This window comes from Heteronotia binoei, chromosome 9 (assembly GCF_032191835.1).
Source record: "Heteronotia binoei isolate CCM8104 ecotype False Entrance Well chromosome 9, APGP_CSIRO_Hbin_v1, whole genome shotgun sequence".
Lineage (NCBI taxonomy): Eukaryota > Metazoa > Chordata > Lepidosauria > Squamata > Gekkonidae > Heteronotia > Heteronotia binoei.
The window spans coordinates 64,943,816-65,059,531 of record NC_083231.1 but is presented as its reverse complement, the minus strand read 5'-3'; the positions used below and the strand labels follow the sequence as shown (position 1 = coordinate 65,059,531).

The window sequence follows — 115,716 nt, the reverse complement described above, 5'->3', positions numbered from 1 at the left end:
GTGATCACTTGTTTGAAATAGTCAGGAAATAAAGCCTATTTTTTTGCTTTCCAAAATATGGCCCACAGCACAGGTACTCAGAACTGATTATTCTCTGGATTGATCTTGTTTTAAAGAAGCTTCACTTTGCAATGCCCACCCTGGGGTGAATATAAATGTATCTGTCCAATGTGTGTAGGTGTACTCCATGCATTGGATGAAGTGAGTTTATACTGGAATAAGTTTTGTTAAAGTACCATTGCTGTTTTATTTTTCATAAATGTAAGTTGCTGACTCTTCATTACTGCAACTATAACTGTATTAATGAAGCCCAAACTTAATGGGAATTTGCTACTATTAAAAGCATTGTAAAGATCTGTACAGCACATTTATTCCAGTTTATGTAAATGACTGTTTTGCAAGTAATTGTGCAAAATAAAATAAAAAAGGTGCAACAGAAAAAACAGTTGCTTTATTCAGATATACTTTCCCCACACATTTCACTCATGCTTCTTCAGAGATGGTGATGGGGGGTATACTTCTCTCAAGCAGTTCTCGCAGCAAATTCTGTTGCAGTGGGAACTGCTCCCCCCCGTTCTTGTTTTTCTTTTCTTTCGCCCCGTTCTTTTTTTTGGCTCCATCTTTGTTGCTGCTGCCTTCTCCTGCATTCAAAGTAACTACAAATAAGTAAAATCAAAGAAAGTACAGCAGAGGACTCTTTGCAAAACTAGAGTGTCAAAATGTGATGTCAAAAATAGATCCCCTTAGTTTAGGAGTCATGACAACAAAGGTATACATATGCACCAAACATTTCAGTCTTTCTCACGTTTGATTTCTTAACTAATTTTCAATTAAAGACCAAGGACATACACTTGGCATAGCAGGGCTTTTTGAGCAGGAACGCAGTTCCAGCTGGCTTGGCATCAGAGGGTGTGGCCTAATATGCAAATGAGTTCCTGCTGGGCCTTTTCTTCCAAAAACGCCCTATTAGTTTGATCAGGATTATATACTGCATTCTTTGAAAGCCACCTTCTGTCTTCAAACCAATTAACTATTGCATCATAATGATAGCACACTAGACCATGGGCTGGAGCTGAATAAAGTACCTCCACCTTGCAGGAATGTGACCTAAAACCTGGTTCTCTCAGCAAGCTGTGGCAAATTGTGAAAGTGGAGCAAGCACAAGGAACAAATTGGAGGTGTGAAATCCCAATATGACACTGTATTTTTCACTAAGGGTGGAAGAAAAAAGAAAAATCAGTGGAAATACATCCTAATAGGGTCATATGCTTGGGGATGTACAAAAAGGAATGATAGGATTGCTCATTGGAAACAATGGGAGACTTGAAGGCCCACTGGAAATAATGGGAGCCAGGAATGCTAATTGACTTGCACGGGCTCTATTTAAATATATTACAGCACAAGACGAGTGAAGAAAATGCAAAACAGATTTTCCATTAAGGTCTCTGGACCCAGACAGACTACTCTGGGCCTGGGATGATGGCCTCCAGAGAGAAATGACAATTCCTGGAGTTAGGAGATGTGTTCTGGGACTGGAATGATAGCCCCTGGAGTAGCAGAAGTATTTTGGAACTGGAATAACAGTCCTGGGGGGGGTGGGTTACAGAAGTGCCCTGGGACTGGAATGATAGGCCCCAGAGTAGAATGACAGTTCCGGGGGATAGCAGGAGTGTTCTATGACTGGAATGACAGCCCTCAGATTGGAATATCATCAGTCCCTGAGGATAGAAGTGTTCTGGGACTAGAATGGCAACCCTCAGATTGGAATGTCAGTCCCTGGGGGTAGCAGAAGTGTTCTGGGACTGGAATGACAGGCCCCAGAGTGGAATGAGAGTTCCTGGGGGTAGTAGAAAAGTTCTGGGACTGGAATGACAGACTTTGTAGACTGCTGACTGACCTCTGCCTTCTCTCTTTCCACACACATATACTTGTTAGCTCCATCCATACACTCTCAGTCACCAAGCAATCATCTCACTCACCCCACCCCTTGTTCTTCTGCAATTTACCAAAGATTTAAAGAGCTGCACTCTTAAAGTTTTATATCTTTACACCAATGGACCTTCAAGCCTCTCCTATTGTTTCTAATAGGAAATCTTGTCATTCCTTTTAGTACATCCTGTGAGTCTGCCTTGGGAAATAAAAAAAAAACAGTAGTCCCCTGTGCAAGCCCCAGTCATTTCCAACTCTGAGGTGATGTAGCATCACGACATTTTCATGGCAGACTTTTTACGGGGTGGACCCCCCCCCCCCCGCAACATTGCCTCCTGTGATGTATTTAAAAATATTTATAAACCTGCCTTTCTCCCAATAAGTATACTGTATTTGGCTATTTAAAATTTATCAAAGTTTTATTGAGCTATGATTCACTCCAGAGAGACAGTCATTTGCAGCAAGAACAAGCAGGAGTCTTGTGGCACCTTGACTAGGCTTTTGCTCTGTCATATGCTTTATGGACTTTCTGAGCCCATTTCTCGCATCTGCTGAAGTGGATTCTGAAAGTTTAGAATAAAAATGCATTATCTCTAATCCTATTGTATTGTTTTCAAACATGCTATCCCATCGATTACATTTACTGTACTCACTCTGTGTAAATTCGCCTCCAGCCCAAGTGAGAAAGGCGGAATATAAATAATGTAAATTAAAGGCAACTAATTATCCTGTAATAGCCAAGTTGCACCTTTAAAACCAACTAAGTTTTACTCAGAATGTAAGCTTCGGTATGCTCTAAACAGGCTTCATCAGACAAAATTGGAATGGCAAGCAGCAGTTCTTAATATAAATGAACAGTGAGTTGGTATGTAGAATCATGGGAATGTTTTTGTTGTTGTTGTCGCACAGTCGAGTCCGACTCTTTGCGAATATTTTTAGGGCTCTTTGGGAATGTTTTTAGCAGATTAAAATATTTTAGCAGATTTTAATCTGCTAAAAACATTCCCATGATTCTACATACCAACTCACTGCCCACTTATATTAAGAACTGCTGCCTGCCATTCCAATTTTGTCTGATGAAGTCTGCTTACAGCATACGAAAACTTTACATTCGGAATAAAACTTAGTTGGTCTTAAAGGTGCACTTGTCTACTGTTTTGCTCTGTTGCTTCAGACCAACACGGCTGCCCACTTGGATCTAATTATCCTGTAAGTTTGCGCAAGATGACGAGGATGCCCTTCCCCGGTCTTGTGGGCCAGACAGCGGGCGAGACCATTCTCCGTTTTAGGCGCAGAACAAACCCCAGCAGGGAGCTCCGCAGGTCCCCCTCCCCGAACGCAGGCGCACCGCCTCCACAGCAGCTGAGAGGAGGAGGGAAGAGTGAATGTGCTCCAATTTCCCGACTTACCTCCAGGTCCTGAGGAAGGGAAGTGATGGGGTCGTGGCGCATGCGCTCGCGGTAGGGTGACCCGGCTGGGGAAGCCCTCAGTGGCAGCCATTTTGGCGGCGCCTCCTCTCTCCGGCCTGCTCAGTTACCACGTGAACCGCCCGCCGCCTGGGGCTCGTTGCGGGGTAGGGGTAAGCGGGCGCAGGCAAGGGCGGCTGGGAGACGCCGCATAAAGCGGAAGGGTGAGGAGCAGCCACAGCTACAAACCTCGGCGGTGCTGGTGGCGGCAGTGGCTGCCTGGCGGAGAGTCCCTCCTGGGAGTTGGCGACAGCGGCAGTGAGAAGGAACCCGACTGACCAGTCCGGAGTTCGCATTGGTGGCAAGTAGAGGCGGTGCGGCGGCGGGAAAGGCATCAATAGCGGAGACGATGCCGTCGGTGAGCCTCCCGCCCAAGGAAAACGCGCTCTTCAAGCGCATCCTGGTGAGTGAGGGATGGAGGCCGACCCGTCATAGGGGAGGGGGGTGTTTCTGTGAAACGGCCTCGCTCGGACTTGGCTTGCTTCTCCTGCTTCCCTTCGGCGCAGCCTCTTTAAGGAGGTCTGGGTCGCTATGCGCCCCACATGGGGTTGTGTTCTTCGACCTGACAAACATCCCGTGCGCCTCGGGAGTTCATGGGCAAACTCTGCGTTCCTTGCTCTAGAACCTCCCGCTTTCTTAGAACGCGGCAAGGATTTCTCACTTCAGAATGGGGAGGTTGCTTTGCTTTTTAAAAGTGAAGTCATGGAGGAAGGGAAGAAAACTATATGGCGAGAAAGGGGCGCGAGAACTTGTAACTTTCAGGCCCCAAGCGCCTCGTGTCCCCTCCGGCTTCTGATCTCTTTATTCATTGCAGGTGTTTCTGCCCAGACATTTAATTAAGGGAAGAGATAAACATTCAGTTACTGTCCTATTAGTTCGTCTTTAGTATGAACTAATTATTTTTAAAAGTGTCTTGGCAGGCACTTCCTTTTCATCTGTACGGTCTGTCACTTATTATCCCAGCCTACTGTAAGCTCCTGGAGAATTGGCTACTCTTATGAAGACTGAAAATGAATGCAAAAGTTTTGCTAGTTCTACATGCTTTGTTGTTAATTACTGTAAAATAGGCCTGATGACCCAGACAAGTACAGAGTCTTTTGGGTTTAGTACAATAAAATAATATCGTGGTTAAGTTGACAAGAAAGTTGATCAGCTCGGGTTTGTTTGTTTTTTAAAGGTTAGTTTAGAAATCATTTAGAGTTAGGTAATCTAAATCTCCAATATTTCTTCAACAAGATTTTTAAGTTTTACTTGGAAAGTAGTGGCAAATTATAAAAATACTAAGCTGTTTAAAATGTTGAACATTCATTGTATTATCTATTTAGACTTAAAAGCAAAGTAGATTTAATGACATATTTCGAACCCCATATTATGTTAATTATCCAGCATTGCAGTTGATTTGTTATTCTATTTCTTTTGATGCATGTGAAGCCAAAAATACTGCAGATGTTTAGGTTAATAGCACTGCTATAGGTTACAGATATAATCACTAGAGTCACATAGGGATGTTGGCCTTTTTGCTACTAGCTTCCCTTTATAAACATCTGTTAATATTTGGAACAAGTCTGTGTGTGTTTTTTTAAACTGAGGAAAACGCTTGAACTGTTCCTGAGTTATTAAAGTATTTGATATTAAAATGTTATGTTGTAATGAACAGTAAATCATATAGGTCGTAGATAAGTGCCGCTCACCTCTGAGAGAGTTATACATGCACTAAATTGTTGCCAGATTTTGTACTTAATGAGATTTGCATGAACACACAACAGTCCCATGAAGATAATTATGGCATAAATGTGTTATAAACAGTATGAAAGTGATAACAAAATGTTTCTTCTAGCTTTTAAAATGTCCTCCTACCTGTGTAATTTATGTGAATGCCTGTAGAATAATGTACAGATGTATATATGAACTAATAGGTTTACATGGCTTTTTAATCTTTTTCTTTTCTTAAAACTCTGTCACCTTACATCTGGTGTTCCCAAAAGCTTTCCATTCATGAACTTGAAGACTCTACATTTTTAGTTTCAGTAATGCTGCTGGGTACTCCTAGCCATTTGTCCATGACTAAAATGGGATTTAGGCCCAGGTCAATCCTGAATCTTACCCATAGGATGACACAATCTTATTGTAAAACTAGAGAGTGATTATTACTCCATTTTGGTCACATTGCAGTTGGGAGTAGGCTTTTGGAACAACCAGTTAGACATAGGGTGAGGAAGTTAATGTTCCCTGCTTGTTTCAGCCTGCACACATTTCATTACTATTATGCAAATAAGCAGGCCTGTAAAATTTGTTTATTGGGCATATTTAAGAGACTCTCCTGGATAAGGTGTTTTTAGGTTTCTAAAACCTTTTCAGGTACAAGTTTGAATTAGACAAATTTTAAGAATTCTGTTCACATGCAATTAATGTCAGTGACTTGGATTTAGACCTATCACAGCTAATCAGATTTGTAGTCTAGTTTACTGCCTAATTCTAGAAATCTTGTTGGTTAAACAAGCAGTAATAAATTAGAACAAAAATGCAAATATTGTTTGTGCTTTGAGGAATTCACAACAGAATAAGTGAATATGGGACATGTGACACAGTATAGCAACCCTGCCTTCAGATACTTTGGCATAATATCTAAATGTGACCAGCATACTTACCTAGGTATGAATGTCTTGAAATGTGCAGTCATTTCATCCCAGCTCCCATTTTCATAATAAAAACAATGTGCATATTGGGGGGGCAGGGTGAACATTTGGTATATAGATGGTTTTCTAATTGTAGGCATAATGCTGAACTTGAAGAGGTAAGGGACACTGTATATTCAAATGCTGCATTTTTATTTATTTTATTTAAAACAGTCACTTTTTTGTCTTGTAGAAATTAAGGTGGCTTGCAATATATTAGCCTCTTAAATACAAAAATAATACAATTTTATCTATTTACTTTTATAATCTTCTTTCTCATAGGGACAAGATGGATTGTGCATAGTTAGTAAATACAGTCAACAAAATGGGACATTCAATAAACAATGCATTAGAGTTGCAGAAGTCTGAAATCAACCAGAAAGAACTTAAGCATGACATGTATTAATATGATGCATTAAGCGATTCAAAAATTACATAGTAGGATCCTACTTATAGTAAGCTATGCACAGCTGTATAGACCACAGTAGGGATAGGCACGAACCAATTTGATCATTTTGAATTGGTTTGGTCCTTGGTGTTTTGTTTGTTTTGTTTTTACAGACAGCTTGGAGCTGATTCAGTCACTTCCTAGGCAGTGCTGGGGGTGGACTTCTGAGAGCCATAGAAACGCTCATAGTAGTTGTCCATAGCTTGATTTGCAGCTCTGGGAGCCCAATCATGGTGCTCCCATTCTGCTCTATGGGAGCAGACACCTTGAGCACAAAGAGAAAAGTTAGTTGTCATGAGAGCTGAAGCTGAACTTTCCTGGGGGCACCTGTTTTGGAGGGCTGTAACTTGGATATTCCCAATAAATCTAATCTTCACCAAACTTGAGGGGTGGGTGAAGGGGAATCTGCTGAATACTCCTGGTGAGTTCAGCGTCCCTAACTCACAACGGGACTGTTTTACAGATCCTGAACCATGAACTAGTTCAGGCAATCAAATGAACCAGTGTGAACCATTTTCCTGGTTCATGCCCATCTCTAGACCACAGTCCCTTATGTATTCAAGTGAGTTTGTAAATTATTTTGTACAGTACAGCCCTACTGTCTGTGCAGAAATGCCCTTTTGAATAATTCAATTTTGCATAGTTCCCGGAAAGTTAGAAGAGTGGGAGCCTTCCTGACCTTTTTGGTGGGAACCACAACAGAGAAAATATGTGTATGGGCAATTGTTGATTTTGTACATTTGCAGGTTGGCACCTGCAAAATGCCCTGCTCAGATGAACAAAGCTGTCATGGCAGAGCATGGGTTGTGCAGATCAGGGAGACCAAAGCCATGAAGGGCTTTGTATATGATAGACAGTATTTTAAATTGAACTCAGTGACAAATGGGCAGCCTGTGGAGTGATATTAGGAGTATTATGCATGTTCTGTTTAGTACTTAACAGGGCTTTTTTGTGGCAGGAACTCCTTTGCATATTAGACCACACCCCCTGATGTAACCAGACCTCCAAGAGCTTACAGGTCTCTTCTTACAGGACCTACTGTAAATTCCAGGGGGATTGGCTACATTAGGGGTATGTGGCCTAATATGCAAAGGAGTTCCTGCTCCAAAAAAAAAGCCCTGGTGCCTGATAATAGCCACGCTGTGGCTTTCTGGACCAGTTGGAGTTTCTGAGTTGATTTTGAGGTTTACCAGTGTACACTGCATTACAGTAGTTTAGTCTTGATGTTACTGTGGTGTGGATCTAGGTGGCTAGTTCAGCTGTGGAAAGGTAGGGGGCCATTTTATGAGCTGGGCCGAGTTGGAGGAAAGCCTTGGGTTTTTTGCAACTGTGTTAACTTGCTTCTCCAGTAGTAAAGTTGGATCCAGTGTGACCTCAAAGCTTTAAGTTGGATCTAGTGAGACCGCCAACCAGCATTACCTCTGTTCAGGAGAGTTTTCAGGGTTTAGTTTCAATTTGTTCATTTTTAGCCAGTTAACCACAGCAGCCATTAGGACCTCTACAGCATCACCTACCCCCAAACTGCAAATGGTTTGACCTAAGGCAGGGGTGGGGAACAGTGGCTCTCCAGATGTTTTTCGCCTACAACTCCCATCAGCTCCAGCCAGCATGGCCAATGGCTGGGGCTGATGGGAGTTGTAGGCAAAAAACATCTGGAGAGCCACTGTTCCCCACCCCTGAGTCCTAAGGGCTTTATGTAGAAATTGAAAGGCATGAGGAATAGAATTGTGCCCTGTGGAACCCCACAGGACAGTTCCCATACTGATGACCGCTGGTTTCCAATAGCAACCCTTTGAGTCTGATATGTGAGGAACGATTTGAATCAGTTCAAGACACAGCTTTTGATACCTGCTTCTTTGTCCAAGCTTGTCAACAAGATGGTATGATTTCCTGTCTCAAAGGCTGCAGATAAATCAAATAAGAACATCAGAGATGCATGACTTTTGTCTACACTCAGATAGAGGCAATCAGTTAAAGCTAGAAGTGCCATCTCTGTCCATAGCCTGGCCTGAAAAGGGTCTAGAGTAGATGAGTTATCTGGGAAGACTTGGAGTTTGTTTGCTACGTTTTCACTACTGCTACTGCTCACTTTTTGAAGAAAAGGGTAGATTAGAGACCTGGCAATAATTAGCCACATTGTTTTTTCTTTAGGGGTGGTTTTTAAAGTAATGGCTGGATAACAGCCTCTTTGAGTTAGTGACTGGTTTGTAATAGATGCTAAAGGTTTGTTGATGTGGCCTTTACATGATTTTAGCAGCCAGGATGGGCAAGGGTCCTGGGTACAAGTAGTGGCCATCACAGGAGGATCTTGCCAACATCCATCACAGAAACTTGGCAGGCGGTGTATTGAGCTTTTCTTTTAATGTAACAGTTTTACAGCTGACATCCAGATAAGCATGAATTCTCAATATTTTATCAGCAAAATACTTGACAAAAATATAGCTATTTGCGCTTGGGATAGTAAAGGCTGAGATTTGGGTATTGGCAGATGCCGAGTGATCTTGAACAATTGAGATGGACATGAACTAGCAATCAAAACAGAATCACAATAGACCATCAGTTTGGTGGCGTCCATATTTAGTCATGAAATGTTTTACTTAATGGTGAAGGCAAAGGCTGGTAGGATAATCCTTAATAATGGAAGAATTTTCAAGAATAACTCGTGTTTTATCTCTTAGCTAGGGTGGCCAGACCGTCCCGGTCTCCCGGGACATTCCCGGTTCTGGCCACCCAATCCCGGCTCCCGGGCTGCCTATACCGGGACCATTAAAGGTCCCGGTTTAGGCAGCCCCGGAGCCGGTGGGCCGTGGGCGCCGGCGGGGAAGGCGGCGAGTGAGGGAGGGCCCAGGGGACCGATGCCACAGGGACGGGCTCGAAACACTCTATAACCCCTCAAAAGAACAGCAGTCTAGCTCGCTTCCCCCGAGCCCTGCCGCCATAAGCCTCAAGGGGGCTCATTTTGCGGCATCTCCCGGCGGGAGGGTGGCACCCGCACGGGACACATATCAAATGAAAGAGGGGGCGCAGGGCTATCAGAAACAGCCGGCGGAGGGAGTCACGAGACCACCCCACTGGGGGATCCACACCCCGAAAGTGATGAAGGTGGCGCAGATAGAGCCAACAGAGCAAACAGGACAAAATAAATAGGCTGCATTATGCAGCACAGTTGAGAAAGTGCCTTATCCCATATACTGATGAAGTATATACAGGATTTCAGAACAAAATTGTTTCCGGCGGTGATATTTGGGGGATTTTTGGGGATGTCACAGGAAGTGCTGTGAAGTCACTTCCTGTTTCCGGCCGTGGCATTTGGGGGAAATGATGTCATTTGGGGAAAATGATGTCACAGGAAGTGATGTCACTTCCTGTTTCCTGTGGTGGCATGCCGTCACCGGAAGTGCCGTCACTTCCTGTTTCCGGCGGCGCGCGCGCACCCCTACCTTCCCCCCCCCCCCCACGTGTCCCTGGCTGGCCTTCAGACATTATGGTCACCCTACTCTTAGCGCTTCCCTACTTGAATGATAATAAGTTGACTGAGTCAAGTTCTTTGGGTACATGTTAATTTACTGTATATGCACAAACTAAAGGTAATGTTATGTGCATATTTATGTTAGGAAGCCATGATGCTTCATTTGATGAGCTGTTGCTCATACTATAAACTGGTATAACAATAGAAATGGGTGTATTTCTAAACAAAAGATTAGCAAATCTTGGTTATGGTTTCTTTGCATCAGATTTCCCTTCTTAAAATCCATTAAAACTAGCTAGTAATAAGTGAATGTTGGCCATTTTAAGGTGAAATGTCAAATCTCTCTTTGAAGATGTGTTAGCATATCAGAGTAATGATTATCTTTCATGTTCAGAAAGTTACATAACCTAATTCTCTGTGCTGAATTGATAATCTTTTGAATAATTTGTATTAATCCAGATATAGGAGTTAGAAATAGTACAAACTTCCTTAATATTCTTATCTAGAGAAGCATTATAGTATTGTGTAGCAGTATAAGCTTACTTGGCCTGCCAAATGGTTCACTATAAAATTTGTATTGTTTGATTAGCAACATCACTACTACATTAGTATGTGTCAAATCAATATTATCTGCAAGACAGACCAAAGAAGCAAGGACAAAAATAATGAACTCTCAGTATTAGAAAACTTTGAAATTAATGATAGTGGGATTGTCTTCAGTAATGATTGTGGGATTGTCTGCAGTACTTACTGCAAACTATCTTACAATCTTTATGTTGACAAGGTATTTAACTGTGGCTTCCTCCCAAAAGTATTGTGAGATAATATAGAAAAGTACACATTGGCGATCAGGTCATCTGCTGTTAAAATAGCTGTTGGGAAGAAGGGATCACTGTTGATAAAACATTGCTTTCCCATGTGGTCCTTAGGATGCACACCTGTATGTGTGTTAGCGTGGGAGTGGGGACAGAGAAATTATCCGTTTCTCAGAAGTGATTGCATGAACAGATTTCATTGAATGATTAGGGTTGGAATGAAAGATTTGCTGGTGTGATAGGTACATAGAGGAAAGAGAAGAATAATTCTAGGATACTTAACTCATTGATGATTTTGTACATAATGCAGAAAATACTTAAGGGTGATAAGAAGTTAAAACCTAGGAATGTGATGACTTCATTTTATGAAATCCACTGTTTTTGTTGCCCAGAAAGATATTTTCTTAATACTGTGTGAAATGCTGATTGAATCTTTGATTATAGCAGCTGATTTCAGTAAATCCTGCTAGCTAACTGCATTTTCTTTCAAAGGGATAACTTGTCACTGGCAAATTAATCTGGTGGGTGGATTGAAAGGCAGAATGTCCACTTCAATTAGAATTGCTACATCAGAGGAAATGATGGTCGTCTGATGATGATGAGAAAGGCTAAACAGTATATACGAATGGGGATGGGCATGAACTGTATTTTTATAGTTCAGTTTGTGGCTGAACCACAAACTGAACCAGTTTCTATAATTTTGTGAGCCATTTAAATTTTAACCCCCTACTTTCTGCTCCCTGTAAAAGTGGCAGGATACAAAAGGCAGGGGTTTAAATGGCTCTGAGCCATTTAATCCTCTGGTTCTGCTCTCCCCCAAAGTGACAGGGAGCAGGGTTTAAATCACTGGGAGCTATTTAACCTTCTGGTTTTGCTCCCCATCACTTTGAATCCGGGGGGAGGGACAATCTGTTTAATTCTCTGGACGTCCGGAAACAGCCAGCACATCTTGACTCATCACATTTATGTTTTGAATATATATGAAATACAGCCTTTATACCCCAATTGGAATATCCGACAAAGCTCACTTTTGTGAAATGGCCGGTTCCAGCCTGCAGCCCTGTTATTGGAATTGGTGGGGTGCTTGTGCATAATTATTTCCACTTGCTTACTAAGAAGAGGGCTACACCCCCAATATGAATGTATGAACATGTAGTGGACTTTGATGCAATGTAGACGTTCTTTGCAGCTCAGTGCAGATTTTTGACAAGTCTTGGTTAAAAATGAACTGTGATTGACTAACGCGTGTGCTAATATTTCTGTACTTTGTCAAGTTTATACAATTTCACTGTTTAATATAATTAATTCATCAGTAATGACAGCCATGAGTTTTCCTATTTTTCTAGCATTTAAACCTAACAGCTGAACTCCTGCTCATTCAGCTGTTCTTTGTGAGGGATAGAAAGCAGGGGGTTAAATGGCTCTTGGAGCCATTTAAGAAGAAGAGGAGATTGGATTTATACCCCACCCTTCACTTCAAGTCTCAGAGCAGCTTACAATCTCCTTTCCCTTCCTCTCCCCACAACAGACACACTGTGAGGTAGATGGGGCTGAGAGAGCTCTTTCAAGAGAACAGCTCTCAGAAAACTGTGAGTGACTCAAGGTCTCCCAGCAGCTGCATGTGCAGGAATGGGGAATCAAACTCGGTTCTGTTTGATAGACCCCTTCCACTCCTTTCCTTCGGAGGCAAGATTTCCCCTCCAATTTCTATTTGTCCTTCACTGATTGAGCAGTCCTGATAACACGTTTATTCTTCCCTTGAAGAAACCGTTTGTCCCACCCTTGTTTAAGTTATATTTTGGCTATTTGCTCATCCCAGGAGCTTGAAGGAAGAGATATGTGCACTCTTTTACTTAAACCCTTGAAAATGGCACTTAAGACACTTTTGAAATTCAAAAACAAGTTTTATTTAACGTCAAAGAGAAGTACAGGTGAAACTGGGGATTGAAATTACTGAGGTAAAAGTTTCACAAACACGAACTTTTGTTCTTGTATATCAGGCTAATGAGAGTGTCTTAATTCATTCACAAGAACCTAGATCTTTATAACGAGAGCCTTTTGATCCAGTGTTTTCTGAAACATTGTGATCTCTTTATTTGTAGAATTGCTGACTCTTTTTTGTGCCCAGAAGGCTGGTACCCTCTTTCCAGTACTGAAGCCCCTTCTTTTTGGAACACCTGTTGTTGTGTTTCTGACTGACATTCAAGGTCTCTACTAGCAGTTCTTAATCATACCAAACCAGGGATCTCTTCATTCCTTGGAGATAACAATCCCTGTTTGACTGGATATGGACTCTTCTCTCTCTGGAAAATATATCCCCTTTCCTTTTGGCCTGAATGGGAGTCTTCTCTACTACCCACTTCCTTGCCAGGTTATCCCCAGTTCTCTTGTTTCTGTTCAAACTGTTTGCAGCTACTGCTGAATTCCAGCTGGGTTCAGTCAAGGTTGAAAACTGACTCTGTCAGGACTAAACCCTTTTTCTGACAGGGCTATTCGTAGATGGTCAGTACATGTATCTTCACAGTTAAGGCAGGAATCTGACTTCTCTTCTGCATCCAGCTCTCACAAGCTGTTTTGGGCTCAGCTGGTGCCAATCAACCTGTTACTCAAAGGTCTCTGGCTCTGTGAAGAATTAACCCTTCACAGTCTGTTAGTTGTTGGTATAACACTTCTACGCCTCTTACAAAGGGCAGTCCATCACATCCTGCAAATCAAGCTGAGGTCACCTTACAAAGTTTAAAATGCTGAGAATTGTTGGCCCCAGTTGATTTATATTGGAGTTTTTATTTCTGTACTGGTAATTACAACATAACTTTTTAAATCTGGAGCCATTTTCAGTTCAGTCAAAGTAATTTTTCAACTGTGATGTGATTGGGCTGTATCATACCTAAAGTGGATCATGAATTCACTATGCTTTAAAAGTACAAGATTACATAAGATCTTATTTTCTCAAATCAAGCAGCTTGGCAGCATTTTGTTTTAGAGATTACATCCAACACTTACCACATATTCCCCACCTGCTTCCTACAATGACATTCCTGTACGTTCTCTTCATCTTGTTCCTACATTAATGCTAATTAAGTCATGTAAACCATTGCAAACAGTAATTTTGTTTAGCTGTCTTGCCTTAAAAATGAATTGGGGTCCATTCCCTTTTTTACCGTTGCATGTTTCTCATCCCCCTACTGTTGTAATCATTATGTATCATTATGACTGGCAATGGAACCATCTGTATGACTTTAATGAAGCCATTTATGGGTATTGTCATGTAGGGCAAAAATAAATTAGTCCTTAGTTTGAGAATTCTGTTTAGAATTGCCTATTCCTGTCATTTCAAAGATGAATAGGAGTCCAACCATCTCCAGTTTTCAGCATAGCGACTTGAATCTCAATTCAATGTAATTGAGAAGGAACAGCAAATTAAAAAATTGCATGTCTTTAATCTTCTCAGAAAGGGTTGCAGAAAACTGTACAAGGTTAAAAACTATTTTGGCTTTTTGCCAAAGTTTGTTAAGGTTAGTGGTAGAGTTGCATCCTGCTGGTTGTTCAAAACATGTTCTTCAGCTATATTTGATGAGAAGCCTGCCAAGCATCTGGGTTATTTAGCTAGTGTCTGTAGGAATATAGATGTTGGTGCTGTATTTTTGCTGGTACAATGTGATTGTGAACCATGAAGTCTACGGCTCAATTTCACCTCAGCCACAAACTTGGTAGGGGGCTTTGAACTCGTCACAGTTCTGTGCATCTGCAATTATTTATTTGATTTTTACCTTTCTCCTTTCCCTACCAAGCAGGGCTTAGGGCGACTTCCAACAATTAAACAAACAATAAAAACAATATCACTATTTAAAATCAACCTTACAGTTAAAACTTTTAGTAAGGATCAAGGAGATACCGTAATGTGTATGAAGTGCTTTGAATATTTAAAATGTGCACTTACTAAATGGCAGTCAGTTACTTCTGAAAACCCAACCGCCAGATCCGTTTCATGTGGGCATAGATTTCTTTTCCATTGAAAAAATTAACTTGTGTTTTTTTTCCCCTTCTCAAATTAGTTTTTTTAAAACTTCTTGGGAGTTAATGTATCTAGTTGCCAATAAAGATTTATGTGTGAACCAGTTGTAATAATTTGGAGAGAGCTGTTTGACATAATCTGGAGTTTGGTACAGCATGTTCTTAAATGTTGCTGCACCATAAATCCATGATTGGCTATTTACCCACTCATCCCAAAATGTAACAAGTGTGTCTCAGATTGCAGCTTCATAAGTAAATTCTGCTTCCTTTACAATGCAGTCTTGTGCTTGTTTTGTTCACTGTGTTGCTTTGTTCAGTGGAGTTTACTCACAGGTAAGAAAATGACCAGTACTTAAGGTTCCCCATTTTTAAAAAAGCTGGCTTTGATCATTTTGGCTTTCATTTTGTAACAATAAATTGCACTTGTAGTCTTACTAGCCATTCCACCTCTATGGTATGTTTCTGAAATATTTCAAGAAATATTTGTTTTGTTAACTTGAAATTGTATACCAGTTTTATTTGTAGCCAATCAGTACAGTAAGCAATATGCTTTCATTTTGTGCTTTGTACAAATTCCTATTATTTGCAATGCTGTCCCTTTCAAATCTTCTGTATTGATTGTTCTTTTAAACATACAGCTGCTTAAGTTATGGTGACATGTAACTGGTAACATAGGAGTGAGTAATGTGGATTTTTAAAAAGACTCTCAGTCCATTTATTTACAAATACTAGTTTACACTGTGAAATTTAAATCTTATTGGGAACTAATTTACTTTACTTGTTTCATATTTATTCTAACTGGCTATTAACACTAAAAAGTAGAGGTGTTGGAGTGTGTTATATTGCAGCTAGCCACACATGGCACTGCATAACATTTGCCATTTAAATAACTAGGCAGTTTTCAGATTGGCTTATTTCCATAGGTACATAAAATACATGACATTTCACATACTATCTTGGTGTTCCTGAATGTTTTTTTGTTTTTCTTTAAAATCTATAATGTTGCAACTGCATGTGTAGAGCACATTTTCAGTTACACACTGTGTGGGTAAGTTGGAAGATACAATTACACTTAGCAACTATATATGGGTTTATGAAGGTGATTTGGTCTTAGTTGATTTGTTCTAGAGTGCCTAAAAAGACAATTATTCCAATATATTTGCCTTGATCAGTGACTTGGAAACATGCTGCTGTTTTTCCAGCTGAGCACAACACTTCAGGGCACACCCTAAAGAGACACTGATAAAATCTTTGGAAGGCTGCCCCGCTCAACAGAATCATGCTGCTCCCACTGAAACATCTTAATCTCATTCAGGTTTATGCTGTTGTGGCAAGGCAAGATCAGTCCGACTAAATCAACTGTAAACAAAACTGGATGTTACTGTATAGGGTAAACTCCAGTGAGAATGCATGGGTTTCAGCCACAGTGGTTTAACATGTAGCTTCAGCTGCAAAATTGATTTGAGTTGCATCATCGCAGGAATTGTGTGTATCAGTCATCACAAGACTAAATGTCTTATGGTATTGTGGTGTGTGTACTGGTGATGATAGTTGTTGAGGAGGTGTTATCCTAGGAAAACAATTTTTGAATCCTTATTGTGCAAGCAACTTTTAGTTAAGTCATAGAGAAACTAAATTTAGCACTGAGAAGACTAAATGATTTCCTTGTAATAAAACTTATTAATGGGAGTTGAATTAAAAAAACAAAGTTTCATAAGAAGTGACTTTTCTTGTTTTTCCCTCTCTTCTAATATTTAAGAGATAAGAGTGGGTAAATTTGGAAAAATTGTTTGAACAGTGAACAAATACATCCTGGAATGGGCTGCTATTTCCATCCATTTCCTCAAAAAAAGGACCAAAAACACTATCTTCTTTAGCCCCTAAATGGGAAACAACTCCAGTTTCCAGCTTCTCTCGATAGAGAGAACGAGTCTGCCAACAGTTCTTTGAAAGTCTCTGGACTGAAACTATCTTCCATTTTATTTTTAGTACTTTCTCCACTGCTGACTGACTAAAACTAGGAAGCAGCAGCAATGATTTTTTTTTCTGCTCATGGTCCCTACCCAAAGCCATCAGATGATGAGAACTGGTGCTCAGAGGTCCATAGCCCGCACTGCTCCTCTCTCTACAAACTCTTCACTCATAGGGAAAGTCCACACGACCCACCAAGCCTACAGCCCTGCCAAACTGTCTTTCATCTGTGGAACCAGGACAGCATAACAAGTGAGGAGCCAATGCAGTAAAACTCCATGTTTCAAAGACAGCATATGGTGATAGAGGCTACTGTGCCCACCCAAAAATAACACCTCAAAATTTGAGAACTGCAAGCTATGGTTCTTTTTATACATACATTTTAATTAAGACATAATATGTGGGCAGTCATGCTTTCCCAGGCAAACAGTTGGTAATGCCAGTTTGACTTAAATCAGGAAACTTGATGCTTTAGAATGAACTTGGATTAGCTGTGGGTCTGCTTTTGTGTTGGAGTAATATAAATTGTCCCTCTAGTTTTTTCCAAGGGTTAAGTCAAGTCAGTGTTTGAGTATTCTGGTTCTTTTGTATATTTGCCATTCTTACATGGGTGTTAAATTTTATTTTAATAATGAAATCTATACTGTTAGGGGAGGTGCCATAGTTCAGTAGATGAACACATGCTTTGCATGTAGAAAAGACTGGGTTCAATCAATTTAAATTTTGATATCAAATAGTCACAAAGGAAATGACTTACCTATATCCAACACTCTGGAAAACCTCTTCCTTGTCCAATCCACCTCAATCCACAGTCAGCAGTACTGAATTTAATTAGTGATAATCTTTTCATCTTTAAACCACCAGCCAAAAAAGGAAGTTATAAGTGCCTACTTTCTTTGTAATTTATGATGACTATTGCAAAGCCTTTCTCTTTATTCCCATGTGTTTTGATATGTCTACATGAAAGCTGAGCATAATTATATTCTCCACATTATTCCAATCAGATTGTTGACTATATGGGGAGTATGGGTGTTTACTGTTGAATGTCTCAAGAAACACAATATTTTGTCCTTTAAGAAATACATGACCTATTGCATTAGTAATCTGCCTTGATAATGTAGCTGCCCAATACAAAGACTGTCTCCCATTATTTTAGTAATACCTATGGTAAAAGTCATTCAAGAATATTTGAAATGCTCATATTCATAATATACTAATGTCGGGTCTTCGGTACCCCTCCCGGTCTCCCAGCGTCGCCGTTGCCCCTCCCGGGCACTCTGGGGCGTTCCCCGGAGGTCTCAGAAACGGGGGGGTGGACGCTGGGTTACTTCACCACAGGCCCCCGTTCCCCTCTTGGCTGTGCCGTGGCTCCTGTCCCTCTCTCTCACGAGGCAGCCTCTTTGCGCATCAGCCAGCTTCCTCAGCGACCTCCTCCCTCCCTCCTTTTATGCTTCTCGACCCATCCTTCCCTCTTCCCGGGTCCTGCCCCTCTCTGGCTCCTCCCCCCTTCAAAGCCCCAGACGCCCGGGAGAGGCGCGCCGGGGCTGGGCTGACTGGGCGTGCCTCGGGCGTCCTAGCCCTCGGCTGCGTGCTGCGATGGAGCGTCTCGCGCTGCAACGAGGTGAACGGCTCTCCCCCTCCTGGCCCGGTGCTAGGCTCAGCTTCTCCCTCTTGCTCCCCGGCGTCTTGCCCTGGCCAGACTTCGCGGACTCGAAGCCGGGCTCGCCGTCTGGGAGGCGCCGCTCGGGTGGCTGCTGTCGCCCCGTCAGTCGAGGTGAGGGGTGGGGCCGCCACGGGGGCTTGGAGAGGTGGGGAAGGCTCTTGGGGCGACGACGAGGGCTTGGAACGGCTGGCAGGCGCCGGGGGGTCTCCTCCGCGCAGTCCCCGCCCGAGCTGGGCGGGACAACTAATTTTCTGTTAATTCTTATATTAGGATAGATTACCATAATTTTTAGCTGATGGACATATATTTATGCAGAAGAATTAAATCTTGTTTATGTGGACGTGCGGGAGGGATACCTTAATTTGGGGCTTTGGCAGTAATGAATTTCTGACAGTAACATTTCTGGCAGTAACAAATCACAGTGTTCTTGTATAATCTTGAGTAGTCATCATCAATATTACCAGGTTGTTAGTTATGTTACATATTTAAATTTTGGAACAGATACTATACTGTATCAGCCACCTATTTAATACATTTTTTAATTCAGGAAAGAACCCTAATTGCTCTGAAACAAGCAGGCTTCAGATTGTCAGTCTGGATAACAAATAGCTGCTTGTCTTTCCTTTTGTTGAAGAATGTGGAAGAAGATGATGATATTGAATTTATATCCCACCCTATACCCTGAATCTCAGAGTCTCAGAGCAGTCACAATCTCCTTTACCTTCCCCCACTCCCCACAACAGACACCTTGTGAGGTGGGTGGGGCTGAGAGAGCTCTTACAGCAGCTTCCCTTTCAAGGACAACTCCTATGCAAGCTATGGCTGACCCAAGGCCATTCCAGCAGCTGCAAGTGGAGGAGTAGGGAATCAAACTCGGTTCTTCCAGATAAGAATCCGTGCACTTAACCACTACACCAAACTGACTCTCAGATTATTAGGTTGGATCTTGCAGTCTTTAAGTGTAAGAATCAGGGGTTTCTATTCCTGTTTTTTCTTTCCTCCAGCTTTTCCATTTGACCCTTGGAAAGTTGATATCTAAGGTTGACTGGCATCTTGCAGTTGAGAAGTTATGTATATTGTTGTGTATATTGTTGCATTTATGAGATGCTAATAGTTTCAATTGTTTTTCTTACAGAGGTGTTATGAACATAAACAGTACAGGAATGGTCTGAAATTTTGCAAACAAATTCTTTCCAATCCAAAGTTTGCAGAGCATGGAGGTAAGTCTGTCAGTGCACAGATTTAGAATGAATAGTAGATATTTCTAAAATGGATGTTTGTTACCTGCCCCAAGTTTGAATATTTAGAATAGATAGTAGTATGTAGATACATTACCTAACTATAAAAGTCAGCTGAAAATGAGTAAATACACTGAAATCTTAAAACTTCATCTCAAGATGAAGTGCACACTGAGTTAAAAGCCTCTCTTATTTCTGATTTTTGAAATCCAATCAGGACAAAGACAATTTGTAGAAAGGGTTGATATATAAAAGAAGCTTTCCCTCCCAGTGTGTCAGTGCTTGAAACAACCTCATGCTAAAGTTGTTCAGCAGCAACTTTAATAGGTCTCACATTGACTTTTGCCCTACATATGTGACTTAAGTTACAGTGTTTTCTTGCTGTATTTAGGTTTCAATCTGCTGTCTTGTCAGCTTTCTGCAGAAAAATGACTCTGAGGAATTCGTTCAAAACATAATGTTATGGAGAAATAATCTTTCTCTTTAAGTAGTCCATTATAAATAATATTACATAAGGAACATACTTCATTTAGCAGTCCTTCTCTGAATCTAGTCCTAGCAAATAAGAAATTATTTGTTTCAATGAAAGGAATGTGATATTGCTTAAGACCAACCAAATTAACTGTGTAAACTTTTGAGCTGTCTAGAGCTCTTTAACAGGCTAGATCAGTGTGCAGTTCGTTGAGGTGGGCCATAAGGAACCTTGACAGGAGCTTAAGTAGTTCACATGATAGCAGCACCTGGTTTCATTATGATCCATGTAATTGTTGGGGGGGATATACATACAGCTGCTATCTGGGCTGAGAGGGGCATTCTGAGCTGCCCCTGGGACATTTTTTTTTCATGGCATTTTGGGGGCTTGTGTTTGCAAATCCCTGGGATCCATATAGAACTTTTTTGTATTTGCAAATACCTTGAGATCACTGTTGGATCCCAGGTGTTTACATTTTCAAGCGTTTGAGCAACAATGGAGACATTTCTCATATGTACACATTTTAATTTTCTCCCTAAGTACTTGTAAACACAAGAAACTTTCTGTGTAGGGGGAGCTGGAATATTTTCTGAGGGGTGACATTCTGGTTCCCCCTGCCCCCTCCAGTTCTTGCCACATCCTAGGAACACAGCAAGAAGTCAGAACTGCCACTTGACATTCTGATCCTCCTCACAGAGTGTGTGTGTGTGTGTGTGTGTGAGAGAGAGAGAGAGAAAGAAATTCCTTCCTTTCAAATTCATCATACCCCTGGCTGGAACCCAGTGAGGAGTTTCCAGGGGAGGGTGGAGAAAATGAGATAGCCAACTTGCAGCATTCTGACCCCTTTCCCACTGTCTCCCTGCTGGACCTGGCAAGGAATTTCCATGGAGGCAGGGGTTATAATATTGATTTCTGTCTGAGAGTTGGCATTCTGATTCCCCACCCACCCACCCCCAAAATGTTGGTGGAGTTTCACCTGAAGGGATTGTCCAACCTCAGGGTGCATATATCTCACAGGCTAAATGCTGTGCTCCTCAGGACTAGTTGCTTTAGAAGTGGGGAAGAGAAAAAGTATATTTTAGGATATGATCTTAAGGATCACTTCTTGAGCATTCTCATACCTTAAGATCATGGCCAAGGAGATCCCACCACCGCATTTTTTTAAAAAAAATCCTTCCTAGTAAAGATTTTTGTAGAAGTTGAAATCTTGGTATGTTGTGTTTTAATAACTGGTATTGCATGGCATAGCATTTGGATTTTTCTGTGGACCTATGTGGCTATCTTTGGTCAAATAGAAAGCAACATTTTCCAATAAAATAGGAGTTGGCTGTGTTGACAGAAACAATTTGCACTTCTATAAAGCATAGCCAGCTTTCATATTTAATAGAAATGTGGTTTAAAAGTTTGAGACAAATCTTTATTTTGTAACCCAAATGTGCACTGCTGGTTTCTCTGTTTTAAGTGTGTTTGTGTTCTCTGCTGCTGTGATTGTGGCTTGACAAAGTATCATGTTTTTGTTTATAGAAACCCTGGCTATGAAAGGATTAACATTAAACTGTCTAGGTAAAAAAGAGGAGGCGTATGAATTGGTGCGAAGGGGCCTACGAAATGATTTGAAGAGTCATGTCTGTATCCTTTGTTACACTTTTTATTTTCAATGGAAAAATTGTTAATAATTATCTTTTAAGCATGGAAGTGATTCATTTGTGGTTATTAAGTAAAGATTATATTTTATATATACTTCTAAAAGGCATTTTACTAAATAGTCAAATTGAATACCTTTAAACAGTCTATGTTACAAATGAAATTTATTTTTAAATCAGTTGTGTATCCTCTTTTTTCTATTTGAAAGTGTCATCTTTATGGATTTGGGTGCGTGCCTAATCATGTGCCAGTGTTCAGACAGAAGCAGTCTTAGAAATACTTGGGCTGCACACTTAACTTTGCTCATCTGCTGTCTTGAATTTCCATGTTTTGAAAGTGATGTATGCTAATAACAGTCAACTGCTATAATAGTTCATATGTGTAAGAAGTCTGGGCTCTCTTGTACTTCTGGAAAATGTTTTTTTTTTTAAATAGAATACTTACATGGAGTATTTTTCTTATTTTCAATTGCTTCAAAAATGTGATACCCTTAATTAAAGTTTCCAGGTTGGCATGTCTATGGCCTACTCCAGAGATCAGACAAGAAATATGATGAAGCCATCAAATGTTATCGAAATGCACTGAAATGGGATAAGGACAATCTCCAAATCTTGAGAGACCTCTCTTTACTACAAATTCAAATGAGGGATCTAGAAGGCTACAGGGTGAGCTGAGAAATTTGTTCATAAAAATTCTTAAAAGTACTATATCAGTTCTCTGAGAGTAGATACAGGTGGGGTGCTGTGTTTGTCTGAAGCAGCAGAACAAATTTTCAGGGGCACCTTTTAAGACCAACAAAAGTTTATTCACGATATGAGCAACTATATCTGAGGAAGCGTGCCTGCACATGAAAGCTCATACCTTGAATAAACTTTTGTTGATCTTAAAGGTGCCACTGAACTCAAAATTAGTTCTCTGAAAGTTGATGGAACTAAAGAAAATGTATAGAGGAGTTGGATGGCCTTGAATAAGAAATAGGGATGTCTCATTTCAGCTGTTAACAGCAATGATGATAAGGCCTTCTGGTCCATTGTTAACACTACTATAAAAATTAAAATTCCCTGCTGTATTGCCCCCTCGATGTGGGAAAACCATTTCAAGAGAATATTTTTCCGATGTTAATTCGCCTAGTTCATCTTTGGCTATTATTTCTCTTGATTTAATAGCTCCTTGGTCTGTGGTATCAATCAAGGAAGTGATATGCCTTATTAAGGTATCAACATTAGGGAAAGTGTCCTGACCAGGATAGCTCAGGCAAGCCCAATCTTGTCAGATCTTGGAAGCCAAGAAGGGTCAACTCTGGCAAGTACTTTGATGGGAGACCTCCTTGGAATACCAGGAGGCAGGGGCAAGCTTTATTCAGCCACCTCCCTGAATATCCTCCAGGCCTCCAGTAGGGGTCAGTCACCAGAGGTCACCATGACTTCCAGGTGTACATGCATGTACATAGAAATAAAAAAATAATTAGGAAAAGCCCCTAGTTCTGATCTAATTTCCAATGAGTTATTCAAGGATGATGCACAGTGGGCCACAGTGTTGGCCCCAGTTTTTACTCGTATCAATTCCAGTGTGCAAAGGCCTGATTCATGGAGACATTTGATTATTGTCCCAATATGTAAAAGGGAATCTAGACTGGACCCATCCTGCTATCGACCAATTAGCCTCTTTTCTTCTTTGAGAAAGGTATATTCTGTTTATCTGCTTAGGAAACTTTTGGAGCATGAACACATAGGCTTTAGAGTAGGCTTCATTGACATATGAACATTGTCTGGTTTTCTACCATTTGGCTGAGAAATATTCATCTTTTAAGAAGGGCTGATTATATACAGACTTTATTGATCTTAAGGGGGCCTTTGATTCTATAAATCATCCTAGACTGTGGAATAAACTAAATCAAATTACTATAGAAAAAAGGCTCCTAGGACTTACCCAGCAACTATGTTTGAACTATATTTCAGCAACTAGGGCTTTTTTTTCTGTTTCTGGCTGGCTTGGCATCAGGGGTATGACCTAATATGCAAATGAGTTCCTGCTGGGCTTTTTCTACAAAAAAAGCCCTGTGTGGAACGATTATGATGTCATGGGGTGTGGCCTAATATGCAAATGAGTTCCTGCTGGGCTTTTTCTGCAACCCCCCCCTGCCAGCAACTGTATTCTAGCAAATCAGCTGTTCAAATATGCCTTGGATATGAAGGGTACTTAACAAATTTATTTAACTTGGAAAAGGGGGTACAACAGGGATGTTTTCTGACTCTTCCTTTATTCAGTTATATCTAAACAATTTAGCATCCATCATTGATAACTGCTAGCACTCACCAAAATTGGCTGAGAGTTGTGTCTGTCCTGTGTCGAACCAGGACTGGTATGTAAAGGCCTTCCAGCCTTCCTCCAGTTACTGTTCTCAAAAAAGCTTGGTGATTAATGATCTGAAATATGAGATCTTAAGTTTTTACCAAAACTAGGAAACGGAACTCTCTTAATGGTCAATCAGTGGGTCCAATATTGAGCAAGTTAACACCTTTTGCTATTTGGGAATTCTATTCTCAGCAGATTTAACTTGGGACACCTCCCTCCCCGAAACCTAGGATATCCAACAAAACAAAACCATGTGCAAATGCTATAAATAGGATTTTCTATAGTAGCCGGGGGGGGGGGAGTATATTTCCAGAGCTGCACAAACCTTCAACTTGCAAGTGGTCCCCCTTTTTCTTTATGGCTCAGCTATCTGGACCAAAGCCATCTCTGATAATATTGATCAACCTCTGGCCCAGTTTTTAAGAAAAATACTAAATGTCCCTCATTGTGTATCAAATGTAGTCATGCGGGCAGAATCTGAACAAATATCTCTATGTTGTTCCACCTCCTGCAGGGACAACTGTGTTCTGTATATATGAAGTATAGAGACCATTTACATTGTCTGATTCTGCTTATATCTCTGCTTCTGATTGTCTTATTCTGCTTATATCTCTAGTAGTTCAGTTCTGCTTATGCCTCTTGCATCCTAATACAGGTCAAGTGAGTTGTTACCAAGTCCTGTAGGTGGAGCAAATTACTTATAACATTCCATTGTTTTCAATGTGGCTTAGCTAGATTGAGTTTATGACTAATTATATATGGAATTTACTTCTGGAAACATGCTAGCTCTAGTAAGGCATTCAGCTTTGTTTAAAGACAGATAATCTTTATAAAGGACAGTGTGATTGACCAAGGTATTATACAAAAAGTTTTGTATAAGTTGCGTGTTTTAATGAAACTTTTTTGAAAATAACATCTTCCATAATACATCTCAAAGTTAATTACTTAGAATTTCAGTAATGAACAAATACTGTAAAAACTGCTGGTTTATTACTACTCTGCAGGAAACTAGGTATCAGTTGCTTCAACTCCGACCTGCACAACGGGCGTCGTGGATTGGCTATGCTATAGCTTATCATCTGTTGGAAGATTATGAAATGGCAGCAAAGATTTTGGAAGAGTTTAGGAAGACTCAACAGGTATTATGCGTCATTGGTGAGAACAGCAAATGGGGAATTAATATATCCTTATGTAGAGACAGTAAATGTATACAGCTACATATAAAAACCTTCCTGAAGAACCAGTAGTTTATTCTGATTCTGCCAGTTTCCTGTTTAGGGGAGGACAGAGTAGTGCATGGATTAGTTGCCCCTTTCCAAACGCATACAAGAAACAGTAGCTGCTGTTTTTTTGTTGGCAAATGCATCTTAATTGCACAATCAAGACGTCTAATTCCAGGAACTAGATACAGGTGGTCTTTCCATACTAACACCTTTTTAGACACTGGATCACATCTGGAAATTAATGTATTAATGCCTGTTTCGAATGTGCAGATAACCTTTGCTCCATTGGGATGAAACTTTTTTTTAAAAATATTGCTGAACTTAAAATTATGACTATTTCACTGTTTTCTTATGTATGCAGACATCTCCTGATAAAGTAGACTATGAATATAGTGAGCTGCTCTTGTACCAGAATCAGGTCCTCCGAGAAGCAGGACTTTATAAAGAAGCTTTGGATCATCTTAGCACCTATGAAAAGCAAATCTGTGACAAATTAGCTGTTGAAGAAACAAAAGGTAACATATTATTGCAGGTAGTTGTTGTGTCCAAATGGTTGTGTCCCAAGATGTGTGGATCGTACTGATTTAAATGCCTTATGCATATATATTCATACCTATGAACATTATGTAGGTATATGTTCAATTGTGTTGTTCATAATAGAGATGGTTCTTTTAGGAGGCTTCTGACTTAAGTATTTATTTATTTATTTCTGTTTTTCTAACATCAAGCCCGGGCAGACAGAGCTCGTTAATGTAACATCTACCACCCGGAGGACTCGCTGCCGGCGTCCCGGCTTACTGGGCCATGGCAGATGACCCCATGGTGAAAGGGTGGAGCCAGTACTGCGCACACTGCGCTTCACCTAAAAATTCCTCTGCGCAGGCCTGATTGGTATCCACATCCACAACCCACAACATACCAAGTCCTACAGCGATGGGCAAGGGGCGAAACGGCAGGTGGAGGATGCCACTGGAAGCCGCAGTCCCGATCCTGCATGTAGGCCGTTCAGGGTATTGGTCGCCTGATGCTGACCCGGAGACGAAAGCATTTTTCGGCAGCACCCTGAACAACCAAGCAGCCTTATTTAGGGACAGCACTGCTTGCTCCGTATGGAGAGGGGCCTAGAAAAGGTGGCCTAAACAAAGCTCGTCTCCTCCCCCCCTCAGTTGGCTAGCCGCGGTCAACGGGCATCCTTACTTGCGGTCGAAAAATAACAACAAAGAAAAGGCATGCACCTGCCTCACAAAGTGTGCAAAGACTAAAGCTTGCGTGTTGGAACATTAGAACCATGCTTTTTTTGTATAAACAATTTTATTAGTAACATATGGTAGCAGAACTATATCTACAACTTATAAAAAGCTTAAGATAAAAGAAAGATCTTTCTACCCCATATCTTACTTTCCCCCCACCCCTCCCTCCGTTACTTGACCCCCGCCAGTGTTATTTTCTTTTAAAAAAACAAGTATTAAAGGTACCCTTAACTATTAAGAAAAAACAACCCCCCCCCCAAAAGTTATATTCTTATTTTAAAAATCTTAATCCTCATCAAAGATTGTCCAATGCCCTTTTATTTTCCACTCTTTTTCTACGTATCTTCTGAATTTCTTCCACTCCAACTTAAAAAGTTCCAAATCATAGTCTCTTAGTTTTCTTGTTAATTTGTCCATTTCACTCCATGACATAACTTTTGTAATCCAATCCCATTTCTCTGGTATTTTTTCTTGCTTCCACAGCTGCGCATACAATGTCCTAGCAGCTGAGAGCAAGTACCATATTAAAGTTCTATCTTCTTTTGGAAATTTTTCCATTTGTAATCCCAGCAGAAAAGTCTTTGCCACTTTGTTGAATTCATATCCCAAAATCTTAGAAATCTCTTGCTGAATCATCTGCCAAAACATTTTAGCCCTTTCGCAAGTCCACCACATATAGTAGAAAGAGCCTTCATGCTTTTTGCATTTCCAACACCTATCTGGCATCTTGTTGTTCATCTTTGCTAATTTTTTTGGAGTCATATACCATCTATACATCATCTTAAAACAGTTTTCTTTAATACTATGACATGTTGCAAGTTTCATAGAATTTTTCCACAAATATTCCCAAGATTCCATCTTTATTTCTTTATTTACATTAATTGCCCATTTTATCATCTGAGATTTCACTACTTCATCTTCTGTAGACCATTGTAAAAGTAATTTGTATACTTTTGAAATTAATGTCTCATTATCTCCAAGCAGAACTCTTTCCATTTCTGTTTGCTCCTTCCTTATTCCTTCAGTTTTGATATCATTCTCCACCAAACTTTTTATTTGTTGCATTTGAAACCAATCATATTTGTAACTCAGTTCTTCTGCAGTTTTCAGTTCTATTTTCCCACTTTGTATTTTTAGTAGCTGATTGTATGATAGCCGTTTTTCTTTGGCTGTTTTAGCCGTTATCTTTATCACTTCAGCTGGCACTATCCACAAAGGTCTCCTCTCATCACCATATTTCTTATACTTTATCCATACATTTAGTAGATTACTTCTTATATAATGGTGAGAGAAAAGGCCATCCATCTTCTTTTTTCCGTAATACAAGTATGCATGCCAGCCGAATTTTTTCCATGGCCTTCCAGCACTAAAAGTTTTTTATTTAACAACATTAGAACCATGCTTGACACAGTAGACAGTGGTCGCCCTGAACGACGCTCTGCTCTAGTTGCCCACGAACTTCTCAGGTTGAATATCGACATAGCAGCTCTTAGTGAGGTCCGTTTCCCTGAGGAAGGTAGTCTTCAAGAACACGGTGCTGGCTATACCCTCTACTGGTCGGGTAAGTCAAAGGCTGAGAGCCGCCTTTCTGGCGTTGGCTTCATGGTCAGGAACTCCATTGCCTCTAAACTCGAAAACCTGCCAACAGGTCACTCAGTTCGCATCATGTATCCTGCCTTCCCCACAAGTGGGCTCAGGGCGACTAACAAGCCAAAGGTGGCATCATAAAAGTGCAACAATGTATCATAAAACAACATCAATATAAAACCCGTTAAACAATATTAAAATCATAGTACATAAAATTAACAACTTTGGTAGCCTTCCAAATATTTTTGCAAACAAACTTTGCACACCCCTCCATTGCAATCATAAAACACTAACTGTTTAGAGGCCCATTGTCTTCCTCCCAAATTTCATTTAGTGTGCACTAAACTTGAAGAATTCTAGCTGAATAATTTTGAGAGGCTTTACTTCTTGTTGCACATAACTGGAAAACTGAAAAGTGGGATGCTTACTCGTCCTCCAGTTTGAGTTTGTATTTACTCTTCTGTCCTCCTGTCACTAATATTTGTTCTTTATTGGCACATTTTGAGAGAAGTAAGAATTCCTCTGTTAGCACCCAAGCAGGCCATTCCTTCAGTGGCCCACTTTGTTTCTGTTCATGGAAAATGGAATCGGGAAGCAGAAGATAACACACAAACAAAAATGAATGCATACATTAATGCATTACAAATACAAAATTTAGTTGAATAGAAGCCCTGATTTCTTGTGGTATGTTCTTAATAGTCTGTGATAGTGCCCATGCATTACATTTGACAATCCAGAGTCTTAAATTTGTATATGTTTGCTTGTTTACAATGTTTATTCTCTGCTTTTCTTGGCATTTAACTGGTAATGTGAACCAGATAGTTAGGTTACAGGAGGGGAGTCTAGATACTTTTGTGTGTGTCTCCATTCTGATCATTTTCCCATTCAAAGGAGCTCTGGATATCATATGAGTGAATCACTGAGTCTTAAAGTCCTGTATATAAATAGAAACTCTGAACCAGGATAGGATCCTAGATTAATGGGGCTATCTTGGCCCATTTTACCAAGACATGGCTTGATGAGGAAGGTGAGATTGGGGTGTCATAGCTGTGGAAATACTACTGTAATTATATGGAAATAGGCATACCACCAGTTCTTAATAGAACATTTCCTCAGAAAAATCAGGTATGCAGTTGTCTGGACATAGGCTGTCTTTAGGTAAATGAGTGGTTTCAGTGTTATAAAACTTGACATCTAGATATTCTGGTAGTCCTGCTTATTACTGTATGACTGTTTCTGCCCAAATAATACATTTTATTTGTTTACTATAAAATTTGTTTTCTATCTTCAACTTTTTTACTACTACCAGGTGGCATGTGCTAAGTAAGGTAGCAAGGAGTTCAGAAGTTTGAAGCTCTCAAATATTGGGTATATTTGCAATTTTTCTTGTAGAAAACTAAGAAATTGATGCATCTGAACGCCATAAATATACAGATATTCCAATTGTATATTCTAAGTTATAAATTATGCATTTTAAGTGGTTAAATCAGTAAAATATGTTTGGTAACACATTTCAATATTTCATGAAATTTCTATCCCCCCCCCCCCCAAAAAAAAAAATCTCCTGGGGAAAATAACTTTCTGTGGCTTCAAAATTTCTAGATGTATTTCTATCTAAATCTAAATTTCTAGATCTTCCTCTCAGGAAGATGTTAATGGACAGACATGCATATAGGAGAGGGTGGTATTTCACATTCTCAGCTTACAGAGAGTTTTAAAGGTCAAAAACAGCACTTTGAATTGTATCTAGAAACAAAATTGGTAACTGGTGTAACATTTTAACATGTGGAATGCTCCAGTGTGTTTCTTTCTAACACCTTGTTGCATCATCTTGTCCCAGCTGAAGTTCTTGTCAGGTCTTCTAAGGAAGCCCCACTGAGGGTTGGTTCCAGACAGCTTTTCACTCAGTTCCCTTACCTGCTTCCCCATCCCACATTACTTCTATTTATGCAGGTCCACTGATCCCTAGCATAGCCTCTAATGATAAAAAGTGTCCATTCCATGCTTTTTCACCAGTGGAAAAACTGGTTAAAAACAACTCATAGAGAGCATGGAGAATTGTAGCTGGTTCCTATAAAAACAAAACAAAAAACCCAGCCAGCTAGCAATACCAACCATAATTTGTGAAGGTGCCTCAAGAAATAGATAGCACTTCTACATCCAAAGGGGAAAGCCTTGTCTAAAAGCATCCCCAACCTTTGAACTTGTTTCCTTAGAGGGAACAGTATGCCATCCAGAATAGCTGATACTTTATTATCCTGTATAAAAAAAACTGTAATTAACAGCATCTTCATTGACAATGCAGTGCAACTGAATGACATCTACTACATATCAGTTGATAACTCTGTAGAATCTTCAATAGCGAACATGCCTGAAGTGTAGCATAAATGATAAGACATATTTCTGTCTAGTACTTTAGTATTATATTTGTTGTACTTAGTATTTTGCAAGATAAATGCTTAACTGATGACCAAATAAAGCTAAATATGTAGTTTGTATTTAATTTTCAAGTCTGTTTAAAGAGATGTAATAGCGCTGAGACCTAGACATGAAAGGAGTAGATCAAAAGCTAATAAAGATAACGGCTGGATGGACATAATTACAGAATTCTAGTTTTTAGATGAATAGTTTTAAAAGTATTAGTGTCTTTTGAACCCTCCATAAATAAGTTGAGGGGGATAAGTACAGTTATTTTAAAAAATATTTCAAGTCATGTTTATGGAAGAAAGTTTGGATTTAGAAACTTAAGGAATCTCAATGTTTCCTTTCTAAAAAGTAGATTAGGTTATATTCATGTAAAATATGGTGTGATTTTTTGTTTTTTAAAAAACTCAGTACATTAGATAATCTGCATTAATCTAGAAATTATTAGATGACTACAGCTGTCTCTATTCAACTGTGTTAGTGGATGCTAATTCAGTTGATCCAGATATAACATTTAATTGCTATGTTGCAAGATACTGTAATTTTAAATTATTAACAGCTATGGTCTTGGTAGCATCAAGGTTTTAATAAGTTAATAGCCAGTCATTAAGGTTACCAATGTATTAGGCATGCCTATTGTCCAAAACTTGGGTCCTATTTAGATTTCTTTCTTGTTAAGTTAGGTCAAGTATTTGTATCTTATAGAGCCTGAAAGTTGTAGTCTTCTTTAATACACAATATTATTATGAAAGAGCAGTATGCCTCTTAGCAACCAATATGAGATGTGTTCATAGCAGACTTCCAGAAAGCATATAGGAGTAAATAGGACAAGTCACTGTATTCAATCTCAAAGAACATTTTTCTGAACCAAGTACATGAGGTGATATACAATGGTAAACTGTAAGGTATATATGAAAGAGTATGTTGATTTGTATCAGTTGTGCTCTGTACTGCACATCAGACATTTTTAGTTACTATAGACACAGTTTAATAAGAACATAAGAAGAGCCCTGATGGATCAGACCAGTGATCCATCTAGTCCAGCATCCTGTCTCACACAGCGGACAACCAGTTCCTTTGGAGGGCCAAAAAGACTGTACCCCCGTTCCCTTTTTTAATAGATGACTTTGGTATCTCTAGATTTTGGCTGTGGTAAAACTTTTTATTTGGTTTCCTTGTACAGTTTGAGATAAGTAATTCCTTTAAATCAGGCAAAATGATTAGGTGGCTTGGGGGAATTACAAACAAAAGAGCATTTTGTCTAAAACAGTTTCATGCAATAGATATTACGCCTCTTCTCACAATGGATTTATAATTCTGCATTTTTAACAGGAGAACTTCTATTACAACTCTGCAGGCTGGAAGAAGCAACTGAGATTTATAGAGGATTGCAAGAAAGAAATCCTGAAAACTGGGCTTATTACAAAGGCTTAGAAAAGGCACTTAAACCAGGTAACAAGCTTAGCAAAGATACATGTGAACATATGAAATAGTTAAAATTTTCGGGGAGGGTTTGGAGCTGAGTGGTAGAACATCTGCTTGGCAGGCAGAAGGTTCCAGGTGGTTTAGTCTCCCCAGAATTTTCAACTAAAAAGAATCAGATGGTAGGTGATGTGAAAGTCCTCTGCCTGAGATGCTGGGCAGTTGCTATTAGTCTGTTAGTCTGAACAGACAATACTGACCTTGTTGGACCAAGGCATCTGATTCAGTATGAGCTTCATGTGATTCATTGGTGTTTATTAACATTTATGTAGAATGAGTGCATTCATTAATTATCTTGGGTTAGTTTTATTGCATATGGAATTGCAGTAGTTTACTTTTGCTTTTTTGCAGGAAAATGAAATATGGTAGATAAATACATTTTGTATGTGTATGTGTCCACGTTATCCTAATGATGGAAACTGAATTTGTTTTCTGTTGTCTATTCAAGAATTTCAGTATATTATAATGTTCAATAAAGTAACTTAATGAAAATTCTTTTTTATGGACCTCTTGGGAAACTGTAACGTACAATTCAGTATTGATAACAGAAGCAGGGGTGGAAAAATGGTCAGTAAAATTAGTAAAAGTCAGTTTTTCCATCTTGGTCATTAACTTGTCAAGGTTTTTAAAAAATGGTCAGTAAAGTCAGTAATTATTTGTTTTCATGAATGCAATTTGTGCTTTTTTTGTTTTTGTTACTGCATTTTGGGGGAAATATGACTTCCCAGTGAGAAGACAGATTTTTTTCAGCTCAACTCAGGAACACATTTTAACTGATGAAAGGGCCAGCATGTCAGAGAATTTTGAATGCCCACCTGATAGTCAAAGAAACTTTATATCATATGTATGAAAACAAGGTATACCATGTTAATATCACACCGAAGCTTTTACAGATGGCAAGAGCAGCTCATGTTCATAACAAGCAACATTGTGATGAACAGCATGCCATTAAAGAGAAGGAGCAAAGAAAGAAAGAGAGAAGGCTGAGGAGTTAAAAAGGTTTAAGATTGTAAATTTTGTTGTCTTCCTGACTCTCATATGGCTCTTTACACATTGTTTCTTCTTTCATTTAAAAAACTTATTTACATAGAAGAAGAAATCATTTCACAAGTGTTTGCAAGCATTCTTTTGTTTGTTTTTTTATAAGGTAACATGTTAGAGCGATTCAAAATTTATGAAGAAGCCTGGACTAAGTACCCAAGAGGATTGGTTCCGAGAAGGTTGCCATTAAACTTCTTATCTGGTAAGATATATTTTTGGTAACTTAATAGAATAGTTTTAACCTTAGAGAATATCACATTTCCTGTTTTATCATCCCTTCATCAATAACTTGGAAGTGACATCAGAATTTTTCTTTCTGGGCATCTGCTGTAGACATAAGAGAATACTAAATTAACTGTTCTTTATATACAGACTGGCATTGCTGATTGCTTCTGATGCTCTGGCTACCTTTTGTTAGAGTGGTTAAAGTGGCAGCTCTTCAGAGAAGTCCGTGTGGAAATCCAGAGCATTAGTGTTACAGAGAGTTAGCATCACTGTTGTCCTGCACACCCACCCCTTCAAAAAAGTGAAATGTGTGCTGTTTCCAAGTTGAACCATCTTGTACTGGGGGCAAGGGACTGAATTCGTTTTTAAGTTCTACAAATATTTTCTGTTCTAGGATAGAAAAACACTGTGTCCAATAATATCCATCCTGTATTGCAATTAAGCAATAGTGAGTTTCTCCATATACACACAAGCAATTTTGCTGGAAAGCTGTTTTTGTTGAAAAAGATTGCTGATGAGGGAAGCATTCCTGGTTTGGAGGGCAGAGAAATCAAAGATTTAAAGTAGACTTATCTCCCATTTTGAAGTTTGATGAAAAATCTGCTGATGAATGTTCCAAAAAGGGGGTTGCAGGGTGGGGAGGAATGCATTCTTTTCCCAGCATTTCAGGTAGACCTGCTGTGTGAATGTTCTGCCTGTTACCTGCTTCACATATTTCAGTTAGAAATGCAAACAGATTTTCCCAGGTTCTGTTTTTAGAACGGTCTGTGGGGTGTGCATCTGCCAGTGTCATAAAGTGAGAGGTAATCAACAGGCAGTGATTACTGTAGCTGCTTCTTTTAAATTTAAGTTTGATCAAGTGGAAGAATTCACAGAAGGAGTTAATGGAATGTGCCTCTCTATCTTTGTCAAGCAATCTGCCATATGCCCTGAAACACCTCTTTGAAGTTTAGGAGAGTCTCAGTGAAAATGCAGGAGAGGACAGGATCCTGCAGCATCAAGGGAGAATTGAGTAATCATCTCATTCTCCTTCCTGTGATGCAAGTTGAGGGTGGCAGGAAGGAGAAAGAGATTATTTCCTGTGGCTGATCTTGCTAGCAGTGCTCTTCTGAACTTCAGAGAATTTTGGGACAAACAGCAGGCTGCTTGAAAAAGGGAAAACTGGGGAAAATCCACTCCATCTCCCTCAGGATCCAACTCAAAATTCTGAAGTAATGCAAGAGAATGAACAGATATTTTTCTTCCCAAGGTGAGAAATTTAAGGAATGTTTGGACAAATTTCTAAGGATGAATTTCAGCAAAGGCTGTCCACCTGTCTTCAATACTTTGAGATCATTATACAAAGATAAAGAAAAGGTAATCATAGTATACATTGTGTGATGTTTTCCTTAGACACACACTCACAAGCACATATTTAGCATGCATAATCCAGCTGGTGTAATAGACATAGAGAAATTCTCATTAATCCCCCTTGTAAACATTAATTTTCATGGGCTCATGCTGACTTTACATCAGGGATGGGGAAGAGTCAAAGCATCTTTGTAACACATTTTCTGGGCTGAAGTACCTTTTGGGGCTTCCAGCATAAAGTTTTCTCACAGGATTCTGGATCCATGAACATTATTCCTTATACTCAAGGAATAATATTTGCATATCTGGATTGTAAGAACTGTAATAAACTCCCTCTGGAATTACAGAAGGCATCTGTTCTGACATTTTAGTGCTCAGACACAGACTTTCCATCTACTTGATTTGCTTTACAGTCTTGTATCCTGATAGCAAAAATCACAAAATAGCAGGTGTAATAAGGAATTGGCTCCTGGAAACTAATGATGTCTTCCTGCAGATCCAAAGCTCATCCTCCAGTTGTCAATCCAATAATAATAATAATATTTTATTTTTATATCCCGCCCTCCCCGCCAGGCGGGCTCAGGGCGGCTAACAGACATGGGAGTCCCATGATTCACATAAAACAACATAACAGACATGGGAGTCCCATGATTCGCATAAAACAACATAACAATTTAGATCAATTACAAATAAGTTATTTAAAATAGATAAAACATATAAAATAGGTGCTAAAGTGCTGTAAACATGATGTACACAAGATGGCTGGGTATCTGCTCGTTCGTTAATCAGGTTCTATCGCGAAAGCCAACTGAAAAAGAAATGTTTTGCAAGCCCTGCGGAATTGGTTCAGGTCCCGCAGGGCTCGCACCATTTCTGGAAGGTCGTTCCACCAACGAGGGGCTATCACCGAGAAGGCCTGCTCCCTAGTAGCCTTCAACCTAACTTCTCTTGGCCCAGGGATTGTTAGTAAGTTCTGAGAACTAGACCTCAGTGCTCTCTGGGGCACATATGGGGAGAGGCGGTCCTTTAGGTAGGCAGGTCCTCGGCCATATAGGGCTTTAAAGGTGATAACCAGCACCTTATAGCGAACACGGTACACAACCGGCAGCCAATGCAGATTCCGCAGCCCAGGCCGCGCAGGCTCCCACCGTGGTAGTCCCTCCAGCAGCCTGGCCACCGCGTTCTGGACTACCTGGAGTCTCCGTGTTCGGTACAAGGGCAGCCCCATGTAGAGGGCATTGCAGTAGTCTAACCTCGAAGTGACTGTTGCGTGGATCACAGTTGCTAGGTCGGTGCGCTCCAAGAAGGGAGCCAACTGCCTCGCCCTCTTGAGATGGAAGAAGGCGGATCTAGCAGTGGCAGCTACCTGGGCCTCCATTGATAAGGAGGACTCCAGTAGCACTCCCAGGCTCTTGACTTTGCGCACCGGTACCAGTGGCGCACCGTCAAAGGCCGGTAAAGTAATCTCCCCTCCTGGTCCGCCACGGCCCACGCAAAGGACCTCAGTCTTCGCCGGATTCAACTTCAGCCCGCTCAGCCTGAGCCAGTCAGCCACGGCTTGTAGTGCCCGGTCCAAATTTGTAGGGACATCACCAGCCCGGTCGCCCATCAGTAGATAGAGCTGGGTGTCATCTGCATATTGATGGCAACCCAGCCCATACCTCCGTGCAATCTGGGCAAGGGGGCGCATAAAGATGTTAAACAGCATCGGGGAGAGAACTGCTCCCTGAGGCACTCCACAATGAAGTGGGTACCTCTGAGACAGTTCTCCCCCAATTGCCGCCCTTTGTCCCCGACCCTCAAGAAAGGAGGAGAGCCACTGTAAGGCTAGCCCCCGAATTCCTGCGTCGGCGAGGCGGCGGGTCAGCAGCCGGTGGTCGACCATATCGAACGCAGCCGATAGGTCTAGCAACAGCAATACCGCCGAGCCGCCTCGATCCAGTTGTCGTCGGAGGTCATCCATGAGGGCGACCAGGACTGTTTCTGTCCCATGGCCCGGGCGGAAGCCGGACTGGCATGGGTCTAGGACGGAAGCGTCCTCCAGAAATTCCTGTAACTGCACCGCTACGGCCCTCTCGATAATTTTGCCTAAAAAGGGCAAATTTGAGACCGGCCGGTAATGTGCCAATTCAGCCGGATCTGATGACGGTTTTTTCAAGAGAGGGCGGACCAATGCCTCTTTCAGGGGTGTTGGAAAAACACCTTCTGAAAGGGATCGATTTATAATATCCCGTATAGGATATCTTAATTCCTCCTGGCAGGCCTTAATTAGCCAGGAGGGGCATGGGTCCAGGTCACAAGTCGTGGAACGTGCAGTGCCAAGAATTCTGTCGACTTCCTCCAAGCTGAGCGGGTCGAAGCAATCCAGAGTTAAATCAGAAGACACGCATTGGGCTTCGAGTCCACTTACTGCCTCCAAATTGGCGGGGCAGTCCTGGCGGAGCGATTGGACCTTGTCCGCAAAAAAATTCGCAAAAGCCTCACAGCCAATTTCCAATTCCTTAGCTTTTGAATTGCCTTGAGGCAATGTAGTCACATTCCGAATTATTCTAAATAATTGGGCTGGGCGCGAATTTGCAGATGCAATCCTGGCCGCAAAGTATGTTTTCTTTGCGGCCTTGATTGCCATCTCATAGGACTGCATAAACTTCCTGTAAGATGTTCTAATCGCCTCGTCACGAGTACGTCGCCATTGCCTCTCTAGCCGTCTAAGGCCCTGTTTCAGCTGGCGTAATTCCGGGGTATACCACGGAGCCAGCTTAGTCCGAGGTCGCAGAGGGCGCCGAGGTGCGATCTCCTCGATGGCCCTAGAGAGCCGGCTATTCCAGGTCTCAATCAGGCCATCGAGGGAGTCGCCAGAGGGCCAGGGTTCCCGCAGAGCCATCTGGAACCGTTCCGGGTCCATTTGGCTCCGCGGGCGAGCCATAATCGGCTCCTCGCCTAAACAGGCTTGGGGGGGCATATTTACACGGGCCTTGAGGGCGAAGTGATCCGACCATGGCACTACCTCCGCGGTTATATCGCTCACGACAATCCCGGCCGCGAAGATCAGGTCTAACATGTGTCCAGCCTGGTGGGTGGGGGTTACAACAAATTGAGAGAGTCCCAGTGTCGCCATGGAAGACACTAGGTCCGTCGCCTGACTAGAGGACGGGTCATCAGCATGGACGTTGAAGTCACCCAGGATTATCAGCCTTGGGTGCTCCAGCGCCCAGCCTGTCGCCGCCTCGAGCAGGGACGGTAAGGCGTTGGCCGGTGCGTTAGGCGTACGGTACACCAGCCAAATCGCCAACCCCTCTTCATCCCCCCACGCCAGACCGGCACATTCAATGCCCTCAATCTTTGGGGCCGGGAGCGCCCTGAAGGAGTAAGCCTCCCGTGCAAATAATGCCACTCCTCCCCCCCAATCCAAAAGCAAGATGAACATGTGGAGGGACTGGTGACTATATGGCCTGTGAGGCTTGGGTGCAGCCTGGCCCATCACTTTATGAGGATGAAATAAAATGGCCTCCTGTAAATTAAACTATTACCAGGAGAGTAAAGGATAGTGTAGAGATGTGTGCAGACAAGTTTACAGTCATATCAGCTCTGGTTTCTATTATTGCTGTGTGTGTGTGTATGCATGTGTGTTAATGATTTGGAATTTTGTAGAGATTATGTTGTCCATGTTAAACTAAAATATTTGTCATAAACATGTCTTGCAAATATAGGTGTCGATCATAGAAGAACTGGTAGTAAGTTATGAAACTTCCCTTAAAAGCTGCAGATTATTTAATCCAAATGGTAAGTATAATGCTGTAGAACATACTGTCTGGCTTCCCTCTTACATCTTGTCTCCTGAATCCTTACCCATTTCTGGATAGTGCCAGTAATCCCCTTGGCATGCAGTTCTGGCACAACCTGTACTTACTCTCTCTCTGCTTTTTGAAGACATTTTCAGTTTGTGAACACCACTCTTAGTGCTGACAGGCTGGTCAACACCAGTCTTCACACACTGCAGTGCAATTCAAAAGCTGAATCTGGGGACCCAAATTTAGCTTGCCCTGGGTTGCATTATTTGTGCACATCATGTGTATAGCACTCCCCTGGGCTGGGCCCAGCTTGCTACTGTAATGCAACTGAATGTTGATGGGAACATGGACCTATCCCTAGTTCCTGAATCTTGCAGTAGTAATTGTGGTCTGGAGTAGGCTCACCAAATACTAACCTTAAGATGTGCTTCAAAGGTTGAAGTGTTCTGTACTATTGTAATTCATATATCTTGAATGTCTTTAAGTCTTTAAAGGAATGAGAGCATATTCATGAAACAAATAAGCTGAACCATCAGCTCTGAACCTCCTGTATCTATCTTTGTCAGCCAGCCTTTTCTCTCTTCTTCCCCCTTCTCCCCCCCCCCCAAAAAAGAAATATGCTACTGTGATGACTCCTGAGACTTAAAACTTGCCTGCCTTTTAGAGAGATTCAGATATAGCTAGTTGGTGAGAAGTAGCAAATATTTTCTTTTCCTTGGTTTTTCTTCTTGTTATCTAACTTAAAATGGTATTTTCTTTCAACTAGATGATGGTAAAGAAGAACCTCCAACTACATTGCTCTGGGTCCAGTACTACTTGGCACAACACTATGACAAAATAGGCCAACCATCTATAGCTCTGGAATACATTAATGCTGCAATAGAAAGCACACCAACCTTGATAGAACTGTTCCTTGTGAAGGCTAAAATCTACAAGGTAATTTATTTCTAGAATCATACAATCACAGAGTTGGAAAGGGGCCTACGGGCCATCTAGTCCAATCCCCTGCTCAATGCAGGATCAGCCTAAAGCATCCCTAAACAAGTGTTTGTCCAACCACTGCTTAAAGACTGCCAGTTGAGAGGGAGCTCACCACCTTCCTAGGTAGCTGATTTCACTATTGAACATCTCTTACTGTAAAAAGGTTTTGCCTGTTCTTCAGCTAATATCTTCCTGCCCTAATTTAAACCCATTATTGCATGTCCTCTCCTCTGCTGCAACAAGAACAGCTCCCTGCCCTCCTTTTAAGTGACAGCCCTTCAAATACTTAAGGAGAGCAATCATATCTCCCTTCAACCTCCTCTTCTTCACATTGAACATTCCCAAGTCCCTCAGCCTTTCCTCATTGGGCTTGGTCTCCAGACCCGTAATCATACTTGTTGCTCTCCACTGGACCTGCTCCATTCTGTCCACATCCTTTTAAAGTGAGGCCTCCAGAACTGTATGCTCCAGGTGCAGCCTGACCAATGCAGTGTATAGCAGGACTGTGACATCTTGTGATTTGGATGTTATGCCTCTGTTGATACATGCCAAGATCATTAGCCGTTTTGTTGCTGCATCACACTAAAAAGGTAAAGGTAGTCCCTGTGCAAGCAGCAGTTGTTTCCAACTCTACTTACAGCCCACCCATACCCCAAGATCTTGTTCACACACACTTTTTTAAATTGCATCTTGTTCACACCCATCCACTTTTCCAGCATGTTCAGATATCATTGAATTCCATCTTTATCTTCTGGTGTGTTCGCTGCTCCTCCCAATTTGGTGTCATCTGCAAATTTAATGAGTTACCCCTTTACACCCTCATCCAGATCATTTATAGGAATATTGAAAAGTACTGGGCCCAAAACCAAGCCCTGTGGCACCCAACTGGACACCCCAGATGAAATGCCATTGACAACTTTAGTGTGGTTTTCTAACAAGTTCCCTGTCCACTTAGCTAGGCCTAATTTGTCCACCCCACAGTCCTCTAGTTTACCCATCAGAATATCATGGAGAACCCTTTTACTGGACATTGGATAGTCCATTCAGATGAAATGCCATTGACAACTACTCTTTGAGTGTGGTTCTCACATGGGGAACCCTGTCAAAAGCATTACTGAAATCCAAGTAAATAACATCAACAGCATTCCCTCAATCCAGTAAGCTTGTCACTAGATCAAAGAAGGAAATGAGGTTGGTCTAGCAGGACCTGTTGGAGACAAATCCATGCTGACTTCCCTGGATCACCAAGTTGTTTAGATACTTGCAGATTGTTCCCTTTAAAATCTGCTCCAGTATCTTCCTTGAGACAGCGGTCGGTCTGACTGACCTGTAGTTTCCTGAGTTATCCCTCCTCCCTTTTTTTGAAAATTGGGATAACATCTGCCCTCCTCCAGTCCTGTGGCCTGGAAGATGATGTACAAAGGCTCTGCAAGCTCTGTAGAAAGTTCTTTGAGCACCATCTGGTCTGGGGGATTTGTATTCATTCATTGCAGCCAGGTGCTTCTCAACTACCTCTCTGTCTATGACAACCAGCAGCCCAGATACCATGCCTTGCCTACTGACATCTCTAGATGAGCCTGTTCTCTTATTCAGGGGAAAAACTGAGGTAAATACGTAGTATTTTCTGCTTTCTCTCTGTCCTCTGTCAGAGTTTCTCCATTTTCACCCAACAATGGGTTCAACACCTCTTTTATTTTATGTTTGCGCCTTACATATCTAAAGAAGATTTTCTTGTTGTTGATCTTTGGCCTCTCTCATGGCTGACCTACAGTGCCTAGCACCTCACAGATACTCTTCTTTAGAGGTATGTCCTCGCCTCCATTTCTTGAACATTTCTTTTTTCTCCATTAGCACATCACAAAGTTTTCTGTTCATCCACGGTGGCTTCTTGGATTTCCTACTATGTTTCCTTCTTGTTGGAATAGTGATGGCTTGAGCTTGCAAGAGCTCTTGTTTTAGGAGAGCCCACTTGCTCCTTTCCCTTCCAGCAGTCTTGCCTATGGAATGATTCTCATCATGGCTCTGAGTTTATTAAAATCTAACATACACACTTGGCTACTAACTTTCCTCACACCGCACAGCAAAAGGAATTCTAGCAGGACATGGTCAGTTCCCCAAAAAGTCCCCACCACCTTTACCCCATCTACCATCTCTTGCCTGTTGGTCAATATTAAGTTGAGTTGGCTGAGCCCCTCGTAGCTTCCCCTACCTTTTATTGAAGGAAGCTGTTGACCAGACAGGTCAGGAATGTGTATGACTGTGGACACTTTGCAGGGTTTGTCTCCCAGCATGCATTAGGGAAGTTAAAGTCACACATAACTACAATGTCATGTCGTTTGGATACCTGTCAAGCTGTTCAAGGAGGACAGCACCCACCTCATCCTAGTCAGGAGGTCTATAGAGGACTCCAACCACAATACTGTTGGTCCTTCCTTCCCTTATCCTTACCCAGTTACTTTCCACTGGGCTATAGCCCTCCTCCTCTGGCATTTCATGACAAACAAAACCCTCTCTTTACATAAGGCACCACTCTGCCTTCTCTTTGACCCTTTCATTTTTTTATGAACAACTCATATCCATCCACTACTACATTCCAGTCATGGAAATCATCCCACCAAGTCTGTGTAATGCCTACTAAATCATACCCATCTGTCTGCATTAGAAGCTATAGCTCTTTCTTCTTATTGCTCAATCTTTGGGCATTGGCACATAGACACCAGAAGCCTCACATGTTTGGCTCCATCAGACCCAGCCCTCCCAGGTGGGCTTCTGTTGTTTGCTCTCCTTCATTTAAATCCCTGTGTTGGTCACCACCTTCTCTTTATGGCAGAGGTGGCCAACGGTAGCTCTCCAGATGTTTTTTGCTTACAACTCCCATCAGCCCCAGCCATTGGCCATGCTGGCTGGGGCTGATGGGCGTTGTAGGCAGAAAACATCTGGAGAGCTACTGTTGGCCACCCTGCTTTATGGTATCTGTTTAAAGCCTTCCTGATGATTTTCCCCAGGTTTCTGCCAAACACATTCTTTCCTGACCTTGCCAGGTGAAGTCCATCACATGCTAGTAGGCTGTTGTCATGAAAACCTACCTCATGGTCCAAGAATCCAAATTGCTTTTGCCAGCACCACCTATGCAGCCAATGGTTCACCTTCATTATTGTCTGCTCCTGTTGAATTCCCCTTTCTATGACTTTGCATCCCCATTCCCTACAGCTTTCTCCCAAGAGCGTCATAGTCGACCTCAGTGCTTTGTATGATGTTCATGGCTGTGTCATTAGTTCCCACATGGACCATCACAAATGGCTAACTGAAAGTTTGGTGAATTTTGGTGTCTATATTATCTTTAATTTTCATCCCAGGCAAACAACACATCTCTTGGGTCAGGGGGTCAAGCCTGGGCACATGATATTTCATATCCCTCAGCAAGGAGTCATCTATGACCAACACTTCCCTTTTCCTTCCTGTGCCATTTCTTCATATCTCCTTGTCCACCTCCCTCTGTTTTCCTTGTGTTTGTGATACTTGCACTTGATAGTGTTTCCATCTCTGCTTCTACCCCAACAGCCTGGAATCCATTCCTTAATTCTAATGGTACTGAGTGCTGTCTCGCTTAATGCCTTTGGGGCCGGGCTATAGTGCTTTGAGGAGTCTCTTTAAGGCAGTCAACCACACTGTTGTCCATTTGACTGGTCTCTCCTTCCCTATGCAGGACATTAACGTTTCTGTTTATGAACTCCTTCCCTTTCTTGATTTCATGGAGAGTAGTAGTTCTTTACTCCAGGCTCCAAACATTCTCGTCTAAGAATCCTGTTTTCTTAACTACTTATGGGATCTCCAGTGCAAGAGCCCTTTAGCTCTTGCCCTTTGGCTTGAGCCTCTGGTGAGGAGACTTGCAATTCAAAGGCTTACATCCCCCACCTCTCAGCAGCCGGAGCAGCAGCAGAGGTCTGGGCCAGCAACCAACACCAGGGAAGTAGGCTGTCCTCTTTCAGCTACAATCAAGACAAAAAACACACAGAAGCAATCAGAAACCTCTCTCCAGCAGGCTTCAGGCACTCACTCCCCCTCACACACTGTTCTTTCACACAGCAACTTCAGTTAATGCTCCCCAGCAATTCTTATTGCAACTGACTTGTATGTACCACACAACACCTCTTTTTCTTGTCTTGGAAGAATTAGCAGATTCTTTGGCTAACAATCAGGGCTCTGGATGCATGTTGCATCAACTTACAAGTCTGTTGCACCATCAAGATACCTGGGTCGTTATTTTTTAAACAGGCAAACAAACTTAACTTCCAGTCTCTATCCCTACACTAGTATGGATACCACTGGTATTGGAAATGGTTTTATTGTCGGAAATGTCAGCAGTGCATGGCAGATGCAAAGATATGTGATTACAGGGTGATCAGAGTGGGACTTCACTGCTTGTACATTGCTGCCTGGCTTCTCTGTTCTTCTGGCAACTATTCCTAATCTCCTTGTTCTGTATCCATTTCCTGAGAAATCTGTTGATGGGGATTTGGATAAAATTACTAAACAATAACTAATAAGAAAATACAACTTGCATGATTGGAGTTTGTTGGCCTAGTAGTTTAGTTTGGGGATCACTACTGAACACGCTGATTTGACCCTTTGTAAACACTGATTATAATTTCCAGAATATATATGACACAGGTCAATTGTTGAATTTATCTAGTTCAGGGGTGGCAAAACTTACTTAATGTAAGAGCCACATATAATAAACGTCAGATGTTTGAGAGTTGCAAGACAGGATCGTCCGATGTTTGAGAGCTGCAACGCATGGGAGAGGAGGATGAAGAGGTAGAAAGAAAGCAACTTTAACATTAAATGCATTCTTCAAACCGCTGGCCAGCTTGGCTTGGAAAATTGATTTAAAGAGACAGATGCCTTTTTCAAGCTAGCCAATGGGGCAGTGGGGGCTTCCAGAGACACATAATATGTGTGAAAGAGCCACATGTGGCTTCTAAGCCTCAGTTTGGACACCCTGATCTAGTTTGTTTTTGTTTTCTTTTTAAGCATGCTGGAAACATAAAAGAAGCAGCAAGATGGATGGATGAGGCTCAAGCGCTGGACACAGCAGACAGATTTATCAATTCAAAATGTGCAAAATACATGTTGAAAGCCAATTTGATAAAAGAGGCAGAAGAGATGTGTTCAAAGTTTACAAGGGTTTGTACTGCTTACTTTGGTGTTTTAGTTTAAAAATGTAATCAGAATGTTAGCTATTGTTTTGTAAAGAAATACAGTTTATGCTGCTCTATTTAATTCAATTTATGCGGCTTTACTTGCCTGTCAAGTGTTAGCAAAAATAAGCCCTAGGACTTTCTGATATGTGCTGCTGATGTCTGTCCTACTGTGACCATAAATGTTTCAGTAAAATTTTTTGTATGTGTTACACACACATATGCCACTGTTACAGAATTAATGCACACCTAGAGCATCTCTAAGTTTAAACTTTTTAATGTGTAGCATTCAGATTCCATTTTTTATGTCTATGGTTGAAGCCTGCTTTTCTGACAAGTGCCCTCAGCTGACTTTGTATTCTCCACATTTTTTTCAGTGGAGAATGTTTTCTAGAACATTTCAGTGGAAAATGTTTTCTAGAACATTTCAGACCCAAAATATCATTTATCTAGAATTGTTTTTTAAAATAAACTGAACTTATGTGATGACTTTGCTTTGAAACATTTCTAAAATTTGCTTTTCAGGAAGGAACATCAGCAGTAGAAAACTTGAATGAAATGCAGTGTATGTGGTTCCAGACAGAATGTGCCCAAGCTTATAAAACAATGAATAAATTTGGTGAAGCACTTAAAAAATGCCACGAAATTGAGAGAGTATGTACCTAATGAATTTAAATGTAATATTTCCTGATTTCCCATTTTCAGATTAGAGTTTCACAAATCTAGGTTTTCTGATTTGAATCTTTGAAAGTTTGTATGCACTCCTTTTATGTTTTTTACATCCTCTTTTTCAAAGTACATTGCAGTTTTCCAAATAATAACCTCATGACTATTCAGTATAATCATTTTACATCACAATAAAATAGCAACCTGAAAAACCACTTCCAAACAGTATAGTCAAATTCACCTCTGAATCAGTCTGGTAATCACACTCATAGGCCCAATCTTGCTCCCACAGAGAGACTTTAGAAACCAGCTGCCCCAGCTGTAGAGCAATCAGTGTGTTGCTTCCTAAATCTTGCCAGAGAAGGCATCCTGTCCACCTCTTCTGATAGACTGTTCCAAAGAACAAGAGCTCCTATAGAAAGTTGTAACTGACAATGATCAGATAAGTCTCTTGCTAGGAAGGGACTGCTAACAAAAGTTGCTGAACCAACCTCACCTGGCAAGTAAGCATGAATTGGGAGAGAGGCAGTCCTTCAGAAAAAAGTTGGTCATAGTGAGCTTGAAGTCAGCGCCTTGTTTTGTGCCAGAAAGAAACAAAGCCATTGCAGCTGTTCTAAAATAGGTATTATGTGCACAAAGCACCCTAAGAAGTGAGCTGCTGCATCTTTTACCTGCTGAATGTTTTCACTTTCCTTCAGTGGCTGTCCTCAGTAGAGCTCATTGCAGTATTTTGCAGGTTACAGAAGCACGGATCAGTGTGACTTGGTCAGGAAGGGCAGAGAGCTTTTCAGATGAGATGTAGTTGGAAGGAAGTACTCCTGGTGCCAATACCAAGCTACCTCTCAAAAAGCAAGGTTGTGTCCTGAACCAGTTGTCAGGCTATTCACATGACTGGATAGACAGCACAATATCATATAGCCTAGACAAATCAAATCCTTCAAGAATACCGGCCTAAGAATTGCAGGTTTTGACATTGGTTTATAGTTCTATCTTGTTGACATCTGAACTGTCAAACTATAGTTAGCACCTTGCACAGTTTGTAAGATCACCTGAAACTAGTTTTGAATGGTGATTTTATTTAAGTATTCATAGGAGTTTAGTAACCATACTAACTATAATTTGATATTTCAATGTCAAGGGGAATAGTGGCTAATAAAAGCTGGAAAGAGGAAGAGGAAACACATGTACAGTTCATCATTTCAAAGCTATGACTTAACATTATGTCTAGATTAAACCATTTATGAACAGATTCCTGTGTAAGGCTGTTGTATCCACAGTATGCAGCATTCTTCTACTTAAAAACTATATTTTACAACACATTCTGAATACTGTATTGAACATGCATTAAAGATTGAGCTTGTATTTTTGATGCTGTGTGCCACCCGCACAAATGAAGTCTGAAACTTCTGTTTCTTATAACTTTTTTTTAGTAGCATGCAGTTTTACATAAGCTACCTCCAGAGAACTTGTATGGCTGAGGAACACCAAATGTTTTAAAAAGCCAGACTTTTGGCATGATACACGTCTTTAAACTTTATCACAGAGAATATGCTTAAAGCTTCTTGCCTTGAAAAAGAGATCCATGAAAATATTTGCCAGTATAAGTTTTTTTTAAGTGTGATGGACCTCTTTATTACCCTTCCGGAATTAAATTACTGAGTTATGCTGGCTTGCTAGTTAGCGGTGTGCATTGGGATCTACCTGAGCCAAAAGTATACCCAGAAAATATCACATTGTTTTTTGGTTGTATTTTGGCTTCCCAAACGTATTTGAGTTTTCTCAGGAAAGGGGAGGAAAATTTCAAGAAAATCCTGGATATATTTGGTGTAGATCTCAAAACAGTGGAGAAAACAGCAGTCTGCTCCCACCTTTTAGCTATTTGTTGGGCAGGCTTATGCAATTTAAAGTCAGCCTGAGGATCAGCTGGAGTGGTTGTTTTTTCTTGCAGCCTGGTTTAAACAAGGCTGCAAGAGAAGCCAGCCCAAGATTGCTGGGTTGGTTAGGAGTTGAGAGCTCCCTGCTGGTGCAGTTCTGTATTGCCTTCTCCTGCCACATGCTTTAAACTGGGCAGGTGTAAGGAGGGCAGTCCTACTGGGATTGGCTGTACCCACGGGGAACCAATCACTCCCTGCAAACACACCTCTGTGCTGCCTTCTCCTGCAGCTCAGTTTAAACTGGAATGCTGGAGAAGTCAAGCCAGCCCCATGATTGAGCTGGCATTCTTTTACCAGCATTTTTTGGTCCTGTTCTGTTGGACCCGCAACATTTTGAGATTTCAAAAAAATCTCAGATTCAAATACCGTACTGGGTATTTGAACCTGATTTTGGGGAGTAGAATCATAATTTTTTTTTTGGTCCAATAGACACAACCTCCTGCCAAAAAAAACCCCCACAGTAAAAAATGCACACTCCATTGCTAGTCATTCCCTGTACCCAGAAAGTACTCATGAAATATCCAAGTTACTTTTGATAGCTTATTCTTGTCTTAATGAACTGTTTTAATGTGATTGTTAAGCATAATAATCTGCCCGATGGAATCTTGTTCCTCTGTACTGCTTATCCAGATTTGGAAGTGGTTATTTAGGATTTTGGGCAGAAATCTTTCTGAGCTCTGCCACCTGAGAACTGAGAATTAAAATGCTATGTTCTATCCACATAGCATTTACTGTGCCACCTAACTATGGACCCCCTTCAGTGCTAAAGTTTACTGCTTATTGATGTATATTGACTGTAACCAGCCTTTAACTTCATACTACAGAACCCTTTAGCTTTATAACTTCTGTAATCATATTTAAGATCTTTGTGATTGCTGAGATTTGCTAAACAGCTTGGTGTTGTGTTAGCATTTTGTAGAAATCACAGATGATCAATTTGACTTCCATACATACTGCATGAGGAAAATCACACTTCGATCTTACGTGGACTTGTTGAAATTAGAAGATGTACTTCGGCAGCATCCATTTTATTTCAAGGCAGCAAGAATTGCCATAGAAATATATTTGAAACTTCATGATAATCCCCTGACAGATGAGAATAAAGAGCATGAGGCTGATACAGGTATAAGATGCTTCTACTACTTGCTGTATACAGTATAGTTGGGTTTAGCTTTGTGTTTATGCTGGGTAAGAATGTCTTTACTATGTCATTTTAAAATTAGGCATGGCTGTTATGAAATGCAAAATTGGTAGTATTGTATTTCAATTAAAAGTGCATTGTATGTTTTTCTTAAAAGAAAATTGTGGAACTTAATATTCAGCTAAGACACTACCGTTACAGTAAAATACACTCACCATTCTGCATTTCCTTTAAAATATTCAAGACAAAAATTAACAGGGATCTGTTGTCATACAAGTTGGTGTAAACATGTAGGTTCCTTTGATCTTTATGAATGTAGGAGAATGTGTCGTTGAGGGAAACTTGAGTGGCTTTCTGTTACTTTTCTAGCATTCCAGCTTTGGATCATAATTCAGAGCCTGATAATAGAATTACCAGAAATAAAGAACTTGAGCTGCCAAAAGTTAGGTTTAGTATATTGATATATTATATATTGATTATATATTATATATTGATAAGAACTGCATATTCTCTGCATAATCTTTTTCAAATGTGGTTTCTGTGAAGCAAATATGTCTGATAAAGAACTAAAAAAGCTACGCAATAAGCAACGGAGAGCGCAGAAAAAAGCTCAGCTAGAGGAAGAAAAAAAGAATGCAGAAAAAGAAAAGCAGCAAAGAAACCAGAAAAAGAAAAAAGACGATGATGATGAAGAAATTGGAGGACCGAAGGAAGAGCTTATTCCTGAGAAACTAGCAAAGGTATTCAAACTGGACTGTAATTTGTTTTTGTAGAATATTAGTTTGAACATGCAATTCTAGAGAATTAATTGAACAGAATTTCACTTCATAGAGTAAAATTTTGACCATCCTTTCGGGTATCCTCATCAGTCCTTATTGCATCATTTCTCATATGTTAGCTCACAAAGTAATTGCTAGTGACTGAAATGAGTACATGTTTACTGCAAAGACTCTTGCATAAAGAAACTTGGAATACCTGGCTGTTACCTGGCAGGGATGAAGGGTAGGCTTTGTCACCACCATCTCCAAAGACAGCCTTTTACTATTTCCCAGAGGAAGGGATAGTAGCCATTGATGCAAAGAAAAGAAAATTGAAATATCACACTTGGATATACTGTTGGTGTCAGGGATTAATCTGTTTGCCTCCCTTGGGAACCCCAGACATGGAGAAATAAGGAGTTCTGGTTCTTTTTATACATATTTGTCAGCTTAAACACAACAGTTCTCAAAGATTTCAGGTTTTCACGGCTGGTAACATCATTAGGGTTTGTAGAATCTTTCAGGCTCAAGTGCCGTGTTCTACTGGAGAAAGTTTTCCTTCCAGACGTTTCGTTCTCAGCTGCGGAGAACATCTTCAGTGGCGTTGCAGCTGGAGCAGGCGCTCTGACCTTCTTGGCTGCTGTGCATTGAGTGGGGCCAGGGCTCAATGCACAGCAGCCAAGAAGGTCAGAGCGCCTGCTCCAGCTGCAACGCCACTGAGGATGTTCTCCGCAGCTGAGAACGTGACGTCTGGAAGGAAAACTTTCTCCAGTAGAACACAGCACTTGAGCCCGAAAGATTCTACAAACCCTAACAACAGTTCTGTCTCACTCTTTTGGCAAATATTTTTGCATTTTCAGGTTGAAGCACCTTTAGAAGAAGCCATTAAGTTTTTAACTCCATTGAAGAATTTGGTGAAGAACAAGATAGAAACTCATCTTTTTGCCTTTGAAATTTACTTCAGGAAAGGTAGGTGGAAGAAGCCACGAAGTGGAACAGCATCAGTTGTCTAGAAAATGTATACGAAATGTAAGTTGCAAGCTTTTTTTGTATGCTCTGAGTGGTCGGGGAAACTCAGTGCTCACATATACCTTCCTCATGTATGACAATGAGGAATTCTTGCTATGTCATAATAGTACCCATCAAAAGTGGTCTTACTGTTGTAATAAAATTAAAGTGTGCTTTGCATAATGGAAACAACTTTAGAAAACAAATTCTTTATGTTATCAGCTGTACTTATTTTGTGCATGCCTCAATAATTTGAGATTATGTTTGACCTTAAAAGTAGTCTACCCAAATCAAACAGCAGTGCCAACATGCTTAGGAAAATGGTGGTACCACTTTGAATTCTATTATTTAAAACCCATATGAAAGTAGAGGTCAAAATATTCTCTCATGTACTGATGTAAAATTTCTGGAAACTTTGAAGCCATGGGGAAAAAAATATCTTTTTTCAGGGGGAAATTGAAATTTGGGGGGGGGAAGTTTAAATATATGCAATACTTACTGCCCTATCAAACATAAACTAATTTACCGTTTAATTATATAATTTATAATTTACTTAGCATATGAAATTGCAGTATTTGACATATTTAAGGAATTTAAAAGTTATAAATGTCTTAGTTTTAGCAGAATTGCAAATATGTCCAGTGTTTGATAGAAAATTGCATGCAGTGCACCCTGTGCTTTCTTAGCACATATCCCTTCATTTTTCTGTCAGGTTAGAGAGACATGAGTTCTCAGTGAAACTTCAGTTTTCCTCTGGGTTTCTGCCTCACCTCCTTCTGCTCTTTTTTTTTCTTCATCCTGCAAATTTAGAGCAATAAGCTACTTAGGTAAATATGTCATAATGATTTGAAAGAGAGGTGAAAAGAACAAGAGAAGGCACAGAACTATTGGGAAGTAGTGAAAGCCCTGATTGCTTCTGCTTCCCTCATGAAGATCTTGTATCCTTCTAAGTGTAGAAATGCATCTTGGATTTAAGAGCCGTCTACATCTCCCCCCCCCCCCCCCCGGCCTCAAAATAATTTCACTCATTTTAAATAAGAAAATATTTCATATGAGTTTTTTTCCAGTGCTCTTCAAAATTTCCAATTTGGGGGGGGGGGGCTTCCCCTTCCCCCTGGACTTTCACATCTCTGCTTTCACATCCGTGGTGGAGCTCCTTTGATTTCTCATGAGTCTCACTCTCCTGTTCATTCTACTCATTCTTTCAAACTTTATTTTCGTTGTGATATTAAAGCATAGTTGGGTTTTCTGTTAAATGTAGGTACTCAAGAGAGTAAGAATACTTGTAATTTGGTGCCAAATTATTTTGTTTCCAACAGAAAAATTTCTTCTTATGCTGCAGTCTGTGAAGAGAGCATATGCTATTGACCCCAGTCACCCATGGCTTCATGAGTGTATGATTCACCTCTTCAGCAGTGGTATGAATCCAACCTGTGACCAGGCCAAGATACTTCCAGAAGCTCTTATATGTAGTAATCTGTTGTAATTGATAATTCTGAACATTTTATTCAATATGTAACACATTTTTTTCTTTTAAAAAGTCATAAGATTTACCTAAGCCAGGCTTGGATCAAGCCTAAAACATATCCGCAAGCACCAGGACTTTTGCCCGCAGTCATCTCTCTTGCAAGAAAAGAAGTGGGGGGTGAGGTTCAGGATGCTATGGTAATGGGGAGGTGGAAAATCATGCTCCGAGGGTGGAAATCAGCACCACCAGCAGAAACATTAGTCCAGATGCAACCAGTGGGATGCAGCCTGCAAGCAAACTTCTTAATCCCAGGCTTCTCCACTTAAAAGAATCAGATGGGTGAGAAAGGCCTCTGTCAGGGACCCCAGAGAGCCGCTGCAAGTCTAAATAGACAGTACTGACCTTGAAAGGACCGGTGGTCTGATTCACTATAAAGCTTCATATCTTTGTGTAACCAAAACTTCTTGCTTTATCCTTTTTTCTTTCTTGCACACTTCAGATTTAATACACTTTCTGAAAGTTTGAAATAGTTTGTCAGGATATTAGGATATAAAGCAGTGCAATATATGCCATGGTCAGGATATCAGGATACAAAGCAATGCAGTATATGCCATGCTATCTGACTTTTGTATAAATGTGACAGTGGGTGTTATGCCTTTTCTTAATTATATAGTACTTAAGATTTTGCAGAACTGGATTTTCTGGACCAGAACTATCAAGTTAGGAAAAGATGTTTGGGCTGGAACTGGAATCAAGGTGGTACCCTTAGAATCATTCAGATAGTTGGAAAGCTATGGCTACCAGTGTGTCTTAATTCTTAATATTAAGCAGAGGTTGTATACTACTTTGGTAACCTAATTTTGTAACAGTTTCCATGGTAAGTCATGTACACATATGCACAGTCCTAACTAGTGATGGGCATGAATTGGAAAAATGTGGTTTGTATTGGATTGTGGCCAAACCATAAACTGAACCCTGAACAGGGACATTTGTTTGCAAACTGAACCGGTTCGTGGCCTCACAAGTCCCATTGAAAGGGACCACAATCCGCAAAATGGCTGAGCAGCAGAGAGCGGCCTGTTTCCCACCACTCAGCTGTTTTAGGCTCCCCATCATTCAGTTGTTTTTGCAGGAAACAGAAAGCAGAGGATTAAAGGAACTTTGAGTCCCTAATTTAAACCCCTGATTTCTGCTCTATCCATGACCGGCTTTAAAAGTTCGTGGAAAAAATTTCAGTTTGCAAACCACAAACAGGGCAACATTTTTGATGAATTTTGCTTTGCAGTTCAGTTTGTGCCCATCACTAATCTTAATTATATCAAGTTCTCCCCAGCTCCTACCTTCTCTAAAGGCTGTCCTCTGTAAAGACTCAAAAAGTACCTTTAACTAAAATTGCATGGGTAAATTGGTATATGTTGCTTTTATATGGAAAAATAATATTGATTTTTAGGGAAATGAAACTGGAACATAACCATAGAAAATACATCAGTATCTGTAATGATTTGCCATAAATGTACAAAACAAATTTTAAACAATGTACATTAAAGACAAGGTAGTGGCTTTGATTAATAGAAGTAATTGTAAATTGGCCACTGTATTAAACCAAGAACAACCTGAGTTAGTTAACTGTTTTTAATACTATAGTTTCTGAAAGCAAAGATCTACCAGAAACAGTCAGAACAGTGTTGAATCAAGAAATGAATCGGCTTTTTGGAGCAACTAATCCAAAGAACTTCAATGAAACTTTCCTTAAACAGAACTATGATTCACTACCACACAGGTTATCTGGTATGTAATTTTCTCTTTATTGCTTCAAGAAATTTTAATAGAATTTCTTCTCACCAGAGAGCTGTGGGTTTGGGCCCTCATAGAACCGAGTGGCATGGGGGAGGGGCCTTAGCGAGAAAAGACAACTGGCAGACCCCCTCCACCTATTTCAAGAGTAGGGATGGGGTAGCTGATTTCCTCTGTGCTATGTGGCACATTGTTTTGGAAGATTCCCTGATCTTTGGCACTAGATTTCAAGGTAGTAAAAATCCTAATCCTTTTTCCAGATGAGCACAATTCATAGAAGCACTGGCTTTACCTAACTTAACGTAAGTAATCTAAAGACAATGAGGTAGATAAAGCTATTGGAGTACCTTAACAGCTGTGTAAACACACTGATTAGTATCTGTAGCAAGTGTCTACCAAACTTATGTCTGAAACAGTGTGAAATTTCAGCCTTAGAATTGCACTTATTCCTTTAGTTATATTGGATCATGCCCACCCAGCCTCCAGTGCAATACATACAGATGTTCTCTGTATTCCCCTTTCCCTATGTAGTCTCTTTTAATGAGCAGAAAGATAATACCCACAATAGAGAGACTTTGGACAAAAGGCCACATGGGTCATGGGGCCAAAGTAAAGAAAGGAATCATGCAGAATTGCCCCATCTTCCATTCATTGACCTTTGCTTGCAGAAGAGGGAGCATTAAAGGGGTTTTTTCCCTCTTTGCTGCAGCCACCATGGCTTCTGTGACTTTTTTCACATAGGTCCTGCAACTCCAAAGATTTAAGAGGGAGATATGGAGTGGTATCCAAGACTGTCAGGACTTTGTCATTGGCTTAGTTGAAAGCTTACTACTCATGAGGTTGTAAGTTAAGAAAGTTTCTGAAAAAGTCATATTGAGGTGAAATTTGCCTTATCCGTTTTTGGTTCCATTGTGTTGAAAATGTTAGCAGTCATATTGGACTTAATTTCATAGAGTGAAATAACAAACTGCACTGATCCCAGTGAATTAGAATTTATTATATTCTAAATAAGTAAATTATTTTAGACTCCTGTCTAAAGCTGCAACTCCATAAGATTTTCATATGTTACATTAAAAGTCTGGTAATACTGCAAATGAAATGTGAATTGGGAGGGGGTAAAAAAGTGAGTCCTTATTCTTGTGCCAGACCCCTGTTGTATGACTTCAATCCTCGGTCCTTGTTCAGTGTCCTACATGATGAGGTATTGCTTGCTGTATGAAAGCTTTCTTTTCAGTGAAAGGGAAGGAACAGTGGAACCACATGTTTTTGTAGAACAGTAATCTTGAATGTTTTATGCAGAAAAGCAGTCAAAATTGCTAAAAAAAAATGCAGAAATAAATTCAAGAGATTGGTATTGTTCCAGTAATACAATAAACTAAATGGAGCTGTTCCCCTCCCCTTTTTTTGTAGCTGCCAAAATGGTTTACTATTTGGATCCTGCTAGCCAGAAAAGAGCTGTGGAGTTGGCAACTTGCCTTGATGAATCTCTTATGAACAGAAATCTTCAGGTAAATGTTATTGATATGCAAAATTATCCATTCTCTTTACTACAAGAATGACTTTTCCAAGTAAGATAGTAGTCTCTCGTCTATTTTTTAAAAAATTGCTCTTCAGTTAACATTGTAGGAATATTCCATTTTCTGTAGAGCCCATATTACAAATGTGTATGCACATTCCAGTTAATAATGTTACCCAAATCATAACATTATAACAGATGTTTACAGTAATGAAACTTTAAAAAATCATGCCTACTTATAAGATTTTCCATCAGTGTTAATGTGCATTATTGATATAGACAAGCCCCTAAAAGGTTTAACACGCTTTTCTTTGCTTTCTAGACTTGTATGGAGGTATTGGAAGCATTGAATGATGGTAGCCTTGGAGACTGTAAAGAAGCAGCTGAAACATACAGAGCAAATTGTCATAAGCTTTTCCCTTACGCATTGGCTTTTATGCCCCCTGGATATGAAGAGGATATGAAGATCACAGTTAATGGAGATATATCTGCAGAGAACGAAGAACTGGCCAATGAAATATGAAATTTTAAAAGAGTGGAATAATTTTTGGACCGCATCTGGTATATAATATTTTTGTCACGCACCTGCTGAATTGCTCTACCGTACACAGAGAATGGAGAAGTAAAAATGGTTGCCTTCAAAGTTTTACTTTTTTATCCTGCTGATGAAGTATATAATATAAAGTAACGTATTACTGGATATAGGTGGATCAGTTAAAGAAAAACTAAGCACTGCTAAAATTGAAAAGTATCGCTTATCTACATGCCCCGTTTTTAAACTAATTTATATGGAATCTGAAGGCTTAACACCCATGGGAGCAGGTGTGTGGCAGAAATATTACTTTAAATTTGTCTTGTTGAGATGACTATCTCGGACAGCAGAACTGCTGTTTTAGCACTGGATCCTTTCACTGAGCACAAAGTTGTTGGGGCTTTAGCATCTGACTGATTTTGATACCAAGATGATTCTACCTTTGGAAGTATGCGATGTGAATCACTATTTGCAGACAAACTTGCAACACGCATACAATATTGTTGTAGAGACTGGGACATAAAATATGAAGCAAAATAACGAAACATAAGGTGTTCAATAAGCTTGTTGTGTCTCCGAAATTCACTGCACGTGATCAGTTTGGTGTTCTTGCACCACAGTTTTTAAATGAAGGAACTGGTTAGAACATTCTTTGTTTTAATTAACAATTTGAAAAGAAATCAACCGCTTACTTTGGAGACCGGTATTGACAGCACTGGTTGGCTAAACTTGTTAAAACTGTCATGCAAGAACCAAATGAAATTATGCACTGTGATGTGGCACCAACTCATTAGAAAGACAGCATGTATATTTCACATACAGTGGAAATATAAATGAACATAACTATGGCTTGAAATTTCAAAGAGCAGAACTCCTGACTACCAATTTCTGACTGATCGAGAGACTAATTGTTTAAAACCTCAGCAGGCCTTGTTCACGTTATGCAGAAAAAAAGTGCTGCAGTTTAGATACCTCTGGAACTTTTCCACAGTGTCACAGGTTTGTAATACTTGAAGCCCTACATTTCTAAGAATATATTTCTTGCTCAGTTGTTTCAGGCAAGCCCATGACTTTGTAACTTTTAACGGGCCCAAGATTTTTTTTCAATAACAGACCAGCTTCTTATTCCTGCAGTTACAGATGTAATTTCCTTTGTCAAACATAAGGTACCAAATATAATGCAATAAAATGTTTTGAAAGAGAGTTGTGTGACTGGAGAATTTGAAAGCTGCTGTTAGGTAAATAGAAGTAGGGCAAGACCAATGTAATGTGCAGGATTATATTAGTGTTGGTGAAATCCCACAATGCATAATGCAACAGTGCTTGGAGACACTACTCCCTTCCACCCTTCTTCCTCAGTAAATCTTAACCAGTGGCTGCTGCTGTGAATAGTAACTTACAAGTTGGCAAAGGGTGTGGTTTGGAAAAATACAACATCATTTTGGAGGAAAGTGAATTAAATGAGAACTTGCATAGACTAGAAAACTTCAGACTAGAAGCCTAATATTTAGCAGGGGAAATGTCTAAATTGTTGCCAGTTGGCAAAATTTGACCGTTGACATTTTGGTGGTTTTCATTGTTGTGCATCCCTTTAAGGGAGATCATTGCTCTTTCTGTGATAAGAAAAGTATGGATTCCTCATTCATCATTTATAAATATACTGTTTGTGCAAATGTATACTAATGAACAAGATTAGTTTTGTCATAATCTTATGTTAATCACTCTGTTCATGAGCCAGTCTTTGAGCAAGTTCTTTCTCAGTTAAAAATACTGCGTAAACCACTAAAAGGGAGATTATGCCTAGTCTGCAAGAATCTTAGGCTGTCCATCTGCAAAACTTGGAGCTGGTTATTATACCAATCATCCATACTCATATACATGTGCAGATAATAAGATGTATATAGAAACCATTCTACTACAGCTTGTCACTGTAGAGAAAAACTATATTCTTTGTGAGCTCTGATGAAGTGTAGGTTTGGGTGGCTAATATAGGTCTCTTATATTCCTCTTCCTCCTGTTCAGTGATAGTTGGTAGCTTGAGAGCGCTGCTCTGTATGACTTTTCAATTTTGGCTATATGTGTTTTTGTAACTGCACAGATAGGAAATTTGAAGACGTTCAGAATTACACATCTCAACTTTGCCCTGTTTTTAAAAGCATTTGCATGGATGAAAGGAAGTATGTCTGGAATAGATAAAAGGAAATACTTCTAGAACGGATAAAAGGAAGTACTTCTTCACCCAAAAGGTGATTAATACATGGAATTTACTGCCACAGGAGGTGGTAGTGGTCACAAGCATAGACAGCTTCAAGAGGGGATTGGATAAATATATGGAGCAAGGGTCCATCAGTGGCTATTAGCCATAGCTGGAACTCTCTGGGGCAGTGATGCTCTGTCTTCTTGGTGCAGGGGGGGGGGCAACAGAGGGAGGACTTCCAGTGTTCTGGCCCCACTGATGGACCTCCTGATGGCATCTGGTATTTTTGGCCACTGTGTGACACAGTGTGTTGGACTGGATGGGCCATTGGTCTGATCCAACATGGCTTATCTTATGTTCTTGTGGTAGTATTTGAGTACAATTGTAAAAGGCAGGGGAAACTGAGCAAGGAACTAGTGCTCCCATAACCATCATAGCACTGTTCTTGCTGTAAGTAGGCATACACAAAGTAATTATAGCTTTTTCCAAGCTCAGTTTCAGTACGGTTAACCCCTTTATGCTTAATCTGACATCTTACAAACTTTTGATGCCTGCAGGAATGGGGTGATATTACTGGGCTATAAAAGCTCTAAGCATCTGTAAGTGAATGAGCTTGGGAGGGGACTTGTTTTTATGTGTAAGCACGCATTTAGACCAGGTATGTTCAATTTACAGTGAGACGGAATAGCTTAAATAGGACTGGCTTGCACTTCTGGCTTTGCCACTAGCCTTGCATCAGGGAAGAACTTATTGTCCCTTAGTTTTTCTGGTATTTGAAAGTCCCAATACCAGGAAAATAATCAATTGACAAGGGGAGGGGGAACTTCTTAGCCCAGAATGGTTGCTGGTCTAGAGGGGATTGTTATGTTTTATGTTTAGTATATCTTCCATGCATAGTCTTCCAGAAAGCTTTCCTAGATTACTAGTCTTTAAGATGCCACTGGACTTTAATTTTGCTACAGCAGTCTAACAAGGATACCAGTTAGAATGCTCAGACAGATGTTTGGCTTTTGCCTACCCAGGTCCCAAATGGGGCAAGCAAAAAACATGGGAGGTCACTGAAGTAAAGAAAAGTGAGAAGATGTATTAAGAGGAAATGACAGGATTGCCCATTGGAAATAACGGGAGAGTCTGGAAGGCCCATTGGAAATAATGGGAGCCAGGAATGTCAGTTGACTTGCATGGGCTACATTGAAATACATTACAGCACAAGATGAGTTGCAAAGAAAATGGCAGACCCTATGGTTACTAGAAGTGTTCTGGGACTAGAATGACAGACCCCAGAATGGAATGATAGTCCTTAGGGATAGCAGGTGTATTCTGGGACTGGAATTACAGTTCCTGGAGGTACTAGAAGTGTTTTGGGACTTGAATGACAAACCTCCAGAGTGGAATGGCAGCCCCTAGGAGTTGCAAGTGTTCAGGACTGGAATGTTAGGCCACAGAGCAGAATGACAGCCGCTGGAGGGAGCGGTTGTGTTCTGGGACTGGAATGACAGGCCCCAGAGTGGAACCACACTGTGGTCATTGTTTCCTGGTTGTCTCCGACTCCTGCAACTGTCATTTTGTGTCTGCACCCACTATGCTGTGTCAATTACAAAGGTGGCATAGGCTCAGAAAGGTTGGGGACCCCCAAGCTAGAGTATGGGATGGGATTTTTCACAGAGAGTCTATGGAGGGAGTGCTCTGGGTTAGTAGTCACTAGAGTGGGCAAAAGTGTGCCAGGAACTCAGGCAAGCTGTGACACATAAGAAGAACATGTGGATCAGAAGGCATCAGAAGCGAACATTTGAACTCGAAGGAAAAGGGCAAGATTTATAATTCAAGGAAGTCGGCACAGACTTGTCCCCAACAGGTGCTGTTAAATTAACCTCATTTCCTCCTTTGATCGAGTGACAAGCTTACTGGAGCGTGGGAATGCTGCCAATATTGTTTTCTTGGGTTTCAGTAAAGCCTTATACAGAGTTCCCCCTGATGTTCTGATGGGAAAACTAGATGACACTGGACTTTAGGATAGATAGGTGGCTAGGAAAGTGGTTGGAGAACTGCAAACAAGGAGTTGTCGGTGGCATTTCATCTGAATGGAGGGAGGTGTCCAGTGGGGTGCTACAGGTTTTGGTACTGGGTCTAGTACTTTTCAGTATTTTTAATATACAACCGATGAGGGTGTGGAAAGGGCTACACATTAAATTTGCAGAAGACCCCAAACTGAGAAGAGCAGTGAACACACTGAAGATAAAATTCAGCAAGATCGGAACACACTGGTAAGATAAAATTCAGCAAGATCTGAACATCACGGGGGGGATGTGAACAAGATGCAGTTTAACAAGGATAAGTGCCCCGTTCTACATTTGGGTGACAAATTAGGAACACGCATACTGGATAGGGGGCATACTTCTGGGTAGCAGTGAGTGTGAACACAAGATCTTGGGTATGGGTGGACCATAAAATAAATCTGTGCAGCCATAGGGGTGGTCATTCCACTCTTGAGGTCAGTCCCAGAAAATATGAGCTATCCCAAGGAGCTGTCATTCCACTCTGGGATAGGTCATTCCAATCCCAGAATGTGTCTGCTACTCCTAGGGGCTGGCATTATGGTTCCAGAACACCTGCTACCCCAGAGGCTGTCATTCCACTGTGTAAATGTCTGCAGGGACTATCATTTCAGTCCCAGAACACTTTTGCTACCCTTAGGGCTTGTTACTCCAGTCCCCAAAAACTCTTCCAGGGACTGTCATTCCAGTCCCAGAATACTCTGGCTATTTCCAGAGGCTGTCATTTCACTCGGGGCTGCCATTCCAGTCGCAGCATATAATGTCTGGGCCCAGAGAATCCATTTCACATTTTCTTTACAACTCATCTTGTGCTGTAATGTATTTCAATGTAGCCCATGCAAGTCAACTGGCATTCCTGGTTCCCATTATTTCCAGTGGGCCTTCCAGAATCTCCCATTTTTTCCAATGGGCAGGCCTCAGATTCAGTGGGAGCTTGCAGGAGCACAGCTCCTGCACCTTTCTGAGAGTTCCTCCTCCTCCTGAGAGCTCCACCTCCTTGTTCATCGAATAGTATGTGCAGCTGCATAACAATCCCTAGATGAGTTCCACCACCTATTTTTCTACAAAACAATCCCTGCCAATGGGCAATCCTGTCATTCATTTTAGTACATCCCAAAAGTGAATGCTGGCCTTTTAGAACCCTGCCCTCACTAGCCGTAGTCAACGAACTGCTGATTTGTGCTCAGAGGCCTCCCCCTTATCTCACCCCAAGGGAGGTAACATTATAGCTGCAGAAGCACTCATCACCCGAGCCTCGCCCCACTTCCTGCAGGCAGGCACGCAGGCAGGCCTCTATTCTGAATTCCCTCTCTACTTATCAGCTTGGCCGTGACCAAAAAAGGGGAGGAGCAACCTCTTGTGTGGTTGTCTGAGTCCCGCCTGCCACAGCTTCAAGCTGCAAGGGAAACGGTTCAAGAGCAGCTACCGCCTATGGCAGTCTAGCGCTCATATGACCGCTGAGGCGGCGAGTGTGCATGCGTACAACCTGCTAGGGGGGCTGGGAATTGGACGGGGGAGGGGTAGCGCTGCCGTCACTGCCAGAGCTCTAGGCCTGGCGATGGCGACCGACGTGGAGTCGTCACTGGAGCTGAGCTTGTCGAGCAGCGGTGCAGAGCCCAGGACGCTGCCCCCCGTGCGCTCCCGCATTTTCAAAATCATCGTCATCGGGGACTCCAACGTGGGGAAAACGTGCCTCACTTTCCGCTTCTGCGCTGGCCACTTTCCAAAGCGCACCGAGGCCACCATCGGAGTGGATTTCCGTGAGCGCGCCGTCGCCATCGACGGGGAGCGAATTAAGGTACGGGTAGGCTTAACTTAAAAGCACTCGGTAGAAGCCTCGTCATCTCGCATAGGCGGCTGCCAGTGGCTGAAACGAGCTCTTCCCTCGACTGGTGAGGGCAGCTTGTCACGATTGTGTCCCATGAGGCGTCTCATTTTCACAACAACCCTGTAGGGCTGGTTAAGGCTGAAAGAAGACGAGCATGGGGTTTAGACCTGGATTTCCTTTCCCGACTCTGGCCTTTACTGGACAGATGTCACTGACGACCTCAAGTACATTTAAGGCCGCTCTGAGTCAGTGCTATACCTTTTCTTTTAAAATCGGGAGTTGAACCGTATCTCTTGAGTTGCAGGAGTAAAACTTAGGCTTGGAAGCGGTTCTTAAAACTCCAGTGACCAAGCCAGGAATGTATCAACGTGTAAAATCGTTGAGAAATTGTTCTTATATGCAAGCTTTGCGAGCTATAGACTTAGGTATCAGTGTTCGGTTATAGCTATGTTCAGAGACCCTGTTTAGAGGAAGCATGCAGTGTGGTTGGATTGCTGGACTTGGGGGAAGCCATGTTCAAATCCCAGCTGAGCTCAGCCATGAAATGACTTTGGGAGTTTTCACTCCTTACATTCTAAGATAAAATTGGGAGTGGGGGGGGGACATGAATACCTCCTGAAGTTCCTTAAAGACAGGCTGAGGTAATAGTATGATGACTTAACAGCGATACAGGTTCATTACAGGAGCAACCTTCAGGCCCGTAGCTACGAGGGGGCCGGTAGGGGCACAGCCCCTCGACTTCTGGAAGAGGCCCCGTGACTCTGGGGCCCCAACCAGTCCCTGGGGCCTCTGCCATGACTCCAGGGCAGTGGAGAGGTTGCTTCTGGGGCCGGGGGCATAAGCATTCCCAGCCTCTGGCCTGAGTTAAACAGCCCACCGATCAGCTGTTTCACGGGCCCTATAACTTGAGGGGGCTGGGGGCCCCTTCTGCTGCCAGCCCCGCATGCTGTTTTAGTGGCAGAGAATGGAGGACTGTGGCAATCTCACCGCCACCCTCTCTTCCCCACCAGTAAAATAATGTGCAGGCCAGCAACAGAAGCAGCCCCAAGTTCTGAGCAAGTTAAAGGCCTGCGAAACAGGCCCTTTAACTGGCGCGGGGGCTGGGGGCTGCTTCTGCTGCCGGCCCACATTATATTACTGCTGGAGAAGAGAGGACAGCGGTGAGCTCGCCACAACCCTCCCTTCCCTGCCACTAAAACAGTGCGCAGGCCAGCAGCAGTCGCAGCGGGGGGGTGGGGTGGCGAGTGGGGGAGCGCCACGGCGGTGGGGGTGAAAAGAGCGTGGTGGCAGGGGCGAGCAAGTGGAGCGCCCTAGAGCCGCAAGTCGGGGCAATGGAGTGCAGGAGCTGGGCATGCCGAGGAGGTCGCCTGCCTAGGGTCTATTCACCCTAGAGCTGCTCCCGGCAGCAGAAGCAGCCCCCAGACTCCCCCATCACTACTTAAAAGGGCCCATGGATCAGCTGTTTAGCAGGCCCTTAACTCACATGAGGAGCCTGCTTCTGCTGCCGGCCCACACATTATTTTACTGGTGGGGAAGAGAGGGTGGTGTTGAACTCGCCACACCCTCCCTTCCCTGCCACTAAAACAACGTGCGGGCCGGCAGCAGTCATGGCGAGCGGGGGGAGGAGAGGCAGCAATCGGGGGAGCATGGCGGCGAGCAAGCAGAGCACAGTGGCAGGGTGCAAACAAGCAGAGCGCCTCTATGGCGGGTGGGGGCACTGGGGGGGTCACCTGCCTAGGGCCTATTCACCCTAGAGCCGCTCCAGGCAGCAGAAGCAGCCCCCAACCCCCCCCCACTTAAAGGGCCCATGGATCAGCTGTTTTGCAGGCCCTTAACTGGTGCGGGGGCCTGCTTCTGCTGCAGGCCTGTGCATTATTTTACTGGTGGGGAAGAGAATGTGGTGGTGAGCTTACCACAGCCGTCCATTCTTTGCCACAAAAACAATGCGCGGGCTGGCAGCAGTTGCAGCGAGTGGGGGGAGGAAGGGTGGCGAGCACCACAGAGGCAGATGAGCAGAGCGTGGTGGCGGGGGTGGCGGCAGGGGCCATGCGAGCTGAGCGCCCGCCATGGTGGTGGCTGGGGGGCACCAGAGGGGGGTCGCCTGCCTAGGGCCCACTTGCCCTAGAGCCGTTCCTGGCAGCAGCAGCCCCTAGCCCCCCCTGCTACTTAAAAGGCCCGTGGATCAGCTGTTTCGCAGGCCCTTAACTCGCGTGGGGGGGCCTGCTTCTGCTGCTGGCCCGCACGTTATTTTACTGGTGGTGAAGAAAGGGTGGTGGTTAGCTCGCTGCAGCCCTCCATTCCCTGCCACTAAAACAGTGCACAGGCTGGCAGTAGTCGCGGCAAGCGGGGGAAGGAGAAGCAGCGAGCGGGGGAGCGCTGCCACCGTGGCGGGTGATCAGAGTGCAGTGGCGGGGAGCAAGCGAGTCAGCAAGCAGCACAGTGGCGGGGGGCAAGCGGAACGTGGCGGTGCTGGGGGGGGCACCTGCCTAGGGTCTATTCACCCTGGAGCCACTCCTGGCAGCAGACGCAGCCCCCAGGGCCCCCCACTGCTTAAAGGACCCATGGATCAGCTATTACACGGGCCTTTAACTTGTAGGGGGACCTGCTTCTGTTTCCAGTCCACGCATTATATTACTGGTGGGGAAGAGAGGGCGGTGGTGAGCTTCTCGCAACCCTCCATTCCCTGCCACTAAAACAGCACCTGGGCTGTTTTAGTGGCAGAAGCAGTCCCCAGCCCCCGTGCATGTTTAAGGTTCCGGGAAACAGCTGTTCCATGGGCCCTTTAACTCGACAGGGGGCTGCTTCTGCCCCCAGCCCGGAAGCAAGTTGATTGTGGGGGAGGGGAGGGCGATGACAAGAGAAAGTCAGGGAGGGAGCCAGTAGAGGAAAGATCATTTGGGTCATCAGTGCTCCCCTCCCAAAAAATGTAAATGCCCCCCAACCTTCCAAATTCTGGCTACGGCCCTGGCAACCTTTGGTAACACGTCATGTTATCTGTTTTCTAAAACATTAAAATAGTGAACACAAGTCATCTGTTCACTCTTAAGAGGCATTCTGAAAGATGGCCCTGTAACTCTTGGTCTGGAAAAGATCTGGTTGTAAAGAGCTGAACTGGTATCTTGTTGCCACATTGAGTGAAATTGTGTTTTCTCTCTCTTCTCTGCCTCTGCTCCTTTGGACCATTCTAGATCCAGCTCTGGGATACAGCAGGACAAGAGCGATTCAGGAAGAGCATGGTTCAACACTATTATAGGAACGTACATGCTGTCGTGTTTGTATATGATATGACAAACATTGCAAGTTTTCATAGTTTGCCACTGTGGATCGAGGAGTGCAAGCAGCATTTATTCACCAATGATATACCCCGGATTTTGGTTGGAAATAAATGCGATTTGAGAAGTGCAATTCAGGTACCTACGGACATGGCACAGAAATTTGCTGATACTCATAGTATGCCACTTTTTGAAACCTCTGCTAAAAACCCTGATGACAATGATCATGTAGAAGCCATATTTATGACCCTGGCTCATAAGCTCAAGAGCCATAAGCCATTAATGCTTAGTCAGCCACCTGATCATAGCACAATACAGTTGGAAGCTGAACCAAAACCTGCGGTGACATGTTGGTGTTAACTTGTAGTATTTTTAATCACTCTGTTTTGTGTACAAGTGCTTTAAGAGTGTGGCCTTCGTCATAATTCAGTGTAGCAGGAAGTAAGTTGGATCTTTTTGGCACTTTATTGTATGCTTTATGTCTAGGTATATTACAGTCTTCACACTTTGTAACTGTTGAATCCAAATTACTGCAGATTCTGGAAACTGGCTTTTGAAGCTTGACATAATCCCATTAAAGTAGTTTATAGTTCAGAATCTTTTCTCTGCTAAAATAAGGGAAATATTAAAATATGCCAATTTTCTAATACCATCTTAAACAGTGACACCTTTCTAAGGCCATTGAAGTCAATAGACTCAAAAGGGTGTAGGGTAACTTTGTTCAGGATTTCTCTGTTAGTGTGCTGCCAGTTAACCAGTTCCATAGGAAAGTAAAGTGTTACAAAGTAATAATGTATACTTGGTAAATGACTCCGAAATTCATATTTCAGTTGCATTATTTTTACCAGTGCACAGTGGAATTGAAAAATTTGACTTGAATGCTAGTATTGGATGTCTTTCACTTTCTTCTAATTGCTTTTTAATAATCTCAGTAGGTTCATGAAGGGATGCATATTAACAGTTTTTCTGCATAAAGATGTAATTTGAAACTCAAAATGTCATATTTTTTTTCTTATTACTAGCACTCTTTATAGGTTTGTGCTTATACTTGAGTGGGAGAAGAATATAAAAGACTCGAGAGAATAGCCAGAATTATTCCAGCATTTGTTACATACCATCATGCTGCTATCTCTTACCAAATAGGCATATCCTGTAAATCTAAAGAAACATTGAAAATGGCATTGAGAAACTGTACCTGTATAAGTCTGTGATTGTAAATGTATTCTGGAGCTGGAACAATCCATATGATCACCTTATCTTAATTTGGTACCTTAAAGAACAGTCTAGCATCATAAGAAGAGCCACACCCTTCCCACTTGCACTCCACAACCCTTTGTCCACCTGCCTATCCTGTCCAACATAGAGTAAAATGTGTTTCCATTTTACAGCTGGAGGGTCTAGGTGTCCCCCTTGCACCACTTTGGAGCTTTAGATGTATTTACACTGCTGAGATCAGCAATTCTTAACCATCAGTTTGTATTTTGTGTTCTCCTACTGTGGTGAAATGTGGCATATCCCAATGGGAGACTTGCAGTCTTAGTAGACTTTTACTATGTGGCATCCAAACCAGTCACAGCATGAGACAGTTCTAGGCAGACATTTAAATCAGAATACTAGTTTGTGAAGCTCTAACCTGTAGGAAAAACAGTTAAGATTGAAAAGGTCCAGTGAACTGCAAATGTAGATTTAGGTGGACTGATTCAGAACAACAAATACTGTCCTGTGTGACTGGTTGATCTGTGTTCATGTTGTTTTAATGTTTTAAAAATAGCATGGTTGAAATGCAGTATTTCCAGTATGTAAGAACTTATGTGCCTTACAGACTATCCTGCTATATTTTACAAAGGAAAAGTAGAAATGAATGTTAGTTGCTGTTGTCTGTAAATGAAGCAACTATAAAGGTACATATGACAGGCCTGGCTTGATGTTTCTACATATGCAAACAGTATCAAAAAAACTTTTTTATGAGAATGAAAACTAAGGCTTGCCTGTTTCTTACCCTTAAGAGCTTTGTTGCTCATATGAAGAGTAGAAGAGAAGGGGCTTCCCGTGATCATCTCATAACATGCAGTACTGGCAATGGGGAATCCCACAGCCTTCATGAATAGCATTATCAGAAAACTGAGATCAAATTACCTTTTAATTTCCTTGTACAGGCAGACCACCTGAGTTTCATGTAAGTTTTGGATATAAAGCTGTTGCCCACTTAAAACTCATATAATTAATCAAGGCCTCTTTAATGAGTTAAAGGAGCATACACTTGCATGTGAATAAAACAACAATTGTGAATAAAACATACTTCCTTTATTTTTAGATTATGTACCTGTGGCATAGGAGGGCTAAGAAAAGAGCTTGTTTCCTGTATGATAGGAAAGAACAATGCCTCTTTTAACTACAGACATGTAACCATTTGATTACCAGAAATTAAAAAGGGAAAGTAAGCTCTGAAAGTAGGCTCTGAAAACAGCTCTGAAGTATCAGTATTGTGTGTTAACACTTAATTTGCCCAATGTAGTTTTTGAAACTGTTCACTAACTATATGCTGCTGTTGGAGGCGGCGGGGAATAAATATGAGCATTTACTTTTAATCTTTACCTTAATATAACTATCATCTGTCATTTTAAGATAATCGCAGATATATAATGGATAAAGATATTTTATTGAAAATTACTGAAGTACAAAACACTAGCTTTATGGTCTAGGTTTAAATGAATATTGCACCACAGTCACTAAAAGGCATGATCCGTGGACACCCTAGTCTAAGCATGCATGTGGATGGTGCTTGGGATTTTATATATTCTTTTTTTGCTTATCAGTACAGCTGTTACATGGGGGGGTTTTGTACAGTACTTTAAAAAGGGAATTTTATCAATTTTAAACCTTAAGTTTTCATTTAGTTTATACTGCTTTGATGAATAATTGGTTGTGTGTGTAATTATTTTTAATAAAATTGTCTTAAATGTGTATGATTTTCAAACATGGTTTACATTCCTCTCTTAGAGGACTCGCCTGTTTACTTAAATTAAGAATATGAAGTAAAAGATTTAGTGCAAATGTAGTTATTTTCATTTATAAACTTAAAAAAAAAATTCAAGCACAAAATAAAGGGTTTAATTAAGTGGATAAGGATTGGAAGCAGGTCCTGAAGGTCCTAGCACCCAGTACAACCTTTGGAACTTATAACTGTTTACGGAATTCTTTTTCCATTGAATTGCAAAAATAATGCTAGATAACATTTTTCAACAGCATTTTTTATCATATTGCTGGATATATACACAGTTAATCCAAAATGATTCCCTATGTAACAATAATGCTTTAAGTACTAAAGTCAATGTCATTTTGTATTTTTTAAAATCCTGCCAAAGTAACGAAGGGTTTCTTTGTATGTGTTATTGTTCAGAATAACAACATTATGTGACACTGTCTTAAAATTAATAAATCCAATTCTGCCACATTTGGTCTCTTTTTTTTTAGATTACCAGTTAGCATTAGCACTACAGCATTTTTGAGGGCTGGAGGTCTGTATTTGTATGTAAGTGGAATATAAAACTTTTAAATAAATACACTAGTGGAGACTCCTTCAGTGGACCTATTCATTATTCAATGGACCCACATCACAGGGTGTCTGTTGTGGGGGGAGAAGATAGAGGAGATTGTAAGCCGCTCTGAGTCTGTGATTTAGAGAGAAGGGCGGGGTATAAATCTGCAGTCTTCTTCTTCTTCATTATCATCATTAACATGATATGTATTATAATAAAATTGGATTAATTCCAGTTATTAAAAACTATACATAGTTAAGGTTACTACATAAGTAGAAGCTTCCCCAGGTACGGTAAGTGGAAAATTGGGAAACAAGATAGTGGAGTGGAATCCATGATAAAAGGATCTGCATGTCCATTAGCCTGTGGCTGGCATCACACATCAGAAAATAAATTTAGGCGTCTCAAAACTGCACACCAGCTTTAGATGGGAGTTGATGTGTCAAAAATGAAGGGAATTAGAACATCTGGGTTCAACGACTTAAGTGGTCAAATGGCTGGGAGAGAATCATCTGAAATATCTTTTCAAGGTAGAGGTGATGCTGGATGGCACAGTTGATACTTTAGAAAGCATTGATTTCCCTATTGTATATGGGGTAAAAATATTCCTGATTGCCCTGAGCCTTGGGGTACTTAAGAAAATAAGATATAAGAGTGTTTTAAATGGTAGCCATGTTGATCTGCAGTAGATCAACTAGATTCAAGTATCACTTTAGAAACCAATAAGATTTTGGGGGTACGACCTGTAAAGAGTCAAAGCTCTCATATCTAACAAAGGGAGGTTTGACTCTCGAAAGCTCATGCCCTGAAAATCTTGTTGGTCTCTAAAGTGCTACTAGACTCAAGTCTAATCTCTTTTTCAGTTACATCTAATTAGGAAATGACACAGCCAATCTGAGTCCATGATGTTACCATAACCTCAAGGCTCAATTATGGTAATGCCTCTGTAAAAGTGTACTTTAAGACAATTGGATGCATCAACTGGTATAAAATATAGTCACTCAATTCCTGGTACATGTTGGATTTAGATTTGTAGGTTGGGTTTTAAAATTTTATTGGTTTTGTAGCTGGCTTAATTTTCTAACTTGTATCTTTATGAATTTGTTGGATTATACTATGAGCTATCTTGAGCTGTTTGGGGATAAATGGGACATAATTTTTAAATTAATAAAATGAAAATAAGTTTGCTGAATTGGTTGAGGCCTGGTACAAAGATACACCCTAATGTCAGGTGGAGAGTGTTTTAAATTAGGAATTTGTACAACACAATGTTTTCCTGTAGTTTGAAAGTAACTTTTTATTCATATTTGTCATGTGAGTTTATTCTTTGCTTCTATTTGTTGCAATGGAAAAAAGTTCCAATTATAATCTTTTTGTCCTTGAAGCTATTGAGTTAAAATTCTCATAGATGTTGAAGTTCTCTCTGCGAAGCTTCAGATAGACAAGAGAAAGCACCCATGTTTATAAGTTATTCAAATTCTCTTGGGAACAAGGAAGTATTTGGCACCCCAAGAAAACAAATATGGGCCAAAAAATTATAATGCTGTTACATGTTCATGTGGGATCCATTTAACAGTCCCTCATACGGCAAATTGACAGAATAAGTAAACAAATCTATACTGCACTGAAAATATTCTGTTCACTTACTGGTCAACACACCGCCTATCAATGGCATTGTCTGCTCACCCATTCTTTTTCCCCTCTTCTACCCTCATTGGACAGAAAAAACATCAGCAGGGTGCTAAAATACCAATGAGCAATAGCCTTTCTTGTCTGCCTCAGAGTTTTAATTTTTAAATTTGGATTTGGTAGAATAACTGTACTAAATAATGGAATATATTCATTTCTCATTACCTTATGTCATTCTACACAGCAACTTTTATGATATTAAACTATTTGAATGGCAATCCATTGCACATTAATTGTATGTAGAGCAACTTCAGTTGGCTTCTGTGTAATGGTCAGAATGTATACAACAATCTCAGTGGTTTCAGGAAGTTTCAAAGATTTTTTTTTATTCAAAATATGTTTCCTGTTCAGGTTCATCACAGTTCTGCAGATTCATTGTGCACAAGGCAACAAAAGCTTAGGCATGCTTCACTGTGTGATCAATTGCTGCTACTGTGCTAACAGGGAACGTTGCTGTATACAGAAAACATCACATACCACTGTGCTATTCAGCTCAAATATATATGTTGCAATACCCATTGGTTATTTTTTTAAAAATAGGTACAACTTCTGCAATGGCTGGAAAATTCCATAATCTCTGGCTTTTCTCTGGTTTCATTCACAGATCATGACAATCTAGCTCTGTTCCCTCACTCAGTTGCAGGATTTTTCCTCTGTTTTTTTCTTTTCTTTCTGGCTGAGCACCCCCTTTATCTATTTTATTCCTTTCTGAAGACCTATGGCTGTCCCATCCTGTCACAATTATATTTTGTTGCTGGCTCAGTGCAGGAACTTAAGGGAAGAGACAAGATCACCTCTTTCACTTAAAGTTCTGAAAATGACATGCGAGGCTTTAGATTAGAACATTCAAAAACAAATAAGATATTTTATTCAACAAAGAGGGGGAAAGGCCAGGTAAAATCAAGTGAAATGTCTGAAGTAAATCTATAATGAATGAGGTAACTTAGTAATTACCATTTATATGTTTCTAGCAAGTGAGAGTTGAAAGCTTTTCACAAAGAATCTTAGAAAAGACAGGCTTTGGTTTCAGTGTTTCTTAAACACCCCAGTTCACTTTCTTGAATTTAACTGACTCTTCAGGTTTCAGAAGGCAGGGGCACACTACAAAGTACCCAAATTCCTTCTCTAAACACCGGGATCACTCCATGTCTCCTTTTCCAACTGGACAGAGAGTCACTTCTCTGCTTAGAAGATTTGCCCTGAATGGGGGTCTTCACCAGCCTCCCATGCCTCCTTGCAACTTTCTTAGTCCTCTGTCAGTGTTAAAACTTCTCAGTCAGTGCTAGTCTCTCCTCAGTTAGGGCTAAACTGTTCTGTTTTTAGTCCCCAAGTCTTTCTGCTCAGCTGATGTTAACCAGTCAAATCCCTTTGAGCAGTCTGTTCCCTCAAGGCTCTCTAGGGTTGCTAATCTCCAGGTGGGGCAGGGGATCCCCTGGTTTGGAGGCCCTCCCTCTGCTTCAGGATCACTAGAAAGTGGGGGAGGGGGAGGAAAATGTCTGCTGGACACTCCATTCTTCCCTACAGACATCAATTCCCATAGGGTATAATGGAGAATGGATCCACGGGTATCTGGGGCTCTGGGGGGGGGGGCTGCTTTTTGAGGTAGAGGCACCAAGTATTCTGCATAGCATCAGGTGCCTATCCTCAAAACACTCCAAATTCAAAAGGATTGAACTTGGGAGTCCAATTCTATGAACCCCTAAAGAAGGTGCCCCTATCCTTCCATATTTCCAATAGTTCCAAGCTATATAAAGGTGTGCAATCCCTTGAAATGTGATTGTGAGAACTCCCTTTGGAGTTCAACCATGCTTGTCACAACCTTGCTTCTGACTCCACCCCCAAAGTCTCCTGGCTCCACCCCCAAAGTCCCCAGACATTTCTTGAATTGGACTTGGCAACCCTACGTCTTTCTGGCTCTGTGAGGCTTAACCTTTCACAGTCCTTTAGACAACACATAAACTTTTAAAGTGCAGTCTGTCATACAGGTGCTAGACCATGATGAAATCACTGTCTCAAATAGTAAAGTAATTGGCCACTCATGGATGAGCACAACCCATTACTTGACCATCCCCCCAAAATGAAGAGATCCAGGCCTGGAGCAACCCCAGGGGGACAAACAGTGATTTCATAACTTGACCAAAAGAAAATAAACCTCACCGTGTTGTTGAGTGAACATGCTCCAGAAGTACAGAATGTTGAAAGCAGTTGAGAAAATTAGTAAAAGGGGAGAGCAAATTAGGCTGTCCAAGCTCCTCAAATCTTAAAAGTGACATATTCTTCCTTCCTGTGATTTTTTTATGGCCTCTAATTTATATTTCCACACAAGATCAAAGTGTGGACTGTCAATCAGTGGTTGTCAATCCATGATGGCGGGTCATGCAGGCCTCTGTGGAGCCCCCCCCCCCACCTATTAAGGATCTGCTGCTAGTGTGCATGCATAGGAAGAAAGGGTGTCATACTTCTGACACTTGCTTGCATGCACATGCACGCACACACACACACAGAAGGAGCAGGAAGATGAGGTGAGGTTACTCAGCAGCACAGACAATTCCTTTTTACAACAGATCTCCCTAAAAGCTAGCCCTTTCTTTTGCTTTCCCTCCACTTAGTCTTTCAATGCTGCATGCATGTTTCAGGCCTGGAGCCACTCCCTTCTCAATAGTCATAACTTTGGGTCCTCTTTCTGTCATATGAATGTTTTACTACATTCTGGAGCAGGTAAAGGTGGGTTCCAGTTTTGGAAAAATAGAAAACCACTGTCTGAAGCAATGCTTCATGTATGCTTTCAAATTTATGTGCTTACATGTTTTTCTTGATTTTTAAAATCAGGAATGTGAATGTTTTATACAAATTGTAGTAGGACGTGTTTAGATATTTGTGAGGCATTATTACCTACCTTAAGCAACACAAGCCATTATCATTCTAAAACTCTGATTGTATGCATGTAATCTTTTGTGTGTGGGGGTGGGGGGAGGAATCTAAGGAGAAAAAGCAGTGGAATTATGGTCTAGATTGGTACACACTAGTTTATTTCCATTTCCGTAAAATTACCTGAGGGATATCAGGAACGCTACTTAAGGAATTAAGTAACTTCATATAACAACCAGGCTAGGCTTGCCAATCCCCAGGTCCCAGCGGGGGTTCTTCTGCATTCCCAGGCTCCTTTCCACTCCCAGTCAGCTGGCCGGTGGGGGGAAGCCCCACCCCCAAAGACACCATGTGACTTTCCCCCTCCAGAGGCTCCAGTCTCCAATTGAAAGGCTTCCTCTCGGGATGGGGTGTCTGTGTTACTTGGAAGAAGTTGGCTGCAACTTGTGAGTAGAGAGGCCAATCCCTCACTTCAGAGTCACCAGAAAATGGGGTGGGGGTGGGAACATCTGCTGAGCACTTCATTATTCCCTATGTGGAGATCGATTCTCATAGGGTATAATGGGGAATTGATCTGGAGTTTTCGGGGGAGTTGTTTTTTGAGGTAGAGGCACCAAATTTTCAGTATAGTATCTAGTGCCTCTCCCAAAAGTACCTCCAAAGTTTCAAAATGATTGGACCAGGGGGTCCAATTCTATGAGCCCCAAAAGAAGATGCCCTTATCCTTCATTATGGAAGGAAGACATTTTAAAAAGGTGTGCTATCCCTTTAAATGTGATGGCCAGAACTCCCTTGGAGTTCAATTATGATTTTCACACCCTTGCTCCTGGCTCTGCCCCCAATGTGCCCTGGTTCCACCCCCAAAGTCTCCTGGCTCCACCCCCAAAGTCCCCAGATATTTCTTGAATTGGACTTGGCAACCCTAAACCAGGTAGATAAATGAATTGGGAAACTGGTAACCTAAGATGAGATGCGGACTGCCTTAATTTATGTTTATAGCATCTGCAGTATTCTCTCCAACAGGGGTGCTTTTGGAGTAAATAAAGCCAGTTGGTATATACTTTCTATATGTTATGTGTTTTTACACATTCCATATTCAACAAAGGAATCTGTTGAAGTTCATCTTCTGCAAATGGAGCCCTGTTTCTGAATGAAGTGCTGTCTGGATGAAGTGCTTTCTGGATGAAGTGCTGTCTGAAGTGCTGTATACTTATAACATATATCTTAGCTCACATAACTGTTGGGGGGCTGAAGTTCACATTTTGTCATAGATTGGATGAAATATATTGTCTGTGCAAGAAGTAAGTTACTAGTCATGAAGCCCACTCACTCTTCTTCTCATGAGAATCAGTGGTATTTTATGTTGCTTCCTCTTAATAACAACAGACTTCTGAAGATTTTGAAATTTTATAGCAAGAGTCTTACATTCATCCTGATAAAACCCATTATAAAACCCTATGAAAATCTGATGTATGGGGGTGGTTTGGTTATTTCATCATCTCCTTCTAAATTTAGATTTGAAAATTGTACTGGAGAGTTAAAAATTCTATCCACTTGACCTAGAAAGAAAAATATATAGTTTATCATGAGCAATTGTTATTTTCCCCAAACCCCAAACATCTTCCTCAAGGTTTTGATCATATATTTAATACGTGATTGATAAAGCAGTTGCAGTTAATTTCAGAGTCGCAAAAGCAGGCTACATACCATGTGACATACAGACTAGTTCTGCAGTTTGTAGTTGGTCTTCATTAGATTGGAGTCTTTCCTAAGAACAAGAGCATAGACTTGGGTAAGATTTAGACTGTCAGACTAGGTTTCATAGAATAGTGTTTAACAAGTGCCATTACAACCAAAAGCCAGTCAGTTCTAATCATGACTGAGAGAGACAGTGTCTGCTCTCTGGATGATAGCGGTCAGTTCCCCTGGAGAAAATGGTAGCTTTGGAGGACAGACTTTATGGCATTACATTCCCACTGAGCTCCTTCCCCTTCCTTTAACTCTGTCTTCCCCAAGCACTATCCCCAAATCTCCAACAATTCCCAAACTGGAGCTGGAAATCCTAGTAAAAGCCCTACACAAGAATTTATTTATTTATTTATTTGATTTATATTGAATAAAGCTGATCAAGCACAGAAGGAAGAGGGGGAAATGAAATCATGGAATCATTAACCTTACCCACAATATTTTATGAACATATGTAGCTCATACTATGTAAACCATGAGAAAAATAGCAGTTTTCCCAGCCTTGGTTGGAAAGCTCATGGTAACTTCCTTGGAAATCTCAGTGATTTCCCATACCAGCACTGCTGAAACCCAAAGTCATTTAGTTTCGATAGCGTTACTGCATTCATTGCTCATAGATCATTCTTCTCAGTGTAACATGCTAATAACACATTTGGATGTTTACATATCACATAAGAAGAGACCATTTATTGCAAGCCTCTTTAAAATTGGCTAAAGAAATAAAATAGCATCTGTAATCAAATTATTCAAAACAGGTGTTTTTTAGAATCCCAAGAGGATTTTCAATCAAACCCATGATCATTCAACATATCAGGTTTAATAATATTGCTACTTACAAGTCCAGTTATGCTGTCAAAACATGAACAAAATGGAAGGCTTCGGCAACTGACATAAATAATAAGGAGCACAGTAACAGCACTAAAAATAGATGCAATCAGCATTGTTATACTGGTTCCTTTCACAAGCTGATCAAGCACAAACACCTGTGATACAAAAACACAGGAAATGCATGAATATGGTTGTATTTATTTCAACCTTAGATTTGTTTTTAAATAGTTTTCATTACAGTTTCCTGAATATTTTAAATGTTTCCAAAGTGACAGGAATTGAAGTGTGAGAGTTTGTCAGAATATTTGGCACTTACCACAGCTGGATGATAAGAGGACATATCGCTGAGCTCGTATTTCTCACCATACTCTAATGTTAGAGAGGCATAGACAACTACAGTTAAAGTGGTGAAATAGGAAAATACTGAGGCAATTATCATTGCATTCACCTGCATGAAAGACAAGGAGTAGATAAATAAAAGGGAAGTGGTGGGGGGGAGACTCAGTTTGGGTTTAAAATGAAATACTGCAGAGGACTTCCGGGGTTGGAAAATGCTGAGCTGAACTGCTTCTCAGAAGGGGAGCAGGCTGGAACTTCTGTTCGGGGTAGTGAAAGGCAATCTAATGCCTACTGCCTACTTTTCTCAGTCAGAGATTAGTCCAAGATATGCACAGGAAACTTTGAGATTTACTTTGGCTAAAAGGGAGTCTGGGGGGGGGGCTCCTTTGAGGCTTTGAAGAGTCTCCAGAGATGAGTTGCATTTTCATCATCTACAGAGGTTTCCAGAGTCATTTATTTGATTTAAGCTCGACAGGATCCTAATCTTCTTTGATTCTACTAAACATCTAAAGCTATGCAAGACCGGTGTTGATCTGGATAACTACAGAAAAGGTACAGATCGCTATCTTTCATTCCAGAACTAATGAAAATTAAACAAAATAAAATCAGAAGGTGGGAAATTGGAATTTAGAAAGCTTGGAGGAAGAAGGGAAGAGGGGCGAAATTTGGACTGTGTAAATTTAAAGGATAGTGTTAAAAAGTGAGAAGGAATTTATTGTTTGGTCTACTTGTGGTTTCTGAGAAAAAGCCCCATCGTCATAGAACTGCAGCTTCCACAGTCAATACAGGAAATACGTCAAGTATCGTGAGATCTCTTTACCAGGATTTGGTGGCCAGTGAAGCAGGAAGTATTGGATGAAAAAGGGAAATCACTGAAGCAGCCAGCCTTCTCTAGGACTATAATATAATAGAAAAACATTGGCGGCCATTGCAAGGAGGTCAAAGTTTAAATAAAATTTATAAAGTGTTTAGGGCATTAAAAATTGGTGGAGCTGACAGAGGTGACGATTATAAGGTAAATGCTATTGGACATTATTGCTAACAACTATTTTAGAAGCCTCTAGAGGAAAAAGGGAAAAAAAATTAAAGTGAGGCAGAAAGTCGCGACTGCCATTTTGGAGAAAATAAAAACTTCAAAAATAAATATCTGAGCCCAGGAGGCTCTGAGGACGGCGATATTAGGCTAATTGAAGAAAGCAAGCTTAATTCTTTTAAACCTGATAGTTGAAATTTAATTTGGTGAGGTCAAGTTTTTTAGTGTTTTTACATGTCAGACCACAAGCAAACCCGTGCAAGGGCTGCTTCACTGGAGAAAATGCAGGAGCAATTGGATGCAATGGAAGCCAGGATGATGAAAGGGATGAAGGAGATAACTGCTTCCAAAAAAGAAATTAGAAAAGATATTGAAGAGCTAAAAAAAGATATAGAGGATCTCAGAAATGAGACTGGTAACATCAAAGAAAGTGCAAGAAGTGGAAGGGAGAGTGAAAATACATGATTCCACCTTGCTAAAAATACAAGAAAAAGTGGCAATTCATGACTGCAAATTGATGGAGACCCAGATATGTCTGAGAGGGGTACCTGAGGAGGAAGAAACTGACCTGAAAGAATATATAATAAAAATAATTGCAGAATTTTTGGAGGAAGATCCTGAAGGGACTAGAAACATGTATGACTATATGTATAGAGTGAATTCACTTTATGCAAAAAAAAAAAACCAATCTACCAAGAGATGTGGTTATAAGATATATGACAAAAGAAATGGTAGGAAAGATTATGAATAAAAATTTTGAAAAAAACACTGATAGTGGGAGGCAGCAGAGTAAGAATTATGAAGGAGTTGCCAAGACAAGTGATAAATGACAGAAGAGCATATAAGAAATTGACAGAAAAATTATGGGACAATGAAATGAGGTATAGATGGATAATACCTGAAGGTTTGAGCTTTGAACTTCAAGGAAGAAGGATTACAATTACAATACACAGGAACTGCGTAGATTTTGTGAAGAACACAAAGAATTTGCACCATGATGGATTACAAATTATTAACTTGGAATGTAAATGGACTAAATTCACCACAAAAAAAGAAAGGCAACATTTCATTGGATTAAAAAGCAAAATTGTAATATAGTTTGTCTACAAGAAGTACATATTAAACAAAAGGATTATAAATTTTTATGGAATAAGCAATTGGGACTAGAATTTCATTCATTGGCTGAACAGAAGAAAAGGGGAGTGATTTTTTATATTAAACAAGAATTGGATCCGAAATTAGTGTTTAAAGATAAAGATGGAAAATTTGTAGTGGTAGAAATAATATTAAATGCAACCCCCCCCCCCCGTTGTTATTGGGACTGTATGCACCAAAGGAAGCTTTTTTCAAAGACATTATACAACAATTTGATGAAATGACATATGATCAAGTTTTGATAATGGGGGATTTTAATGGAACAATTAAAAATACACTGGATAGGTCTGGGGGGGGGGAAATAAAAAGGAAGGGAAATTGCCAAAGTCTTTTTTTGAACTGGTTAAGCAAGAAAACCTGGAAGATATATGGAGAAAAATTAACCCTGAAGTGCGGGACTATGCCTTTTTTTCAGCAAGACATAATACTTTTTCTAGAATTGACATGTTGTGGGGCAATAAGGATTTAGGCCTTATAACAAAGAAGATAGAGATCCTACCTAAAATAGGAGCTGATCATAACCCAATAATGTGGATTACAAAATTGTCTAAAAAGTCAAGCAGATGGAGATTAAACGAAGATTTACTACAGAATAAAGAAATAGTGACATCTCTAGAAAATGAAACTAAAGCTTTCTTCCACATAAACGATAAAGAAGATATAGAATTTCAGACGTTTTGGGATGCTTATAAAGCAGTAATGAGAGGAATATTGATTCCACTGAACAATAAAGACAAAAGAGCAAAAGAAAAACAGATGCTGGATATTCAAAATGAAATAAAGAAAAAAGAAGGCGAATTGAGAAAAAGGCCAGGGAAAAATGAAAATTATAAGGGAGATTACAATATTACAAACACAAATGAGACATTTGTTAAATAAAGAATTGAAATGGAATTTGAAAAGGTTACAGCAGAAATCTTTCAAGGGAACAAATAAACCTGGAAAGTATTTGGCCTGGCAACTGAAAAAAAAAGAAAGTAAAACCATTAATAAAATTGTGGTTGATGGAAGAGAGTTGGTAGACCAGGAAGAAATAAAAAGATAATTTATAAGTACTATGCCAAATTATTTAAGGGTGTTAAAGAAAGAAAAGATGGAAGCGTATTTACAAAATATTAAAATAGCACCCTTAACAGAAAATATGAAAAAAGTTTTGAATGATCCAATTGAAAAAATAGAAATTGAAGCAGTGATTAATGCAATGAAAAATGGAAAGGCACCTGGGCCAGATGGATATACAGCTAAATATTTTAAAACCTTCAAAGAGGAATTAATATTGAAACTTCAGAAACTGATGAACATTATAAGAATAAAAGGGAAAATACCAAATACATGGAAGGAAGCTGTTATCTCGTTGATTCCAAAAGAAGATAGAGACGTCACGAATGTAAAACATTATAGACCAATTTCATTATAAAATATATACAAGAATATTGGCAGAACGGCTTAAAAAACATCTGATAAAATTTTATGAAGGACGATCAAGCGGGGTTTCTCCCCAAAAGGCAAATAAGAGACAATATTAGAACTGTTGCAAATATTGTAGAATATTATGAAAGACATCCAGAAAAGGAAGTTGCATTATTCTTTGCAGATGCAGAGAAGCATTTGATAATGTAAACTGGGACTTTATGTTTGCAGTAATGGAGAAAATGGAGCTGGGAGAAAACTTTATGATAAAAGCAATATATACTGAACAACGTGCAAGGCTATGTATAAATGCAGACCTTACAGAAGATATGATAATTAGAAAAGGTACAAGACAAGGCTGTCTGCTTTTGCCACTGTTGTTTATAATGACTCTTGAAATTTTACTGATGCAAATCCAAGAAGACAAAGAAATAGAAGGATTAAAAGTAAAAGGATTTACTTATAAATATAGAGCATTTGCAGATGATATAGTGTTTATAAATAAAATCCCATACAAGTAATACCTTTGTTGTTAGTTAAAATACAAGAATATGGAGAATTGGCGGGACTTTATATTAATAAAGAAAAATCAAAACTTCTATGTAAAAATATGCAAGTAAATAAACAAAAGGAACTGCAAAAGCTAACGGGTTGTGAAGTTACTTCTAAGGTAAAATATTTGGGTGCGGAGATAACAATGAAGAATCTTGATTTGTTTAAAAACAATTATGAGAAGCTATGGTGTAAAATGGATGAAGATATGATAAAATGGAATAAACTTAATTTGTCATTGCTGGGCAGAATAGCTGCAATTAAAATGAATATTCTGCCAAGAGTAATGTATTTGTTTCAAACTATTCCGATTGTAAAAGACAGTAAACAATTTAATAGATGGCAAAGGAAAATCTCAGAGTTTGTGTGGGCTGGGAAGAAACCAAGGATCAAAATGAAAATTTTAACAGCCGCAAAAGAGAGAGGAGGATTCCAACTACCAGATTTAAAATATCATTAAGCAGTTTGTTTAGTGTGGATAAAAGAATGGGTGACGCTGTTAAATAAAAAACTCTTACCGTTGGAAAGTCATGGAAATAAATTTGGCTGGCACGCTTATATGTATTATGGGGGGGGGGGAAGATGGATGGTTTTTTTCTCACCATTATATAAGAAACAATTTGTTAAATACGTGGATGAAATATAAGAAATATGGTGATGAGAGAAAGCCGTTATGGATAGTGCCAGCAGAAGTAATAAAAATAACAGCTGAGACGGATGAAGAAAAGTGGTTGTCATATAATAAACTATTAAAAATACAAAGTGGCAAAATAGAATTGAAAACTGCTGAAGAGCTCAATAATAAATATGATTGGTTCCAAATGCAACAAATAAAGAGTTTGGTGGAAAAGGATATTAAAACTGAAGGAATAAGAAAAGAGCAAACAGAAATGGAAAAAGTTCTGCTTGGAGATAATGAAAAATTAATTTCAAAACTATATAAATTACTTTTAAAATGGTCTACAGAAGATGAAGTAGTGAAATCTCAAATGATTAAGTGGGCAATTAATGTAAATAAAGAAATACAGATGGAAACTTGGGAATATTTGTGGAAGAATTCTATAAAGCTTTCGACATGTCATAGTATTAAAGAGAGCTGTCTTAAAATGATGTATAGATGGTATATGACTCCTAAAAAGTTGGCAAAGATGAACAATAAGATGCCAGATAGATGTTGGAAATGTAAAAAACATGAAGATTCTTCTACCATATGTGGTGGACTTGTGAAAGAGCAAAAAAGTACTGGCAGATGATTCAACAAGAAATTTCTAGGATCTTGGGATATGAATTTAAGAAAGTGGCAGAGACTTTTCTGTTGGGATTACAAATGGAAAAATGTCCAAAAGAAGATAGAACTATAATTTGGTACCTGCTTTCAACTGCTAGGACATTGTATGAACAGTTGTGGAAGCAAGAAAAAATACCAGAGAAATGGGATTGGCTTGTAAAAGTTATGACATGGAGTGAAATGGACAAATTAACAAGAATTTTAAGAGACTATGATTTAGAGGTATTTAAGATGGAGTGGAAAAAGTTCAGAAGATATGTAGAAAAAGAGTGGGAAATAAAAGGACATTGGACAATTTTTGATAATGATTAAGTATTAGAAGGAAGAAGGATATTAATTTTTGTTTTTTATTAGGTAAGGGTGCCTTTATATATTAGTATTTTAAGTAAATAACACCGGCGGGGGTCAAGTAACGGGGGGAGGGGTGATAGAAAGTAATATATGGGATAGATAAAAAGGAATTATTAATGATGCAAGAAATAGATATTGCTACCATATGTTACTAAATAAAATTGTTTTAAAACTAAAAATTAAATACTGCAAAAAAACCCAACTCTCCAGAGTTGCTGTGAATGCCACCATTATAGTATTCAGTGAGAATGTTAGTAGATTGAACCTGGAGCATTCTTCCTGCCAACCAGATGCTTTCCCACTAAGCCACAGCCACTCCTTTAATTATTTGATCTCATGTCTCCATGATACTTCATGTCTCTGTCTATGGGACAGTTTACCCATATTAGATTTAGGCTGTCATTTTGTTAGGGTTTTTTTTTTTTGCAGGGGGAGGGGAACGTGAGGACCTGAATCACACAGCGATCAGGAGCAGACTTAACAGCACAGCGGATTTGCTGGCTAGCCACTTGCAATGACAGTCATTTTCAAAAGGAAGAACTGGTCTATGGCCTACCTAAAAACTGCCTGATTTTTTTTATGGATGATATAATTTAGTTTGTTTTTTCCTTAATTAAAAAAAATTAAAATAGGTTGATCAGGAGCTCTAAAATAAAAGCCAAAGAGAAGAACTTTTCAAACACATATTAAAGGTTATAATAATAATAGAGTTTTATAGAGTTGTTTTTTTAATTAGTACAAGTATCATATTGACTGACAATGAACCTATTTCTTTGAATTTGTTCTAATAAAAAAATCAATGCATTAAAACTAAATTTGACTGGTCAATTGCCAGATTATTTTCTTAATTGGCCATGTGGCCAACCTCCATTAAAGTCAGTGGGACTTAAATATGATGGGTTGCACCCATGTTTTTAAGGAAATTTGAGTTAAAATCCATAAATAATCTCTGTTGTGCTATCCCTCAATACCTGTTTTAAAGCAAGGTACTTGCAAGTGATAAGGAAGAAAAATACCACACTGACCCTCCCTCCTAAAAAAAAACAAAACTCCAACAGGAATAAACAAATATTGAATAGGTTTGGAAGTATAATTTTCATTGTATAATCTATTCTTTAAACTTCAGGATAATGTAAGAGGAAAATCGAAACATGTGAAGTTATATGAGTAATACAATATTTATATATAAAAGGGAGGGTGGATTTCTCTTCCTCTCTTTCTCTTAAATAAAGTAAACTATTAGTGAATAATATAAACTTACCAGAATTGGATACTTTTTCTGAGAAGAATATAAAGCCATTAATCCAGGAACACCCATAAACTGCATAATAGGTAGCAAAAGATGAGAGGGTAGAGTAGAGGTAAACACAATTATGCATCTATACTATGCATAAATTTTAGCATACAAAAAAGGTCAAAATCTGTTTCACAAGGATCAAAACTAATTAAAGACATTATCGAGATGTTTCATGATTTTAGCTACATGCTGCTACAAAAAGATTATGGACTCAAGCTGTACAGTCTCTATTCATTTAAGTAGGAACCTGAGAAGAACATTTTGGCACTACAGAGAACAGGTTTTTTTTCTAGGGTTGCCAAGTCCAATTCAAGAAATATCTGGGGACTTTGGGGGTGGAGCCAGGAGACTTTGGGGGTGGAGCCAGGAGACATTGGGGGCGGAGCCAGGAACAAGGGTATGACAAGCATAATTGAACTCCAAGATGGACAATTATGCCACTGATGGACCTCTGCTCCATATTTTTATCCAATCCCCTCTTAAAGCTGGTGATAAGTCCTCAAGTGACATGTGGATCCACCCCCCAATGCAAATCTGCATTCTGCCATGGTCCTGCATCTGGCTGAAATCCCAAAGGCTTTGATGACCAACCCTTTCCTATTGGCAGCTCTTTACTCAAAGGCTGCCGGGGGGGGGGGGAGCCTGCAATTTGCGGACGCTAAAGCGGGGAAGCCAAAGCCCAGCGACTGGCGCCCTAGAAAAAGGCTGATGTTTCCCCAGGAGCAGGCATTGCTAAGCGGCAGGCGAGCGGAAAAGGCCGGCGCGTTGAAGGGAGCCAGGCCTGGGAGTGGGAGGGAAGCTGAGGAGAAGCTGCCGGCGATTCCGGCCGGGCGAAAGCAGGCGGGCGCGTGTGAGTGGCAGAAGCGAGGAGGGAGGCGCTAGCGGGAGAGCCGAGCGAAGAGCCCTCGAGCCAATCCGGCCTGTCTGGAGCACCAGCCAGCACGAGAGGGAACGGGGCAGGGAGAAAAGTTGGGCCCTCTTGGCCTCCCTTTGGGCGCCGCCGGGGGTTCCTTCTCCTCTTCCTCAGCCAGGCCTTCTCCCTTCGCTTCCTCCTTCCCCACCTCATCACGCGATCCCCCCTTCCCTGTCGCCGCTCAGCGCCCGCTCTGCCAGGGGTTTCCTGAAGTGGCTCTGCTGCAGCCCCTGGTAGGAAGCGAGGGCACAGGGGGTGGTAATGCGGCTGGAGCCGTCAATGCCTGCGGAGTGGCTGCGGGCGCCAAGCGCGGCCAGCAGCAACGGAGCAGGGGCTTCCCCCTCTGGTCAGCTGACGCGGCGGCGGCGCGGGAAGCAGTTCCCCCCACCCCCCACCCCCGCCTCCAAATGTTGGTGCGGCCCTGGTGTTGCTGCGGCGGCGGCGGCCCGGCGCTGTGAGGGGGAAGCATCGTCCCCCCTCCCGCTTCCGAATATTTGCAGACCGGGGGAGGAGGCTCAAAATCCAGTGTTCTCCCGCCAGGGCAGGAGATTTGGGACGCCTATTTTTTTCACCTGTCCATTCTAACGCTGAGACTCCAAATCAATGCCACATTTTGCTTTCTTTTTATATTAGTGAAAATCTGCTTGATTTATAGGATGGTCTTCAGGTCGATTGCCCACTGTATGGCATTAAAACATTTGGATAATGCACTATGCCCCTCCACTTTTTTGAAGTATAAATTATGTCATTCGATTCACTTCTGATCGTAGCAAAAGATAATGGGATTTGACAGCAGGAGTAAAGGACATTTGGAGCAAATATTGTACTGGAGTAAGCTACTGTCATTATTTGCTTACTCTTGGTGTTATTTTTGTTTTTAAGAAGCGTCAGTACTCAAACATAATGCTGCACCAATCCCCCACACATTTTGCAGGTCTCGGCTGTTCCTGAGGTGCCATTCTCTCTTTCTCTGGCTGAATAGGATGGGCTAGCTCACAAGGAACAGGGCTTGGCAGAGTGCCCCAAAGGGGCACTTGTACTCAGTACCTCTGAGCATTGTAAAAAAAAAATAAGCCCTGCTTACTCAACTACCATTCACAGTTGCTTTTTGTTTGCACATACCACACAAACAAAACTGTTTTATAAGAATATTTGTAAACTAGTAGCAGAACCAAAGTTGTTAAATTTTACTAATGCAATTTGTTCTGGAATAAACATTTACCTTTCTTAATCTCATTCTTCCCCTAATAGAAAAAAAAAGCCTCTTCCACTTGCCAAGTAACTCCCATCATATCTTTCCTTGCCTCTAGCAGTGCCACTCTACTCCTGTTCTGCCCTTGGATGTCCTCCTTTCAATCATGAAAGCTAAACAGAATCTCTATTTTCTGAAGCAGTATACCTTCCAATTATCAGGTGTTGGAGAAAATTAACGGGGAGAATGTTTTAGCTGTTGTGCCCTCTCATGACTGCCCAGAGCTCTCTTTCAGAATCAGAGCAAGCCAATCTTCTGCTCCCTTGGTGGTGGAAAATGCCATCAATTCACAGCTGTTTTAGGGCAACCCATGAGGTTTTCAAGGCAAGAGACATTCAGACACGGTTTGCCATTGCCTGCCTCCACATCACAACCCTGGTATTCCTTGGAAGTCTCATATCCATATACAAGCTGGGGCCAACACAATTTATCGTCCAAGATTGGGCTAGCCTGGGCTCCCCTACTTTTGCCTTAATGAAACAGGACTAAGCAAAGAAACCAGGTCATTTCAAATAGGCAGGATTCCAGTATGAATTACATTAGTCCAAACATTAGCAAGTCAATATAGCAGCCAGGCTGCAGCAGGCCACCTGCACACTTTCATTTAATACATTCCAGCAGGGTAGCCATACAAGGTCTGTTGCAGCAAAAGCAAAAAGGAGTCTTGTTGAGCTTGAAAGACTACCAGATGCATTGTCGCAAGAAGTACCAACTGCGTCAAATGTATAAATAGAAATATCAGTCTGCAAATATTTAGAGGGGCATGGGAAAGGGAAAAAGTCAAAGACAAAAAACATTTTAAAATTATCAGCGCTATCCTAAGCAGAGTGACACTTCTAAGGTCACTGAAGTCAATGGGTTTAGAAGGGTATAATTCTGTTTAGGATTACACTGTAAATTGCTTCAATTAACTAAACAAACAGTAAGCATTAAAAATACAGAGGTTCACAAATTGACCTGCACTAAAAAAATGGTCAAAAAAACAAATAGTGGCCTTTCCCCATATTGAACATTCTAAACATAGCAATCATTTGCAACTGTTGCAGATAATCACCATGCTCATCTTTTATACTTTTGAATTTTGTATGGAAGTATCACTGTTGATACATCTTACATTGTATAACCATTTAGTTTCCAATTAACCCCCCCTCCCGAGTGTGGGTGTCTGTCAGTCATGTATTTATCCCATCCTTTATTAAACCTCAGGGTGACCTATCTGGTTGCCCCCACAACCACCTTGTGAAGTAGATTAAGCTAGGAGAAGGTGGCATGCCCTGTATCATTCAATGAGCTTCATGGCTGAGCGTGGATTTGAACCCATATCTCCTCAGGGTCCAGCACTTAGTCACTAAAACACACTGTCATGTATACATATTTACTAAGTGTGAAGTGTGATTTACTAAGTGTGATTAAGTGGGTTTATGCTACAATTAATCTGGTGGTCTTTAAGATGCCTTGATACTCTTTCTTGTTTCTACCAAACATGTATCAGACATTCCAGCTTCCACTGTAGGTTCACCTCTTTCACACAAGACAGATTTTGCTTGGGGAGAGGATAGGTGGCAACTGAAATCTTCACTTTCAACATAATGGTTTGGCATATGCTATGCTCTCATTAAGATACTCAGCATGACACTATTACACAATTACACATTTGTGTTTTTGTCAATTAAGGTCAGTCTACTAAACAAAAGCTAAAAAATTCTTCAAACAGAAGCACACACTAGACAAAATCGACATCCATCACAATATAGACTAAAAAAGCCTTGATGGGCTTTTTAAAAATTAATATGCCAAATATTGTTTGATGCAGAGTTGGGTACATGATGAAACTCAAATTAAAAGCATATTGAAGTCCATATAGCACAAAATAGGCATGCTATATTTCTATATGCTGTTTTGAAGCCCTTCAGGAAGAAAAGCAGCACATAGAAATGCAATCAATCAGCAATATGAACGTTTCCAGATGATGGAAAGAGAACTCAGGAGGACCCACCCCCACCCTGACCCAATCTATCTGCAGAGATGTGGTTGTTGCTTGCTGGGTTTTTCAGTTAGAAAAATTAGAAGAGATTTGTGTGTCGTTTGCGGTGGGGGGGGGGAGTACAATCCAGGAAGATAGATATCCTTGTTCACTTGTGCTGCTTTTTCAAACTGAAACATTCAATGTGTTTCTACTCTTCAGGAGAGGAGAATAACACCCAGCCAAAGTACACTAAAAGCATGTCCAATAGCTGCCTACAATGCACTGCATCCACATTTACTTTATCTACTTTCAATAGATAAATTACCAATAATTTTGTTGTAAGTTTTTAGCAAAGGTACTTGATTCGTATGTAACAATTCAGGTAGAGCTGCAAACTTACACCACATTTAAAAACTAGTCTGGAAAAGGTATTTCCCTAGATTAAAAGCAAAAATTGGAAAAATGAATCTTAATGGAGAAATGCACAATTATAGCAAGTACATTTTTATTGTAAATGATGATTTCAGGGCACCATTTATTTCTACACAATACACACACTGGATGCAATATTTATGTTAGAGAACCTATGAGCCAATCTAGTGTAAGAGTTAAGCATGTTTGACTAGGACACTGGAGACCCAGATTCAAAACACTGCTTGCTATAGAACCTTTGGTCTTTCAGGGTTGTTTTTGTTGTGGTAAGCAACACAACATGCCTGGACATGGTGGTGGTGGGGGGGAAGCACTACATTACTCAAAGTACCCTTTGCCTCAAGACTCTTTGTGAAGTCACGTGTCTCTAGATGTCCTGAAGAAACAATGCCCTCATATTTTATTTTGTTAAGATTTCTATCCTGCCCTCCCTGCAAGAGGGCTCAGGGTGGGTAACATACAGAGCCATTAAAACAAATTATCACAATAAATCACTTAAAACCATTTAAAAGATGGCAAAATTATACATTAATTTATAAATTCCAAAAAGTTAGAGCGATGACAGGACAGAGTCACAGCAGAAACAGAAGCAGCATCTCTTTACACAGCAAGATGTAATAGGGCAATTTTCAGCACAGGAGGTCAGGTGATTTGGCGTCTGACTCCTCAACCAAAGGCCTGGGGGAATAGCTCCATTTTACAGGCCTGGCAAAACTGTAAAATTTTACAGGGCACTGATCTCATGTAGAAGCATGTTCCACAGGCAGGGGCCAGGATGAAAAAGGCCCTGGCCCTTGTTGAGGCTAAGCAGACATACTTTGGGCTACGAACAGCAAGTGGATATTGATCAGTAGAGCACAAGGTTCTCTGAAGGACACATGGGAAGAGATGGTCCCTTAAATACGTTGGTCTTAGACTGCATAGGGCTTTAAAGGTTAATACTATCGCCTTGAAACAGATCTGGTACTCAATTAGTAGCCAATGCAATTGGCGTAGCACTGGCTGAATATGTGCCCACACAGATGTTGCAGTCAGGAGGCACACCACTGCGTTTTGCACTCACTGGAGTTTCTGGATATGAGTCAAGGATAAGCCCACATAAAATGAGTTACAGTCATCGAGCCCAGAAGTGACTATTGCTTGGGTCACTATAACCAAGAGGAGAGATAAGAAACCAGTTAACTGATCTGCTGAAGAAAGACAGACCTGGCAACACTGATGACCTGGGTTTCCATAGAAAGTGAGGCATCCAGGATCTCCCCTAGGTTCCTCACCCTGGGTGCCAGCACCAAGGCAGGAGTCTGATTCTCAAACCTACCCTCCCTCCTGATTCAAGCACAGAACCTCCTGACTCAGGCACAGTTTCACCCAGCCACAGCCTCCAAAGCTGTCCAAATTTTCTGGAGCAGAGTCTGGGTGGCCATTCATTAACAGTAGAGCTGGGTGTCATCAGCATACTGGTGACAGCCCAGCCCAAACCTCACAACTGGGTGATGCTAAACAACATTGCTGAGATGATCGCCCCCTGCAGCACTCCACATTCCAGTGGGTTTCACAGAGAGACCATCTCACCAAGCACCACCTTCTGTCTTCAACTATGGAAAAAGGAAAACTATTGTAAGGCAGTCTCCCTGTCTCCAGAGGTCATCTATGAGGGGAAATAGTGCTGTCTCCATCCCATAGCCAGGGCAGAAACCAAACTGGAATGGACGGATACTTCTACATACATGGTGCTGGATTTAGCCTGGCACTTCTTATAGGGAATAGTATTCTTTAGGCTTAGAATCATAGAGGGAAGGAATCTCCAGGTAATCTACTCCAACCCTTTGCACAGTGCTCTCTCTCTTTTTGACTGCAACCTGAATGTGAACTGAATCTGCCTGAATAAATGTTTTACTTTTGCAATACAATCCTTGGGAGTTTTATTTATTACATGCAATATTATGCCTCTGTGACTGGGCAAACTGCAATATTAACTAGATACCCCAATAGTTATCAGTATACAATGAAAAAAAGGACAGACCATGTATACCCCCTGAGCTCCCCAGAGGAAGACCTGGAGAAAAGTGCACTTCATAGTGTTCTAGGCTTTTGACTAATAAACTTTTTAGAGAAATAAATATCTATTTTATGTACCAGACTCACACCCTGATCTTTCCAAATTCTGTTTACAATGCAAAACTCTTATGTGAAACACCTACTTTCCAAATTAATGCTTTTACAACTAGAACATTTGTCTTCCTCAGCGGAGGTATTCTAGTTTGAATTGGCATAGGTATGTAGGTAACATTTCAGGGAGAAATCCAATTCTTTGTGCAAGGCACAATCTATAATAAAATAACCATTAGCCTACATGATGGAACCCTACAATGTGTCTTATAAACCAGTTAACAGCTTGTTGTTTTTGAACTGTATTTATACTGTACATCTCACCCTGACATATGCTGGTTAGATAGAACACAGATGTCTTTATAGTTTTTTCACAGAAGAGTTTTGCATTGTAAACAGAATGGAAACGTTAACAAGCCCAGCTGCAAATTGGCAAAAATGAGAGAAACAGAAGCACCCTGTAAACATCAAGCCCAAACGATCCTAGGTTATTACTGAGTGTTAATGAGACTAAGTCATTTGCACCTTTAGGTAAATCAGCAAGCATTAATACTGGGGAGTGGCTCTAATCATTAGAAAAGGCAGCTGTTGACCTTTGTACCTGCATAGCAGGTGTGGTTTTGCTCTATTTCAGGCTGATGAAAAAGAAAGAAGGTGCAAGCTCAGCTTCTCTTGTCATGCAGAAGGTATCTTGCAAAAGTCGGGCATGGGCAATCCCCTATAACTTTTTTTTTAAGACTTCAACAGTATTTAGAAGTGATTCAACAGACATAGATCACAAAGCATTTACTAGAAAACCGGGAAGTTGCCTGTTAAAGTAAAAAAGAAACTTTCTGCACCAGGCAAAGAAGAAAACGGAGGGGGGGGGAGAGATTTAATAAGACTGGGCCAGCCCAGTTGCTTCCAGAAGGAAATGACTTGCATAACAAGAACACCAGGGCTATCCAGGACAAATGTCCTGAAGCATTAGTTGGCTCTGAGCATTTCCTGAGGAAAGTACCTGGCAGATTGAGCTCCCTGCGTATTGAGCAGGAAAGGAGTCGGAGGAAGAGGCAACAGGAGTACCTGGGAACACCCTTCCAGCTCTAGCTACTAGAGATGTTCACTTACCTTAGCCACCCCTGCCTCCTTCTGCAAGACAAACTTGAGAGAACTCCCCACCCAGCCTAGAGAAGCTGCTGTCTTGGCAAAGGTGAGTTAGCCAGTGTCCTGGGCTTCCTCCAGCCTCCCATTAATTTCTCATTGTAGTCTGAACATGGATAGCCACACCCAACTGTTGTCTAAACCAGCCCACCCCTGTGCAGCTGGCACCCTTACTTGTTTCCTGGTTTTTAACCCATTGTGTACCCCACAGCATTAACATCAACTTCCCTTTGCTTATTAAATGTCTCTCCTCCACCCAGACCAAGAGACTTCTCTAGTAATCTCTTAAAATCAGGTCCCCATGCTGAGATTAAGCCTGTCAGTGCCTGTTTGGAGTGTGCCCCATAGCTGTTAATCAAAACACACCTGCTGAATATTATCCAGTGTGCTACATTCTGTGATATAGCACATGTCCTGCTGGTTTCCATGGCAAAATGAGGACTTTAGTCAAACAACTGCTTCCTTATACAGCTGGTATTTTGAAGCCTCAGCCAGTACATGTCACTTTAGTCTCTATAATTTCAGTGATCTGCTCATTTTCAGACAACTGTCAGTAAAAGAAAACAAAACGCTAAAATAAAGTGCCAGTGCACCAGCTTAGATTGGTAAAAGAGCCAGTATAGTGTAATGGTTAGGAGAGCTCCCTAACCATTAATTCTAATTTGGAGAACCGGTTTGAGTCTCCACGCCTCCACATGAAGCCAGCTGGGTGATCTTGGGTCAGTCACAGTTCTCTCAGCCCAAAACATAAACCTAGTTTGTCACAAAAAGAGCTAGACTTTCAGCCTACCATACAATCTTTGGGTTTCCTGGCTATACGACACACACTGCCATATGATAATTAATTAGCTTAGATTGGCACAGGCCCCTTTTATTTATTTACTTTACTTAAACCCTGCCTTTATCCCCAGTGGGACCAGCCAAAGTGACTTACATTGTTCTCCTCTTCTCTGGATGAGTGAATGGTCCAAGGTTACCTACAGAATTTTGTGACTGAGGACTTTGAACTGAATCCCACACTGAAACCATTGTATCACAGGGATTCTCCAAGTAAAATACAGCTCTTCAGTCCTTACACAATAACATTTGTTATGTGGCTTCATATCACAGTCATTGCCTTTGCCTTCCCCTCATTCAAAATCAGCACAAGAGATTGTACATTAACCCCCGATACTCTGAAGTCGAATAGCAGGCGGGGTCCCTCTCACAGACTAAAGCCTATACAACACATGACAGAAGGAGGGGAAACTGAGGTATGAAGTGCTTGGCTGAAGAGGACAAGGAAAAAGTAAACTTTAGGGGGGTTGGGAGGAAATATAGGGCGGTTTGCCATAAACTGGCTACAACTTAACAGCTTCTACCACCTTGTGTGTAGAATCAGTGCAGACACCCATCCCACATAATTCCCCAAACAGGTGGCTGTGGGAAAGTACAGAGAGAACCAGGCTCTAACAAAAAAATAAGAACAAATCAATAGGGAAAAAAGAAACAGGAAGTGGGCTGACTGGCCACCTATAGCTATAAGCAATGTGATAGGGCCAGACCATTGTTCTGAGACAGTTAAAAGCCTAACTACTTCTAGTGTATCATCATAACGATACATCGGAACAACGCAATAGCACACAACCAAGCTATATGCGGCCATGCGCAGAGGCGACTGGGCTGTCCCAGGCACCCAGCACAGGGCGCGGGAACCCCCGCCAATCATCAGCTGTGGCGGGAAGTTTAACAGGTCAGGATTGGGCTGACCTGTCCAGAAGGCTGGACCGGGGATTGTACATAAGCGGGACCCGGCCCGCGTGTTCCCTCTCTTGTAACGTGCGTCCATTAAAGCATGTTGCCCTACCAACGTCTCCTGTCTCAGTACGTTACAATACTCTTATCAAATGACACCTGTAGAATTTGTTATTACATATCAGGCTGTTACTTTCTCCCGGGAGCTAGTTTAAATGCTGACATTAGTGGAATTCTAAAACCTCTACTTAATAGGTCAGTAGAATTTCGGGATACAACTTCTTTAAAATCTGCTTGCCAGCTCTCAGTTGGGAAATTCCTTGAGAGATTGGGGGTGCAGCTTAGGAAGGGACTTCAGCAGGGTGGAATACCATATAAACAAACTTCCAAAGCAGCCATTTTTTCCTGGAAAACTGATCTTTGTTGTTGGAGATCAGTGGTGATTCCAGGGGACCTTCAGCCAGCACTCCAAGTTGGGCAACTCTAATTAATGAGTGATTGTTTATATTTGCCATCATTTCTACCACTTGGACAAGGAGAAAGACACTTCAAAGATCCAACTACAAAACTGCCAGTTTCAGATTTCTTCCAGATTCAGAAGGATCTGGTTGGTAGATTGGTACAGCTCTGAGTTACGTATCATGTAATGTAAAAAAGGGGGTGGGATTTTGAGCCTTCCAAGAGAAGATAAAAAAAATTGAAAGTTTCTCTGAGACATCCACCGCAGACTTTAAGCCCTACCGTCACTGTCTTAAAAGAAAATCCTTGGAGGAAAAAAAATCATGGAATTGCATGTAACATGTAGCTTTGCCCTCAGTAGTCCCAAATAACTCAAAGAAGCAAGCTGCAGAATGATACTCTCTGTTCACTTTCAATCAAGTGGTTCTTTTGTCTCCTTTAGGTAGTCTTTGGCCAGACACATACAAACATGATAGCAATTAAAAACAGAAAAACTATTCAACCAGAGGCACATAGTAGCTCAATTCATTTAATGAAATTGCTTTCATAGCAAATTTTAAAATTATTCCATGTACTTTTTTTTTGCTCCAGAAACATTTTCCCAGCTTCCCTGTACAAGCACCCCAAACATACTTTAAAAAACTCATTCATAAAAACAGGAAGTGCAACTGTCATTCATGTAAACGTTTCTTTTACAATATTCCATAGCTTTAGGGGGGGGGGGACCCAAGTAAATCTATGGATTTCAATAAGGCTCATCATTCCAGTATAATTATTTTATACCATCAAGTATATGTTAGATATTGTGGGATTGCCTGTAAACAGAATCCTTGAAACACTTGTTAAAACATAGTTTCACCTGAGGAAGAGGGGCCCCAGCAAGACGGAGAAACAGTTGATTTTTTTTTTAAACTAAGAACATTTTTTTTCAAGACTCTTAAATACAGCAGCAGCTATTTTGGAAAATAGAATGTAGTTACAGTTGGAAAGTTTCACAGAGATTACAGAAAGAGAAAAACCAGCACATCTCAATTTATACAATGTGTTAAGGAATAAACACAACTGGGAATCCAATATTCCAAATTATGATAATGTACCCTTTTACAGGATAGTTAAGTTGGAAAATTCACAGATCACAATGTGGTGGCTATACAAAAATACTGCAGTCTTTCCTTCCATTTCTAAACCTTTCTATAGCACATGCAAGAATGCACATGGTCTCAGTTCTGTGGTTAAGAAAGCCATTTGTGAACATTAAAAACATGTTCCGAATAAAAAAGTAATTTAATATTGTCATATTTTAATGTAATATGTTATTTCTACACAAAACAAGCTACATGAAAATACTGTTATCTTCATCTTGCTAAGGTAATGGGAAATACATCTGTTCAAGTGAATAATTAGTTGTAGAAGAATTATTTGCATATTACGGTACTACTATATAAAATGAATATTTCTACATTATATCTCGATGTGCAGTGAAAACAGGTGTCTTCAATACACACACAAAACTGAAAAAATAAAATTGCATTATTACAAGTTATTTTCAAAGAAATATATATGCACAAATCAGATTCAGTTAGCCTCCTTTGCAGTTTACACACCGCATGGTGCAAATAGTCCAGACTGCTGGCAACCCTAGGTTTGTTTTTGCAAGCACATTTCAGCGGTCTGAGAATTTTTTTTTATATAAACGTTGTTACTCCTTTGGTTCCTGCTGCAGCTGACCATCCAATTGCTTCATGGTGCAAGGGGAGTCATGTATTTGCTAGTGCTGATTAGAATATCAGCAAGCAGCTTAACCAAGTATGTTGTTTCAATGCCTGCAGTAAGCTAGCATCCTAGTTGGGACTTTTTTCATGGTACAGCTCCTTACTTGCATTTTCTATAACATCAAGGATATTTGTGAAATCAACTGCTGACACATGAGTAAGTGATCACTGTTAACATAACTATGGGTGCTAAAATTATGTAACTTCATAAATGTTCATGTCTTCCATTGTGATTTTTCCTTTTCATTGAATGTTGAATCACCATTACTCCCCTACTAAATCTTCAGATGTGTCCTCTCCTATTGCTTATGTAGTATTTTGTGCATGCTAGCTTGTTTTTTTTACCACTGCCATACCTAAAACACAATTTATTAGATGAATTTGAAACTCATGAGATTATTGCTTAGACAACTATGTAGGTATCCCCTTACATACTGCAATATTTTTGAAACAATTTTCTATTATATGCTCCGTCCCGCCTATGTTGCCTCCATTAGTAGAATCTGTGCATTTTAGCTACCCTAGATATAGTCACCCTCACAAATACTCCATGAACACAGGTAAGACTATCTACCATACTTCCCAAGCAACTGAAACAGCCTAAAAGCTTGGCCTCTTAGTTACAGGATCTCTTTGGCCCTTTACATGTCTGACAATATTTTTTATACATATTTTACTTTTTTTGGTGCATTGATTTAAAGAAAGAGGAGGAGGAGGAGCTTGGATTTATACCCTGTCATTCACTTGGAGTCTCAGAGCAGCTTACAATATCCTTTCCCTTTCCCTCCCCACAACAGATACCTTGTGAGGTACGTGGGGCTAAGATAGCTCTCCAAGAACTGCTCTTGAGCAGAACAGCTCTGAGAGAGTTATGACCAACACGTCATTCCAACCGGTGCATATGGAGTAGGGAATCAAACCCCATTCTCCCAGATAAGAGTCGCATACTTAATCACTACACCAAACTAACCCTCATGAAAGCTTGCCAGAATTGACTGGTATTTCTTAGCCATGTCTTCTTCCAATGTTCTGTTTCTTGTCCTTTCCACCTTCTACCATAGTGTATATTTCTGTACTAGTTTTCTTTGAAAAAGTGTGTTCCCCCTTCCATCCTAGTCTTCATAACAGTTTTGAACAACAAGGCCTTTGGATAGTACAGTTTTTGAGTTATGTGACAGCTTGTGAAGACAACACATCCTGCATTACATCATAAAAATTATTGTGCAGCACAAACCATTCTAACTGGTATCTTGACGTAAGACCAATGACCTGTCTATAGGTGTAAGCTGTTACACTCCAAATTCCTGGGTATAGCTTCCCTTCAATTATAGAATGTTGTGAAGACTCCAAATAGCTAGGCTGAAAAATGAAATAAGACACTAAAGAATATTTTAAATACCACTTTAAAAACTTATTTTAAATGTTCACAAATAGATGCATGCATTGATCTTTTTAAAACCCCACAGAAGTGGATGCAGCTTTTCATATATGACACAGAAAAGGTTTAAACAACAAATCCACCATTTTATATGGTATACTAGAATCTGTGGATATAAATCCCAGAAAAGCAGAACTTATAATAATAATTTGCAACTGTTTTAGCATCTAACACCCCAGCTATTACTATTTGACTGCAGTGTTTTTGTTGAACAAATAATGGTAGGAAGAAGAATTTAGAAAGTATCACATAGGCCTAAATTCAAAATCTAAAAAATGACTGTATACATTTGAATTATTTTATTTTTTGTTATTGTAGGATACCAGTTTAATTTCTATATTGCAAACCATTCATCTGCTTGCATGTTCTAATTTTTAAAAAATTAATTTATTAGTATAAGTCGGTTTCATATGCATTCTGCCATAAAAATATTTTTCACATGTCTATGTACATACACATTAAAACCTGTGAAGTAAAACTCCCCTTGTCCATTATATTATGGCTTGAATATTTCATTGCTTTCACCAGGTAATACCACAGTATTTTCCCCAAAAAATTGCATCTTTGTATTATGTTCATTTTGGTTGTCAGTAAAAACATAAGAAGGAAAGGTCATCTTACAGCAGCAATAGATAACATTAAGAAACAGTAATGGTCAAAACCTTTGATCTGTGCAAGCATCTTTAAGTTAACCCATTATTCACTAGCTAAAGAATGTATGTATTTCTAGATAAAAGTTATGCTATTATAAAAGCTAGACACAGTTCACCAGCAACATAATGATTTCAGAGTATTATTGCACAACTGTACCTAATTTGAAGTTGGCACTCTTCTAAATGATACATTGCAGATATTTAAAAGTCCTTAGGAAAAAACTGTAAACAAATATCATAGATCATAATTCTATTTATGGGAGAAAGTATCAACTCTTTACCATGTGCTGATTGCACTAATTCACAAGATCATAGGGTTGGATCCAGCCAGCCTTTTCCTCAATTTGATCCAGTTATGCTCTTATTACAACCCAGTTCCACCTGTCTTTTATCCATGTGGGTCCCATGATCTCCAGGATACTTTTTGGTGATCAAAGGGGACACCATCTTCCCTTTTCATGTGTGGAAAAGCTGGCTGGATACAACACACATTAAAATTTTGCCTGCTAACGTTTTTACCTAGTCACACACACATACCCTCCTTTTTCTCCAGGACAACCCAATTTTCATATAGTCACCCCAAGATGCCAGCCTGTGTCTGTGTGGACCAGACATAGCCATGGAGACAGGTGTAGCCAATGAGTTTTAACACTTCCTATAACTGAATTATTGTGTCAAGAGACAAAAGCAGAAGAAATTTTTCTCTGGGGATAAGACTTGCCCTTATTCATTAAAACAAATGCAAAGATGCATTAGCATAGCATTTGAGAGAGTCCACCACTGCCTTAATAAGCACTTCTGGATGTTTGCTACCAGGTTCATATAGGCTTGTTTGTTAGTACGTCCAAGTATACTGTATCCTCGAAACCCAAGCAGAAACACTTCTCTCATTAAGACAGTATTCTGCATTCATCATAGAAACCATCTAGAAAAAAATCTTCAACTTTCAGCAGAGACTTATTTAAACTGATCACATCTCATTTGGCAAAGTATTTTGACAGAATGAAGATGTCTTCCACTTTGGTTATCTGCCCCAAGTTCAAAGCTTTCAGGAACTGGTGTTTTTCCCCCTGCTTCCTCCCAGCATTGTGGTTCGTTTGTGAACTTCCCAGGATATCCCTGGCTCTTCTCCAATCTTTCTCATACATGCTTTGAAGTTTTGAGAAAAATCTCAGTAAAACCTAGATGGCTACTTTGCCAGGTGGGAAAAGTCAAATTTGCCAGCCCACATAGCAGCCATTTCTCCCCCCTGCCACCTGGGGGCTTTTTATTACTTTAGAAATTAGCACCAGAATAGGCACACCACTGTAATGATAGCTGTATCAGGTTTTCCATATTCCCAGCTCTCATTTTTAAAAATGGCTTTAGCCCCTTCCCTTACAGAAATATAAGGAAAAAGGCATGCCTTTGCAACAATAAACTTACTTTTTTGCAATATAAATTAGGAATTCAGAGAACCTGCTACACTTGTTGTGACAACAGTATTATCAATATAGCAATATCCTAGTGTCCATTAAAAAAACCACTGCAAAAGCTATAGTGGCCCAGGGGAAGGGGAGGGGTTGCTGCTGGGGGACTAGGACAGGCAAGCTGCAGGAAAACCTGCCATATGAAAGCCCCATTGCTGTTGCACTTTATCTGTAACTTCACCACTCAGGTTGCCCAGCAGGGGATGGGGGGGGCTAAGGTTGCTAGCTCCAGCTTGGGAAATTCCTGAAGACTGGGGGATGGAGTCTGAGGATGACAAGGGTCCTAGTGGGATGCAATGCCATCAAGTCCACCCTCCAAAGCAACCATTTTCTTCAGAGGAATTGATCTCTGTATGGAGATGAGCTGTAATTCCAGAGATCCTCAGGGCCCACCTGGAGGCTGGCATCACCACCAATAAGGAAACCACAAAATCCAGGTGGGAGTGGGAGACAGAAAGTCACAGCCACTGAAAATGTTAAAGAAAAGGAGGAGAGAAGTCAACTGAATAATGCCTCCACAGATACATGCAAATCAAGCAAAGAGGCCATCAGCCACAAGGTAACTGTGAAAAAAGAATTCATGTGTCAGAAAACAAATCTACTTTGCTTCTGTGAAGCCCCTGTATATATTACACTGATTTATTCTAATAGTCTATCTATGCTCCCAAGTGCCACTGATTTATTCTAATAGTCTTATCTATGCTCCCAAGTGCCAAGCCATATGCGATCTCATGTGAAACTAGTCTGAAACAGAGCACACAATACTAAGAGAGGTTAAAATTAGTAATTCCTCTAAACGGGGCTGTCCACAACATGGAGGTAGCTGCTGTACATATAACTTATTCAAAAAAGATCTGCAGTGACCTCTGATAAAGTGCTTGCCCAGTTACTGATCAAGGAGGGCAGAAATCTGTAGAACAGAGATGAAAGTGATTGCATTCTATATTGCAGATCATTACATTTTTAATTCTAGCTGATTTTTGTTTGCTTTTGCAGATGAGACTAGACTTTGATGATTCAGCTAAGTGATGCAAGGTGCTGTAGATGACACAGCTACTGAAAACAGCACATATAAAAATTAAAAACAGCTGCCACCATTTTTCAGATTAAAAGGTTACTGCAAGTTAATAGTAGTTTACATGCCACAAAAACTATTTAACAATCTGTACACCTCCCTGAAACTGCTTTGCAAGGAGGGGGTAGGGGAGAAACTTCTGAAAATGAAAGGGAGACTGCTTTACTAAAATAGAGCATTCAGTGAGCACAGAGTTCTTATTTTACTTCTCTTAATTTCTGGCCGTATTCACCCAGGCCTATGCTATCCAATTCTCTTGCTTGGAACTTGTCTTCTAGGGCTAAAAGGTAAGGAAGGCCCAAAGTATTTTTCCCAATCATGAGAGGGTTAACTTTTCATGAATAAAGTTAAATAAAAGAGGATTTAAAAAAGACCAAGAATCATTAGTCTGCTCTAGGACTACATTGCCGCAGTTAATTTCAGAATACTTTCCAAAATATCCTACTTATTTCCAGGAAGATCGTTTCAGGATGGTAACTATATTGGCCTGCAGTAAAAGAGCTAGATTCGAACCCATTAGCACCTTAGATTATCCTGGAAATCTTGTTAGTCTCTAAAATGCTCCTGGACTCCAATGTAGCTATTTTTAGAATAGACTTCCCAACCCTCCCGCCCTGGCGGGGGACCCCAGGATTTCCACCCTCTTCCCCCGCTCCCCCAAAAAACGGAAGCGGGGGGAGGGGGGAAACGGCGCCGGGGAGCATGGCGAGCCGCCCCATCCCGGAGCGGGAGAGGCTGCCGCGCCGCTGCCGCCCACCGCAGCTGCTCCTCCGAGATGGGCCCAGGCTGAGCCCATCTCGGAGGAGCAGCCAAGAGGTGGCAGCAGTGCAGGCAAAACCAGAGAAGGGAAGGGCAGAGGCAGGCTAGGAGCATGGCGAGCCGCGAATCCGGGCCCTTCTAGGACCCGGACTCGCGGCTCACCACACCCCCGGCCCGCCTCCACCCCCCCTCCGATTCCACCCCAGAGGCGGAGTGGAGCGGGCGAGGCTGCCACGCCGCTGCTGCCCCCCCCCCCGCCCCATTGCAACTGCTCCTCCGAGATGGGCTCAGCCTGAGCCCATCTCGGAGGAGCAGCCACGGCGAGCGGAAAAGAGGCGGCAGCTGCGCAGCGGCGTCACCCACTCCGAGATGGGGCGGCTCGCCACGCTCTCCGGCGCCATTTCCCCCCCTCCCCGTAGCTCCACCCCAGTGTCTCCTGGCTCCACCCCCAAAGTCCCCAGATATTTCTGGGATTGGACTTGGCAACCCTATTTCAGAAAGATCTTTTGTTGTTTTGTGTCAAGATCCTCAAACTCTCAGGTCCAGAACTAGCTATCATAATTTTCCCAGATAACAAAGCAAAATAGGTGCCATGGCATATTCTAATGCAAACTTTCTAACACTATCCACTGACTACCAATTTCAAGAAAACTACAGAAAAAAATGAGGTAATAGAATAAGTTACAAAATAGAAACAAAATATAGAAATGCTCATTTTAGGACACTATCCAGCTTTAAGAGTCATTGTTCCCCGTCTCATTTTATCCTCAAGGAGTCTGAGAAAGAGTGACTTACCTAATGTCCCCTAGTGAGCTTTATGGTAGAGAAACCTCCCTGTTTCTAGCCCAAATGCTACACCATTAATATAGGAACAAAACATTCTTTTTTTGCTAGGCTGCTTATGCATGAAGGTTCTTCTTCTGCTTTAGCTACCACACTGAAGCACTTTCTTTTGGAACATCCACATAAAGCTCTATTACATTCTAATCATCCTTTTCTCATTCCCGGTATGCTTTCTCTCAGACCTTTATCTGATCTTTTCCAGAATGGGTCCAAGCGCATTATCAGATGGTCTGGCTGTCAATCCCACACACATCAGCATTGCTTTCCTTCCCTACTGTGCCTTATTGCCACCATGTCCCTCACCATGCCACTGAAGGGCTGCTTTGTGGCTTTTTAAAAAATAAAATAAAATAGGCAATTGCTAGATCGTTATAATGGTATAATAATCTATTCCAGGAATATTGTACTTCCTTTGAAATAGGGCTAGAATTTAATAGCATTTATTTGTAAAGCTGAGAATTCAGAAGAACTAGCTGATTGTTGCAACAATTGTTATGATAGTGATCTAGTAAGAAAGTTGTCATGTGGGAGCAGCCCTACAGAAAATACAAAGCATTATGAGGAGTGATTCTGTTATTCTCATGTCAGCAACCTACAGACAGCCTCTGCTATAATATTAGTTAGGTACTGTGCTCCTTAGCATGTTCATCAGAAGCAACTCCCATCATAAATCTGTTTAGGACTATAACCTTAAACCCTAGAAGTATTCTCTCAAAGGGTTGCATGCAGGCAAACTCAAGAAAGAAACTAGCTGAAGACCATGCCTTCTTGCTAAATACTAGGTAATTCCACTGAGCTAATATCTGAGTAATTTCACCAACCAATATTGAAATCAGTAATATGTTTCTACAGATATTTGTTAGCAGCAACTTCACTGGCGGTGTGCTTAAATTCTTATATGCAAGAAAGAAGGTTCAGGTAACTTTTTGTGCCTACCAGTTTGCAGAAGCCCATATTAGCATTTCAGCCTTTTGCAGTTCACTTCCATGAGCAACAATCAGATCAGCCTCAGCAAACACAGCTAAGTCAATAAAATCTCAGCTGTACTTGAAGAAGCAGAAGGGATATGGCTAGAGTCACCAAAGTGAGAAATCAAAATACTGACAAAAGCCTCATTCATTTTTTTTTTTTGCTATAAAATCTCAGGCAGGCATGAAAATCAAAAGTTACTCCTCTATGCAGGACTAAACATCAGAAACATTTCTGTGATTAATATGCTTTAAAAACCCCCCAAAAACAAAGTAAAAAAGGCTTTATCAGTACATTCTATAATAGCAAGGTAACAGAATTACACTGATGGCAGTCTGATACCATATAACAACCTTTTGCATGTTGATCTTTAAAATCCACCCTAGAACATTTTAAAAATGACTTTTTTGTATTTGACTTTCACACCTGCTTGATTAATGGGTGGCTTTAATCCCAATACAAGTAAAGGGTTTAAAAAACCCTAAAATCTATTTCTACAGGAAAAACTAAGAATAAAAAAAATCTTCTACTGGCATACACACAATACTCCTGGTATATGAATTACACAGCAAATAATTTAATATTGCATTGCAAATATTTAGAAAGCTGTTTAAAAAGCTAAATTCCAGGATTACAGACTACTGAAAAGTTACTGATACTATTTTAAGTAAATCTGATAAATGCTAGTTAAGAATTGTAAAATATGTTTAAATATACACAGAATGCTCTGCTTTACTGTACCGACTCAGGGTTTTGCCTTTAACCTTTTAATATTATTAATTTTCTTCATTATGCCATGTCCTAAAAGCAGCTCCAAAGTGCAATGTTCTCCTGTCATGACTTTGTCCTTGTACACCAAATAAACTTCCCCCTCCCCTGAGGTATATATTTCATTCTCAGTATTCCGGGAAACAACACAATCATTCAGAGGCAGGAAAGGAAGGAAAAAGTTTTAAGCAAGTAAGAGACTTCTGGGTTCATCTTTAAATCACTTTCGCCAACATCAATTCTAACCAGCAGCATCTTTTCATAAATTACCCTGTCTCCCGTTTCAACTTTTTAAAATGGCAACAACAGCAATACCAGCAACTAGAAACTATCCTAGTGTGACTGACACCCAACCCTGCTGTTTTTAGGAACATGTCAAAAATGCATTTTGTCCATTCAGTCACACATACCAGTATAGAGCACTTCTGGTTAAGCCTTTGTGCAGATTCAGAAGAGACAAGTTTTAGAAAACAATAATGTTTACAGAAAGGATTTAAAAGGCCAAACTCCTATGCACCAAAATAAAAACCTGCTCTAAAGTAATAGTTGATCAAAGGTTTTAAAATTACACTATTTTCAGGAATAAAGAAAAATAAAGAACAGCACAATTCTAGTACCATCACAAACGGCATCTATACAAATGTAGTTGCACAATAACAACTAGACTGTGTGTGGGGGGATCCCAGTCTTTTTATACCCTTCTTAAATTTTGGCATCTTTGCATATGATGCATTAGATGAAAACTGCCACATATTCACACTGTCTTGTATAGCATGTTAAATAGTTCTTTCATTAAAATTATTAAAAATTGCTCTAAAGGTTAAAATTTGTTAGTATGCAAGGAATCCCTCTCTAACAAAGAGTGAAGAGCCATGGAACAAAAATCTCTGGCTGTCCCATTTTCAGTATGAAAGTAGTGCATAGATCCAGTTTGTTGAGGAAGAAAGCTGTACACATTTCACTTTTCCTGGGCAGCTTGGAAGGCCTTCAGTTCGACACGGTACCACTCTGGTGCTTCTGGCCCATTTTGTCCAGAGGGATTGTGATCATAGCCATAAGCCACTGTTAATTCTTCATCCTTTTCAACAGCCCTAATAGTGCGAATACATTTAATCAGCCCAAAACGAGGATGAACATACCTAGAAAATAAAGAAAAATGTAGTGTTATGTTTCAAGCACAAAAACAGAGTTCCCAGTTCTGCATTGGAAAATTCCAGGAGATTTGGGGGTACAGCCTAGGGAGTGCAGGGACCTCAGCAGGGTATAACGCTGTACTCTGGAGATCAAGTTATATTTCTGGGTTGGCATTCCTAAGCCCAAAACTATTGGTTTTCATTTTTAAAAATCTGCCCAAGGCACTTCTTTTAAAAGCAAGGTGAAAAGCCTCAGAATTCTACATTTCTACTCACAGAGGCTTAACAGCTTTTGGCCAAGATAATTGTGTGCTACACAAAGGTACATCCACAAAGCCAGGACTTTTTTTGTATCAGGAACTCATTTGCATATTAGGCAACATCCTCCTGATGTAGCCAAGCCTCCTGGAGCTTACAGTAGGCCCTGCACTAAGAGCCCTGTGGCACAGAGTGGTAAGTTGCTGTACTGCAGTTCAGGCTCTGCTCACGACCTAAGTTTGATCTCAGGAAGTTGACTCAGCCTTCCATCCTTCAGAGGTTGGTAAAACGAGTATCCAGCTTGCTGAGGGTAAAGTGTAGATGACTGGGGAAGGCAATGAAAAACCACCCGATAAAAAGTCTGCCATGAAAACATCATGATGAGATGTTACCCCAGAGTTGGGAATGACAGGTGCTTGCACAGGGGACTACCATAACAGCATGTGATATTACAAGAGACACAAAGATTGTGCCCTTTGGGACACTTAAACATTTTGGACTGGCCCTGGCGTTTCCCCAGGGATGGCTTCTTTGAATTTCTCTTAATATCTCACTTTGGTCCTAAGGTCACATCTGTTTCCACAAGTTATTGGATTACTAAACAAGAGCCTTACATTTCAAAAGCAGCATCAGATGTTCAGAGCGACTTTCATACTTACGATTCATAATGACAGTTAGGTGTAAAGGAGTGATTTGCCTTGTGTCCTAATGAGGCACAATATTTGGCTGCACGGTTGTAGGGTTCTGGTACATCTATGACTGTTTCATCATCCAGGGATATTGTATTTCCATTCAAAGCCCAGTCCCTGTTGTCCACCTAATTTTCAAAATAAATGAAAAGTACTGCATTGTTAACTTTGTCTATATTTTGTCAGAGACCCAGAAAAGACCCATCTTGTCTTGCATGTTATTCAGGGATCCCTCAGTGAATAGCCTTATGGCAAATATATCAGAAGCCAAGTCCAAAAGAAGCCAATTTTACTTTAGTAATCCTGTTTATAGCTAAGTCTTCCCTCACTTCTTTTCACTTCAGTTGCACCACTCAGTTAAATTCTGACATACCTGCCAAAAATGTTTGCTAGCACTAGGATACAATCATTCATTTTTAATATTTCCGAGGACTCATATTTATTTTATTTATTCCCTGACTTTCTCCCCATTAGGGACCCAAATCAGCTTATATTGTTCTCCTCTCCTCCATTTTATCCTCACAATAATGCTATGAGGTAGAGAAGGTTGGGAGTGTGTGACTGGCCCAAGATCACCCAGCAAACTTCCATGGCAGAGAGGGGATTCCAATCTAGGTCTCCCAGATCCTAGTCTGACACACTAACTACTACACCACCCTGGCTCCCTTCAGTAAAGAAACTGAAAAGCAAACAGCTCTTGATAGTTCTAAAAACAATATACACAGTAAAAACATTCTGAGTAAGGAAGACTATAAATACTATAAATATTGTAAAATAAATAAGTAAAGTGATGTGAGCACATCATATGTGAAAAATCTACTTTTCTTTCTCTATGGTTGGGTTCTTTGGGTTTTCTTTCCTTCATGCTGTGCAGGGGGTGAAATAAAATATGTGCTTGTAGCAGTTGGAAGGCACCATCTCACAACAGCTATGGTGTATGTCCTTTATTACTTATTTTACAAAATTTCTGCATGTATATTAAAGCTTTATGCATACTGAAACATCTGAAGTATACCCCAAGTATAACAGAGTTAACAATCAGTGAGAGAGTTTTTACGTCACAGTGTATTTTGAACAGCAGTAAAGTTCTGTACTTCACCTCCTGGTGTGTAATCCGTATTCCATTGTAAAAGGACATCACTGTGCCAGCTTCAGCTGCTATTTTACTAAACAACCCTTCTCCAGCACTGGAAATGAGAGATGTATCCACATATACCCTGACAAACAAAGGTAACATATGAACATATAAGCATATGAAGCTGCCTTATACCGAATCAGACCTTCGGTCCATCAAAGTCAGTATTGTCTACTCAGACTGGCAGCGGCTCTCCAGGGTCTCAAGCTGAGGTTTTTCATACCTACTTGCCTGGACCCTTTCTAGTTGGAGATGCTGGGGACTGAACCTGGGACCTTCTGCTTACCAAGCAGATGCTCTACCACTGAGCCACCATCCCTCCCCAAACAAATGTTTATATTTTGTAGATATACTGATAATTCTGTCATAGTTTATATTACTTTGGGTACATCTGACAACCTACCAGCAATAAAACAAACAAACAAAAAATGCTGAGACTATACAGACTATACACTTTTCTGCAGTATAATGGACTGGATCCTAAGGTTCCCTCCTGTTAAGTGCATAATCATCCACAAATGTAAGCTCACATATTCAGTGGGAAATTTAGGATCCAAGCCCCAGTCCAATTTTGCATTACATTCCAAAATGCAGAGAGAAAAAATGGAAACATAAATGTCAGAACAAGTACAAATATATGCTTAAAAATTCAAAGAAAGATAAACTGGATCTAAATTGGGATGCAGCACAGTTAAGTACCAGTGAATTACAGCTCTGTACAGAAACATAATATTTTCTCCTGTCTCTTCCAGGTATAATTTTTATAATACACATACAGAAAAGCAAGCTTTCTTTACTCCACTGATTTGTCAAAGGGACTATGTAAGCCAGAAAGGAAAATAAAATTAAACCAGAGAAAATATGCCAGTACAGACGTTAAATATGACAGAAGTTCCTACATTAAAGGAAAGCTGTACTAGCTTACAAAATGCTGCATTTCCTCAGTTCTGTCCCTGAAGACTTTAGTTTCTTGACTGCATACTGGCTGGTGGAAGGATGCACATCTCTGAAGCTCATGATAAAGTCATTATCTGTCACAGGCACAACCCTAATTAAATTGCTGGGCTTCTTCCCTTTCCCTCCCCCTTTACATGGCAAGCCAATACAAAATCCAGTTAGCTATGATGTCCAAATATGGGTAAAGCTTTCTTAACTGAGGTTAGTTTCTATCTCATTTCATATAAGAATTCCTTAATTTCATATAAGAATTCGTATCATGGGGACAGAAATGGGTAATAATGAGTTAAGCCATTCACATTTGGAGGTCACAACCAAATAGGAGTTTTCTGAACACTTCAGACTTAGTAAAGGAAGAAGATAATGTTCAAACCCAACAATTAACCAATTTCATGTGTGTCAGAAATAATTCGAGTTTGTTTATGATGCTCAGTCTTGCTGTACTGTATTTAAAAATTTCTTAAAACTGCTTTCAAAGGAATAGGTTGTCTGCTACAATCACACATCTTTAAAGTCAATTAATGTGTTTTAAGGAAAACATTTCAATTCAACTGAGACACTGAAGACATCTTTCAAGTTAAAGCACAAATCTGAAAAGCACCCTCACAAGCAATCTTGTTCACCATTCAAATAATAAAAGGCTGTAGGATGATGAACTAACATACAAGCAGAACAACTAACATTTCTTGAAAATATTTAAGCAAGGTGAAAGTTTCATTTATACAAAAAAGTGATTCTACCTTTCTGATTCGTAAGGATCAGGAAGAAGAGCATTTGCAGAAATGCAGGATGAAGTAGATTTATCAAAACTGTATACTGGGCCTAAAAACAAAATTAGTAAAGGAATTAATGGATAATATTAAAATTCAAGTAGTTTTCTTATTAAAGGGTTATGCATTCAGTACAACCACAAGAAAATGTTATTTGTAAAAAAAGCAAATGGAGATATTTTAGAAGACTGCGGATTTATAACCCTCCCTTCTCTCTGAATCAGAGACTCAGAGTGGCTTACAATCTCCTATATCTTCTCCCCCCACAACAGAGACCCTCTGTGAGGTGGGTGGGGCTAAGAGGGCTCTCACAGCAGCTGTCCTTTCAAGGACAACTCCTGTGATAGCTATGGCTAACCCAAGGCCATTCCAGCAGCTGTAAGTGGAGGAGTGGGGAATCAAACCTGGTTCTCCCAGATAAGAGTCCACACATTTAACCACTACACCAAACTGGCTCTCTTTTAACTAGGGGTGTTTTAATAGCTAATTAAACTTGCATCCCATTATTCCACCCTTTTCACTTCTCTCTGCAACTGCAAACAGTGGCCAGATGTATCATTTTTATATCAAGATTAGTTCGTGTTCACCCAACTTGAAATAATAGCTTGGATCCTATAACTTGTTTCCAGTCACCTTCCTTTATCCACTGTGAAGGTGTTCTGTTGTGTAGCATAGGCATGCTGCAGCTCACAACTGATCTTGAATGAAAGGGAAAGTCTAGCATCTGAGGAATATGCATGCTGCAGCAGAGGACCAAGAGGAATCCAGGATCCAGCCCATTGCTTCCTAACTTATTAGGAAGTATATAGAATAGGAATAATAGAATGCAACTGGTCAATTTTGCATAGAACTGTTTGTTGCATATGCACTACTTCTCTTCCCTTCACCTACTAATCAGAAATGTACTATCAACAGTAATGAGTGCTTAAATATCACTAAAGTTGGATTTACAGATTCTTATAAACATTTAAGATAGGAGCAGTGAAGTTGCAAATTTTTTGAAGTTTTGTTGCATTAGTTTAGTTATTAAAAACAAACAATAACAAAAAAGCTAGAAAGGAAATTTCAAGGCAAACATTTTTTAAAATTATCATTTTCATGTTTTGAAAATTTTAACAACGTGAGAGTACATATTAAATTTATATCTACCCTTTTAAAATAAACCTTTTTGATACTTTTCATCATGAAAAAAAAAATACATGTAGAATACGTAGGTAAGAAAACTGGATGTTTTAAGATGGGTAGGACATGGTTTTTTTGGAAACCAAATTTTAAAAAATGGGTCTATGAATACAATCAACCTTTTCTAGAAGGCAATTATGTTCTATTTTCAGAGTAAGCTGTCCTGTAAGCTTTATTTCAGTAGCTCTGAACCAACAACCATTTTACTATGTGATCTTGCATTCTGTTACTACTGTATGTCCTAGGTTCTCAAACTGTGAGAAAAGAACTCAAAAAATACCTGCAGGAAGGGATTCTATGAGTAATCCATAGGCGCTGCTACTACAAAGCAATGCAGTTTCTCTGGGTGCTTTCACATGGCAACTGTTTGCAAGTGGATTTTCCTGTTCTTACACAGTAAAAATCCAGTTGCAGAGCACATTATTTAGTGTGTGTGAATGCACCCACAGTCTCTCCCAGTGCCTAGCTCTTTCTTCCTCTTTCCAGTTCTGTGCACAGAAGTTATACAATGTAAGACAAAAAGAATGGCTTGGTACCAGGATATTTGAAGGACCATCTCTTCCCATATTATCCAGTTTAGATACTCTTCTCAAACCCTGTTGTTTATATCTCTATGGGCGTTTTCGCACTCACCTTCAAGTGGTGCGACCACCCTCCTCACGCCGGCGGATCTGCAGGGATTTCGCACCAGAAGCGCCGGCGCACCCAAAAGAGCCGGCGACTTCCGTCGCGAAACCAGCTCAAACGTTTTCCTGCTTCTTGGCGGTTTCCGTTTGAGTTGGTTTCACGACGGAAGTCGCCGGCTCTTTTGGGTGCGCCGGCGCTTCTGGTGCGAAATCCCTGCAGATCCGCCGGCGTGAGGGGGGTGGTCGCACCACTTGAAGGTCAGTGCGAAAACGCCCTATCTGTAGAGTTAAGTTGGGGCCACCAGAGTCAGGACTTTTTCAGTGGTGGCATCTTGCCTTTGGAATATGCTCCCTCCTAGCGCCTACTTTCCTTATCTTTAAATATCAGTCCCAAACATTTCTATATACTCAGGCTTTTAACTAAGAGTTCCATCTTTTAAAGCTGGGTTGTTTTTTTTGGACTGTTCTGTCAATTTTAGATCGTTCTCTGTTTAATGTGCTATAATGACCCGATTTGCTTTTATTATCACATTCCTAATTATATATTATATTTGTTGGGCTTTTTATTGATGTGATTTGTTTTTATTGAGTTATTTGAATTCCCAACTTGGTCTTATTTTATTACCTTAGGTATTTTTATTTATTTAGTAGATTTATAGTCCACCCATTCCCATAGTGGGCTCAGGGTGGATTACAGCATAGTAGAACAGTTAAAATCCAACAATAAAACAATAAAAACAATTAGATAAAAACAGCATGGCTGGTGTAGCACATTTTACAAATTAAGACACAGGTGTCCTAGGTATCAGAAATGTCAAGAATATCAGCCCGATCTCCAGCAATCAGGATGGTAAATCAGTGTAGGGAGGCCAGTTAGATGGTATGATCAATAAAGTAAGAACACCTGCTTGCCTCAGCTAAGAGCTTGGCAGAACAGCTCTGTTTTACAGGTCCTACAGAATGGTAGTAAGTCAGGTAGGGCCTGACTCTCCATGGGGAGCTGATTCCACCAGGTCAGGGCCAGGGCTGAAAAGGCCCTGACCCTAGTCGAGGCAAGCTGGACGTCCTTTGGGCCACGGAAAGTCAGAAGATGTTGATTGGCCGATTGTAATACTCTGAGGCTCATATGGAGAGAGATGGTCCCGCAGGTATGTCGGCTTTAAATGTCAGTACTAGAACCTTAAAGCGGAACTAGTACTCAATTGGTAGCCAATGCAAACTGCGCAGCATTGGCCAACTGCCTGCCTGTAAAGGCAGTTCGGTCAGCAATCGCACTGCAGCATTTTGCACCAGCTGGAGTTTCCGGATCAGTCTCAAGGGCAAGCCTGCGTAGAGCAAGTTACAGTAGTCCAGTCTGGAAGTGACCATTGCATGGATCGCTGTAGTTAAGTCCTGGGGAGCCAGATAGGGAGCTAGCTGTTTGACCTGCTGAACATGGTAAAAGGCAGATCGTGCAACTGCTGTGACCTGGGCCTCCATAGAAAGGGTGGCATCCAGTATCACACCCAAACTCCTCACCTTCTGAGCTGGCACAAGAGGTGCGCCATCCAGGTTGGGGAGTCGGATGCCCGGTCTTAGCCCCCCAGGACCTCCATCTTAGTTGGATTAAGCTGCAGCCGGCTCAGTTGTAGCCAACCAGCCACTGCTTCCAACACCCTGGTCAGGTGGTCAGGGGTGGATCTGGGTGGCTGTCCATCAACAGATAGAGCTGGGTGTCATCTGCATACTGGTGACAACCCAGCCCAAAACCTCTGGCAACCTGGGCAAGGGGGCACATATAGATGTTAAACATCATTGGTGAGAGAATGTGGTACACCACATTCAAGTATGAGCTGCCCTGAGCAGGTCTAGAGAGGCAGCATACAAATTTTGTAAAAATAAAAGAAATAATGAAGGCAGGAGAACATGAACTAGAAGCATGACAAAAGTTATATTTTTACCTGCTCAACAAAAGGTTGGCAATGGATTAAGTGGAGCCCAGAAAGCAGAGCAAATTTAGAAGAATGGACAGAGATGTAAAGGTTTGAGAAATATCTTCCAAAAACATCAACAGAAATAGAACATTATGGTGGTACTCATTGCATATATCCATAGGAAAACTTTTATTATTAACAAAGCTTAAAAAGAAAATGTGCAAACAAAACTCTTAAGATACCATCCACTGAGGGCCAATCATTATACTTTTTTTCAAAAAATATAAAGTTTATGAATGAGTGTTCATAGAAGCCACCATTTGCAAAAAATGTGGTACTCCCATGTATTTTATCAAGAAAAGTGGGGAGTGAAACATATATGTCAACTCTGCACAAGGCATATGTACTTTGTACCTATGTTAATCAAAATACAAATACAAAATTGGGGTGGTTCTAAATCGCCACATTTTATAGCAGCAAGCATACATTCCACATAAGCATAGTCTGAAGGTATGATATGGGGACACATGACAATAACTGCTGAAAATGAAACAGGTCTGAGTCTGGTCAGTGCCTGTATGGGAGACTTCCTTTGAATGCCATGTACTTGGGGTTTTTTTTAGTTCCATGGGAAAAATAAAATCCATCTATCCAGGTTGTCAAGTCATTATTATGAAAAGATTTCTTTGCAATTTTTTTTTACAGAGCAATATTTTTACTTGAAATTATCATCTTCAAGGAAGTGTTGAGCATAGTGTACTGCACACACATTATGGGATGCAATAGTATAAATGCAATGGCACAAAAAGCTCTAGTGGGAACTTACTGCCTGGAACTACTTCAAATTGTGGCTTTCCTTCTTCTATGGATAAAAGATTTGCCAATTTTGCTTCTAACATTTCACCATCAATGAAGTGCCCATAATAGGCTGTCTTCCCATCAGGGTACACGTAAGCTATCTTCTCTCCAGTCATCTCTCCTTCTTCATTGACTTCTCCAACCAGATACCCGCGATCCTGAAAGAGCAACAAGATTGGTATGAGAATTTAAGAATGTATTTGGGGGAAAAAAACCTGATTTTTTATAACGCTATGATCCTGTCAATTGTAAAGTTAACAATTTCTGTAATAAAATAACCACATAATAGTTTGATTCTAAGGTTCCAAGTCTCTATTTGACACTCAGTTCCCAGATCCCACTGATGTCCCCAAGATGTCTTGGGGGCATCCCCCAAGTTTGAAGAAAAATCTGAAAAAAAATGAGTGAAATCCCCCTCCAAAATACTTACTTCCAGTAGTCAATGGCAGCTGTACAGGCTGGGGCTCTGTACTAGGTCTGGCAGTGACTGCATAGTCCGAGAGCTGTGCTGGGTCTGGCAGCAGCCATGCAACCCACAATCCATGCTAGCCATGCCATCATTGGTGCACATCGGGAGCCACACTGGGCAAGCTGCCACTGGTGGCACAACCTGGTAGCCATGTTGGGTCTGGCAGCAGCTGCCAGAGAACCTGGGGGCTGTATCAGGTCTGGCAGCAGCAGCCCTGAAGTCTGAGGCTCTGCATTGGGTGTGATAGCAGAGCAGCATAGGAACTGTGCTGGTCACAGCAGCGGAACAGCCCAAGGACCTGGCAGAAACAGCTAGAGAGTCCAGAGGGCCACTCTGGGCTTGGCAAGAGAGTTGTGGGAGAAGGGACTCCCTCCTACGAGTTTCACAGCCCTCTACTTGTCATCTTTCAAGAGAGCCAGTTTGCTGTAGTGCTTAAGTGCGCAGACTCTTATCTGGGAGAACCAGATTTGATTCCACACTCAACTTGCACCTACTGGAATGGCCTTCGGTTAGCCATAGCTCTGGCAGAGGTTGTCCTTGAAAGGACAGCCGCTGTGAGAGTCCTCTCAGCCCCACCCACCTCACAGGGTATCTGTTGTGGGGAAGGAAGATAAAGGAGATTGTGAGCTGCTCTGAGATTTGGAGTGGAGAGTGGGATATAAATCCAATATCATCATATTATTATTATTATCTTTCTACTATTTTACAAATCAGCTCACCTAGGAAAGGCTTGCGCTGGAATTACAGTGCCATCCTAAGAAGAGTTACATCCTTCTAAGATCATTGACTGCAGTAGACTGAGTAGGATGTGACTCTGCTCACGATGGCATGCTAGTTTGTGTACCAGAAAGCTGAAAGTCATACAAACCAAGAGCCTTTTTCTGTTCTCTTTCTACAATATCTGTTTAATTCATGACAACCATCCTAGGGTTCCATATAATTTTCTGTAATATATTTGCCAACAAGATTCAAGCATTCCTATACATGGCTACTAAGAAAATTATTAAAGAACACTCCTAAGCAAGTCTACTCAGAATTAAGTCCCATTTTAGTCAAGAAGCCTTACTTCCAGGATAGTGTTTGAGGATATCAGGCCAAATTTCTTAAGGAATATCTACAAATCCAGCAGTGCATTTATGATCAGTCTCTCTACACTGCTTTATAGAGGAGTCAGTTTCATCACGGTTCTTTTGAGATGACAGCAAAAAGTGTAGATGTTTAAACAGCATAATTTGTTTTTCCAGCTTCAGAGTTCAGAACATTTTGTTACAAAAGATTGATTTCTAAAGCATGTACACGGTCAATACAGAACCTATTCACTATTTATTTAGGCAAAGTGTCACTCGCTTGAATGGCCTGAATAGAGCTATTCATTTGTGAAAACAAGAAGCAACTCTGCTATACTGTCTTTAAATTTAGAATAATTAAAGACAGATATTCACTAAACAGATATTCACGAAAGAAGACTAGCTCCTGTCCTAAAGAGACAGAAATAAAGACCAAGAAAAATCCTTCACTCATGATGAGACCCAAATCTAACAGCAAGCATGGCTACCATGACACAGTGTACTTTCTACACAAGCAACATTCAGTGTGACAAAATAGCAAGTCGTTGCAAATAATAACTATTGTAATAGTTACCAGTTACAAGGTTGCTGAAATAGCATACCATACAATAACAGAAGTAATAACAATCACATCAAATATACAATGTAGAACCAGTCCTCAGAATGATGGAAATCCAAATAAGTAAAAGCAACACAGTCCCTGTACATATGGAGATTCCTTCAGTCCAGCAGCTTGTTATTTTGTTTAGCTTTCTGTCTGCTGTAGCCCTCTTTGTAGAATGTTTGTAAACATTCAGTGTGAAACGAATCTATCCTATCCTCCTGTATCATTTGCTAACAACAAGAAGTTATCACCTTCCAACTGTTCTTAGGTGGTTGAAACTGAGCATCCTGGACTCAAACAGCCTTTACAGAAAGTACCTGCACAGAACGTACGACTTCTGTTGCAAGAGCCTCTCCTGACAATTTTGCTATTGCATTGCATCAGATGCCCCGATTTACAGAAGACTCGGAGCATAAGTACACAAGCACATTTATCAATGATCCACCAAGAAAGCTTTTAAATACCAGTTTTGAGGAAGTCAAACAGACTTACTGGGTAGTATATCCAACAAATACCATGTCGAATATTATCCTTGTATTGTCCTTTAAATATCAGTCGTCCATCGGCATCATATTCTTGGGCTGGCCCATTCAGTTCTCCATCCATGTAAGAGCCATGAAGAGCTCCTCCATCTTCATAAGTGTACACTCCTTGACCTTGCAGAGCATCATCAACATAATATCCTTCAAGTGTACTGGCAAAGTAAAATAAATAGTGTGGAGGAACCATATGTATTATTTACATATTAGTCATTTTTCAAGCCAAATTAATAAAGTATTTTGGCAAACGGCTGCCTCTTTTCCACTGAGATGAATAAGGCAGCTATTACAGATGAGGGACAGTCTCTGTGCAGAACAGATGCCATCACTTATCTTCAGCACTTTGATTCCTTCATCTTCAAAGTACTATACATTGTTGTTTTAGATGAGAAGCATTCCCATGTGAAGCAGGGCTTTTTTTGTAACAGGAATTCCTTTGCATATTAAGCCACACACCTCTGATGTAGCCAATCCTCCAAGAGCTTACAGTTGGCTTGTAAGAAGAGCCCTGTAAGCTCTTGGAGGATTGGTTACATAAGAAGGGTGTGGCCTAATATGCAAAGGAGTTCCTGCTGCAAAAAAGCCCTGATGTGAAGTATATTATAGCAAAGACAATAAGACAATAAACAATTTACGGAAGACTGGGAGCAGAATTAAACAACTGATTATCAATGATCCATGTTCATGTTTGATAAAACTTTAAAACTGGTCATATTTATTTTGATTCATATAGCCTATAGAAAAAGGCAACTAGAAGTCAAAGAATAAACTTCTAAGCACTGTGG

At 40.7% G+C, this 115,716-nt stretch overlaps 3 protein-coding genes across 4 annotated transcripts in view; 2 read left to right on the top strand and 1 right to left on the bottom strand.

Annotated features, from left to right (window-relative positions):
• The first annotated feature begins 3,398 nt into the window (after positions 1–3,398).
• Positions 3,399–56,734, top strand: LOC132577186 (N-alpha-acetyltransferase 15, NatA auxiliary subunit). The gene is made up of 20 exons (XM_060246759.1): positions 3,399–3,798; positions 19,586–19,670; positions 21,685–21,789; positions 22,312–22,469; positions 25,164–25,298; positions 25,744–25,897; positions 31,976–32,095; positions 33,273–33,368; positions 34,641–34,747; positions 38,452–38,524; positions 39,299–39,468; positions 44,548–44,700; positions 45,240–45,368; positions 48,224–48,437; positions 49,002–49,195; positions 50,074–50,182; positions 51,541–51,639; positions 53,334–53,477; positions 54,894–54,991; positions 55,322–56,734. Exons 1-20 carry the CDS (start codon positions 3,745–3,747, stop codon positions 55,520–55,522), a joined length of 2,598 nt encoding a protein of 865 aa, XP_060102742.1. The 5' UTR covers positions 3,399–3,744; the 3' UTR covers positions 55,523–56,734.
• A 4,413-nt stretch (positions 56,735–61,147) lies between these two features.
• Positions 61,148–68,336, top strand: LOC132577185 (ras-related protein Rab-33B). Its single transcript, XM_060246758.1, has 2 exons — positions 61,148–61,580; positions 64,799–68,336. The coding sequence occupies exons 1-2, from the start codon at positions 61,233–61,235 to the stop codon at positions 65,240–65,242; spliced, it is 792 nt and encodes a 263-aa protein (XP_060102741.1). The 5' UTR covers positions 61,148–61,232; the 3' UTR covers positions 65,243–68,336.
• Positions 68,337–101,256: 32,920 nt separating this feature from the next.
• LOC132577184 (histone-lysine N-methyltransferase SETD7) overlaps positions 101,257–115,716 on the bottom strand; it is a 20,931-nt gene continuing 6,471 nt past the window's right edge. The window contains exons 3-8 of one of the 2 annotated variants that reach the window (XM_060246756.1): positions 114,885–115,086; positions 112,221–112,410; positions 107,644–107,725; positions 105,911–106,028; positions 104,782–104,939; positions 101,257–103,870 (exon numbers count right to left, since the gene is read on the bottom strand). In XM_060246756.1, the coding sequence (XP_060102739.1) occupies positions 103,690–103,870; positions 104,782–104,939; positions 105,911–106,028; positions 107,644–107,725; positions 112,221–112,410; positions 114,885–115,086 (931 nt within the window). In that variant the 3' untranslated portion in view covers positions 101,257–103,689. Of the gene's footprint in view, positions 103,871–104,781; positions 104,940–105,910; positions 106,029–107,643; positions 107,726–112,220; positions 112,411–114,884; positions 115,087–115,716 lie in introns of those variants that run through there. The other variant, XM_060246757.1, reaches the window with a different exon arrangement.

Excerpts from the sequence above, each read along its gene's own strand:
- LOC132577186 (XM_060246759.1), top strand. The coding sequence starts at position 3,745 with ATGCCGTCGGTGAGCCTCCCGCCCAAGGAAAACGCGCTCTTCAAGCGC. Across the intron at positions 21,790-22,311 it reads TGATTTGAAGAGTCATGTCT|GTTGGCATGTCTATGGCCTA; the intron begins GTATCCTTTGTT and ends TAAAGTTTCCAG. Across the intron at positions 49,196-50,073 it reads TTCCTGAGAAACTAGCAAAG|GTTGAAGCACCTTTAGAAGA; the intron begins GTATTCAAACTG and ends TTGCATTTTCAG.
- LOC132577185 (XM_060246758.1), top strand. The coding sequence starts at position 61,233 with ATGACCGCTGAGGCGGCGAGTGTGCATGCGTACAACCTGCTAGGGGGG. Across the intron at positions 61,581-64,798 it reads TCGACGGGGAGCGAATTAAG|ATCCAGCTCTGGGATACAGC; the intron begins GTACGGGTAGGC and ends GGACCATTCTAG.